The sequence below is a fragment of the Brachionichthys hirsutus genome, chromosome 17 (genome assembly GCF_040956055.1).
Source record: "Brachionichthys hirsutus isolate HB-005 chromosome 17, CSIRO-AGI_Bhir_v1, whole genome shotgun sequence".
Taxonomy (NCBI): domain Eukaryota; kingdom Metazoa; phylum Chordata; class Actinopteri; order Lophiiformes; family Brachionichthyidae; genus Brachionichthys; species Brachionichthys hirsutus.
This window is the reverse complement of record NC_090913.1, coordinates 2,377,910-2,493,166: the sequence shown is the minus strand read 5'-3', so window position 1 is coordinate 2,493,166 and position 115,257 is coordinate 2,377,910. Positions and strand designations below refer to the sequence as shown.

Below are 115,257 nucleotides of genomic sequence, written 5' to 3'. Positions count from 1 at the left end.
CCACTCATTGCTGCCCTGCCCCCCCACCAGCCCTAAAACAGCTTCCTACCAGTAGGATGATAGGATCATTTATTTTACCAATGCTCCAAGCAGCAATCCTTCATCAAACAGTCCGTCCCTCAGCCCTTTGAAACGTGGCTTCCACTGCTCCATGTCGTTTTTTTCTTCTTGTGCTCCTTTGTCAGAGTCTCGCCATGGAAACCCAGCATGCATTGTAATGCCTTTGTGTTTTAGTCTTTCCTCCAGTGGGTAGCTGGTTGCTATAGGCAGAGCAGTGGCAGCAGGCCGCCTTACAGAGCCGCACACCGCTCAGGTGGGTGCCCCAGCCTTACCCACATTCCTCATCCGACCCACCGCTGATCGGATGCTAGTCGGGTTATCGGTTTGGGGTAAATGGCTGTATGTCTGAAGCAGCTGGCGAAAAACGCTGGCTGGTGCCGGAGCTCGCCGGAGAGCCAGCAGCTTCGTTAAGCTCCATTTATGAGGTGTTTTACTGTGTGTTTTTCAGAATTGCTCTTTTGGAGGTATTTGCTCTCGTGTGAGTTTGTGCTCTGAATAGGTTTTGGAACACAAGGGCTTCAGATGTTCATGGTTACATTGTAATGTTTAGAGCTTTTCTTCATGGCGTCTGGTGAACAGAAAGGCAGATGGAAGGGGGGGTGGGGGGTGGGGGGTAACATGCCCCAAAGGTCCACACACAAACTGAGGACATTCCCGTTCCTTAAGAGTATTCGGCATTGAACAGCTCAGACAGTGTGACTGTGTGTGTGTGTGTGTGTGTGTTTTCTGGCTGGTTACTGACTTGATTTTACCCACTGGAAGCAAGCCTCAAGTCGAAACGTGATTGTGCGGCGGTTTGATGCTGTCGACAAGATGATTTCAGTAACATTGTGTCCTCAACCCATACAAATGACGTCACTAATGTTGTCCTAGACTTTTTTTTTTTTTTTTACAATTTATTTTATAGGCCTGACCAGTCGCTCTGTTGTTGGCCACTAGATGGCGCTACAGCCCCTTTAATTAAACATAAAAAGCCAGGGGCCATGCAGAGGCTCTGAACTTTGACAAGACACACCATTTATTTCTAATCATAATCATACAGTTATATAGACTCCGCGGGTTTAATGAACGGATGCTTTGATTCCACTCATTATAATGGTACGGAGGAATCTAGCTCGCTGGCGATGCTCCTCTGTGTGATGCCACGCTTTGCTCTTTGTTGCTCCACCTTATTCAAAATAAGTTCCTCTTCCTTTTGGGCTCTCTCCAAGCTGCACAAGCCGTGAGGTCGCTTATATTCCCTGTTGAGAGGAGGTCCAGTGGCCGGGTGTGGAATCTCCTCGAGCAGATCTCCTCTGGGTGCTGAACAAAGAGCAGGTAAATAGTTATTCCATCTTTACTCAAACATACTGGCACAAAGAAACAATAAATAACTTAGCTGTTACACGTCAACATGCGCTTCTCCGTTTCATTTAGTCCACATGAGGGACTTTGTGCATGCGGTGCGTTCCGTGCTCAAAGAGAAGTTTCTGGATGCTTCTGAAATGTGCAGCTTATATTTGTTTCGTACAGTTTTGTTTTGTGGTACACATTTCTGGATTGTGAGTTTGCATCAGTTCATACCTCGGACAGAGAGCTTCTTTTTAAGGTGCACAGCCAGATATTTGATTTCCTAATTCATTTTCAAACCGTGTCACTGCATGGCTGCGGGCGTGCAGAGCACTTTTAGATTTGCTCCTGTGTACAAACACGGCAGGAAGTACACGTGTCCTTTTGCTCAAAGTGACAGGTTCGAGCGATCAACCATGTTACACATGCTTTTTATTTTTACAGAAGCCTCTTTTGAACACAACGTGAAAGACTCACGCCTTTCACGTCTGTTTGTAGTAGTGTCAGTAAAATGAAGAATGTGACTTCACGAGAGTGTGCAATCTACCTGTCATTTCAATCACTGAAAATAACATTTTCTTTTCCTTCAGAATTGTGAAAGCATCATAAGAAGAAACTTGACCTGATTTGATTAATCCCATTTTTTTATTATTAATTGTCCTTTCACTTAACAGAACATTTGACGACATGAGCAGAAGTCCAGAGGAAACCGAGATGGGTGAGCGAACATGATCGCAGCGTTATAGCAGCTGTTCTATTAGAGGATTTAAGTGTGAATTTACTTTCCTCTTATTATTTGTGGTTTGGTTTGCTGGAGTTCTTCCACTGAAACAAAAACTAACCGCAATTTTCACGCTCGCTCAATGGTGTCACTTTTCCAGACACTTGCAAAGTTGAAGATGTGAAGCCAAGGCCGGAGGAAGAAGAGAGGGAGGATTACATGCATTGTGCTGAAGGTGAGACGCCCATCCTTTCCCCTCCACACCTCCAGTAACATTTGATTAAAGTCTTTCCATTCCATTATCATTCCATCTTTTTTGTTCCAAAGCTGGTGGCTAATTAGAAAGTGAATGTCTTAGTCCTTCATTTGACAGGTCCCCTATACTTCTTTCTGCCCCCCCCCCCCCCCCCCCCAACCATCATCTGCCACACCGGTGCACTTTGCAGCTAATGTGCAGCCTGCGGTTCGCTGCGCTGAGACCCTACAGGGCTCTACATCAGGCCTGTCAGGGTTCTGTGCGTGCAAAGTTTCCATCGCACCTCTGAGCGCTTTCCACGATGCAAGGCGTTGTGCTTCAGCTCAGCGCCCCCCCCCGCCACAAAAACCACAGTGCGGCTTCTGGATGGAACTCACTAGTGTGTTTGACACTTAGCAAGAGGCTAAGTGAGAGGTCCTGCAAGCCGGGCCCTGGGACTCTGTGCGTCAGCAAATGTGGTCTTCAGAATGTTACATCCTGTGCATATTGTATGATGTGGGATTTTGATCTACTGGAGGTAAAGATATGGAAGATTAAAATATAAAAAAACAAGAAAAACTCTGAATAATGGTGGATTCGAACTCTGCTAGTTGACAGGTAAACATTTATTTAGTGATTAGTAGATCGATGCCCGATTTAAGGATGTTTTTCAGCCTCTATTTAACAACAGATGGTGAAAATGGTCCCATTATCTCAGACACATCTTCCAAATGTCTTTGAGAAACTGTCAGTCCAAATATCTCACTCGCGTCTCTGCTGCTTCCTCTCTGCTTGTAGGTCCAGCGAAGACAGAGGAAGAGGAGGGTGAAGACAGCGAGCAGCACCAAAGTGCTGACAGGGAGGAAGAGTCTGGGCCAACGAAGGAGGCAGAGAGGCACGGGATGGAGGAAGGCTTCGATGATCAGCGAACAGAAGAAGATGATGATGACGACGTCGAGAAGGATGAAGAGGAGGATGAAGAAGGAGACATCCTGAGCGAACCACAGGACCTCTCTCTGATGGACTACTCGCGTTACGACGGCGAGGATCTGTCCCACGCAGCAGCGACGGCCGGCGGGGGAGGGAACTGCGTGCCCCCGCGCGTCCACGAATCAGGCAAGCTCAACTGCGACATCTGCGGCCTGTCCTGCGTCAGCATCAACGTGCTTCTGGTGCACAAACGCAGTCACACGGGTGAGCACAGGAACACAGCCCGAACAGCCGACCTCAAAGCCGAGGCCGGCTGGTTTGATCAGAGTCCGCGTCACGCGTTCCAGCCAATGTCACCGCAGGAGGTTGTGAAACATCCTCCTCGGCGTGACGAGCTCTGCTTCTCAACACAACGGCGGGCCGATCATAATCGGGGTGATCGGAACGAGAGCCGATAGCCTCCAATGAAACCGTCCCCTCTCTCTCTCAGGCGAGCGGCCGTTCCACTGTGCCCAGTGCGGCGCCTCCTTCACGCAGAAGGGGAACCTGCTCCGTCACATCAAGCTGCACTCCGGAGAGAAGCCGTTCAAATGCCCGATGTGCAGCTACGCCTGCCGGCGACGAGACGCCCTGAGCGGGCACCTGCGCACCCATTCTGGTACCGGCCCATTCTTTCCACCGCTCACATCCGGCCGCGACTTTGCCCCCCCCCCCGATGTTGTTGTTGATGCTTCGTGTGTTGCTGATTTGCTGAAACTCCCGTCCGCAGTGGAGAAGCCGTTCAAGTGCAGCCACTGCAGTCGCAGCTACAAGCAGCGCAGCTCGCTGGAGGAGCACAGGGAGCGGTGCCACGTGTTCGAGCGGAGCAAAGGCCTCGCGGACAAAGGTGAGCGCGCCGGCCCTGCAGCCGAACTTCACGCGTCACACCTGCGTCGTCGCGTCGCGTCGAGACTCAGGCCGACTGTTTGGCGCTAAGTAGGTTGCGGTTTGCTGCAGTGTGAAGGCTCAGCGCGTCGGAGGCCGTTTCCTTGGTTCTCTAGCGGCAAAGGGGACGCCGTGTATGTAGGCCAGACGCACGCACCCTCTTCGTCTCGTTTACATTCTGACGGGGCAGTTGTGGTTCTGCAACAAGCAGGCGACGCTCTGCCTCTGTGGTTTAGGCCCGAGGGGGGGGGGCACCACCTCTCCGGCACCGGTGAAGTAAAAAGCACCAGGAAGTGAAGTCAAGTTGAGCTTCTGATCTCAGATTGATATCTAGTCCCTCCCAGCATCGCTCTTCTGCATTCTTTTTAATTTCACTTTATGTTCCTCTAAAGCTTTGCCAGGTGGACAGCAGCGGGGGGGGGGGGGGTCCTCATTTCCACGTTGCATTTACTGTCTCCCTGTCAAGGAGAGGAAGGCCAGCCATCCAGGACACAGATGGGCGCCGAGCGTGCTCTGCTGCTGGACAGGCTCGCCAGCAACGTCGCCAAACGGAAGAGCTCCATGCCGCAGAAGTTCACCGGTAAGAGAGGAGGAGCCGATCTGAGGCATTGATTTCCGATGCGTTGAGACGCTGTGCTGTTCTCAGGTTTTTGTATACAGCCTGTTGACTGACTTGCTCAGCTATAATATCTCTTGAAACGTTCATCACTGGTGCTTTTGCTTTTTTCATTACATTCTAGAATGTGTGTGTCTCTGCTGTCTTTTTTGTCTCTGCGGGCCTTCATCTCAGCCAATCAGGAATTGAGGGCAGATCACTTTCCTCCTATGAGTACAAACCAGAGCGTGATCTCCACTGGGAACTTCTTGGCTTGCAGTTCCTTATTTTGCGTGTGTTTATCCAAACTAAACAAATAAACACGCCCATGATTTCTGTAAAAGGCTAAGCCACGCAGCTTGGCTTGCTACAGAGCCAGGAAAAGCCACTCCTGCATGTCTCTATCAGCAAGACAAATGAAGTGAGGGCTTTTCAATATGGCAACCACAAGGGTTGAAAAGAGAAGTAATGTCTGCAACCGCAGAGCGCCGCTCCACAGGCGGTAGGCGAGGAACGTGAGCAGGTGCGTCTCCGCCTGCCTGCGCCGTCTGCTTCCGCTGTCCTCTCACGCGAGCTTGCTGCTCTCGCTCCTGCCAGCCATGCTTCCCTTCACCGTGCAGAGTTTCCTTTCTCTTTCTTCGCCGCCGCCCGACGGGTGCACGCCTTTATTCCGCTCGACACCGAATGAAAGGACCCTCTCCGTGCGTCCGGAGAACCACGCTGAGGTCACGCTTCCAAAGCGGCGTCTGCTTTGACTTCTCCTCGCTGCCTGTTGTTTCAGTGGGCGGCGGTTTGATGATGTGTCTGCATCTCGATTTGTTGGCCTAGGCGACAGTGGTGTCTGCCTGGACCTGAGCTTTAACAGAGAGACGCCCCCCCGAGCTGACACCATGGACCCTTTGCCGGGCTCCCCGGGGCCCGCCTCCCACCATCAGCCCATCCTGACAGGACTGGACGGCGACCAAGCTCCGTCACACAGGCCCTACCCCATCCGCAGCGACACCGGCCCCATGGGCCTCGCCAACGGCCACAAGATGGCCATGCCCCTCCTGGGCCTTCCTCACGCTGCTCAGCCCCCCCTCAGCGTGGAGTCATTCCACGCCGACAGCTCCCAGATGTCGCAGCCTCTCACGTACAGTTTAGGGCACCTGATAGGCGGGCTGAGCCATCAGAACGGCGCCCCTCCCCAACACGTCCAGCATGCACCCCTGTTGTCGCCGGAGGCGTTGCGGGTGGCGCGCCCCGACGGGGACGTCGGAGCAGTGTACCCCTGTGGTTACTGCAGGGTGATCTTCCTTGACTATGTCATGTTCACCATCCACATGGGGTGCCACGGCTTCAGGGACCCCCTGGAGTGCAACGTGTGCGGCCACCGCAGTCGAGACCGTTACGAGTTCTCCTCCCACATAGCCCGCGGCGAGCACCGCCTAGAAGTGAAGTAGCGTTAGAAGACGCAGTCGGCCGTGGCTTCACACAAGCTGTGTGTGTGCGTGTGTGTGTGTGCGTGCGTGTGTGAGAGAGAGAGAGACGTTATGAGTGTGACAGTTGCGTGTTCTTAGTCATGTTGTACTCATCTGGAGAGACGTCTTCTCATGTTATTTTACGCAATAAATACATTTAAAAGTTCAATGAAGTATTAAACAAATTAGAATCCTGAATTTTGTGTATCGGATCTTGTTTTTTCTACAAAATTGAAAATAAAAGTTTTATTTTTTTTATTCTTTACACAGATCTGTGATTTGTTGAGGTGAGCTAACTGCGCTAAGAAAAAAAAGAGAAGAAGAAAACCGTAGCAATTCACAACTTTAGGAAGAAACAATCTTAGCATTGCAGAAGGTCACACGTCTCCTCCTGGGCTGTGGTTTTCAGAGAAGCGCGTTTCACTGCTTCAAAGGATGTCGCTGCACTCTGCGCTGGTTTCACGCTTCAACGTTGCACTAACACAAGTCAGAAAGGTCGGACGGCTCTGCAGACGTTTAAGTTACACTGAAAAAAGTACTATCAGGGATTTAAATGGATGCTGAGTTAGCGCTAAAATTAACGGCGCTTTTTCACCACTGAAATTTGTTATATTAAATCAAATTAGCTCTGTTCGACTTCAGTGAGAAATGATAGAGGATTGTATCCTGATTTCTTCACAGCTTTGTCTCGAACGCTTAGACATTCTCACTTCAGAGAGTTTCTCAGGACTCCTGAAAACGTTACGGGGGGGGGCAAACTAAATGAAGAAGAGTCTGTTAATCAGGATGACAGAATGTACCAAAGAAATGAGTTCTATCAGTCTACTCTACCCAGTTAACTTTCACCCCATCCATGACAGATGGTCACTCCATCCCCACTCCACTCATGAAATGTGGATTGGGGCAAGATTTTGTATTTTTGTATTTTATTTTTTTTAGGCTTTTGGGCAAATTTTAGCACAAAGAAAAGTTTGGAAACTTCGACTGCTGGCTAAATGTGTTCCTGCCGAGTGTATCAGGGATATATTTGTGAGCATATAAAATGGGTTTTTGCCTCCTCTGTGCATCCAGCTGTGTTTTTTCACGCCTTACTGCCTACAGACCAGAACAGGGTGTTAACTTCATCCAGCTGCCGTAATGCTATCGGCCCTCTCACCAGTGGACGGTTCCCTTTTCTTTCTTTGGCTTTGATGAGAAGTTACACTTGTTAGGCAAACTGCCGTCAACGCTACACGTCCAAACGCCAGAGTAAAACTCAGCATTCTTTTCACTGGTACGAGGTCAGAAGTAAAGTCCGGCTATCATGGAAGATAAAACACTGTTAGGCTTCTCTCAACTTCATTATGCAGGGAAACTTTAGAATAGCATCTGAGAAGTCGTCCCACTTCCACGCATCAAACCGGCCTGAGAGACGGTTTAGTCAGCCTGAGAGACTGGAGTCATTCCAGGAGTCAAGGCGAGGAGGTTCCGGTGACATCTGCTGACTGAAATACGAAAGAGCCACCCTGACAGCTAAAAGCTGACGAGACACCCGTTCTAATGAGCTTAATGACAGCAGGCCGCTTAGACTGAACACGAGAACGACCACAGAATATACTGAACACGAGAACGACCACAGAATATACTGAACACGAGAACGACCACAGAATATACTGAACACGAGAACGACCACAGAATATACCGAACACGAGAAAGACCACAGAATATACCGAACACGAGAACGACCACAGAATATACCGAACACGAGAACGACCACAGAATATACCGAACACGAGAACGACCACAGAATATACCGAACACGAGAACGACCACAGAATATACCGAACACGAGAACGACCACAGAATATACCGAACACGAGAACGACCACAGAATATACCGAACACGAGAACGACCACAGAATATACCGAACACGAGAACGACCACAGAATATACCGAACACGAGAACGACCACAGAATATACCGAACACGAGAACGACCACAGAATATACCGAACACGAGAACGACCACAGAATATACCGAACACGAGAACGACCACAGAATATACCGAACACGAGAACGACCACAGAATATACCGAACACGAGAAAGACCACAGAATATACCGAACACGAGAACGACCACAGAATATACTGAACACGAGAACGACCACAGAATATACTGAACACGAGAACGACCACAGAATATACTGAACACGAGAAAGACCACAGAATATAATGAACACGAGAACGACCACAGAATATACTGAACACGAGAACAACCACAGAATATACTGAACACGAGAACGACCACAGAATATACTGAACACGAGAAAGACCACAGAATATAATGAACACGAGAACGACCACAGAATATACTGAACACGAGAACAACCACAGAATATACTGAACACGAGAACGACCACAGAATATACTGAACATGAAACACGAGAACGACCACAGAATATAATGAACACGAGAACGACCACAGAATATACCGAACACGAGAACGACCACAGAATATACTGAACACGAGAAAGACCACAGAATATACTGAACACGAGAACGACCACAGAATATACTGAACACGAGAACGACCACAGAATATACTGAACACGAGAAAGACCACAGAATATAATGAACACGAGAACGACCACAGAATATACTGAACACGAGAAAGACCACAGAATATAATGAACACGAGAACGACCACAGAATATACCGAACACGAGAACGACCACAGAACATACTGAACACGAGAAAGACCACAGAATATACTGAACACGAGAACGACCACAGAATATACTGAACACGAGAACGACCACAGAATATACCGAACACGAGAACGACCACAGAATATACCGAACACGAGAACGACCACAGAATATACCGAACACGAGAACGACCACAGAATATACCGAACACGAGAACGACCACAGAATATACCGAACACGAGAACGACCACAGAATATACCGAACACGAGAACGACCACAGAATATACCGAACACGAGAACGACCACAGAATATACCGAACACGAGAACGACCACAGAATATACCGAACACGAGAACGACCACAGAATATACCGAACACGAGAACGACCACAGAATATACCGAACACGAGAACGACCACAGAATATACCGAACACGAGAACGACCACAGAATATACCGAACACGAGAACGACCACAGAATATACCGAACACGAGAAAGACCACAGAATATACCGAACACGAGAACGACCACAGAATATACTGAACACGAGAACGACCACAGAATATACTGAACACGAGAACGACCACAGAATATACTGAACACGAGAAAGACCACAGAATATAATGAACACGAGAACGACCACAGAATATACTGAACACGAGAACAACCACAGAATATACTGAACACGAGAACGACCACAGAATATACTGAACACGAGAAAGACCACAGAATATAATGAACACGAGAACGACCACAGAATATACTGAACACGAGAACAACCACAGAATATACTGAACACGAGAACGACCACAGAATATACTGAACATGAAACACGAGAACGACCACAGAATATAATGAACACGAGAACGACCACAGAATATACCGAACACGAGAACGACCACAGAATATACTGAACACGAGAAAGACCACAGAATATACTGAACACGAGAACGACCACAGAATATACTGAACACGAGAACGACCACAGAATATACTGAACACGAGAAAGACCACAGAATATAATGAACACGAGAACGACCACAGAATATACTGAACACGAGAAAGACCACAGAATATAATGAACACGAGAACGACCACAGAATATACCGAACACGAGAACGACCACAGAACATACTGAACACGAGAAAGACCACAGAATATACTGAACACGAGAAAGACCACAGAATATACTGAACACGAGAACGACCACAGAATATACCGAACACGAGAACGACCACAGAATATACCGAACACGAGAACGACCACAGAATATACTGAACACGAGAACGACCATAGAATATACCGAACACGAGAACGACCACAGAATATACTGAACATGAAACACGAGAACGAGCAAAGAAAAGATTCAGAACATGAAAAAATGGAATTTGGTTTTCATGTCTGTTTGGATTATTGAGAGTTAAGTCAATAAATAGAGAAGTAATAAAAGACAGGCAGCAAATGGAGACATCAGCATGCATGTCATGTCAGATGGATGGATGGACAGACGAACAGACGATAAATAGACGGCTTAAAGTTAAATATATTTTTAGTAACGAACGAAACACTTGATGAACGACAGAGCAGGAATTAAACGCAGACTGTGGATGATGGAATCACGCGTAATTGTTGCCCTGTCATTCCGCCGACGGCCTGAAGATGGCGCTGCTAAAGCACAATTGCTACCGGAGCGGGGCAGCCAGCGGGTTGACTGATTGATCCACGAGATTTATTTCTCTAATTTAGAGCGCTGCCAGGAAGAAAGGCGCATCCCACGTCACAACCCGTGACACCGACGACACCTGTCCACGCGTATTAAACCGGACTTTAAGCCGGTGATCGATCACGGGGCTCGCGCTTATCGGTAACAATAACTTGCTACCTTCGCTGTGACTTCTCGTTCGACCCAGCCGAGCCGGTCTGAGCATGCGCACTGCATCGGTTCGAAGGGGACAGGGAGGACATCACGGAAAAACGCAGCAGCGGCACCACGAACCCCCCCCCCCCCCCACGCCGAGATTCGGTCTCTCCGATGCGCGGCGCGGCGGCAGCGTGCGGGACGACCGCAGGCCCGGGCGGGGTCTGAGCGGGCTGCCGGGCGGAGGCGTCGATTCCTTCTTATGGGAAAAGCATGCGGGAAATGGTCGGAGGTTGTTGCGTGTGTTCGGACGAACGCGGCTGGGCGGAGAACCCGCTGGTTTACTGTGACGGACACGGCTGCAGCGTCGCCGTGCACCAAGGTAACGTTAGCCGGGGTTTGCGCGTCACTACCGGGTCGGTCGATCCGCGTTCGGCAGGGCTGGAGCTGTCTACGTGCGTGTTTGTGTGTATGTCGGCGTGTGTGGGAGGGGTAAGTGGGCGTGTGTTTGTTGTTTCCGCTCGACGCACTGTTTTAACGCGCAGGGCCGAGCGGCGTGACGCCGATCCCGGATGGATCCGCGGCACCTTGCTTGTTTTGTTTCTGGGACGGACAGTCCCGCCGAGGCCCCGCAGCCCCCCGCACGGCCCCGCACGGCTCCACTTTCTTTGTGAGAGGCTTTTATTTCACACCTGAAGTTGTGACGCACCAACTTGGCGCGCGGCTTGGATTGATTCGCGTCTCCAGTACCCGCAATAAGGAGTAATAATGTAATAATAATCTAATACATGATGATTCATTTAATAATCCACCTGGGGGGGGGGGGTAGCAGGTCCAAGTGCTGACAGGGACCGGTTCTGGCGAGACTCGGGGGACGAGTGGGGAGGACATCGACGTCCTCGATGTCTCTCAACAATAGAGGACAAACTGGAAAGACGGCGGATCCAGATCAAGCATCCGAGGAACGAGGCCAACCCCAGAAATAGTTCCGTTAAAAGGACAGCGTCTCCCTGCAGAGACACTGGGCGGGGCACTGGGCGGGACACTGGGACGTCAACCAGCAGGGAGACCCAAACCTGTTCGCAAATAAAAATGCAAAGTCCAGCAGAAATTGAACAAAAGTACTGACCCCCCCCCCCCTCTGTGCCCCCCAGCATGCTACGGCATCGTCCAGGTGCCCACCGGGCCGTGGTTCTGTCGCAAGTGTGAGTCCCAGGAGAGGGCGGCGCGCGTGGTGAGTGACACCGCCCGAGGGCGAGACACAAGCACGCCCCGTCCGTCCTCGCTTCTCCCATCAAACGAACTCTTGCGTTCTCTCGTCCCGTTCCAGAGGTGTGAGCTGTGTCCCCACAAAGATGGTGCCCTCAAGAGGACAGACAGTGGAGGTAAATGGCGCCCCCCCCCTCCCCCCTCCCTGTTTCCCCTGAGATACCCAGTAGAGACCGCCCCCTCACCCTCACGCCAACGCTCCTCTCCTCTCCCGATCTCTCCGGCAGGCTGGGCCCACGTCGTGTGTGCGCTCTACATCCCGGAGGTGCAGTTTGCCAACGTCCTCACCATGGAGCCCGTCATCCTGCAGTATGTCCCGCACGACAGATACATCAAGGTACCTGCCGGGACGCTGTCCGCAGCACTGATCCCGCCTCTGCGTGGCCAGAACCAATCACGTCTGCACCCCGATAGGGAAAGCAGAAACGCGCGGCGTTCCAGAACAGATCCGATGCTGCGAGGTCACCGCAGCCAATGAGAGCAGCCGATGGTGGCTGCCGAGCAACAGCAAACAGTTTAGCCATTCAGGCTAATGCTAGCCAGCACGCTATTGTTGACAGACGTGAAGCGTTTAGTTGAATGTGGTCAAAAAAGACCCCAAATTGTCCCCGAAGATGGCGGGAGGGTTAATAGCGAGGCTCCTCCAGAGATCAGGTGAGACGGTGCATTCACTGCTCCCTCCGACACAAGATGCTTTGAATCTTCTTTTGTGCGATCGAACTGGGTTTGAAAATCTCCCGCGTTATACGAGCCTGGCGTCAGAACGCCGACTGAACCGGTTCGTCGCTGCGGACGCAGCTTCATCGTTTAAGACGCGCTCCGAAGCTTTATCCGCTTGTTCCCGCGCGATGCTGCTGTCCAAGTCGATGCCGTTGTCTCTCTGGACATAAATCAGAGTCTGCTTGACGGGATTCTCCAAGTTCATTTGACACATTTCAGCTTCTGTGTCTTTGGACGGCGTTTTTTGCTTTTCCTCTGGTGCAGAGTTCTTTGATGGTTGGCATCGGAGCAGGCCTTGAACGCAGCGCGCCTCCCCGTCAGACGGCTGGACGCACGTGAATCTTTGGGTGCCTGGTTTCATATTACTTTGTCAGCTACGGTAAATTACATGCAGCCCCCCCCCCCCAGCCAGCCCCATTCATCTGCATTCCTAGACGGCGTTACAATGGGCCGAGGAGCCCTTTCTCCTCTCGTGTCTTCCCTTCAACTGCGTCTCTGACATCTTCTGAGTGTAACGGCGAGCAGGTTGTGGAACGTCGGTTTAGGGAGAGGGAAGCCAAAAAGCACGAGGTTCCGATGCCAAAAGGTAAAGAGCCTGCTGTTCCTTTGTCCTGCACCTGTTGCTAGGCCTCTCGCCCCCCCCCCCCTCCTCCCTAGATCAGTTAGAAAAATCTAAAGTGAGAAGACAAAAGCTCAAAGGCTGTGTTTGTCCGTGGTTCTCCGTTTAATCCCAGTTGGGACGGTGCTCCCTTTGGATTCTTTCTTTTATTTGAAATGTCCCACCGTTCATCGGGACGCTTCTCTACTCTTACAAAACAAGGAAGGAGCCAGAAATGTAGGTCACAAGGCGCGGAAATAAGGTTCCGATTTAAGAGACAAAAAAAAAGTCCTGTGAGAACAAATAGCCAACGAGCCACAAGCGCTTCAGTCCCATCTTATCTCCCCCCCCCCCCCCAACATTCCCAAACATCTGGTCGACAGTTTTCCTGCGGATGGTTTCTGTTTGAAAGCCCCGTCTCTCGTCCTGGCGAGCAGATTCGGTTTTACAGCATCGCTGCGGCAGGCCTCGGCTCCGGGAGCCTTTCATCTCGTCCAGCGGTTCCCTTTATCGGACGGCCGGCGAACACTGGAGCGAGTCAAATGCACGGACGCAGGATTCCACATCTGCATGTCCTTTTTGAAACAGGAAGGAGTCTGTTTGAACCGGGTTCACTTACAGCGCCGGAACGAAGCGCGTCTCCTTCCCAACGGCGATAACTGACATGTCTCTGTCGCCTCGCTTCCTGTTCTGTCCGTCTCTCTGCTGCGGGACAGACGTGTTACATCTGCGAGGACCATGGCAGGGAGAGCAAGGCGTCCTGCGGCGCCTGCATGACCTGCAACAGGCCGGGCTGCCGCCAGGCCTTCCACGTCACCTGGTGAGTGTGAAAGAGCGTGTGCAGCCGAAGGAGAAGCGCAGCACGCAAGAAAGAATATTCTGCCCTACAAAGCCAAAGCGAAGTGTCTGCCAAACCTGTGTGTGTGTGTGTGTGTGTGTGCACTTCCTGTCTCCTCTCATCTGCGTTCAGTGCTCAGATGGCGGGCCTGCTTTGTGAGGAGGAAGGCCCGGAAGCCGACAACGTTAAATACTGCGGCTACTGCAAACATCACTACAACAAAATGGTAAAAACAGACGCAAGCGTTCCTGCAACAAGGAAATCAAAGCGTTTCACTCGCTCCCGACATCATTTCCTGTTTACCTTCGGCAGGGGTAGGCAACCTTTTTCAGGGCGCGCGTGCCACCTCACGGTGTACTCGGGCGACGCTCCACTCGGGAACTCAGAAGGTGTCGACGCCAAAATACGGAGGCGAGAGAGAATCCGTCTGCGGTTACGCTCTGGGCAGGCCTGGTCGTCGGTAATAAAACACAACATTCACAGCCGCAAAAAGTGGAAGCAAGGCCGGCAGGCTGGAGTTACAAAGAATACAAAATCAAAACTAGAAAACACAAAGATAAGCTGAAACTGGGCGGAGGACAGGCTGGCGTCACGGAGCACAAAAGCCTATTCCGGCGGTGGGTGATGGGGAGATGAGTCTCGGGTGCACCGGTCACGCTCGGCCGATCCGTCCTCTGCCGAGAGACGAGGACAGGACGAATGAGAGAAAACACAAACGACATTTTACTTTAAAATGCGTTTCCACGGTCCGTGCTGAAAGAAGCGTCTCTTTGATCCTTGACTCTGAATCAAGGACTCGCACTCGCAGCATAATGATTCACACTACATTAAACAGGTATTGGTATGTGAGAACATTTAGTGTGCTCCGTTTCTGAGGTGTTGAGTATCTTTTTTTTTTTTTTGCCTCCTAATTTTATCTTCGTGCCGACATAAACGCCCTCGCGTGCCAGCCGCGACACACGCGTCTGAGGTTGCCGACCCCTGACCTTAAGGCTTCACGATGCGCTTCGTCGTCTCCGCGGCACCTTTGTGCGTTGGATTAAAGTAACCACAGCGTCAGACATCATATTTGACGCCGATACGTGGGCTCTGCTTTGGTTTTTACAGCAGAAGAAGTTGCGCTCCAGTGAAAACACAAGCGGCACCTTTGGTCATTCCCGGGGGCGCGCCGGGTCTCCGTCTCAGGACAAACACCACCACCACAGGCAGAGAAAGGTGAGCAGCACCCGTGCAGCGCCATCGGGCCACATTTATGGTCGTGCTTCTATATCCTTTCAAATGTGCGCACATTTTATTGCCAATATTTGTCCACGATGCCCTTCCTGTTTGTCCAGAGTCACAAGGACAAGATTTGGCAAAGGGAGCGCCACAAGAAGTCCTCCGACAGCCTGAGCGCTTCTCTGACGACCAGCAGCATAGAAAAGGTAGGAAGATGCATCCCGTTGGTGACGCCGGATCATAGAGAGCGCGTTGACGCCATCGTTCCTTCACTTTCATCCCAGACGTTTCATTCACGGCTAAAACCTCAGCACAATGGCGGCTTCCTGCTAGCCCAGGCCCCTTTCACAATAAGAGCTTCCCGCTTGCTCGCCATTACAGGATGGCATGAAACAATTTGCTGTTTGCGTCATGGATTGTTTGTACAGAGTCCAGCGTCACACGCGACAGCAGCCCTGCTGTGTCTCGCAAACCCGAAGGATGTGACCCGTCTTTGACCGAAGTGGATCCTTGTCCTCCTCGTGAAGACTCCCTTGAGGGACGAAGACACTGCGGGCTCTGCCACCTGTCCAGGGGGGGTTAGTTCCTGGCGGAGGCGATCTTTGTCCAGCGTGTTCCTGCCGTTCCTTCAGCTGGAGATGACTTCCTGATACGAGTCAGCCGTTCTCATCCAAGCCTGCTGATGAAACGCCAACATTGTGTTGGGAAGCTCCATCTTGTATTTCCACATTGGGAAGTTTGATCTCTTCCCTCTTTGAGGGACGTTTCATTCGTCCATCTCCCTTGAGGCTTTCCGTCCATCAAAGGTCTGCCCTCTGCTTCCGGTGTCGCATTACGACGACGCCTCCTCACATCTATTCACAACCGCCGTTACCAACCTCAGAGCAACGACAACTTCCTGTCGGCCCCCCCCCTTTCAAATTAAGAGCTTCCGTCTTGCGCTCCAGTAGCGATTAATCCCGGATCCCGTCTGCCGTTAAATCGGTTGAGTTTAACGTGATGTAAAAAAACAACCAAATGTGTTCTTTGTGTTCCGGAGCAGATATCCACTCACCACAGCGTCAAGGACAATGAAGGGAAGTCCAAAAAGCTGAGCTCGCATAGTCATGGCCATCGCTGTAAGAAGACAGGAAGCACTGGCAAGAGCTGCTCCTCCTCCTGCTCCTCCAGCCCCTTCAACGCAGGTACGGCGTGCAGAATGAACCCGAACCCGGAGTCGGTGACAGAGTGATGACATTCTTTTCTCTGCTCTCTTCCCCCCCCCCCCAAGGCTCCCTGACTTCCACTCAGGATTTCCATCAGTTCTCTTCGTCCTCCCGCCTGGAGCGCGGCCACGACAGAGGTGGCGACGACCACAGCGGGGAGGAGCGCAAGGAGCACCGCAGGAGGCCAGCAGTTCAGGAGGGTGTGGATGAGCAGGAGGAGGACAAAGATAAGGGGGAGGGGGAAGAGGACATTAAATTCCACAAGCCACCAGCTTTGACCCCGGCTGATGGCCTCCTGGCTGGGCCGCAGGGTCACGAGAGGTCGGAGGGCAACTCGAGCCCCTTTGAGAACAAGGTCACCATTTCCACCTTTGGGTCCATCATGCGCATCACCTCCTCGTCGTCCCTGGGCGGCAGCGGCAAAGTCCGGAAGATGTCCTCCTCGGGGGACTACAAGCCGTCCAAGTCGCTCTGTAAACCCGCTCAGCTGAGCACGCAGCCCATCCCGGAGGAGGCGGACCAGGAGGAGAAAGCCACGCCTCCGCCGCCGCCCAGAGAGAGGAGGCACCGCGGCAACAAGAAGAGCAGCCACGGTCCAGGGCGCCCACGGGGGAGCAAGAACCGAGAGCGGCGGGGGGAGGAGCATCACCACCACCATCACCACACGCCGCCGCCTCCTCCTCCTCCTCCTCCTCCATCCTTAACCTCCTCGCTCTACCCCCACCCTTCCCTCCCCTTCGCAGCCACTCCCACAACAACCGCCACCCTCTCGTCCTTTTCTTCGTCCTCCTCCGCCGGCAGTTTTTCCACCAGCCGTGGGAACTCGCTGCTCTCCACGGGTGAGTCTGAGGGCGTGGGCGGTGCCACGCGTCACGTCCGCAGAGCGCCAGCTGCCGAGCCATCCCTCAGAGGCTCACGTTGGTTCTCGTCCTTGTCTTTCTGACACTTCAGGTATCTACTCCAGTCTCAAGGACCCTCTGACGCTGGGTGGGGGCGTCTGCAGTACCCCTCTGTCCCTGGGCGGGGCAGTGTGTTGCAGCCCCTTGTCGCTGGGAGGGGGCATGTGCAGCACGCCATTCTCCTCCGGACCGCTTCAATCCCATGTCTCCTCGCTCTCACTTCCGTCATGCAGCGCTCCAGCAAACTCCCAGGTGGGAATGAAAGTCTGCAGAACTCCAAACGTGTTCAGGAGATGTTGGGAATGCTACCAGATGAGTGAATTTTGGTGATAATCCAGAAGAGATTCTGGATGACTGGAATGTTTCCGTAGCATTGCGGCCAATGGAGCTCAATATCTCCAATGTTTATGTAATTTGACAGTCATGTAGGGCGGGGGCGGGGTCTCTATCCCTCCACCGGATTTCATCCGGACCATGAAAACCTGGATCAGATTGGTATCTTTATTGCTGTGACGGTTATTCTAGAAAACTACGTTTCCCTCCTGGTGATTTTCTAGATCAGAAACCTCAGAGCATAAATTCGGTCTGGATCATTAATCGATCCGTCTCGTAGGTCCATCCAGGTCCATCCAGCTCGTCCTACAGCCTGACCGCCTCTCAGCCTTTCGCCAGCTGTCTGTCCGCGGTCCTGGGCCAAGCCCAGGCCCACCTGCCAGGTGAGAGGAACCCGGGTTCAGAGGCCGAATGCTGGAGGGCGCCGTCTAGAAGTTCGGGAAGTTCATGACTTCTTTGTTCCCGTTTTTCAGAGCCAGACCTCGATGACTGTCGCTTCCCGTGTCAGGGGAACTCGCCGAGAGAGAGCCTCTCCTCACAGTACGTGCCATTTTGTTGCCGTTCTGACGTTAAGTTTCGGTCGCCGTGAGTGATCTTCGTGCTGCAGAGCTGCGGGAAGCGAGTGAGAAACGTTCCGCTCGGATCCCACTGTCCACTCATCTGTCATCCGTCGAATGAAGCGCCGCGTGGAAGTTCCTCTGCTCTGTAGCGCCGCCCGGATCGGTTTCTGTTTCTGTGACGCGCTAAGGGGAAACAACCGCCCAGTGATGAAACCACAGCCACGGAGTCGTGATGGTTCCGGTAGTTTTCCACCTCACAGTGGTGTGAAAAAGCATTGCACCCTCTTGGTTTGATCTATTTGAATCCTCTTCTTCCGTATGTAAAAGCTCGCCCCGCTCTAATCCCGTCTGACTCCTTGTTTGTTCCCTCCTCCTCCCGTCCTAGGTCGCCCATGAGCTGTCTTCCTCTCCTGTTCGACCAGAGAGACGGGATGGGAGCCGGAGTCCGAGCCCGTCCTGAGAACGTCCCTCCCGCCAGCTCTCACATCGAGCTCCTGCTGGAGAAGCATGGCAACGGAGAGATGGGAGTCAACAGTGAGTGAGCGTGGAAGAGAACCCAGAAAGCTGAGGGTCGGTCTCGGGTGTCAAATCCATTTCAACTCACTTCCTCTGGCCTGTCTAAACGGGTCTCGGGAGGAGAACCTGCACCTCGGGAGCGTGGGCTCCCTCCAGAACCATCAGCAGTCTTTTCTTTGCTCCTTTCTCCACCCGGTGTCGTCTCAGTTCACACTTCATCTAACTTTTCATCGCTGGTTCGTCTCTCGGCTGTCCTCGTATTATATGCATCTTCATCAACGGTTCCTGGGGCGGTTGAGGTTCTGGACTGGCATGCACAGAAAGAAAACGTTCTTGTTCTTTAAAAAAAATAGATTTCTGTAAAGATTGCTCGGTTCACTTTGTAAAATATTTCTGCAGACGGATGAAAGCATTTTTCTTTTTGCTGCTTTCATGTCCATCCTCCAGTCGTGGAAATGCTCCAGTCGCTGCACTCGCTGCAGCAGGAGAACCAGCGCCTCCAGGACCAGATCCTCAGCCTGACGGCCAGGAAGGAGCGTCTGCAGCTGCTCAACACGGAGCTGGCCGTGCCTTTTCCTCAACATCTTCTCTCTGCCCAGGGCGCCATGGACGCCGCTGCACAGATCAACTTCCTGGCATCCATCCAAGGTCGGGCTCTTTATCTCCGCCTTAGCCTTGTTGCCACAGAGACGTGACGTTTTCTCCTTGTGTTTGCGCCTGTCCGTTCCTTAGACCCCCTGAGCACCAATAAGAGCCCTCTGTCCAAAAGCTGCTTCCTGAATGATACTTCCTTTGCTACCTCTTCGGAGGTGAGAGATCCTACGCACCCTGAACGCACCATCCAACCCTGAACTTACTCCTCACATCCAGGTTGATTTCTCACGTCTTTGTTCCAGGAGCTCCTCTCTGGCAGCCCGTCCCACAGTAGCTCCTCCCTTTCCTTCCAGAGCACTCCTCCTCAGCAGAGCCCCGCCTCCTTCAGCCAGCCCCTGCTGAACGGCCTGGGGGCCATCGGTCAGGTCGGCAGCTCCTCTTTGACGGCGGTGAGCGGGCTCATGGCTTCCCTCGCGGGAAGTCCTCAGTTGAATGTGAACGGCGTGATCCAGTCTCCGGCGCAGGGCGTCCCTCAGCCCGCTCTGCGGACCCAGGCTCTGCCTCTCAACCCCCTTGCACTGGCACAGGGCTTTCAGCTTCCCAAGAGTGCGAGCCCGTATGTACCCGGGTCCATCGGAAGCATGTTTACCTTGCGGTTCTGCTCGGCCCGTGCGGCGCCGCTTACCGCGCCCGTGTTGCCGCTTGTGTTTCAGCTCCTCCCTTCTGACCGAGCAGCAGAAGCAGCTTCTCCTGGAGCAGCAGCAGCTCCAGCAGTTCCTCGCCTCACAAAACTTCACTCCTGTAAGCTCTGGTTCTAGAGTCCTATGCGACAGCAGGGGGAAACTCAGACGAGGACATTTTGCTAGCGCGCTACCGCTAACTGAAAGTCCCGCCGTGGTCCCCTTTGAGTAGGACGGGCGTTCTGAGTGTCCCTTAATCCTGCCGTCTCCTCCCCAACAGGAGCAGCAGGTGATGGTGTGCCAGATGCTGCAGCAGCAGAGGCAGCGGGAGCTGCAGCGCCTCACGCTGGCGGGAGCGCTCGCCTCCACCCCGAACTCGCCCAACCTGTTGACCTCGGCCACAGCCTCGCCCCTGCAGGGGGGTGGCGGGGGCGCCTTTGGCCTGCAGGACAACGTGCTTCACAAGCCCGGGGTGAGTCGCTGTAGAATCTAGTAGTAGAAGAAGAAGCGGCGTCCGTCATGCTGCCACAGTAAGGCGATACTGTTGGATTGTGTTCTCAGGCTGCAGGAGAGAAGGGCGGAGATAAGAACGGGTGACGCCCACTTTACACGGAGCACATGAAGGCCTCGGGCGCCGCAGACCGCTCCAAAATCTGCAGTCCAGTGACTTCTCCTTCTGTCTTTATCTCCCGCCCTCTTTTATGAATGTACAACGGGACGGTCTTAAAAGGTCAAGGTGAAGTTTTCCACGTTCTGAAATATCCGAGGTTCTCCTCGCGGGTTTTTTGCAGGCAGCTTCCAGAGAGCATGAGTTCAATGGTCTCGTTTAAATTGCACTAATTCTTCAGCCGCACCGACGAGGGCAGAACCGGGTCCCTGCTACGCTACGTCGGCTTGTTGGGTTCTTTGACCTCTCCAGCGCCGACCGCCCTTGATTTCCTTCCGTGGCTGGAACCAGAGTTTCCGTTCAGCCGGCCAGAACTACAGACTTCCGGCGCCTCTTAAACCTACACTGTCTTCCTCGCTATTTTTGTCTTCGCCTCCACTCATTTTTTTCCAGATCTTCTAAGGTTGCATCGTGCAGGATGAATATGTTCCGTGTTTTTAGTGGCATTTCAACATTGTGCTCGTTTCCACCTGATGATGATGAATATATTTATTAGATAAAGTACAGTCACACAGTAGCATGTATTACAGTACAAGTACAGTCAAACATCCTGTCTAAGAGGAGCATTTCAAAAAAGCCCTTGCGGTCTTGTTTCCATTGAAAGTCCTTCGTACATAAATCATCAACATTTAACCTGCGACCTTTCCGCCGCCTCTTTCCCGTTGCACACTCGTTACCACAATAGCCTGGATAGAAACGAACACCGAAAAGTTAACTTTTGTAAATGTAAAAAAATTTAATTCATTAATAAGCACAGAGCCCGCGTGTCCGAAAACGGGGCCATCGTCCAACAGGGACTGAAATTCATCCGAAACCCCCAGAAGGGTTTCTACAGATTGTTTTTTTTTATTTTATATCTAATATTCTCGTTGCTATTGAGATTAAACACTTCGAAACCAAACAGTTGGAAATTCTAAGTTAGTAGTGACTCGTCTTGACCTAGTCAAGTGTGCACTTTGCATGTCCGTAGCCAACAGAGCAAATCGGCGACTTTCTATTCGCTCGGTACCGAGTCGACCATGTTCTGATATAAATCTGTATTTTGCACTCCCCCCCTCCCCCGAAGGGTCCGTTTGTCTTCTGTTCTCGCTCTCCGCCGAGATCTCCTTTTAGCAATACTGGCTTGATGATGCCTTAATGAGGTTCGGCCCGGAGCCCGGAAGGCTGGTTCTCCTCTTTCTACCTGGGGGGGGGGGCGCTCAGTGACAGCGACCCGTTTATACTTTTTAATAGCTGACTGATGTGTGAATAACCGTTTAGTGACAACTGCAGTGTCAAATCATTTTCTTTGTGTGTGTGTGTGTGTGTTCAGAGACAAAGTTCTTTAGTTGTTTCGTGCCTCGCACAATTAGAGAGGAGGGCTTAGGTTTGCACCGTGGCGTTGCCGGGGACAACTGGGGACGTTGTCTTTTACTGCAGGCCCGATCGAGGTCATGTTCAAACCAACGTGGAAACGATAAGTTTCTTTTCCCCCCCACTCCTCTCTCATCATGTGATGCTTCTGTTTGGCTCACTAGCAAAGACCAGTAAGTGATTTTTCTATTTTTAAATATATATATATATATATATATTATGTTGTCTGCTGTGTTCTTTAACAATATGGTCATCGGTCGTTTAAAATATGATCTCCCACACATGTGATATCTCGAGTGCGTTGTTGTTTTAGTTAGCATCTAATGTAGGCGTCAGAAAGGAACTCCAAGCGGCTCGAGAGAAATACTGTAGCAAATAGCGAAGGGGAACGTCCGCGGGGACGCGGGCCGGCTCGGGGACGGGTCTGAAAATGTCTTTATTGGAGGTCCAGACACGCGACCGTGTCCGCGAGATCGACTCGAGCGGCTTCTTTCTCGTGTTGCACTGGGGCGCTTCGGGCCCAACTGTAAATCTTTCTGTTATCTTTTTCACTTTTTGTTGGAATACAAGGTGTAAACTTTAATGTTTGTGTAAAGACACATTCAGCATTTTTAAGCTTTGAAGTTTGGGTAACCCAGATAATCCATGTTCTGAATGTCGTACTGTGTATCTTTTATGTATTTGCAGCATTTAAGCACCTACCTTTTTGAATGAGGCTCCAACGGAGAGCGCATTACCCATCGGGATATGAATTGCATGAAATGCAGCCACGTCTCTCAAATGGAGTGCAAAAATATTAAGAAATAACTATGCATCGCTTTGAATGCATTGTTCCCTGACAAATAAATGAGCACTGAATCGTAAGAAGGAGAAGCATGTTCTCGTTGTACAGCGTATTTGTTTGAGAGAATCGATCCAGAAGAATTTGACAATATTCAGATTAAAAGTCATGTAAAGTATTTTGATATTTTTTTGTGTAAAATGAAAGAAAGGACAAAATGAAGACAACTTTTTTAGTTCTGTTTTTGTCAATAAATGTATTTTACCGAGTTGTCACACTTTCTTTTTGACATCATGTGACTTTTGGTGTGTTTGCATCTCTAGATCTCACACACACACTGGAATTCTAATCTGGATCCAGCATTTATTCTCTGGTGATCCAGAATGTTTGCATTTATAGTCATGCAAAATGAATAGTAATCCAGACTGACCTGAGATCAGACTGGATCTGAAACTACTGATTCACTCAAGGGGGAAATGATCTTGAAAGGTTTTGGATCTGGATCTGGATTGGGGGGGGGGGGGGGCAAACATCTGAAAACACTGCAGCAGGAACAGCAGCCCATTCCCTCAATCATTTATCAATGACTATTGGTCGAGCTTCTGTCACGTGACCAGAAGTGATTTGGAGTGGGGTCCCTGGCGCCACCTGGTGGCGACCGACACTTGGCTTTATAAATGACATTTAACGCGCAGTTTCACGTGTTGTGACGTTTATTCTAAGTCTAGATTACATTCTAATGTAACGTGAGCGTGCGTGTCATAAATGTTCTTGTTCCTCCTTTAGCTCGATGTGACTCTTTAAAGAGTTTTTGGAACAGAAAATATTTTAACAGCGGTTAATTAACCAATCTGTATATAAAAGAAAAGGACTTTAAACTGTTGTGTGTTTTTTTTATTGGACCATTGTGTCTGCAATAAAGATTTGATTGATTGATTGATTGATTGATTGTAGACCAAGGAAACGCCTCTGTGGAGGTGGAGGAGGAGGAGGAGGAGGAATGGAGCAATGGAGCAATGGAGCTCTCAGCTGCGGAGGAGTGGCTCCAGCTGGAGCGAGCGCGACGGGGGCCATATTGGGAGTGAACTTTACCTGAAGTTGGTGCCATTGTTCCGGACAACCGAGTGTGGTCCAGGCCCCGTTCAAGTCCCATCGTTTCCGGACTCGTCCGTGAACGCGGCGCCGGAATGAACCCGAGCACGAGCAGCGTCCTGCGCGCAGCGCGCAGAGGATACGCAATGGTCGTCAGAACAACACGAGTGACGCCGGTCTTCCTGTCAAAGGTGAATCCTGCACGCACACGTCTCTGTTGTTCCGCAGGGTGTTGACGTGATGCGTTCAATGACGGGAGTATTTCGGTGCGTCCTCCTTAATAAATCTTGTTTAAATTAACCAGTGATTTGGGTTCGGCACAGGTTTTTACTGGCTGTTTGTTGAGTTGTTCCGTAGACGCATGGGACCATCCAAGGATCAGGACATCAGATTCCGATCGTGATCCGGAAGATTATCTGGATCCAGAATGTCTTTAATGGATTCTTTACGCTTGTGGGACAATCTTCATCCCGTCTGCAGGTCCCGTTCCGCCTGCAGTCCAGCCAGCCTGTCCCTGCTGCCCGGCTGCCCTACAGAGTGGCGGTGACTGCTGGGAAGCGTTATTCCTGGTGCGCCTGTGGACACAGTAAGAAGCAGGTGAGGCTCCTGGGATCAACGTTCCATTCACTTCAACTAAATGACATGGTCCAGAACTCGTGTGGATCTTATCCAACACCGTTCTGCTCATTCTGGACAATAATCTGGGCTCATAATAATTATTGATAGGTGGGGAAGTTATGGAACGGTTAGGGATGATTAGGTCTTGTTGCCCTATTGATGCGTGACATCATACGCTTGTTTCACTGTGTCCCCCCAGCCTTTCTGCGACGGCGCCCACAAGGCCCAAGCACCTGGGATCGCTCCCGTACGCTTCACCCCGGACAGCAGCAGGACGGTCTCGCTGTGCGCCTGCAAGCAAACCAAAAACGCACCGTTCTGTGACGGCTCGCACTTCAAGGTCATCTTCCGTGATTTCGTGAAGTCGGTGAAAGGCGTCTTTAAATGACGTCTGCGCTGGGAGTCGAAATGCAGAAGCCGGAATGCAGAAGAAGATGATAATTACTTTGGTGGGGAAACGATGTCCTGCATCATTTTATCCTCTTCTTGCACTAGGTTTATATTTTCGCTCAGTAAACTGCATTTTGCCAATTTGTTTTGTGTCAAAGACGTCTGGTGAAATTTGTTCAAGCAGCTTTTGGATAATTCATGCGTTCACATAAAAAAAAAAATATTTATGTATTTTGGGTTCAATCAGGAAGTCCTTTGGGAGCAAACACTAAACCTGACATTAAGGTGCGATCCGAAATCTACCACCGGATTTATCGAGCTTCCAACATGTCATCCTACTAGAAGTGATTTCTGCTTTCCTCTGGATTTATAAAACAGGAGTGGAATACAGGACAAGAAAAAAATAATCAGAACTCACCTGTTTGTCAACAATAAACAAATAGGTAGAATAATATATATTTATATAATAATAATAATAACATGCTTTGTTAGGAAGCGTTAGGGCTTAGCAATGTCATGGGACAAGATGCTTGTTGCTCTGAAAGGCCCATGAGGCAACCATTGGCAACATTGGAATCACTCCTGAACCAATGGGACAACTGGGAAGTCACAACTGGGACGTCACTCCCAAAATGTCTTCTGGGTCTGTTTCGGATTGAACGCATGTTTCCAGTCGGAGTGTTTTTGTGGTCGGACTAGTCTCGCCCAACAACAGAATAATTGTAAATAGTATCACAAAGCGGATGTTTCCAGTCGGAGTGTTTTTGTGGACGGACCAGTCTCGCCCAACAACAGAATAATTGTAAATAGTATCACAAAGCGGATGTTTCCAGTCGGAGTGTTTTTGTGGACGTACCACTGCGCTACTGCACCTTTAAGCTAGTCGCTCGTCAGCCAGAAGCGCCGCTTTGAGTTCTGTGACTGATTTATTTACCTTTATGGCTTGTGTCGACGAGCTGCGCCGCTCACCTTTACAACAGATCGGGAAACGAGCAGAATGGCGGCTACATTAAACCGTAACCTGCTCCGTTTGACCTCCAGGCAGCCTCTGGTAGCGGCGCTGGCAGCTCACCAGGTAAATCACGGCCTTTCTGGCGTTTAGCTGGAGGCCGCAATGTTGTTTAAAAAAAACTTTATTAACATAACTCACAGTACAAAGTCACAGTACAGGTCTCACCCTTCGACATTACACAAGACATTCACATCTTCAGAGAACGAAATAGAAAGAAATCTAACAGGAATATAATATATTTTATAATATAATATCACTAATTATACCATTATACGTTCAAAAGGAAGGAAAGAATGAGCAGGAAAATAAAAAACACAAAAATAACCACAAACACAAGAAGAAAAAAATAGAAATATACAGGTAAATTTAAACTAAATTACAAACAAGGAGTTTGGGAAAAGTTCAGTTCTGATATTAATGTGTACAGTTTATTTGCATGGAGATTATTAATTTGTTTCAGAATCTTCTGTAACAGGGACAGCTCATTCTTAAGAGCAGGCCGTGAAGGGGGTGATTTGGCATTCCGACATTTGCGTGTATAGTATTTTGTAATAATTAAATTATTCACTAAAAAATGATTCTTTTTTGTTTTTGAGGATTACTCCTAATAGAATATTTTGAGGGGACCAAAAATCAATGTCTCTGGATCTGGATGATATTAAATCAGAGAGATTGCCACAACGTGTGGACAGTCGCACATTCATTAAACAAATGCTCTGTTGTTTGCAGATTTGTATTACAAATATAACAGTTATCTACGACAAATTTAAATCTACTTTTCATAAATTCATTTGAAGGATACATGTTATTTATGGTTTTAAAATTAACTTCTTTAAATTTTTGTAATTTGTTTGAATAGATAACATTTCAGATCCGTTATAATCTTTGACAGTGAAGGCTGCAATGTTGCCATAGTTTGTGCTGGTCAGCTGACATTTCCCTGCGATTTTGAAATGATCAATTTCCTACTTTATTACACTCACTGATGAGCAGCAACTTAAGATAAACTTCTTCTTTTTTTATAAATTTTTTCATTGTAGGTTTATGACAATGCTTTTGCTCACCTGTCCACAGTTGACCAATTGGTGCTTTGACGGTATTCCCGTCTGCCCCTGTCCACAGGTCTCCACACTTCCTCCAGAACCTGTGATCCCTTCCAAGAAACCTTTCCAAGTGCAGTTGGTCGGTGGAAAGCGTTACTCGTGGTGCACCTGTGGGCACAGCAAGAAGCAGGTACGCCCACCTGGAATATAATCATCTTGTATCGCTTCCATCTGAAATATGCTCCCCCAAATATTCACTGATCCCCCATCTGAATATTTCAGCCCTTCTGTGACGGAGCCCATAAAACCAGAGCCCAAGGCCTGCTCCCGCTACGCTTCGTCCCAGAACAGGACGCCACCGTTTGGTTATGTGGCTGCAAGCACACAAGCAAGCCACCGTACTGCGACGGGACGCACAAGCAGGACTTCATCGCGTCCGCCCCGCCGCGCCAGCAGACAGACTCTTGAAAGGGGGGGGGGGGGCATTCTGAGATCAACTTTCGACTGACGTGAATCCTCTGTCATGACTTTATGAATAAAACTGCACGTTAAACTGTTTTTTAAATGCAACAAAGACATCTGAGCCTGTAATTCTTCTTCTGCTGTGGCGCCGATGATGATCCCTAAAATCCTGTGCATCCTCAGCGAATCAAATGGGACTCTCAGGCATTACAAGTAAACATTTTATTGACCTAAAACATGCACATATGGCTGGAAAAACGTTTGTGAAAAAGAACAGCAAGGGAATGTCGAGCCTTATGGAACTGTAGCAAAAAAAACAAAATGGCCGAATATTAAAATCCCTTTGAACTTGTTGGACCGCCGTGAGGAAGGAGGCGGTCTGACGGCGAACAGCCTGCGACAGTTCCGTCTTTAGAAACGCTCCTGTTGGCAAAATACTAGCCGGCTTGAACTGTGTGAACCGTAACAAAGTGCGTGTGATGAAATGGCGTTACCTGGTGACAATATACTGGACACTCGTACAGCAGTGATTAACACGACTGCTCAAAAGGTGAGGGTGAGCTTGTTTCGCTCATCTTTACATCCAGCTCCTGCAGAGCTTCAGCTTTTTTTCTTCTCTTTTTTTTTTTTCTCCACTTCTCTGGAGCCACATGAACGAAATGAAACAGACCCACTGCATACACAATACAAAACAATGACAGTATCTTGTATAAAAGATAAGTCTGTACGTGTGTACGCACGCATGCTCACGTCTGATACTGTACTGTACAGTTTGTTTGTGTGCACCGTTCTATTCTAAACACGCAAACAAACACGCACGCGAGCGTCTATTTAGCTGCACTTCCTGCTCAGAGGCGAGGGGCAGAAGCTCTGCCTCGTCTGTCCGGAAGGAAGAAGTCTCGAGCTCGCCTCTTTGCCGGGGAGCAATTCGAATACTGTCCTCCCCGTCGGCCCGGCACGCCCCGTTAGGTGGTCGGAGGCAAATCGCTTTCGTCGGCCCCCCTCGCCTCCTCCTTTCCGGCGCCGGAGCTTGTGCCGTTGACAGTCACTTTCCGCGTGATGGTGCCCTGTTTGGAGACGGGGCCGTGCCGCTGTGCGCTGTTGGGGACCGTGGTGCCGTTGGGGCTTTGGACGGCAGGAGAGAGGTCGTGGGACGCGGGGCTGGACTGCGAGGACGCTCGGGGCGGCTGCGCCGCGGCAGGACTGTGGACTTTGTCGCTGTGGGAGTCGCTTTCTGACGTCGGGCTGGTGTTGACGCCGTCCGAGTGGCACCGGGCGGCAGACTGGGACAGCCTCCTGCGCTTCCGGGTGGGTTTGACCAGATACTGCAGGGGGATGGGTCCAGTCTGCAGAGAGGAATCAACAGGAGGGCACATTTAAAGGCAGGCGAAACGAGCCCAACCCAAGAAATGCAATTAGCTTCCCCAAACGTGTTCAGGACAAAGCGCCGTTTCCATTTTAACCGATGGAGAATCCCCTGCACACGTGTGTGTGTGTGTGTGTGTGTGTGTGTAGCGCTGATTTACTGCTGAGGAACAAATTCTGGATCGTCCAGATGAAAGGTTTTCCCCTTTCATCTGTCGTTCCTCGCTAATGTCGTGGTTTTAAATGGTCGGGAATAAAATCGGTGAAATCTGTGAAATATTCACGTCGGATTGTTTGTAGTAATCTCTGCTTGGTCACGCGATTGGATCAGGTTATTAGCGGAATTAATTTGCAGATTTCTTCACTGAAGATGGACCCAGACACATCCTGCAGGTGTTTAAATGTTGGCGGCGATCCGGATCCGGTTTTCATCACTCACCCGCCTCCACTCGTAGAAGTAGGCGATGTCCATTAGTGTGTAGTAGTCCTTCAGAGGCTCGTCTCCATACATCACCTCCACCTGGAGGGTGAGGTCAAGACAATGGTCACAAACAAACAAGCGTTGACCCCAATGCAAGCTGCCTTTAGAAACCAGATCCATCAGGAGGCTAAAACACGGTCATGAGTTTAGGTCCCCAACCTCATTGATTCATTTGAAGTATTTGTTAAAAATACACATCAACTCTGATTCACTATGGCTTTTCACGGTTGGTGTATGAAAGACACCAAGAACAATCTAGAACCTTTTGGCGCTGATCCAGATCACCATGTGGGGACGGCGTGAATCCAATTAGGAGGGGAACCAGCTGTTTGGCGGAGGTTTGTGCTCTCTGGGTGCTTTTCTAGTTTTAAATGGAATAACGCTCAGAGCATCACATGACTTCCCTGAAACCCACTCGAATGTGTGAAACGGTGAGCGTGCAGCGAAATGGACGCAGCAGGAGTGTGGAATTACCCGGTAGTTGTTGGGAATGTCCATCTTGCTTCTGAGGAACTTTGCTAAGTGCATGACGGACATGGCGGCCGGACACTGCAGGAAGCGTTTACCGTTGGACTGGGGATAAAGAGAACGCATGAATCCAGGCCGAGGACGCCGCACCACGGGACACAGAGAGCGGCGGCTTCAGCAGACGCTCTTACCTTGTCTCCGTCCATCTCCGAGCGCTGCCTCTCATTACTTCTGCAACAAGACAAAGCAAAAGGTCGGAGTTGATTAAGCGCCATTTCATTTCCAGAGGCCGCCTCTGCAGGCGTTTTCGTTTTGGGAGCGCGATGAATCGCCGACTGACCGGTTCCTCTCGTAGAACTGGATGGAGAGACTGATGATTTCATCCTCCGCTATGTTGAACGTCTCCACCACCTCCCCCGGCTCCAGCACGCGATTATCCGCGTAGAAGTCCCGCCTCCGTTTCATCTCATCTGAGAGCAGAAGCACAAGAGGAATGCGGCGCGACGCTCCGAGACTGGCGACGAGCGAATTGGTGCCGCCTTACCTTTGAATAGCCCCGGGACAAGCTTATACACAATGTCTTGTAGAGTTTTGTCCGCTCTGGAAAGAGAGAGAGAGAGAGAGCGTTTCCTGAAGGCGTAGCGCTCAGAGGGGCTTTAGATGCCCGGCGTGACGCGCCGCGACTGACCTGATGCTCAGCTGCGGACACGTCTTATGAACCTGGACGTCACATCGAGGGCAGAACTTATTCGTCTCCAGGAAGGCCACGATGCAAGTTTTACAAACTGCGCAGTAGAGAGACAGAAAAGGAGACTTTTTAAACGCGACTCTTAAACCGGAGAGACACAAGAAAGCATCCTGGGCTGCACCGGGGACGCTGCACGCCCTGCCCTCTCACTGTTCGGACCTCCGCTTTCCAGGAAAACATGGCCTCCATCACCCCGCTCCCCTCCAGAGAGCCTCAAGGAAGCAGCAGCAAACCAGCCTCATCCTCCTCAGAGACTCCAGCAATGCAGGAGCTCTAAGGTCAGCAGGACACCGAGCATGCACGGAGTCCACTTACAGGAGTGCAGACATTCCACGATGGTCGTAGCATCCACCAGGTAGCCGGCGCACAGCGGACAGGTGAGGTGTGGATTCAGGTCCGTGATTTTAATCCGGTTGGGCTGCATTTTATTCATCTGGACAGATCTGCTGGAAGAAACAAACGCGTGCGTAAAACCTGGTCGGGATTAGCACTTTGTGTTTCTGGTGGGCTTGTTAATGGCAGCCACCCCCCCCCCAGACTGAGTCTGAGCTCGTCCCCGGGACAGCCGGCTGTAAACCCACGACCAGACCAGCACGACCACCCGGATTCTGACACGTTGCAGCGATAAATAACGCGCGCGGCGTGGACGCCGTGCAGCGTCACGCAGCCTGTGCGGTGGCGCACCGCAGCCGACCATCGAGTCCGCCCCTGCGTGGCCTCATCTCCCGCATCAGCGCCGCTCCGCTCCTCGACAAGCGGACCAACAAAGAGCGTTTGTGCGGGGCCGCGCCGCGCCGTCCGGCCGCTACGGGCGCGCATCACCTCGGAGAGGAGGGGGGGGGGGGTGCACAGCCGCAGAAAAATCACACTGGTACACAAAGCAGCCATCTTAAATCCACTGACAGGGCTGTATCAGGAGGCGAACAAGAGAGGCTCAAAATGTGACACCGTGCGCTGTGTGCGCGCCCCGCAGACGGCGAGGCGATGCGCCCGGTGAAGCGCCGCCGCGGACGCGTCGTTCCTACCTGATCGGGCATAAAAGCGTCGCTCTCCTCCCAGCGGGGATCCAGCTATTTTATTTGGGACTTGGACAGAAATTGCAGCAGCGCCAGAAAATGGCTTTTTTTCAGCACCGTCAGAGGACTGCCCATTTTGGATCACGTGACATTATTTTGTCGCCTCGTTCTCAGGGCGCAGGGTATCCTCCTCAGGCCCGGACGACCTGCGCGCGTTCGTCCTGCGTGTGCGTGCGCGCCGTCACACCGGACACCGACGTTTATTCGTTTATTCCCGTCACCGAGCCGCGCAGGAGAAAGTCTTGCCACGCCCCGCGTTTACGTGATTGTGAATTAAATAGACGGAGGAGAGGCCCTGAAGGCCTCATGTCCCGGGGCAGACCTCAGGGTGGGCCCCCACAGAGCAGTAAATGCGTTCTGAAGTTTCAGCATCTATGCAACAAATTATGTCTTAATTACACTTTATTAATAATAGCGATTATGTCTTAGTTTATAAATCAATGGCTAGTGATAAATGAATTAGTTATTATTTAGGCAAGCTGACATTGGGTCCCGGCATGACAGCGTTACAAGGAACATATAAAGTGTGTCATAAGGTTGTAACTTAATAAGGACATCTAAAACTTTATTAATTTCATTTGTGGAAAAGAAAATTCCACAGAAAATGGATTATGGAATTTCTTTTATTTTAAATGGCGCACGTGTGTTCTGCATTTATTTATGTCATAGAATCGCAAGAGGTGAGACGTTTAGCAACTGGTGCTAATCATGAAAAGTCCTATCAGCTCCGTTACACATAAAAAGAGGAGGAAATTAATGTGCAGCCAGCAGAACATAAATCAACAATAAACAGAGTAAAAATTCTACATCTAACAATCAGACGTAAAAAAAAACACACACAGCGGATAAAACGGCAATCAATAAAATCTGAAGACAAGATGCAAATAAATAAAAGACAAAGTCAGAAGAAAGGGGCTATTAAAATAAATAAAAAATAGAAATCAATTGATAAGCATTTTTTCAATCCAGTCCAGTACCGGTTCCGATATGTGGGAACCCCTGTAGTTCTGCCAGCAGCCGAATGTGGGCGCTGTTGATCGCTTCGTGTAACAAAATATTGACGCCATCTTGAGGAACCCCCAAACGTAGTGCTTTTTGGTGGTGATTGGCAACAGTCTCGGGCGCATCATGTTGGATTTACTCCCTGAAAAGTGAAAATATAGAGCACTGAAGCTGGAACGCAGCATATGAAGCAGGACAAGAGGCATCGCGTCAGGTTATTTATTGGCTTTGTTTAGCTTAGAGAGGCTGCGCCGTAGCCGGATGGCTGGCTAGCTGCTCGCTGGACTCCACCGCGGCCTGCTCGGGAGGAGGAAGGGTGGTGACGGCGCAAAATGCTCTAACGCTGCCTCCCGGCAAGAACCTTCTCAGAGACTCTCTGTGAGTTGGAAACAATGCACTTATAGACTTTTTTTTTTTAAACGCCTTTTAACCTTCCTCCTTTCTTTTTTCGTGGGACGGTAGCGGCTCCGAGCGACGGGCGGCGCTGTCTTGCGTACCCTGAAATCCAGCCCGAGACATGTCATCCAACTGCACCAGCGTAGCGCCCGTCAGCGCTAGCAAAACCAAGACGAAAAAGAAACATTTTATCGGACAGAAAGTGAAATTATTCCGCGCAAGCGAGCCCATTCTCAGCGTTTTAATGTGGGGTGTCAACCATACGGTAGGTGCACCTTAATGTCCCGTCTCGTTTATGCTGCTGTTTTGGTTTCTTGCTAGCTTGTTAGCCAGCTGCTCTCACCTGTCAAGTCAGCTATGAGGCTAACAGTGGGCTATTTAAGGAGCCTATTCGCCAGGTATTGCCAGCAGTGTTAGTCCGAACACACTTCTGTTTGCTGCCTTTGTGGCAGTGCGTTTTTTCTTCATGTTTTCTCGCCCCCGTACTGCCGCGTTGCTAGCGAGCAGCGGCTTTCCGCGTCTGGGGGGGGGGGGGGGTCGGAGTGAATCTGCAGTGATTAACAGAATATCAGCATGTCTGAGGCAGGCTGTGCGGCTTCCCTGAAATAGTCGCTTCGACCGATAATCGCCAATCGTAAACGTGCATTGAAGGCTGGTCGTGAGATCTGGGGGGGGAGGGGTCCGCGCAGGCATGAAGTGGGAGGGGTGTGACAGGCAGCGCAGATTTTCAGCCCCGCAGCTGTAAACAGCACCCCGCCTGTTGATTTCAATCTCCCCCGGGCGTGTGTCAACATCCAGCTGACAACCTGTATTCCCTCCATTCATTATGTCTCTATTAATGAACTGGTGATTAGGGTTACCGGTGCATGTTTTGTTCTTTTAGCGGTGGGAGGAACCCATGCTACCCGGCGGGAGAACGTGGGCCTGGATTTGAACCCGCTGCTCCAGCGTTCAGCAGAAGAACAATATATATCACATTCTCTCTCAGTGGAGGTTGCCCACGGCGAGTTGGCTTCCACTGATGGCCGTGGGCTCGCACCAGCATACACAACTAACGTGTAATTGCTTTCTCACGCAGGCCCACATCCACGGGTTGATTTCTGGAAGTATAAAGTGTGGGTTCATTTCCAGCCAGGTCGACCTTTTCAAATCCTTTATTTATTTCTGTGTTCCTTTATTTCAGTAAATAAGCATGGCTCTTTGTTCATATGGTTTGATCGGTTATGTCATTGCTTTTCCCAATAAGGATGTCTAGACCTACTGTTTTGCAGAGATCAAACATTTATTACTTGAGTAATAACATGCCTTTTAATAGGCATGAACCCGTGAGCAGATCGACCTCTGAAACTGGTGAGATTTGACACGGATCACAGGACAAATGTGTTTTCCTGTCTGCATCAAACCCCTCTGCTTTCTGCACAGCATTAATAGAGTGACAAACTGGTTAGTTTGTTTGGAGTTTAGTGGGTACTTAATGATATGGTTATCATTGCAGCATCTCCAGCTTTCAGTGAGTGAACTTTTGCAGTGGGTGTGTGGGTGAAGCGCACAGGCTGCCGTCTGTGTGGGTGTGAGGCTGATCTCAAGCAGAAAACAGACTTTCATCAGAGTCCCGGTCTTCCATTCTGGGCTTGAATGCATTTTTCAGAGCACCCTTTCACTGGGATGCTGCAAAGACTTCACTTCCACGCGGTGTCTTTTGGAGTTGAATGCAGTTCGCTAACATTAGCAGCCAGTTTACAGCCGCTAAGCTCGTAGTGGGAGTCGATTGTCGTGACACGAGTAAATAACCTCCATGTTTCTTCTGTGAAATAAGCATATTAGAACATTATTAAAAATTATACTCCTGCTATGTAAACAAATATTATTTTTTATAGTGAGTTTGTGATTATTCAGGGCAGCGCTTTCACTTTGGTATCCCTTATTTCTTATTCCCTTGAGGCGGTTCGAGCCCTCCTTCTCTCTGCGGTAGCGGTATCTCCTTTCTTTAGCTTCATCATCGTCACTTGGGTTTTCTGTAAGGTCATTAGTGTCTGGATCTGTTTCAGCAAGATCCCGGTCGGTGGGTTTTTGAATCTTTTTCTTGGATACTGAGGCGTGTTACTGATGGTCAGCATCTGCAGGACACGAGGACAGAATGGGGTCTGAACGTTCTGGTATCATACGTGACTTGTGTCAGTGGAACTGCAGCAAATAGTTTTGTTGGTGTAGGAGTCTGTTTTAAGCGTAAATGTGAGTGCTGCCAAGAAGATTAGCATTCAGTGGTGCCTCGATGTCGGTTTGTTTGACTCTTGGCTTACACTGAAACCAGGTTCACTGTGCAGACCAGCCTGTTGCTCTTCTCTTCATGCTCCTGTCGTGTCTCTTTCTGTCCTTCAGGTTAACGAGTTAAGTAACGTGCCTGTTCCAGTGATGCTGATGCCGGATGACTTTAAGGCCTACAGTAAGATCAAAGTGGACAACCATCTATTTAACAAGTAGGCACCCCAGCTTCTGCATTGTCAGCGGCGTCTTTTAAAGGTGTGATATACGTCTTCTGTGATGTTCCGCTCATGGTTTGAAGGATGCGGAGCTGAGTTCGTCGCTTGCTTTGCTTTGCCTAAAGCAACCACAGACACATGTTGTGAGTCCGCGTGTTTAGAGTTGTGTGTTACTGCCGCCTTCCTAATCTCGTTGTATGTCCACTATGCAATGACAATAAAGGCTTTCTATTCTAAGAAGACAATAAACTCAATCACATATTTGACATTTCCAGCTTCCGTTCACACAATCAGCTCAGAAAACAAAATGGATGCCGAGATGAGCGGTCAGACCAATAGCCGATCATGTTCCTGTCAATAAAGCTTTAGGTTGAACACAGCATAGGCGTGTGCAGCATGGTCACTGCAACACAAACTTGACTAAGCTCCACTACTCATGATATTGATCTTCTCTCCACTGCTGCTGATTTTGAGTTTAACATTAGCATGATGGATCCGGTACTGGTTTCGCACCGGATGCCCCCCCCCCCCCCCCCGTTTATATGGGTTTTGGGCCAGCACCAGGAGGACGCTGGGCTGTACTAGGGTCATTAATATCCGATTATTTTGACTAAATAGCTACAATATAACAGTGTTTATACACGTTATAAAGGAAGTAAAATATCATCTAATTGTCATTATCAAAACTCCAGAACATATTTTTTTATTTTTTTGCTAAAGTCACGTATGAGGCGTTTTGGGTAATGCAAAGAAACGTTACTGAAACCATGCCAGCCGTGTTCCTTGTGTTCAGTAATGAGCTTCTGTTTTTTCTTTTTCTTTTGTGCTGCTCTTTCTCGCCAGAGAAAATCTGCCTAGTCGCTTTAAGTTCAAAGAGTACTGTCCCATGGTGTTCAGAAACCTGAGGGAGAGGTTCTGCATCGATGACCAGGACTACCAGGTGAGTCCAGTCCGCCAAGAAGATGCAAACGAACTGCCGGATTAAATGGGAATGATTCACGGGACGTAAGCCTTCTGTCTTTGTCAGAACTCCCTGACCCGGAGCGCCCCGCTCAACAGCGACTCCCAGGGTCGCTTTGGCAACCGCTTCCTGTCTAGCTACGACCACCGCTTTGTCATCAAAACCGTCTCCAGCGAGGATATCGCTGAGATGCACAACATCCTAAAGAAATATCACCAGGTATAAGCCCCCCCCGCCCCCGCACCACCGAACTTAAACTACCCCCGTCAAAGGTGTCTTTGACTCTCTGCCCCGTCTCCTGCTTCTCCAGTTTATAGTGGAGTGTCATGGCAACACGCTGCTCCCTCAGTTCCTGGGTATGTACAGGCTAACGGTGGATGGCGTGGAGACGTACATGGTGGTGACCAGGAATGTATTTAGCCACCGCCTCACTGTACATCGCAAATATGACCTGAAGGTAAGATGTGTCGGTAAAGCACAAGGCCTGCGTGAGTCGCAGCTCGATCGTGCATCGCCAAACACAACGGGTTCACGTAGTATAATGTGCACCGCGAGTTCTGATCGCGGTGCACTGGGGAAAAAAGGAAAAAGTCCTTCATTGCATAAGAGTCAGACGATTCAGAAGCAGCCTTCCCTTTCCAGTATAGACAGTTTAGCAAAGTTAAAAGTGACTAACACGCTAACACTCTCTCTGATGTGTCTTCAGCAGCTTTGAATTCCCTCTATTTTTATTGCCCTCTCATCTCCAGGGTTCTACGGTCTCGAGGGAAGCCAGCGACAAGGAGAAGGTACGTTTTTACTCTGCGGAGACGGGACAGAAATAAATTCACTCGGCTCTTACCAGAATATAAACCCGTCACATAACGGCTAAATTAGACGGTTGTAAGTAAGAAGCTGTAATCCAGTAGTACGTCACGCTTTGAATTATACTGACAAATGACTCTTGGATGTTCTCTGTCCAACCGGACCGGAGATGACCTGTGACCAGGTCATCAAACAAAAGTGTGACACGTAATCCACAATGGCAGCATTTTTGTTCCTTGTCGTTAGGCTAAAGAACTCCCCACGTTCAAAGACAACGACTTCCTGAACGAAGGACACAAGCTGCAGATAGGAGACGACAACAAGAAGTACTTCTTGGAGAAGCTAAAACGGGACGTCGAGGTAAAGACCGCCTCCCTTTGTCATGCCAAGCCAATCAGAGGCAGAGTAGGGTGTGTCTTGGTGTCGCCATAGTAATATTTGTGACTTTACTTTGGCCAGATTATAACTGAGGATGTGACACTCAAATGGCGTTGGGTGTATTTGTGTGTCAGTTCTTGGCCACCTTAAAGATCATGGACTACAGTCTCCTGGTCGGCATCCATGATGTGGAGCGAGCCGAGCAGGAGGAGATGGATGTGGAGGGCGTTGGAGAAGAGGAGGAGTATGAAAACGATGGCATGGGCGGGGGCTCCTTTGGCACGCCTCCCGACAGCCCCGGAAACCCACTGAACTGTGGGGGATTCTTCGGCCCCGGGGAGTTTGATCCCTCCGTGGACGTTTACGCAATGAAGAGCCATGACGGTGAGGGTCGTGTTTCCGTTCCCTCTGACCTGAGCTTCCATTTTATCTTGAATTGAACTGATGGCGGCTGATTTGGAGATCGTTATCGTTAATCAGAGGTAAAGCCGCCGCAGCATTTTCCAGGTGGAAGTAACGTTTCTCTTCTGTGTTGGTCTCAGGCGCTGTGAAGAAGGAGGTGTACTTCATGGCTATCATCGACATCCTCACGCACTACGATGCTAAGAAAAAAGCTGCACATGCTGCCAAAACTGTGAAGCACGGGGTAAGCGTCGCCATGACTTCGTGATTCTTCTGTCCATAGCTCGAAGAAGACGACTGAGAAACCTCAAAAGGGTCGAGTTCACACGCGTAAAGAGGACAAATGATTTATGATGTCAAATGGGGTCTGAAAGCTAAATGAGGAAGCTGTGTGTGATAAAGTCTATGTTTTCCCAGGCGGGGGCGGAGATCTCGACGGTGAATCCAGAGCAGTACTCCAAACGATTCTACGAGTTCATGTCCAACATCTTGTCATAGACTCCCAGTCCAGCCAACCGCATACATGTATAAATATATCGACCGAGCGACCAGCCGCCGGCGCTCTGGCAGGAAGGACGCACAGAGCCTGTTACACTGTCCCCACAGAGGGACGCACCCCCCCCCCCCCCCCCCCCCAGCACCTCCCTGGCTCCCCCATCCAGTAGGTCGTCCTCTGCCACCTCGCTACTCCTCACGCCAGCACGGAAACAGTCTCACTAATGCCTTGAACGAGTGTGCCAGCTTCCCTTAGCAACATCTCTGCAGTTCCCGTTCAACGTTGCGTCCTTCGGATTTCTGATTCTATTTCTACCACAGACACACGCACAGATGTAAACGACTTGCACAGATGCAGAATGGACAGATTGCCCCCTCAGCGACGGCGGCAGAAACAAAATGTAGAGCTGAGAAATTGGAAAGACGGGATAAACGTTACAATCAAATGTTGTATCAAGTAAATGAATGCAATATTTAAAATGCATGGCTGCTGTGTCCACGAGACTCCACCAGTAAGTTGAAACATCAAACCACTGAACCCAGCACCTGAGTGTTACGACTACAGCGACAAAGAAAAAATTATGTTCGATGGTAAGTTGCCAATTGTTTCTGAATATTTTTTGTAAGTGGACTTTGTGGAAGTTGGTCTGAGGTTTAAAAAAAAAAAAAACGTTTAAAGGGGAATTCTGCATCAAACACTTGTTTTATTACCATATGGATCATTTTTATATCTTGTTTACATTAATGTAGCAATTTTGTGTTTGTATACAGTATTGTTTTGTTACCAACAGACATTAGAAAGTTACTTGAAAGTGATTCATTGCATATTAAAGGGAGTTTTATCTTATTTTTGTTGTCCGGCTTGCTGATTCCTGCCACGACTGTTCCGTGTGGTCGCAAGTAGCCTTCAGAAGATGACACCGATCATCGAGGTGAGCCTGTGCACATTTTACCCTCTGTGGCTTGTTTTGGTGCAGAAGCTGAATTCGTACAACAAAGGAATCTAAAATGTGGCATTTCAAGTCACGCTCCGTGTTTAAAAAATCTTCGTTTATTGAGCAAAACCAACAAGAGGAAAAGAAGCGTTTATTATTTGTATACGAAACATCTGTTTGGGGCTGACGAGGGAGAAACTGCTCTAGTCCATCCTGGCCTTCAGGGTTCGTGCGGTGACCTTGTCTTTCTCACTGCCAGAGAAAACGAGACCCGTTAGTCACGACAAACCCGCCGTTCCACATGAACCTGATCCGAGCGTACTCACATGACGTGCACGATAACTCCCATGCCAGACACCGCATCTCTATCAACTGCATTCAGCATCGCTTGGGAGATGGTCTCAAACAGATCCTCTGGATCCTGCGTGATCACAACATGAAAGAGAAACTTCAGCAATCACCTCCTTTACGCCCTAAATAACGGGGCAGATTCTCATCTGTGTTGAAACCATTACTGTTGCTGTTAAAGTTCCCCATCCAGATGTTATTAGTCATTTTTACTGTACAAAAGTTCACACCCAAGCAAGATGAAGACTTAAAAGAAATCTGCATGTAAATGTCAGAATCAGAATCAGAAGTAGTTTATTGCCATTGTCAGTGAGGGTTCACAGACTAGGAATGTTTCTCGGTGAAGCCGTGCTATATGTAACAGTAATGACAAAATACAAAAAAACTGGTTGTCAAGCAGTAAACGGTGAACTTCACAAGATACTTACCATGTCTGGCTCCCACAAAGACTCACACATGCCATACATCTGCTCTGCGCATGTTCCGCTCACAACAAAGTCTTCTGTCACCATCGGGCAGCCAATCAAATCCAGGGAGCAGATGAATGGCTCAAAGGTTTTGGGATCCAGCCCTGCAATAACAGGCTCGATGTAGTACGGCCCAAACCTAATGGAGAAGATCGCATGTCAACCAGATTATCCTTCACTTCCTGAAGATTGATGATCTTCAGGAAGTGAAGTAACTGTGCTCACCTCTTCTCATACAACAAGTTGGACACCATGCTCATGAAGGTCTTGGGCTTGATCTGACGACCCTCCTTAAGCTCGTACAGGTTCAGTCTGAACTTAAGCCTCTGCGATCTAAACACAAGACAGCCATTTACCACAACTGTTACTCATCTCTCCTGACATGTTTTATAATTAAAATAATGTCACAAAATGCTTTTTATTTTTTTTTTACTTTTCCCCAAGCTTTGACTACCAGGATTATGTAGAAATCAACACCGATAAAACCCACTTCTCATGTCATAGTGGATGAGCAGCATGCATCTGAACAAGATTCCACACACTCACACTGTCTGAACGTCAGTGGCCAATCCAGCCAGTCCGATGTACAGCCTCTCGCCCATGGGAAAAACCTTCTGGAAGTCTGTGGTGACCATCTGAGCCTGAATTCCAAATCTGCGGTCTGCTGCTATCGCCACACAGTTCTTCCCCCTCATAGCCATGACGGCCCCTCCATTATAGGACATGATAGACTGGATGGGGGAGAAGGCAGGTAGCATAAGAGGGTGTAAGGTGAGACAATTAGATGTATCTATTAACCATCTGTCTGAAAACATTAGCATCAATTCAGTTCAATCAATCGATAACTAACGAAATTTGATGCAAATTATTAAAGAATCAAAAGTTAGAAATGTGAATCACAGCCAAGGACAGGGCTAATGCAAAATATCACGATTAAGATATAGCTAATAGCTAAACAAAAAGTTATGAAAAATATTTTAAAGGAAAACGGATAATGTTCTTTATGCGAATTGACAACAAACTCGTTAGCAGCTAGCATGGGCAAGCTAGTGATGTAACGCTATCCAAGTTATCACCAGGTACTATTCTTACTTTATGTTGCTGCGTGCAAGAAGATGAAGCATTTCTGGAAAATGTTAATTTATGCAGAATATTTGAATCTGAAACTCTTCGCGTTAAATTCACCTTTAGCCTAGCTAATATGAGCTAGCTAGGTTACGTTCATGGCGTGCCCACGTTAGTTTAACTAAGCTTTCCAGTTAGCTTTGGAACTTTTAAAACATTTTAACCTAAAATCCTCTCGCAAATAATTTAACGTATGATGTTCTTACCATTGTGAAAGCGTTCTGGTATAGTCCTGAAGGCTAGATTTGGAAACGATGAATGGCGGCTCGCTTACCACAGTGACTACACGATTTAAGAACCATTTCCGGTATGCCTCTTACGTCATCGTAAATACAGATATCATTGGATGGCTTGACGGCCCGCTGGGAAAGGCGCTATTATCATTGGAGGACATGTCCAGAGGCGGGCCTTGCGTGCATAGTTTGCTTGTGGCGTGTTAAAGCGAAATTAAAACCTGAGAATTTGTTTTTTCTATAAATATGGTTTTTACTGTTTTTATACAGTATTAACTGTATAATAATAATAAATACAGCGAGAAATTTGTCAATCAATGGCTACAATGCCTAATCATTTGTGCAAAGCCATCTGCCCATAATTTAATATGATCAAATCTAATTAAATTAATGAATGAAATAAATGTCTGACCCATTACTATCAATATACAAATATACCTGCTAAAATAATTATCACACTACTAAATCAGGGTTTGAGTTATATAAATCCCAGATCTAAATATCTTTACATAGTAAATGCAATTCTCATTATAGGTGGTTGACAAGAAGCTCCATTTGTGTTCACCTGTCCAAATATGAAAAAGAATTGGTCACGTTTTAGCAAAATGTATTTTCTTTATTTTTTATTGTCAAAACCAAACCCATCAGTATTTAATGTGGATTATAATTAAAGTTTTTTTTTTTTATCGTGGACGTAGTGTTATTATCCGTATGAGTATCACTCTGCACATCTTATTATGGTACATATTTAATTATTTGACCTCAATCCTGTCAGTTCATTTAATATTTAATCGCTGTTGTTGTGTAACCAGGAGACACCAAAACAAACACCGAACTCTTCTGGCCCGGTACGGGAAGCTCTGGCGACACTTTTACTTTAGGATAAAATCTACTTTTATTTTGCACTTGTCATTTGATTGTAATATGAGTTCGGAGGTTTTAGTGTCGAGGCCACACTATGACAGCAGAGCTGTGTCACAGGAAGGGACTCCGGGGAAGGAGCCGGACCCGAAGCCGTCGTCCGGCTCAGCCACGGCGGGGTACCGCTCGGCTAAATACACCCCCTCGGAGTGGTTCTCCAATTACCGGACTCTCCTCCAACAGGCCGGTTCGGACAGCCACGCTGCGCGGAGCATCCAGCGAGAGTCCAGAACCCTGTCCCAGCACACGGAGGCCGACACCTCGCAGACACAGGCCGATGGGACGCGGCTGCTGGGAGAGAGGCTGCAAGAGATCCACTCCTGGAAGTCCGAGCTGCAGCGGCAGATCGAGCAGCTGCAGGCCGACACGGAGGCCCTGCTGGCGCTGAAGAGGAGGCTGGAGAAGGCGCTGGATGCCACCGAGACCCCGTACGCCATCGCCACGGACAACCTGAACTGCAGGACCAGAAGGATGGGAGCAGACCTGGTCAGAGACTCTGTGGAGGACGAGCTCATACAGGTGATCAATACAGTAATGCAGTAAGAAGTGATTCCCATTATGCTGCCTTTCGCACCTTCTGAGATAACTTGTTCAGACGGAACATATTTCTATTTCCCCAGCACCATTATTTTATTTCTAGAGGAATAATGAAACGTCATCATTACTTTGGGGCCCTCTTCTCCCAGTGCAGCGACGTCCAGCATCACGCGTCTCCTACTGGAGTCATGTAACAGCAGAGCAGCACCAGCAGGGGGCGCAACGCGACCCACTTAAAGCGTGACTTGTTTTGCAGGAGGTGGACTTGATCAAGAACGTCCAGGCTCTCCTGAAGAGAACTGCAGCGCAGGTTGTCACTCAGGTCAGGTGAGCGATGGAATCCTGTTCGTCGGAAGCTGGACGTCCGACACTTGAAATCCACTTCTGGGGTCTTCAGTTTGAAGCTCTTCCTTCGGTTTGTGGATCAGCATGAACAGAGAGGCCAAGCAGACTCTGGAGATGGATTGGTCTGACAAGTACCAGGCTTACAACTTTGACGACCACAGTGGGAGATGCACCAACATGAGCCCAGACACAAAACACCACCCCAGCTCAGCCGCCATGCAGGACCAGTGAGTCTGTGTGCACATGAATGTGTGTGTGTGTGTAAATTCATTTGATGCAATTTGACCTCTGGACTGCTGCAGAGTGAGTAACTGCACACTGTGGACGACCTTTACACAAAACAACCTGACCAAGGCCCTCCACGAAGAGCGGGCCACGCTCAGTCTCCGGTCAGTGTTTGAAGACTCGTCTAGAAATGTGACTGGGGAGTTCCCGTTTTTAGTCAACGTACCGCGATGCTGCTTCTGTGCGGGTCAGACGGCTGGTAGAGCAGGTGCTGGAGGACACCGCTGAGGATCTGAGAGTCCAGTGTTCCAGAGTGGACCAAGCCTTCAGCCGGCACTGTGGGGAGCTGATAGAGGCCAGGAGCCAGCTGCAAATAAAGCTGGCTAAGGTACAGATCAGTCAGCCGTTTTATATCTATATACATATACCAGAATGCGCTAATGTAGAACAGTTCCCACTTCATTCCAGTGACTTGTGTAAATGATTAGTTACCGCACACATTTTGTGATTGACTTGTCTGTAAATGATTGTGTGTGAAGATCCTGGAGGAGATCGGAGCCCAGGAGAGGAACATTGTGGCTCTGCAGGAAGCCATCCACAACATAGATCCCCCACTGCGAGTAGCTCAGTCCAGACTTCACCTGCGCTCCCTCAGGCCGAACATGGAGCTCTGCAGAGATCAGCCCCAGCTCAGGTACACCTGGCCTCACCTCGTTCTGCTGCTGCTTCGCCGGTCATCGCTCATGGCTTTTGTCTGCGGCCTCTATCTGTAGTTTGGAAGGGGAGGTGAGGCAGATCAATGCCTCTCTTGCAGCTCTGCATCAGCAGCTGAGTGAAGCCAGAGGCTGCCTGTCCCGCCTGGAGGAGTCCCGCGTTAGCCTGGAGAAGGACATCCACTGCAAAAACCACTCGCTGTTCATCGAGAGAGACAAGTGCATGTCTCGCCGCAAGCGATACCCAACAATCTCTGCGCTGTCAGGATACTGAAGACGAGCGCTCAGCTGTGATGCTTCACCCGTTTGCTGTGCTGTGGTCTACGCATCAACGAGATCAAGTGTGGTCACGAAAAGCTGAAAACCATTTAGTTGTATTTAAATTTAATTGTATGTAGTAAATAATACCACTGTGTACAATGCTGATTTCCTGTCTGTCCTGAGTATCAGCAGCTTTATATCCCCCTGGGAAACCAGACACTGGTGGCGGTGGCTGATGACCCGGTGAAACAGATGAAGATGGGGTTGACAAATTGATGACAATGTATTTTTTGTCTGTATTTAATGCAATATTTTTCTCAATAATACAATTGTTGAAAAAACGGAGGATTTATTTTAATTTTTTTTGTCTTGTCTGATGGTTGTCTTTGTTCCTGTAGTAACCATGTCCTCCACTAAAGGCGAGCGAGGACCTCAGCAGCTGCTCTCCTGTCACGTGATTACAGCGATGGCATAAAACGGAAGTGTATGAATATTTATTGACGTGGAGAGAGATGCTCAGATTGCGTGGCAGCGATAGTCAGGTGTTTGTAGGTAAACGTTCACTTCAGCACAACGAGAGCATGAGTCTGAGGATTGGGGAAAAACCTTCATAAACAACATTCATTGCTTGAACAATAAAACAAAATGCATTAACTGGAACAACAGTGTGGAACAAGGAGAGAATAGAGAGGAAAATCCTTTTGAAATGCTGCTGTTTTATAAGATGAACTCACATCTCGTGGCAGCCTGACCGCGTGAGCATCTGATAATAAAACGCGTGGTTTCATTTGAACAACCTGCTGTAAAATAGCGACATGCCATAAAACAAGTGGGAACAAGTCTGTGCACAAAAGAAACTAAATCTGCGATGGGGAATGAAATAATGTAAAAAAAAAAAAAAAGTCTTCTGATGTGTGGATTATGATTCTTTTTGTGCTTTTTCTTTTTCGCTTGGATTTGTTTTATTCTTATTTTTATTTTTTTCTATAGTTAATGGGAAGGACAGATTCTATCCGGTGAAAAGGAGGAAAAAAGTTGTGGCAATGAAGTGAATGGGAGGAATGGATGAAGGAGCAGAACGGTGGGAGTGACAAGAAAAAACGGGGGAGGGAAAAGAGGAGAATAGAGACAGCAGCACTAAACTCTCTGCCTTCTCTTCCTCCAGTTCTCACTCCCTTCTTTCTCCCGCTGACTCCAGGCTGACACCGACATATAGGTGAGTTCTCCTTCAGCAGTTTTCTCCTCATTCTCGGTACTCCCTCGCTTATCTCACATCTTTTCTCTCATTCTTTTCATTTTCAATCACTGCAGGTGCCTTAATTCCCATTCAACCTGAATTCATCCTTAGCTTGATCACTTTTACATGTACATTTATTTCATGTGAGCATAAGGAGAGAGGAATTTCACCGACTCCTTGTTGGATGACTTTATTTTCAAGGTGCTTCTTTCATCCTCCAGACCTCCTCTTCATCCTTCTTTCTCCAATTTGGCCCCATTGTTTAGAAGAATGGGTTTCAAGGGTGGCCAAAGGATGGATTCATTATTGCTCATTAACCAAATGTGTCTGCTGCTTTATTTACGTGTGAGAACAGTTTTTATGATGTTGTTTATTTGCTTTTGTGTCTGCTGGCTTGGCTAAAATTATAGTTGAGCCTGAGGGTTCTGCAGCAAGCCAAAGTTTCCGTTGGCTGGATGGAGAGGATACTTTTAGATTTGGTTATGACTCCTGTTCCTCTCGCTGAACTGCACTCTCACAATATTTCTCGAACCTCCGGCCGTCCTTTAACTGACTGAGTATTTTGCAGGATAGCAACATCTATCTTGCAGCAGGGTGAGAGGAGACGCTTCTAATTACATGTTTTGTCAGAGTGTGGACTGGGAGTTTCGGCACTTTGCATGATTTTTGGATTTTTGTGGTAACAACTGCACGTAGGACTCCGTGTTCACTCTGTATCTTCTCTGTTTTCCAGACCGTTCTGTTTTTCCCTCCATCAAAAACACTTCCATATGCTTCCTGTTTTCATCCAGGATGCTGCTCTTCAGCTCCCTGTCCACGTTCCTCCTCCTGCTGCTCCTCCACCCCCCTCCGCTGTCTGCCCAGGAGGTGCTTGTGCGTCTGGCAGGTGTAGGTCGGCGTAATGCTAACGAGGGACGTGTGGAGGTGTTACACAGCGGCGCGTGGGGCACGGTGTGTGACGACGAGGTGGATATTAACCTGGCCAACGTGCTGTGCCGACAGATGGGCTTCCAGCGCGGCTTCACCTGGGCACACAGCGCCAGGTTCGGAGAGGGACAAGGTATGTGTGAACGCCACTAATAGAGATAAAAGTAGCCCTTTTCATTTGATAACTACTTCCTCTTTTCTTGTCGTTAGGTTTAATCTGGTTGGACAACGTGCGCTGCACGGGGAGAGAGGTTTCAATTGCAGGTTGTCGCTCCAATGGCTGGGGAGTCAATGACTGCACCCATGCGGAGGACCTGGGGGTTATTTGCAGCCCAGAAAGGATACCTGGTTTCCCACCTGTGTCCTTGGAAGAGTCTCCTCCATCCTCCAGGAACCAGTCAAGACAGAGAAACTCACCACAGCCCGTGTCCCCCCCAGCTCCACCCGCTGCGCCAGCTAACATCGCCTCTTCTTCTGCAAGAGGCCACGAGATCGCCCTCCATCGCAATGCTACCGCATCCCGCCGCAGCAGCATCTCGCCACTTGAAAATGGACACGAGATCCAGATCCTGCGCAGGGGTCGGGGCAGTTCTAGGCCAGGTTCACAGGTTGGCTCGGCTCCTCCACAAGGGCACCAGCTCCCTCCACGTCTGGCAAACGGCGGGTCCTACAGGCAGAGGCAAGAGGCGGCGAGGAACAGCCTGAGGCGAGCGGCAGGGGGACAGGCAGACAGGCAGGCCCAGCACCAGTCAGAGCGGAGGAGCGACCGGAACCAGCAACTCAGTGGGAACCATGTCGAACCGGATCCTGTTAATCCAGACATGGGACAGGACTTTGATGCACACTACCCACAGGTAAAACACACAGGCGCGATCCCTTATTATCTCCAAAGGAGCTTTCCAAAATAACTTTATCCAGAATCCCATGCATAAATGTCCTTTGTGGGGCCGTAAGCCATCAGATGCATATAATTAGAGACGAACCTAAAGCCAGACCTCCAGATTATGCATCAGCAGGACTTTAGGTTTAAAACCCAACCACCAGAAGAGCTTCGGGCCTGAATCTTTAAATGCAAAAGGAGCCCAGAGGAAATTGGAAGACATTAATCACTTGTGTTTGACTTTCCTTCCTTCCAATTTGCACAGTTTAGACTTTCTTTAATCACCAAATCCCGACATTAAACGGGCTCTGTTCTTTGTTGGCTTCCTTCCTGCTGCACGCAGAGCGTAAAGACGATGATTAGAGACACTGCATCTCATCTTATTACCGTAAAATCGCATTGTGTCTGCGAGCATAATAAGACAATGTCCTGTTTTAGTGTGCATCTCAAAAGTTCGGTGGTTGTGGGCTGTGGTCAATTACAATAACATTTGACAGAAGGTCCATCTCTATCCTCTGGGAGGGAATAAGTCTTCACGAGGGATAAAGAGGGACATAATCCATTATTCTCCTCCTTAAAAGTTGCATATTTCCTTATGGACAGTCATCTGCTTCCATGGAGGAGGTCCGACTACGACCTGTGCTGTCCAGAAACCAAGGCGGCCTGGTGACGGAAGGAGTGTTAGAAGTAAAGCATGCTGGGAGGTGGCGTCACGTGTGCGGCCACGGGTGGGACCTCAGCAGCAGCCGTGTAGCCTGTGCCATGTTGGGATATCCGGCTGCAGAAGCGTTTGACCAAAATGCCTACAGGTGAGTATGTGGGCAGTGAAACCATGAGAGTGACTATGAACGGGGATGGAAAAGTGCAGTTCACTTCTAGTACTTCACAGATGACTTCCATACATGCTCCACAGAGTAAAAACCACAGCTTCATTACTGCGACCACACTAGGTGTGACAGGTCCACTGTGGCATTAGAGTCCGGCTGTCCTGTCCTCCCTGTCGGCTGAACCAGCTTCATCTCGGACCTTTAAAATAGTCCCAAAGAGTATGTTATTAGGGTCAGAGCCAGACTACAAGAGCATCATCATCATCATTATGGTCGTGAATCCTCCCTTACATGTCTTGTAATCTCATATAATTAAGAACGCTTCAGAGGCAACTCTCTGCAGCAGCATTCTCTAATAATGATAATAATAACTGTATTTTTTTTAAATTACTTTTCATGCAAAGGTGCAAACCAAAGTTAAATTAGCAAGGAATAAATAGATGTTGAGGGAATTTGCTGGTCTAAAATCTAAGCGGGGGGGGGGGGGGGCACGGTGGTGTAAGGGTTTGCGCTGTTGCCTCACAGCAAGAAGGTACTGCGTTTGAATCCTATCCTTTTGGACTTTGTATGTTCTCTCCGTGTTTGCATGGGTTTACCTCCGGGTTTCCTCCCACCTTCAAAAAACATGCAATTTCAGTGAATTGGATTGTTTGGTGGATGGTTGCCCATCTATGCACTGGCGACGTGTCCGAGATGTGCCCTACCACTCGCCCATAGGAAGCTGGGATGGGCTCCAGCAACTCCCGTGACCCGCAAAGCGGAAAAAAACCAGAAAGAAGACATGCCGTATTTGTTGAAGGGAATGGCGTAGAAGATTCCGCCCTCCTTTTAGAGGATGATATAGAAGACTTTCTTCCAGGGATGAAGGTTCTAGATTTTATACAGTGTGGCAGTACAAAATTGCTTAAGAGATTTTCTATCATTTCTAAAAGATAAGACATTTGAGACTGAAGGTAGTTGCAGCGATCTATTATAAAGCATTATGTCAGCATTTCAGCATCTAATTGGGATAAACATGTTCTCATTTTGGCAGGCGAAAAAGTGATGTTTTTGTTACCTTGTTAAAATGGCTAATAAAATCGAGATCAGAGTCTAAAATCGCTTCTACATCTGTCGAGTATATTAATTTGCTCGGACAGGCAAGAAAACTCTTGACGCTATAGTCTCTCCCTTACTGCATTTGAACCCAGGGGTAGATTTTTTTTCCTTATTCCTTTAAACAGTAAGTGAAAAGAAAAAGTATGTGTGAATATTAATTAGACAGAGCATTAGAGAACTGAGACTGTCTGGAGTCTCGTCGGGCAGCAGCTGCTTAGCCCACATATGTGATGCTATGATCGATGACTCCCGGGTCCGACTGGGACTCTTGTGTGTGGAGTTAGCATGTTCTCCCCGTGTTCTCATGGGTTCCCTCCTAGGGTCTCCGGTTTCTTCCCACCACTGAAAGCATCCAGGAGAGGTGAATCAGTGACTCTAGATTGACCTTAGGCACGAATGTAACACTAACCTTTCTATATTGAGCTGCGATAAATTAGCGCTTTATCCTGGGTGTACCCGCCTCATGGCCAAAGTCAGCTGGGATAGGTTCCAGCCCCCTTCCTGAATGTAATGTCTTGGTACAACAAAGTAGGGGGCGCGGATCGGAACAAGAAAGAACATTTTGATGCAGCTCCTGATAACGGGGTGGATTTGGGATTTTTTTCCCCCCCCCCCCTTAACATTGCTCTGGTGTTTTTTTTTCTTTCTGTTATATTTTCCCTAATTATATGAAAAAGGGGTTAAAAGCAGGTCAAAGAAAGCTAAATGGATGCGAGATTGTTTAAGTTTGCACTCAACTGTCTGCCATTCTACAAAAAGGAGCCGGACGGAGGAATATGTGCATGAGAAATGGTTTCCATGGAGACAAAACCGATGGATAATTATCACCTTACTTTACAGACCACTAAGATCTACTTTGTCAAGTTCAGACGGGCGGGTCCTGGAGCATTTAGCCGCTAAAAGACCCATCAGTTCATAAATATAATTTGTTCTCTGGAGGAATTTAAGGATTATTATTTGTGGATTGTTGCTGTAAATTCTCAACATGTCGTCAGCAACATTTGTTGCTAACCTCTCCGTTTACGGCTGCGCAGCACGTTAGCCGTAGAATCTGAACAGAATTGTTGTTGTGTTTTACGGCTTAAAATTGCACATTGCTGTTATTTTATTAGGCACTAGGTGAACATTAAATTTAACAAGGTCCATGGAGAGGAAACCAACCGAGTAGTGAGGAAGGAAAAAGAAATGGGACTTCGGCTAAACATTTGCTGTACGGTGTGCTTGCGTTTTACCGTCCTTCCGACACCAGGGTGTCGGGTCTCCTGTCTAACTTTAGTCAGAAACACCCACTGAAGCAGCTACGCAAACTTTAAAAGCCTGCACACATCCCGTCAAACCCCCAAACCTCACCTACAAACAGACACTCATGTATCACCCCCCGCGTCACGCAGCATCTCACAGGACGTTACATAAAAAATGTAGGACATCTACAAATAAACACACACGCAAACACAATCCTCTGTGTGTCCGTCTGTCTGCCCACAGAGGTCTTTTTATGGCCCGGCTAACAGGACGGCTGTGCTGACCGCTGGCCTGCCCTGCAGCATCTGTTTCTCCACATTGCCAATAATTGCCCCTTGTGTCGTTGGATGAAGGCCGCTTCGCCTCAGCTGCCGTTTGCCGCCACGCCACAGAAGTGGCAATGAATAGCCCTCTCTTTCAAAGCGTCTGTGCAGTTTAGATGAAGCCATGTGAGAACCTTTCACACGAGTGGGTGCGTTTAGTGAAGCTGCTGTCCCTTTCGGTTGTCCGGTTGTCCATCACAACACAATGTGGACATGAAGACTGGAAACACCTCAGAGGTGTCGGGGGGGGGGGCGTCATATTTGTATGCCAAGAACTCAACCTGCCGTATGTGCAGAGATCATGTCAGTGTGTGCATATTGGCATGCTAGCATGGTCAGTGTGTGCATGGCAGCATGCTAGCATGGTCAGTGTGTGCATGGCAGCATGCTAATGCCACACAACACCTCCCACATCCACTTAGCATGGCTGCAGACTCCTGTTATATCGATCCAGGCTCAATAACAGTCACGTCCTCCTGGTGTGAACCCGACCGGCGTGCCTGCTCTTCCTTGGGTTTCGTGTCCACTGGAAAAGCAAGCAGTAATTATGGTCGGAGCGATCCTCTAATCTAGAACGGGCTTGCAACTGAACCTGCTGCACACCCTTTGCTGAATCAGCAGTTCCCTCTGCTTCTGTGGTTTTTGGTTTGCAGCTTTATCTCAGCCTGTTAAGTTACTCAGCGCATTTTTACAGATGTTTAAATACTCATGTACTTTGTGGCGCTCATAAAAGGCAAGTGCAAAAGCCATTTTCCAGCTCCCGTGTGTCATCACATCCACGCGCTCTTTGATGCTGACAGTAATTTCTTCAGCTCCTTTTAACCCCTTGCTCTTGTTCTCTCCTCTCCTCTCCTCTCCTCCTTACAAAGACCTTTTAAAGCCTTTGTGGCAATTACACTAAACCCCAGAATTCATGTAAAGTATATCATTAGGATCCCATCGACTTGTCGCTCCGTGGACGTTGACGGGATTGTCTCGTGGAGTCAATGTGGCAACCTACGGTCTCCTAAATGACTCCGTCGTTCCAGTCAGGCAGCTCTGCATTCATGCGGTGTAATGACAGGTTATCGCTTTGCTGACAGTTATCTGCTTTCCTGACTGTCAGCTTCCATCTCCAGTGCGGCTTATGGAATTTTGTGGCCGGGGTTGCGCAAAGATCCGAAGATCCGGAGAATTACTCTGCTGGTTAAGAGGAGCCAGTCGTTCCGCAGTCGCACCCAGGATGTCGTGCGTGACGCTGGATGCTCTGCCCTCGTCGACCTTGCAGAGAACATGCCTTTCCTCCTTCCTTCTGTGAGGTTGGACGAGGCCCATAAAAAAACATGCCGAGTTCACAGAGGCTGGGTCTTACATCACGCACCCCTTGGGCCCCAGCATGCGGTCATAGCTTTGGGTAACAATGGCGGCGTTTTAAAGAGCTTTTGGTTTTATAGAGGCAAGGCAGGGAAAGTCGATATGAACACTATGTGCATATTTCTGCATCTGGTGGGTGCGAACCAACTCGCTCCGCCACACAGTAGCCGCTGGCAAGCAGGGCGAGCAGTTATATGGGTAGCAGTCTGTCCGTCCTCTCCTGAGGCTGAACCAACACCCCCTCAGAATCTGTCTCTTAATTTACCGCCACATTATGAAACTTTAAAGATCGACAAACAAACAGAGAGATGGGCACAATCCATGACACCCCCCCAAACGAGTCTTATTCTTGAGTTCAGGTGAACGAGACAAGCAAACATGGAGGGAGATAAAAAAAAAAGAAGGAAGGACGGGAAGACTCATTTAAGATTCCGTCATCTTAAATGAGAGTCTTTGATGGTAGACGAGGCTGAAAAGCAGAAAGACGATGAAAGGTTTCCACGACTACAGACACATTTTATGACTATGATAATATTATCGTTCCTCTGTAATTAGATGGTGAAATTCTGCCCATCAGAACAATGCTATCGTTTTCCATTTCCAATGGTCGGCCGTTCCTAAACCAAGCCTCTCGTTGAGCCTCTTGTTGCTGCTGAGGAAAACGGGAACGTTGCTGGCAAGGTCGAGTGTTTTTCCAGTTTTGACTGCAAACATCCATAAAAAAAGCCTGGAATTCCAGGATCCTGGGGTCCACCTGGAGAGGAAGCGTCTCCTGTTTTAGCAGAGTCCCAAATATTATGTCATTAATCTGATCGTGTAGTAAATACCCCCCACCCCATCCCTGGTTTTGCGACTTACTTAATTCAGACACATTCATGAAGGACGTTAGTCATGCAGCACCTGTCTGCGGTCGCAGGAGGAAATGCAAGCGGTCAGCTCGAGTGTGTGTGTGTGTGTGTGTGTGTGTGAGAAACTTACCAGACTAGCCTGGTGTATAAATCATTCTTTTTATTGAATTGCCGCTTTTTTTCTTCTTCAGTTCTTTAGTCTACACATCATGAAGTGTGTGTTCACGTGTGTGTGGGTGTGGGTGTGTGCGTGTGTGCCCATGCCCAGGCTTTACAGGGGCTCAGTTTGCAAACACACACTTTAAATCCTGAAGGATTTGACTCTGGTTCAAGATATTATCCCTGAACTGAAGCTCAAAGCTCTCTCGTGGTCGGCAGACATCAAAGAGGCTCCTCACAGGGTTGAATTTATTATAGCTGATTTGCATTTTCAGTTCTTCTTCCACATAGATGCACCAAACCAGACTACCACTGTAGACATGTAGACAAACACCGACATAAAAATACACACAAATGTAGAAGTGGAAGAAAGAAACTCTTGTATAACACCAAAGTGGTGTTTTGAGAGGAAAGAAAGGAGGAGGGAATTATATGATAGGCCGTTGTAAATCTCTTTCATCACCTCTCATCCTTTACACGAGGGTTATGTTTAAAGACGCAGCGTTTCCAGCATTGTGCATCCTTTTTGGCGTGTTTATGTGTGTTTAGTGCCTGTATATTTAAGGTCATACTGCGAAGAGGAGGGCAGATTGGGAGGAAGGAGCCATCTGTGGGAGGGTATAGGTTGTTTAGTCTACTGGATGCAAGGATGCAGTTTTAAACTCGAGTCAAAAAAAAATGTCTCTCTCTCTTTCAGGAAACTCTGGGATTCTAAATTGTCTGATCCGTCGTCTAGGTAACATCTTCATTTTATTCCTTTATATCCGACGGAGAATAGATCATGCGTGAGGCGACGTTGAGTCCTGTCTGTTCGCTTCGTCTCTCCTCCACCCAGGCTGAGGGCGCAGGTCAGTAAGAAGGCCTTCTGGGTGGAGAAGGTGCAGTGTCGAGGTGTGGAGGTCTCGCTGTCGCAGTGCCAGGTGCAGCTGTCGAACCCCAGGAGCGATGTCCCGTGCAGGGGGGGCATGCATGCTGTGGTCCGCTGTGTCCCTGGATCACAGTTCACACGCAATGGAAGAGTTCCTGCGCCTCCTGCTGTACCGGTGAGCGAGGAGAAGGCGGTGAAAGAATAGTAGAACATCAATCTGAATGTTAGCTTAGCTTAGCTTAGCTTCTCAGTAGCAGTCCAGTGTACGTGGGTTCAGAAAGGTGTTTTCTAAAGTGTTCAGGTTCCAATCCCTTAAACCTTTTTCTTCCAGCCCGTCGTGCGCCTGAAGGCCGGCCCCCGAATCGGGGAGGGGCGCGTTGAGGTGCTGAAGGAGGGCAAATGGGGCACCGTGTGTGACCATCTGTGGGACATCAATGCAGCCACCGTGGTGTGCAGAGAGCTGGGCTTCGGGACAGCCAAAGAGGCCCTGAGCAGGGCTCAGCTGGGCCAGGGTAAGACTGAACAGTGCCTCAGAGGGCGCAATGTCCTCGTCTGTGACACCCCAGAGAGAATTCAAAAGGGCTGCTGATCTGATAACAAGCTGAACGCTGCCGACTTTGTTTGCCGTGCACTCTGAGCATGACCGGTTTAGATCAGAGATCTTTTAGAGACTAAACACTAACCGAAGGCTCTGCGAGACAAATAGACCCAGAGTACATGTTTACAGCCCAACTTCTACTTCTATTACAGAAGCTGATTGTTCAGGAACTCTACCCATGAACAATTATACAAGCGTAAACTCTGCTAGGAGGTTCCAGCAGCCGAAACAATGGCGTGCGAGAGAAGTCAACGCAGCCCTGAAACCGGCATTTCGGACAATCAGGCCCGGACAGGAACCAAACACGCAAGCCCGTGATTGCTTTAACACGGCCTTTGTTGTGGTCCTGAAAATATAACCGCTAAATTGTCTTGGAGAAACATTTTCCAGAGATTTGAGTTATTGTCTTTTTTTCACTTGGCGAGCCTCCGCAGTAATTCTGTAATCGCTTTCATTTCCTCCCATTATCTTTCTGCTCAAATGAGCACGTCCATGGATTTGAGTGTTACGTCTAGCGCTAGTAAATGAGGTGTTATAGCTATTATAAACACCCCTTCCTGGCTAAATGGAGCAGTGTGAATTTTAAAGTCTTGGCTTGCGTGTCCAGAGGAGTTGTGAAGAGGTTAACGCATGCTGCAGGAGCTAATGGCTGCTACTCATTAGCTATTTACGGCCAAATCACAGAGGTTTAGCTCGGGCCTCACACTCCTACACAAACAGAGATGTGTTCAAACATTTCCCCCCATTTTCCACTTCTGCTGTCTATTTTGGTTTATGGAACACGGCCCCGGCGAGCGGCACGGCCTTTCAGACAGCGCGCCCGCTCTCTGGCGAGGCTCAGGTTCAGAGCCACATCAGAGGTTTCCATCGTGTCCGGACTCTCAGACACGCCCTGCGGACATCTGAGGCTAAACAGCACAGTCAGTCAGTGAGACGCGTCCGAGTCAGTCAACTGTTGCCCCCCCCCGCCCGCCTTCTCCAGGTACCGGTCCCATTCACATGAACAGTGTGCAGTGTACGGGCAGGGAGCGCTCCATCACGGAGTGTCACTATAGGCCGGTGCCGCTCTACACCTGTAAACACAGCCAGGATGTGGCGGTGCGATGCAACGTGCCCGACACCGGCGTGCAGGCCACAGTAAGGAGCGCAGAGCATGCATTTATGTGGAGCAGCGTTCCCAGAGTGGTGACAACGCTTCTCCTGTAACTCCAGGTGCGTCTGGCAGGAGGCAGAGAGAAATCAGAGGGCCGTGTGGAGGTGCTGATGGAAGTCGGAGGGGCGAGGCGTTGGGGCTCCATCTGCAGTGAGAACTGGGGCATCAACGAGGCCATGGTGGTCTGTCGACAGCTGGGCTTGGGTTTCGCCTCGAGGGCCCATCAGGTATTGATTGTTTCACTGCAAGCTTCTGCTTCATTCTCTCATCTTCTGTCTCCACCCCTCCCTCGCCATCCTGCTGTTTGTGTGTCTGCGCTGTGTTATTACCGAGGCCTGGGGTAATTACAGGCCTCTCAAAGCGTCCACTTCCAGTGCGCCAAAAATAAAAGAGGGAAAGTGAGGCAAAGGGAGATCGGAAGAAATTCAAAGAGCAAACAAACTGGAAATAGGACTGTGTGTGGAAAGGGCAGTGTGAGTATGCTGCCTGTGGTGGTGGTGGGGGGGGGGGGGGCTGCCGGGAACGTTTAACAGGCCGTTTTAAAAATGTGAGAAAGAGTGGAAAGTGTAATAATATGTGTTGATGGCTGTCGCGGGGTTTAGGCTACCGCTTTCCCTCTTCTGTTCTAAAGATCTGCCGGGTTCGTTTGCTCTCTGTGCAGGAGACGTGGTACTGGTCCGGTTCCTCAGACGCTTCTGAGTTGGTTCTGAGTGGGACCCACTGCATCGGCACCGAGATGTCCATCCAGCAGTGTCGCAGAAACACCAACATCTACTGTCCCAGAGGAGGAGATGGGAGAGCTGCAGGAGTCACATGTGTAGAAAGTGAGTCCAGAAGCGATTAAAAAAAAAAAGTATGTGAATCCATGTATGGTCCACATCGGGGGGGTGGAGTTAACGGCGTGTCCTGACCCCCCGCAGCTGCTCCCGACCTCGTGCTGGACGCCCAGCTGGTCCAGGAGACAGCTTACATTGAAGATCGCCCCCTCCACCTGCTGGCCTGTGCTAACGAGGAGAACTGCCTCTCCTCCTCCGCCGCCAGGATGAACTGGCCCTACGGCCACCGCCGCCTGCTGCGCTTCTCCTCCCGCATCATGAACATGGGCCGCGCCGACTTCCAACCCCGGGCCAGCAGGGAAAGCTGGACGTGGCACCAGTGCCACAGGTAGGACCGGCGCAGGAGGAGCATCTCCTGACCCCAACCAGGCATTTAAAATGTTTGCTTCCAGCCGCTGGTTCATCAAGAGGAGCGTTCCAAAGCTCAAATTACTCCTTCAACCAGACAGGGAGTAACTATGTGGTGCATAAGCTCCTCCTCCCACAGGAATGGAGGTCCTGCTGATGTGGCACAAGGAGTTCCAGTATCAGCAGAGGACAATATACTGAAATGAATAAAGCAAAGGATGAATTTCGTCGCAGCGCCGTCACATTTTGAAGAGCCGTAGGATAAAATGAACAAACACACATAATCTGTTATTTAGCTCAATAAACACAATATTTTATCCACAAAGTGATGTTTACCACAAGAGATCCTCCTTAGCGGTCGCCTAAATGCTACCTTCAGAGCCGCGGCTGCACCCAGAGCGGCTGGTCTCTTATCTCGGCGGTTGTGTTTCTGCGTCCCGTAACGAGAGTCGCAGCCCGGCGCCTCGTTCGGCCGCCGTCTCATCACCAATTCGCTCGCAGCTTTTTGTAGCTTCTGTTATGGGAACGGTTCCGCGATGGCAGGCAGGGTGAGGCCGAGCTGGTTTCTAAATCTGTTTTAAATGATGATGCTGAAGTAAAAAAAAGCAGCATTATCTTTACCTAACCTCCATGTATTGATCATCAGGCACTACCACAGCATCGAGGTGTTCACCCACTATGACCTGCTGACATTCAACGGGACCAAGGTCGCCGAAGGTCACAAAGCCAGCTTCTGCCTGGAGGACACCTACTGCCCCGAAGGTAAGACGGATAATCTTTGCATCCACGCTAAAGAAAGATTTCAGGGCATACCCTCCTCTCCTGGTGTTCGTCCTGCTGCCAGGTATCCATAAGCGCTACGCCTGCTACAACATGGGCCAGCAGGGCATCTCAGTGGGCTGCTGGGACACCTACCGCCATGACATAGACTGCCAGTGGATCGATATAACAGACATACGCCCCGGAGAATACATCTTCCAGGTAAGGAAGCTCATGCTTTGTATAGAGCGTAGACGTGCCATTAGTCCACCCTCTCAGGTCGCGTCAGGTCGCGTTTTACGTTGTACAGACGGCTTTATGTTTAAAAGCAGAGCTCGCAGGGACGACATCGAGTGTCTCGTCTGTCTCCAGACGCCCAATCTGCTGTGGCGACCTACTCATCGCTGCTCTGTGTCATTTGTTCTATTTTTCCCTGGCAGCGAAGCGGCAACAAAGTGATGATGTTTACAGCGTCTAATTATTTTTGAGTGTACATAAAAGCAGACTTTATATAGTTTACATGCAGGAGTGGTCCCGCCCGCACTCTACGAGCCCGTGTACGCTCGCACACTTCAGAGATAAACCCCACACGCATGCAATAAAGTGGGGATCCCCCGTTGCCACGGCAGCGTGACCCGCCGGCGGCGCTTTGTGGATGTGATTGTGGTTCTGTAGCAGCTGAGCTGCTCATAAATTCATGTAAGACATGACAGATGGAAGATGGGCGTTGACGCTCGCCGTCCTGTCGTGCAGCTGGGACAGAGAGTCGAAGGCCCGGTGAATCATGTCCTCCTCGGGCTGATTGATCCCACGTTTAAGAATCAGCTGTGCAACCTCCCATTGTTTTAGGCGACGGCGACGGCCCTTCATCGTTCTGTAAATCAAGGCGGTGTTTCACGTCATTACAGGAGCGCTGCCGTTTTACACCGTAGAACGCAGCACGTTAAATAAACGAAGGCCTCGGCAGCAGATTTAAATCTAAACTTTTATTCCACCTCTTAGCGTGATCATAATGTTATAATGGTTCAAATCTTAACCCTTTGGCTCTAAGTATAATTGTGGCTGCACAATTGATACCGTATTAAACAAAGTGAAACTGGGCCGCTCCGTTTGAAGTGTGCATCAGGAATATTCATTTGTGTTCTTTTCTTACATATATGTGGTGCAGGCAGGGTGGAAAACAACAAACCATGACGACAGCCTAATGATAGGCTGCAGTTTCAACCCAAACCCAAATCTGTCATCTGCATCTACGGACGCCCCCCCCCACCCCCTCTTGCGTGGTGATAACAGTGGAAAAGTGATGTCATACACGAACCCCCCCATTTTTATACCATTCATATAGAAAAGGAGAGAACAATAATCCTGTGGCTTCCCAGTAGCTGCCTCCAAAAACCAGCTGAAGTGTCGATTTCTCACTTCCCTTTATGGTCAGATGAAGCTTTGCCTCGTTCCCACTCCCGACTTGCACAGAACACGATCCAAGAGTCTCTAGACAACCCGACAAACGGCTACGAGCAAGACCGACCGTGGCGCCGCCTGAAGCGGGGCGTTGCAAAGTCAAAGCTAGCACTTTCCCTTAGCTTCTAGGCTACATGCTACATGATCATCCCTTTTAATAAAACCGCTTTCTGATTGGCTTGGGCTGCCCTGAAACCCGCTGCATCTGCTCTGTTTGCCAGGTGGAGGTCAACCCTTCCTTAGACATGGCCGAGTCGGATTTCCAGAACAATGTGATGCGCTGTCGGTGCAAGTACGACGGCGCTCGGGTTTACATGTTTGGATGCCATGCAGGTATAGTATGAAGAATCGTCTCCACTTCTGAAGCGCAGTGCTTTGCATTCAATTATTTTTGCTTGATCAGGGGACGCTTACAGTGCTGAGGTGGAGGATTTATTCGACCACCAACATCAGATCTCCAACAACTTCCTGTGAATTAAGGAATGAACCAATTTAAGGATGAACCAGTGAACTCCTCTCCACACCCCAGTGTCGGAGGAAAGAGGCCGAAGGATGATGAAAGACGGGGATGAAAGGGAGGAGGAGGAGAAGGAGGGTGATACGGGAAGGACTAATATTAGGTTCTTGTGTTTGATTGTGATCAGCAGCGATGGGTCCTGTTCAAAAGTCAAAGAAATATATGGATAAATAGAAAGAGGAAACAAAAGAGAGTCAGTTTCATGTCACCGTGAAAACATACCGAGTAGGCTAGTTGACAAGTTTCTGGAATTATATATCAGATGTATTTACCTTGATTAAAACACGAGCACAGTTAGGAGAGGAAAGATACGGCGGCGCGTGAGAACATCGCCACGTGGTAGCGACCCGGCTAACAGTCCGCAAAGCTCCGGCCACGCTTCCTGTGCCTCCGCAGATCACCTTCCAGATGCAGCCATGTGCTTCCTGGTTTTCATTAAGAACTGTTCATTCCTTGGTGCTATTTTGCCTTATTTGAATAAATATTGTAATATTTTGCAAATGTATTGTCATGTACAGTTTTATATGACCTCTTTGGAATATTTGTCTTTTAAGGTCTCTAATTTATACAGAATTTTAATGTACTTTTGAAACCTGTGCCTGTGTGGCTGTTGAAAGTTTTGTATTGTTCCTTTTATTCTGAAACGTTTTTATTTTTTATTATCTTGTTCTTTATCTGTAACCGCGGCAACATTAGAAGAGATCTGGCTGCAAAATGCCGTAAAATAAAAGTATGTGGTAATGGTAGCAGAAGAATAAACATCAAGATGATAACCCGTATTGTTATTTGAAACATGCTTGTTTTTCAACGTAGAACAAAGATAAGAAAAATGTAATTTTGTGCAGGATATTTGCTAAAAGTACCCACTTCCTAAAAGATTCAACTAACTGGATAGTCAATAAGAACCTTTTAGCAGTTCCTGCAGCTCCATGAGCATTTTGATCGTCTCATCACAATCACAAGTCGACTCTATTGCTTCCTTTGGCCGATTTAAAAAAGATCTAACAAGATTAAACTGGGACTGGCTTTCCCATCTTTTCCCAAGCAGCCTGAGCAAAGCCGTGTTTTATGGGTGTTTCCAACCTCATTCCTACTGATGCCGACACTGAAAACTCACAGCTGCTCATTGTCCATTATATGGGCTATAGTTTAACTCGGCAACTAGACTACAACCTTATTTTTCTCCTTTTATGAGTTTGAGTACAATCATTTTCATGATCCAAAATAAATAAACTAATCAAATACTCAAAGGTTGAAACTGGAAGAGCTTTTTGGACGACTGTTCCTGGTCATGTAACCGTAGCTTTTATAAATCGCCCCCCCCCCCGACCCCAAGATTATCAGACATTGATATGCTGACAAACAAAGCCAAGCGTCATGTTACTCTCACAGCAGAATAGTTCTGTACGAGCCGGTCGCTGTTGTGTTAAATCTGACCTCATTTACAGGACAGCAAAGGGAAAGGAGAAAATACCATGAACTGCATGCAAAAAATACATTTATTGAACAAAACTGCAGGAAACACACAAATAAAGCTTGCATTACATTATGTTCATCTACAATAATCATATGAATACACGAATGTTTCTTTAAACATGTATAACATTTACGCCCTTCTATTACTGGACCGGCAGCCATCTTTCATTCACGCTGCCTCTATTCGCAAAGCATTCTGGGATTTTCTGGGAGTTCTGAGTGCTTTCCTAGTTTACTTATTTAAATATGTATATAAATTAATTTATTTTTTACTCGCTCATACTTTATCGATTATCTTTAGCTCATATCATTAATTATATAATTTATAAACAATAATAACATAATAGATTTACACATACATGTACATTTTAAACGTAAACAAAGCTCTTTATAGCTTTAGCCGGAAACATAGCCGCTAGCTAGCTCAGAGTGGACACTTCCGTAGCATGAAGAAACACAACATCCTCACCCAGTAGTTGGATTTTATGCTGCATCCCCGTTACTCGGTCATGCAACGGAGGTTTAACCCTATCGGCACTGAACAGCATCTTTGTTCCGCTGTCGTTGTACACAATTTGAATAAACGAAGAGACCTTCAGGGCTAGCTTAACGTTAGTGAACTCCGCTAGCGAGCGCTCGGGGGTTGCCTAGCAACCGCTAAACACAAAATGATGTGTGTCCTCCACCAGTTGCCGTAGTTCCTACTGCGCATGCGTGATATCCTGGTTCTCCTCGCGCGAACATTCACAAAATGGCGTCAGAAGAGATTTCGGACCTATAACGTGAGTTATTTTTTTGAAGAAAAAAAAAAGAATAAGACAGTTTTAAACGTCTTAAACGTGCTTGCTAATTATGGCGGAGGGATTTCGGAGACCCGACCCCCTCGTTTTTAAGGGAGACATTGCCAAGAAATGGCGTATTTTCGAGAGGGAATATGACATCTTATATATCGTATATCCTCCTCAATTCCGCAGGAGCAGAAGCGATAGAACGTGAGCGTTCATTCGTCTACGCGGCAGAAATTGGGGCGCCAGGTGACATTCACCGTTGATGCGCTACAGCCAAGACCCACAAGAGGGCAGCATAGACCGAGGTATGGTCAAGCAACCACGAAGCCGACCATGAGCTGCAACAACTGCGGTGACAGCCATCCAGCGCAAAGGGAGAAATGTCACAGCTGCAGCGAGATGAACCATTAGAAGAGGGGCTGCAAATCAAGGCTCGCGAGTCAGAATCCAGACAGAACAAGCGTCACGAAGAGGAGCTACTCCATTTGTAAATGCTAAAGGTCAACAAATACCTTTAGCATTATACATTTAACTTATGAATGGGACTTTCTACTATAGACATTCCATTGAACCGTTGACTCTTTTTAGAAAGATCATTCAGAAAACACGGACACATTAACGCACCACGCCTGCACACGCATAAGAACAAACTCTCCCTGATCTGGAACGCTGGCCACTTTATGCGTCTTCTTCGGGATGGAGAACAGGTCCTTTGACATGAAATATGGCCTCTCCGCTGATCCGTCGTTACGCTCCAGATCCTCCACTGCAACACGGACAGAAGGAGTGAGATCAAACTCAGACTCAAGGGCAGGAACTTTTCCCATCGATGGCAATCTGGAAAACAACACCAAACGATTTATCGCTTTAAAGCCCGTCAAGACTCAAAGCCACTCGTGTCGTGGCGAGAACTCACCATGATGTAGGCGTTTCTGTTCAGGAACTTGATGCATTTCTCCAGACACCAGAAACAGCACTTCATGCAGCTCAGCAGGAATTTGGCACACTTGTTTTGAGCCCCTGAAGGGAGGAAGGAACCGTTCAGATGAGTCGTACAATAATCTGACTTGACCCACATCTGACGACAACAAGAGTGAAAACGCATAAACACATAATCAAAAATGAATTCAACTCGTTACCTTTTAACCTGTGATCCATGTACTCCAGAACGACCCTGATGACCTGGACCAAAGACAGGATCAGCGAGCCGAATGCCAGCGAGCCCGTGTGGTACCTGGACAGGAAGAAGGAAACACGAAGCGTTGCTCCCGTCACGCAGGTCTGACCTAAACACAAGCCTCACTACGCACAAAGCAGCAGGACTGAACACACAAATCTAAATCCGTCCTCTCACCGGAGCGCCCGTCCCAGCGAGGCGAAGATGGGGTACGCAGGGATGTCTTCAGGCTTCTTGAAGGCCCAGTAATACGTGGTGAAGGCCCCCGACAGAGTGACCTGGCCCAGGGCTGTCACAAAGTTGGCACACCAGAAGAAGAGGAACAGATTGTAGAACTGGATCAAAATGAGGTACTTGTGGTAGATGGTCTCACCGCTGTAGGAGGCAAACAGGCACTCTGCATCGGGACACCGAGCCGAAACGTTGGAGGTGTTGAACGTCTGGAGAAAGAGTGGCAGGAGACATTACGCCTGCCACTCAAAGATCCTCATGGCCACCTGGCGAGCTTCAACAGCCATGTTTGACTTCCTGTTCTTCTAAAACCAGCATTTACTGCTGCGCATCGGAGAAGACTCACTTGGACGCCTCCAGAACGTCTGTGGCGTTAATATCGGCTCCATCCCCAGACTTAAAAGTGGTCTCGTTGCCCACGACGACCACCCCGCCCTTCATGGTTCCCAAGGCGGGGAGGCAGCGACGCGTGACTGTGGAATGAGGAGATGATCCGTTTAGACAGCTGAGAGATTCAGACGGCTTTAAAATGAGGCTTGGACGGTCGTGACTCACAGGCTTTACTGGGAATCAGCATGGCCGGACAGAGGCCGTCCCTCAGGAGCTCTGGAGGACTCCGTTTGGCGAAGTCCACCCCTTCCTTGCAGAATCCTTGGTAGTAGTCGTGGTCATTGCTGTTTAACTTGGCTTTAATCAACGTCAGGTGTCTCTCAGGACAGCTTTCCAAAGCTAATAATGCATCTTCAAAAGATGCATTATTACTGAGCATTGTCAATATACTGAGTGTCTCTCTCGCTTTCTTTCTTTTTTTATTATTTTTATTTATTTATTATGTTTGCGGATATTTGTATGGTCTGGTAGACAGGCATAAACTGAACAGACATTTATATGCTGACAAACAAAGCCAAGCGTCATGTTACTCTCACACCAGAATAGTTCTGTACAAGCCGGTCGCTGTTGTGTTAAATCTGACCTCATTTACAGGACAGCAAAGGGAAAGGAGAAAATACCATGAACTGCATGCAAAAAATACATTTATTGAACAAAACTGCAGGAAACACACAAATAAAGCTTGCATTACATTATGTTCATCTACAATAATCATATGAATACACGAATGTTTCTTTAAACATGTATAACATTTACGCCCTTCTATTACTGGACCGGCAGCCATCTTTCATTCACGCTGCCTCTATTCGCAAAGCATTCTGGGATTTTCTACCCCTGTGTTTTGAGTCTGCATCGGAACACACCTTGTCTCGAGAGCTAGATGGCCGCGCCCCCCCTCCATCCCCTAAAGACAGGGCCCACGCCACCATACAGGGACCGTAGTCCCGAGTCGGGATCTGGGATCAGGCCTTTAGCTTTAGCCACTGCAGCTACACATAATGGAAACGGGTGATGCTGAATGCATATTCCGATCAATACGATGCTGATCGCTGATTGAATAAGTCAGTGCTTTGCATTTTGAAAGTGGTTGACACTACCAAACCCCCCAGCAGTCGTTTATGTGGTGAGACATTAGATTATTCCTCCCTTATAGTTCTACTCAAAGATGGCCCACGCTGCCGTTGCTCCACGGCGTTCCTGAACTGCTCGCTTGTTCAGTAGCGGTTTGTGTTAATCTAATGACTGTGTGCGAGGCACCGGGCTAGTGGGCTTGTCTGTGGTACCCCCCCCCCTCCCACACACACACACATATATATATATATAGGGATAACAATCAACTTGAATCATCTTTAAAAGCAGTAAAATAATCACATCTACACAGTGACAGATAATGTCTTTCCAATGACGAGCTACATTTACAAACGGTGAGACTCAGTGCTTCGACACAAACTGTGGCCGCGATGCTGAAGGTAATACGAGAACAGGTGTGTTAGCGCTGGTCGGCAAGGTGAGGGAACAGTAGCGGGGGGGGGCTCTCGTCTGATGTAACACAGCAGCCGATGATGATTTGTATTGTTAATTGTGGATGATTTATGTACGAAGGACTTTCAACGGAAACAAGACCGCAAGGGCTTTTTTGAAATGTTCCTCTTAGACAGGATGTTTGACTTTATTTGTACTGCAATACATGCTACTGTGTGACTGTACTTGTACTCTAACATTCTATCTAATAAATATATTCATCATCATCAGGCCTTCAGTAACAGTTTCAGCAACAAGTGAGGGCAAAATAAAAATGGTGGGATGCGTGGTTAGCAGGGAGGAAATACAGCAAAACAGCGGCGACTTTAGCCTCCGCCGAATCAAGGAAACTAAAAAGAAAGAGAGGGAGTAGTTTTCATCTGGTCACTTTCCCTCCCAGGCATCTTCCTTCTGCTTCGCCGCCAAGCGCTTTTGATCTGAAAGGTAAATGAGACAGCTGAACATATCGCTGGGAAACGGTCCAGCGGCAGTTGTACGTGGCGTCCATTCCAGGGACGCAGTCGTGACATTCATTGCGATCCTAAATAAAGGACTCAGCGCTGCACCAAAGAACAAAGAGCTTTTTCAAGTCGTCTGTACTCCTGCTCCTCACTGGCTGTGTAGCGGACGGCCATTCGTGGTTTTAGGCGCCTATATACTTTGTTGCATCTGTAAAAGGAAATGCTTGCTGCACTAATTATAGGACCTGTTATAAGCTACACAGAGCAGCTCCAGTGGAGACAGTGCCTCCTGCTGGCAGAAGCAGTCAGATGATTGCTGTGGTATTTTCATTCATTCACTTTCTCGGGTCACAGGAGTTGCTGGAGCCGATCCCAGCCTGCTTTGGGCGGGAGGCGGGTACACCCCGGATGCATCGCCAGCGCATCGCAGAGACGAACAACCACTCACGCACACACACGCACACACACACACACAAAACAGACAATTTCTGGCAGCCAAATGACCTAATTTGCATGTTTTTGTAGAGAACCGGAGGAAAGCCACACAAGGAGAACATACAAGCTCCTCACAGAGTTTCGGTTTCAGTCAATATATTTTGAATGTCTTACCTCTTGCCTCCTGGAGTTTCTTCCTCTCGGCCTCTCGCTGCTCCTTTGTAATATTAGTCTTTACACCAAGGGCACCGGTCACAAGTCTGCGAGCAAGTGCTGCGCTCGTCTGGGGTCTCTCTTTAGCAGGAAGGAGGTCGTCTGGGTGATAGAAAGCAAGGACCCGTTAGCGCAGGTCTTTACGTGCGCAAGATACAAAAGAACAAGAATGAAGAACAGCGAGGGCAGATTTTTGTCTTCGTACCTGAGCAGCTACGGGCTTTGGCCTTCGTGGCAGAGGACGATTTGGAAAGTGGTTGTAATTTCATCAGCGGATGTTTGGATCGTAAAGCTTCTCTGGCTGAAGAGGCAAAAACAGAAATTGCTCAAAAGGGTGTCGGACATTAATGCAGCGGGAATCTAAATTATTCAACCCCAAGTGGGTTTATTGAAAAAATAAAGTTAGCTGCTGTTTGACATAAGCAGAGTTTAAATAGAAGAAGAAGAGCAACCCTCATCAGAGCACACAACCAAAATTCCATGTGCCAAGCTTGGAAGATTTACGATATCAGCAGCGTCTCGATGTTGATTTGGACTAAATTTCAGAAGGCTCCATGAAAGGACTGCAAGATTTTCACCACCACTGACCCAAAAGTCAGTTCCAGTAGCTCAGAACCATTAAGATCAGACTCAGAGGTTTTGGGCTGCTCTTCTGTTGAGCCTTGAAACCACGCTGGGCCGTTTGGGGCCCCTGGATCAGCTCAGTGGCTCAGTGATTCTCTGGGGCTGCTTTCCCTGCTCCATCCCACTGAAAATCTCAGGAAAGATTTGAAGGTGGTTGCAGCTTTTGACTAAGAATATTCCAGAACTGGAAGCCTTTGTTCCTCAGGGATGTTTTTTAGTCAGACTTTTGTCCTCTATATTTAACAGCTTTCCTCCTATTGCGGTAGAAAAACATGTCTCTAAAGCAGCATTTTACCAACCAGCGATGGGGCTTGAGAAAAGGCCCAGAGCGTGAGAGCTGTCAATCCATTGGATGTCAAAGCCTCTCTGTCTGAAAACATTGTGAGACAACAAAAAGGTAGTAAATAACCTGTTGGAATAAAACAAAAGGAGCCTACACTCACTAATATATTCTACTATACGTCATATTGCTTGATTCTAATGTTTATCCTAAAATGCTGCAGGACATGAAACCTTACGTTTACTGATAAAGAGGACTATATTTAAGATTTCAAACTTTTAAAGCTAGCATTGGTGTATTATTACATTACACTTACTGGTAGCTCTGAAATAATTTGAGGAGATCTTCTGTCCTGAACTCTGCAGGGAAGTCGTAGATCTCTACGACGTGAGAAAGCTCATCCTCGGTGAGGTCGATGTCATCATCATCATCATCATCATCATCATCACCCCGGTCCATGTTGCAGGAATCGAACCTTGGCTCCTGGATCGATGCTTTCTTTTTTCCTTCCTTCACAGCCAGCTTGGATGGTGTTTGTCGGACAAGTAGAAGAAGGCAGAAATGAGAAAAAAAGGGAAGAGACCAGGCTGACAATTTTGCTGTTGTAAGAGAGCGCATGCTGGACTACATTGTGACTTTGTTGAGTGGTGAGACACCTAAGCCAGTTTCTCACCTCGGACAGCGGGTGTGGCTCCAGACAATCGCCATCATCATTGAACAAGGTGTCCCAGCTTTCCTCATTTCCCTCGTCTTCCTGGAGAGAAATTGCTTCCAGCTGCAAATGAGCATCGTCCTCCGCACTCGCTGAGACAGAGTCGTCATTCGGCTGCACATCCGGTTCCAGTAACTGCGCTTCCTTGTCACCATCTTGTATCTCACCCCCAACCGGCAGCCCTTTATCCGCTGCCCCACCCTTGTCCCTCTTGTTTCTGGTGTTCTTCCTGGCTTTGTCTGTGTAGCGAGGCCTGGGTCTTGGTTTAGATTCTCCTTGATTCTGAATTTTGTCTTTGGAGCTACGATTCTGTTGCTTGGGGTGATGCAAGTCTTGATTTTGCTTCTTTGATTGGGACGGGGGTGTTGGTGTTGGATGGGATGGTGAGCAGTTTGAGTTTGGTTGATCCGATTCCATTATTAATTGATTTTAAACATCTTGATCATGGAAGAAAAGCAGAAAAGGAGAACAGTGAGATAAATATTGACTGAAATAATTTTTAACAGAAGTGTCGAATAACTTTAGCAGTGAAAAGAACTATAATTTTATTTCAACACCCTTAACAAGTCCATTAATCCAACAAAATGATCTAAATACGTAATCGATAACGTTAATTTGCAATCAACTCTAGCTACCTTCCCAATTTAGCTAGTTTTAGCTGCGGTTACAATGCGTGTTTATCAAAGACAGACAACGAAAATTCTCAAAATATATATATCAGAATTTAATTGTGTTCATGATTTTTTTTTTATTAAACAAATATATGCACAATGAATTCCAAAACGAATCGAGCTATTTCTCTTAGCTTACCCGTGTTTGGTCTGTTTAGCTACAAATTGTCGTCGCACAATTGACGCAAGGCCAGCACAAAGCACTCTGGGTAACGGAGTTCTTGTGTGGTACGTTCTCATTTTGCGTCGCTTTGGTTATTAAACAGAATAATATTCACTTTTATAGGTCATGACTTACAGGCTCACTGACGTTTTTAATTTACTGACTTTTTAAATTTGTTTTTATAACGTTTTTGTATCGTGGCGCCTACAAATACAGAAGACTTCCGCGTTTTATGGACACACCCACAGAGGTACAGATTAGCGATTGGTCAGCCTTGCGATCGCTTCACTGCTTTTTGCTGATTGGTCAATCCTACACACGTTACACAAGCTGTTTCGCAAAATTAAAGATCCTACACCACGGAAACCACAGGAACAAGTTATGAGCACCAGTTTATAATAATGCATTGGTTTTACATAGTGCTTTTCTGGACACTCGAAGACACTTTACATTGTGCATTATTTATTCCTTCACTGGTTTGGATTCAGCATGTTTCCGCCCGAATTGTAGAGATTTACAGAAAATTAAAAAGATTAAACAAGTCAGGAATAACACAAGAGATTCAAATGCAAAAATTATATTCCTACAGGAGACACATACCCTTAAAGAAGACCAGATTAAAATAAGTAGAAGATGGCAGGGGGGCTGTTTATGCAGCATCATTTAACTCACAGGCAAGAGGAGTTGACCCTTGTTCATAGCTCGGTTCCTCTTCAAGTGCTTAACACAATTGAAGATCAATTTGGAAGGTATTTAATTATCCAAGGCTCACTGCTTGCAAATAGTCTGAATTTAGTGAATGTTTATGGTCCGAATGTGGACAATCCAAGTTTTTCTACTGCCCTCTTCCTGACTCTTTCTTCCCTCCCAGGGGTATTTATAATTGCAGGGGACTGGAACTGCACATTAGATCCAGTTAAGGACCGTTCTACAGGCGTGGACCAAACTCACAATAAATGTAGGACAACTATTAATCATTTTACAAATAAGCTGAACTTAATTGATGTCTGTAGGCACCTTAAGCCTGATGAGATTGCATATTCTTGTTATTCTGCAGCCTATAAATCTTTTTCTCACACTGACTATTTTCTAATCTCGGCTACTTTGATCTCTAAAATAGATAACTGTTATTACGATAGTATACTGATGTCCGATCACAACCCATGCAGCTTTATATATATATATATATATATATATATATATATATATATAGACAAGGCCTTTGTTAGAGATCCACCTCGATGGAGTTTGAATCAAAAATGGTTACTAGATAATAATTTTGTTAAACACATCGGCGATATAATAGATAACTATTCTAGAGAGAATACAACAGAAACAACTGCTGCGGTTAGACGGGACGCCTTCAAGGCTGTGCTGAGAGGACATCAACAGTATTTACAGGTGTGAAAGAGAAAGTGTCCTTTTTGGCGCCTGGATTCTCAGTGAGTTTGGATGTGGTCAGAACCATACAGACCTGAGTGCGGGGGAGTTTGCTGACCAACAGGATGGCGATAGTGGTGAAAAAGCTGGTAAAACAATTAGCTACCACCAACCTGTCGGTCTGTCGGACTCGAATTAATGCAGATATTGTTGGTGTTCTCGCCTGTGTTCCGTGTGTTCTCCTCCGGACCGATTTGTAGAACTGAAACTGCTTAAAAACATTGTGGACTAGCGGCAGTTCAGCATTCAGCATGTTTCCGCCCAGTTTCAAACCGAGGACCTTTCGCGCGTTAGGCGAACGCGATGACCACTACACTACGGAAACCACAGGAGCAAGTTAAAAACAGCTTGTGAGTACTAGTTTATAATAATGCATTGGTTTTATATAGTGCTTTTCTGGACACTCGAAGACACTTTACATTGTGCATTATTTATTCCTTCACTGGTTTGGAGTCAGCATGTTTCCGCCCGAATTGTAGAGGTCTACAGAAAATTAAAAAGATTAAACAAGTCATGAATAACACAAGAGATTCAAATGCAATTTTTTTTATAATTGCAGGGGACTGGAACTGCACATTAGATCCAGTTGCAAACTGTTTGAAGTGTTCTGATGCAAACTGTGGCCCATTATTGGATACCACAGTCTCTGGAGTTCCATGTCTAGCAAAGGCCTCTTTGACAACCTTGATCTTCTGCTGGCACGTGTTTGAGCTGTGCCACTCTTCCTCTCCTAGAGGAGAAAGCAGCAGGACTGAACACACAAATATAAATCCGTCCTCTCACCGGAGCGCCCGTCCCAGCGAGGCGAAGATGGGGCAGGCAGGGATGTCTTCATGCTTCTTGAAGGCCCAGTAATACGAGGCGAAGGGCCTTAACAGAGCGACCTGGCCCAGGGCCGTCACAAAGTTGGCACACCAGAAGAGGAACAGATTGTAGAACTGGAACAAAATGAGGTACTTGTGGTAGATGGTCTCACCGCCGTAGGAGGCAAACAGGCACTCGGCAGTGACGCGTGACTGTGGAATGAGGAGATGATCCGTTTAGACAGCTGAGAGATTCAGACGGCTTTAAAATGAAGCTTGAACGGTCGTGACTCACAGGCTTTACTGGGAATCAGCATGGCCGGACAGAGGCCGTCCCTCAGGAGCTCTGGAGGACTCCGTTTGGCGAAGTCCACCCCTTCCTTGCAGAACTGTTGGTAGTAGTCGTGTAAGTGTAGTGTGTATATGTATTGTATATGTGTAGTGTATATGTGTAGTGTATAGCGTACGTGTAGTGTGTACGTGTAGTGTGTACGTACGTGTAGTGTGTACGTACGTGTAGTGTGTACGTACGTGTAGTGTGTACGTACGTGTAGTGTGTACGTGTAGTGTGTACGTGTAGTGTGTACGTGTAGCGTGTATATGTATTGTGAAGGGCCCCGACAGAGTGACCTGGCCCAGGGCTGTCACAAAGTTGGCAAACCAGAAGAAGAGGAACAGATTGTAGAACTGGATCAAAATGAGGTACTTGTGGTAGATGGTCTCACCGCTGTAGGATGCAAACAAGCACTCTGCATCGGGACACCGAGCCGAAACGTTGGAGGCGTTGAACGTCTGGAGAAAGAGTGGCAGGAGACATTACGCCTGCCACTCGAAGATCCTCAAATAAATAAATAAATAAATAAATAAAATAAATAGAAGAGGCTTCTTCCTGTTGAGCGGAGGAACACAAGATCCGGCATCAGGGACAGAATCACGAGAGAATCACTATTGGTCCTTGTTGAGGTAGACTGATATGTAGTGTGTAGTGCATCACAAACAAGTTGACGTTTGATTTGCTTTCACATGAACAGTTGACAAAAAGGAACCTACTTGCAGGAGATCATCCAGGGATGTCCAAGTCGCTGACCTGGGTTTCTTGGCTTTAGGTTTCTGAATAGACAGCATTGTTAGTGAAATTCACAGTACAGTCGGACAAGCAGGCAGACAGTAGTGGCGTTACCATCAGTTTCCAGGCCCTGGTGGTGGCGTTTCTCCTGAAGAAAACACTTGTTTTCACGCCAGCGTTGAGCACGTGGTCCGGCGGCTTACCCTGTCGTGCCACAACGCGCTCCATCTTAAAAAGAAAGCAACACAATTTGGACCGGGTGTCATGGCTGTCGCACAAAAACAATGCAGATGGCTCAAACTTGTAGTATGGAAAAGATCGAGAAACAGCAAGAAGTCAGTCACTTTATCTAAAACGGCCACCCTGCCAAAAACAGGGGGCAGCAGAGAGCAAGGATCAAACAGACGGAACGCATCACGTGTGTTAACGGAAGGGAATTCCACCTGACGATGTTCCTCATGAGGAGGAAGAAGGCATCTTGAGCTGAGGGGCAGAAACTTTTCCCATCGATGGCAATCTGGAGAACAACACCAAACGATTTATCGCTTTAAAGCCCGTCAAGACTCGAAGCCACTCGTGTCGCGGCGAGAACTCACCATGATGTAGGCGTTTCTGTTCAGGAACTTGATGCACGCCTTCCTTGCAGAATCGTTTGTAGTAGTCGTGGTCCTTGTTGAGGTAGACCGATATGTAGTGTGTATGTGTATTGTGTAAGTGTATTGTGTATGTGTAGTGTGTATATGTATTGTGTAAGTGTAGTGTGTATATGCATTGTATATATGCAGTGTGTAAGTGTAGTGTGTAGTGTGTAGATATGTATTGTGTAAGTGTAGTGTAGTGTGTAAGTGTAGTGTGTAAGTGTAGTGTGTAAGTGTGTGTAGTGTGTGTGTGTAGTGTGTAGTGTGTATGTGTAGGTGTAGTGTGTATGTGTAGTGTGTACGTGTATTGTGAAGGGCCCCGACAGAGTGACCTGGCCCAGGGCTGTCACAAAGTTGGCAAACCAGAAGAAGAGGAACAGATTGTAGAACTGGATCAAAATGAGGTACTTGTGGTAGATGGTCTCACCGCTGTAGGAGGCAAACAAGCACTCTGCATCGGGACACCGAGCCGAAACGTTGGAGGTGTTGAACGTCTGGAGAAAGAGTGGCAGGAGACATTACGCCTGCCACTCGAAGATCCTCAAATAAATAAATAAATAAATAGAAGAGGCTTCTTCCTGTTGAGCGGAGGAACACAAGATCCGGCTGGAGAAAGAGTGGCAGGAGACATTACGCCCGCCACTCGAAGATCCTCAAATAAATAAATAAATAAAATAAATAAATAAATAGAAGAGGCTTCTTCCTGTTGAGCGGAGGAACACAAGATCCGGCATCAGGGACAGAATCATGAGAGAATCACTATTGGTCCTTGTTGAGGTAGACTGATGTGTAGTGTGTTGAGGTAGACTGATATGTAGTGTGTAGCGCATCATACTACTCAAACTTGTAGTATGGAAAAGATCAAGAAACAGCAAGAAGTCAGTCACTTTATCTAAAACAGCCACCCTGCCAAAAACAGGGGGCAGCAGAGAGCAAGGATCAAACAGACGGAACGCATCACGTGTGTTAACGGAAGGGAATTCCACCTGACGACGTTCCTCATGAGGAGGAAGAAGGCATCTTGAGCTGAGGGGCAGAAACTTTTCCCATCGATGGCAATCTGGAGAACAACACCAAACGATTTATCGCCTTAAAGCCCATCAAGACTCGAAGCCACTCGTGTCGCGGCGAGAACTCACCATGATGTGGGCGTTTCTGTTCAGGAACTTGATGCACGCCTTCCTCGCAGAATCGTTTGTAGTAGTCGTGGTCCTTGTTGAGGTAGACTGATATGTAGTGTATATGTATTGTATATATGTAGTGTGTAAGTGTAGTGTGTATATGTATAGTGTATGTGTATGTGTAGTGTGTATGTATAGTGTGTATGTGTAGTGTGTAAGTGTATATCTGTAGTGTGCAAGTGTATATCTGTAGTGTGTATGTGTATGTGTAGTGTGTATGTGTATGTGTATGTGTAGTGTGTATGTGTATGTGTAGTGTGTATGTGTATGTGTAGTGTGTATGTGTATTGTGTATGTGTAGTGTACATATGTAGTGTGTACGTGTATTGTGTAGTGTATATATGTAGTGTGTATGTGTAGTGTGTATATGTATTGTGTATGTGTAGTGTGTGTGTGGATGTGTAGTGTGGATGTGTAGTGTGGATGTGTAGTGTGGATGTGTAGTGTGGATGTGTAGTGTGGATGTGTAGTGTGGATGTGTAGTGTGGATGTGTAGTGTGGATGTGTAGTGTGGATGTGTAGTGTGGATGTGTAGTGTGGATGTGTAGTGTGGATGTGTAGTGTGGATGTGTAGTGTGTATGTGTAGTGTGTATGTGTAGTGTGTATGTGTAGTGTGTACATATCCACTCCATGCATCTCAGCAGGAATTTGGCACACTTGTTTTGAGCCCCTGAAGGGAGGAAGGAACCGTTCAGATGAGTCGTACAATAATCTTACTTGAACCAGAACTGGCGACAACAAGAGTGAAAACGCATAAACACATAATCAAAAATGAATTCAACTCGTTACCTTTTAACTTGTGATCCAGGTACTCCAGAACGACCCTCGTGACATCGGCCAAAGACAGGATCAGCGAGCCGAATGCCAGCGAGCCCGTGTGGTACCTGGACAGGAAGAAGGAAACACGAAGCGTTGCTCCCGTCACGCAGGTCTGACCTAAACACAAGCCTCACTACGCACAAAGCAGCAGGACTGAACACACAAATCTAAATCCGTCCTCTCACCGGACGTCCCAGCGAGGCGAAGATGGGGTACGCAGGGATGTCTTCATGCTTCTTGAAGGCCCAGAAATACGAGGCGAAGGCGAATTCCACAGATGCGGAGCGGGAAGAAACTTCTCTCTTCCACCAGCTGGTGCAGGTGTAACCTGTGTGGTTAACTTCTGCGTTGTGTCTTATTTGCTCTGTCGTGGTGGGAAAAGTGGACCCGGGACACAGTGGGCTCTGGGGGGGGGGGGCGACACCCATTTATTTCTGGCAGGATATAAAAATAGAATAAAATAAAATTAGCCCCAAACGTCACCCAGCCCCAACCTATGAAACATACACAAAATCGACAAACATAACAGTAAAATAAATAGTCAATCACAACATAGGAAACAAATAAATGCTAAAACGAAGATAAAAATAACGTGAAAATAGACGATGACAACAGATACTAAAACAGCCTACCTTCCCCAACACGAGGCAGCCATGAGAGGAAGCGGAAGGGGCGGGGCCCGAGTTTTTATAGCAGTGCCTCCAGAAAACCAGTGAAGAAGAGGGCGGAGGACTAAACCAAAATACAGGGCAAATAAATAAAATACAAATGCCAGGCAGCTAAATCAAATTAAATAAATGCATTTCGAAATATTTACAATAAAATATAGACCAAAACCACAAAGACTAAAACAACCAGTCTTTAGGTGCGTTTACATGGACAAAATTTCTTTATCCCGATCAGAGTTCAGAGTAAAATTGTGATCCGATGTGCCGTGTTCATGGACCCTAAAAATCCGATCCGATTAGTAAAATAGCCTTTTGGCTAATTCTGGCACATTTACAGAAATGTTTATTAATGTGCGCTGTCCCTGATAAACGAATAAATAAAAACAAAAGAAGACTGAAATTTTGGGGTCAATATTATGCTATGATCTGTAGCACGCATGCAACCAAATCAATCAAATCAAGTTTATAAGTTAAGATTAAATGTCTGATATTTCTAACTCATAAAATACTTTAAATAAATATGCTGTACTTTCAGTCGGCAGACATTTTGGCTCTTCATAGCACCGGTTTATTATGTCGTAGAAAGGTGTTGTGTGCTTCTGAGACCACTAGGTGGCGCACACCTTCATTTCTAGTCCTGAGCGACTCCCCTGCTCCAGTGCGCCTGAGGACTCCGGCATCACTCCTTCAGCACACTGATGAAGAGGCACAAGTTTGTCAAGATGAGTGACTGAGGATGATTCAGCAAGGTCTGGATCCCAACCTTCATTGGATCAGTCGCTTTTGGACCGTGGCTTAGACTGAACTAAAGAACTGGACTAAAGGAACCAGCGGGGAGCCGACCACGTATTTATGCAAGAAGACCAACTTTTGTAAATCAAATCCAGCTTCCAGGCTCACGATGCATTTACTTCTAATTGCAGCGGCGTTGCTCTTTACGCATGACGTTACCGGGGCTGCGCACTCTCACAAGTGCCCTTCAAAGTGCGATTTGAGCTTGTGTCCGAGCCCCATCTGCCCCAGCGGGTACGTCACGGATAGATGTAACTGCTGCCTGGTGTGTTCACCACGGGAGGGAGATCCCTGCGCCCGTGAAGGCGACCTGCCCTGCGGGGATGGCTTGGAATGCAGGCTGCTCGCCGCGGGGAGTCGGCGTGGCTCCAAAGGGATCTGCCGTTGCACAGTGGAGGATGAAGTGTGTGGAAACGACGGGAAGACGTACGGTAACGTGTGCAAGCTGAGAGCAGCCAGTCGTAAAGCTCAGCAGCAGGGAAAAGCAGCGATCGGCCGAGCGCGGGAACCATCCTGCTCGACTTCGGGCTCAGGTAGAGGAATGTGCTCCATGACGAATCTTCCTTTGCTACCCCAATGTGAAATTATTGTATGAACCTTCAGTATCAGGATGAAGTAAAGCTAATCAATCTGTATTACGCGTGCGTTAATGTTGCAGCGTGTTCTCCGTGTCGGTGTAGGTCGCTCTCATCCCAGCAGCCCGCGCCACAAGTTCAACTTCATCGCTGACGTGGTGGAGAAAATCGCACCTGCTGTTGTCCACATTGAACTGTTTGTGAGGTGCGTGACACAAAAGTTCTCTAAATCCTAAAACTCACGAGCTGTCTGAAAACAAGACGTCTCTTTCCCCCCGCATCCTCAGACATCCTTTGTTCGGACGCCACATGCGTCTCTCCAGCGGTTCTGGTTTTATCGTGAGCCACTCGGGTTTGATCGTGACCAACGCTCACGTGGTAACCGCCATTGCCGCGGTGCCGGGGACGCCCCAGCTGCGTGTACAGCTGCATGATGGCGATGCGTACGAGGCTGTGGTCAAAGATGTCGACAGGAAGGCCGACATCGCCACGATCAAAGTCAAATTCAACCCTCAGGTAAAATAAATATCCGTTCTGTTCCAGACATCTCCCCCACCTTTAAACAAAAACATACCGCACTATTCCACAAGAACCCCGACGGGTGCGCACGCCAAACTCTGACTGTGCGTTGCCAGACGTGCAAGAATACTTTCATAAACTGCGTCTGTGTGAGATGTGTGTATTCTCACACCCACATCTCGTCTATTTGGACAGTTTTAAAAGCATTAAACTCTGTTTTTGTGTGTGTTCTCCATCTTGTTCTGTTCATTGTCCTCTTGGTCTTTCCTTTTAGCCCAGCTTTTGACACACTTCTGTTGTGTGTCTGTGTGGGAGTATAGAAGAAGCTTTCCGCCTTGTCTCTGGGTCGCTCGGCTGATTTGAGACCGGGGGAGTTTGTGGTGGCTATTGGCAGCCCCTTTGCCCTGCAGAACACCGTCACCACCGGCATCGTCAGCACCGCCCAGAGGGATGGCAAGGAGCTGGGCATCAGAGACTCAGACATGGACTACATCCAGACCGATGCTATCATTAATGTGAGCTCTGACGCACACACACACACACACAGTTTACGTGTTTGTGGTCAGTTCTTTTGTTTTCATGCAACTGTCTCATATTTCATTTTTGCTGGGAGAAGTACGGCAACTCCGGAGGCCCTCTTGTAAACCTGGTGAGTTTGTGCTGCTGTAAATGACCGTGTTTATGAAATGAGACTGATTTGGGAGCTGATTTATTGTCTGTGTGTCTTCCAGGATGGGGAGGTGATCGGCATCAACACTTTGAAAGTGACGGCGGGGATCTCCTTCGCCATACCCGCAGACAGAATCACCCGCTTCCTCGCCGAGTCGCAGACTAAACACAGCAAAGGTCAGCGAGAGAGAGAGAGAAAGAGCGAAGATGGGTTCAGTGTCTGTCGGCTGTAATCCCTGCAGACAAACTTTATTCCAGGTAACTTCCTAGTAAATCCCAGTTGTTGTTGTAACAGAAAAGTCCAGACTGCAGACGAGACCTCCGGAGGAGCCTCAGTCTGACGCAGGTGAGCGACGATGACATTTCATTTTTTTGTGGTGCAACTTTCGCCAGTTTCTACTTCATGTGCTGCTTTCAGGGTCTTCTGAAGGGACGAGACGGTTTCTAGGCATCCGGATGCTCACCGTCACCAAAGTGTCAGTCAACACACCCACACCCACATCCACACACTCTCTGTCAGTGTAATGAGACATGTCGTCACTGCACGTAAGCACGGGCCGATGTTTAAAGCCGTAACACACCAGCGCTGCTGTGTCTCATGTGTCCCAGTCTGGTGGCCGAGTTGAAACGGCAGATTCCAGACTTCCCAGAGGTCAGCGGGGGAGCTTTGGTGCAGCAGGTCATTCCTGACACTCCGGCACAAAAGTATGTTCACACACACACACACACACACACCCGCCAATACCTGAGGCGTGTTTGATGGCGGGTTGATGATGAGCGCTGCTCCACGCCGGGTGTCTGTGTTTCAGTGGAGGGCTTAAGGAAGGTGACGTCATACTCAAAATAAATGGGCGAGCAGTTCGCACCGCTGGAGACGTCCGCGAGGCCCTGCAATGCGATCGGCCCCTCCTGCTTGAGATCCGGCGAGGAGATAACGACTTGCTGTTCAGCATCCAGCCTCAAGTCATTTCCCACTGATGAACGACGCTGTTCTTGTGTTGTAAACAGTTGTGTGTCATTAACGTTGTGTGTCATGTGAGCGTTAGCTGCTGCAAAGGCGTTTTTATTTCCTGGTGAAATGGAAAAGAACAAAACCAAAGCTCTGCAGTCATAGTTCATGATTTTGGTTGTGCTCTAGTGATTCTGACAACTTGCTGTGTTTATTATTACAATCTTTTGCGTAATAAATATGTTGCATTGTATATTTAAGAAGCTTGAAGACCTTCAGAATAAAAGCATCCACACACTGACATGTTTTCTGTCCAGTCGGGTTCACAGCTGTCGTCAAGGTGCTCCAGCGGCTTGTCTGTTTATGTCTCCTCGTCCCTCCTCGCTTCCCTCTGTATTGGAAAGATGTCCTCTTATTCAAACAAACTTAAAGTGATACCGCACACGCACACACACACACACACACACACTTTGTTATTGGAAAAGTCACTTTCATCCGCTCCTTTTTTGGGAATGGAAATTCTCGTGCGTAATAATATCTGAAGCTTGAAGCTCAGGACATAAAATCTTCATGAGGCGACTTTGATAGAATCTTCCGAACACATTTAGTCCAAAATAAATAAAAGTATCAAGGCTGTGAACCAACTTTCTCCTTGTTGAGACTCTAGAACCAGAGTTGGGCTGGATTATTTTTTAAATATAATGATGGAATATAAATTAAATGTCAATTTTAAGAACTAAACACATCATTGTTAAGATTGCAAAACATCTATTGAGTCTACTCTGAATAACCTTTTATTATACCCTATATTTATACCCTACTATAATTGGATGCAGTCACAGACACAAATATTCTTTACTTTTCCCCTTTAAACATCTTCGCCTATATCCAACTGCCCCCATGAAGAGATCACCTGAAAGTGACCCCAGCTGGTGTGTGAAGTGTGCACAAAGTTCATAAACTGGACCCCAGACAGACATCCTGTGTTTATTTGAAGAAAGACAGTGCTGTGTTGCTTTTGGCTGTCCCACAGTGGAAGGCAATAAAAAAAGAAAGCCTGCTTCTTGGAGTCCTCGGTGTGCGGCGCTGACCCAGATGTGTGGGCCGGTTTCCAGTCTCACTGTGACATTCTGCCGTAGCTGAGCTCCAGACGACCGCAGTGTGACAGATGGAGGATGAAACACATGCAGATTAAAACTATACTTCTTGAATTCAGTCTAAATCAACTGAAAGTGGAATACTATATGATGTACAGTATGTAGTGTACACTACAGTCCTCAGTTGGGCACAAACACAACTTTTAGTTCTCACAGTGGCCACTAGATGGCGCTTTGGGTACAACATTTTTTCTCCTGACGTGGCAGCCCACGCTGGGATCCTGTTATTCTGTGGGACAGACAGTCTGCACATCTCTGGTCTCCAGCAGGGTCGATCTAATGCAACATAAAGGACAATATGCATGGATGATGTACCTCCGCCAAGGAGCTTCTGTTTTTGACAGCGGTTGTCTGTCTGTAAACAGGATTATGGAAAAACGGATGGATGGATCTTTATTTAAAAAATAATCAGAAGATGGGTCTTGGTCTAATTTAGATCCTATTAAATTTTCGGAGTGATCTGGATGTTCTCATTTACATAATGGAGGCTTTTTTCAAAAACACTATTTTGTAAAATATGCATTCAATTCACTCATCAAAAATAGAAATAGAATAGAAAGCCTTTATTCTATTTCTATTTTCACAGTCATAAAGGGGTCCGATATGAACCATCCTCAAACATGACAGTGCAGGTGATCCCACCACCAGTCACACAATCTTTCCAGCCTGCTGCCACCAGGAAGGAGACTCCAGAGTCTCCAGGCCAGGACCAGCAGAGTTTCCTCCACCAGCCTGTCAGGATGCTCAACTCTCTCCCGGCTCTGCCCCCCTCCACCTCCAGCCCCCTGCACACATACACACATAAAAGCTATAATTGCCCTACTGCCAGGTGTACGATTCCCAAATAGCATTACGGCCTTTGAGGAGCTGTTTTGTGCCTTACTTTATGTTTTTGTGTTTATCTTCTCGACTTGAATCGTCTGCTCATTGTTGCCTCCTCGGGTCTGAGAGAGAAAAGGATCAATCAGATAATTGAAAATCATAGATCCCCACTTTGAACTGCGATCTACGGCAAAATGTAAGCAAAACAGACGATTTTTGGTCAACATTTCAGGATCTTCAGGAAATAATGTTCATCGTTCAGAGAGATGGAGGTAGAGACAAGGAGACATTTAAAGGAGGCGGGGGGCATCATGCTGCCCCGTGGTCTCCATTTTCAGTCAGTTTCCATTTTCCTGGGAGATTTGGGTGACACATAAAATACCAGCGTTATTTTCCAGCCATTACATTTTGGCGTCAGCTTTTACTACTTCATAATAAAACTATATTGCCAGTTTCCATAAAGATCTGAGTGTTTCATCCACCGCTGGTCATTAAACGTCTCTTTAACTGAGCAATGCGACACTGGGAGACCTGAAAGCTGCAGTGAAGCTGTTCATTTGCAGAATGTTGAATATCACAGTGAAGTTAGGAGTCGGAGGAAGTTTGGAGGCGCAGCCTGCAGAGCAGGACATCTGCCACTGCAGCAGAGCTACAGGCAGACTGGACTCAATTAAAAAGATCTCGTTGAACCATGCATTACAGTAGCACAGGCCCGAACAACTTCCATCTGTCCGGAGCCCGGGTCGGCTGTGGGAAACTTCTAAAAAGATGAGAGGAGCAAAGAGAACCTCTAAGCACGTCCCAGAGAAAAGGGGAGTCTTTAATTAATAATAATTTAAAAAAAAATAGTTACTCTACTGTAAAAACACGGAGTTCATGTTGATCTGTAAGAAGGAGCGTTAGAAGTGTCATTTTCAAAGGCAACCACTGAATCCCTGGCATAGCACAGACACACGCACACGCACGCACACACACACACACACACACACACACACACACACACACTAGACTAAAGCGAGTCGTGAGCCCAGAAATCTTTTGTCCGAGCTCCAGTGATATCTAAATCCTGTCAGCCTTTGCTGTGTTCCTCAACTCCTCTTTTTTTTTCAGACTGCTGACTCAGGCTTTCCACTCCTCCCTCCTTCCCCCCTTCCTCCATCCCTCCATCCCTCACTGTCTCTCTATTATTTTATAAATCTAGTCCCCCCCCCCCCCCCCAACAAAGGCATTTGTTGCAGATTTTGAAAAATTCTTCATTTGTCTTCATTTGTCGTCCCTCTCTGTGTGTGTGTGTGTGTGTGTGCGTGCTTGTCCACGTCAGTGTTTATCTCACTCCTTCACACTTTAAAAAGCAGAAGAGGTTTGTGAAAAATAACCCAGACCCATCAGCATCTTGTTTCCAACCTCTGACATCATCGTCCTCCAATCAGAGCGTAGCGAGCTACAAAACCTGCTGTCTGTTAAATGTGAACACATTTTCAGCCGATTGCCTTTGGGCTAGCCGCTCTTTGGCATTTGACGTTAGTAGCTGGAGTTCGTACGCTCAAGTCTTTAGTCGTCCTTTAAACAAACACGAACATCCAAACATGAAATACGTGAGGAAAGTGTCCTCTCATCCTTACATCATCGCACTCTCTGGTTCCCACGCTATTATCACATGACTGAACGTGAGACAAGGAGCGAGGCGGGGAGGCAGGGCGAGAGACTGACATGCAGCATGCATGAAAGTGTGTGTGTGTGTGTGTGTGTGTGTGTGTGTGTGTCAGTGCGAGGTAGCGTTAAATGTGAAGAGCGTTTGCTCAGCAGCTCGCTGGGCTCAGGCCTAGTTATGCCCCCCCCCCCCCCCCCCCCCACTGCAGACAGACATGGGGGGTGCTGATGGACTTGAACGGAGTAGACGGATCAGGGTCACCGCGTTGAGCCTCGAGGAACGCTTGACAGAAGTCGTCTGTTGAAGACGTGTTCAAACGGAATTGAAAGATGGAGGAATGGAAGGACGGGACGATGCAGCCGAGAGCAGATTCACCTTCCAGCTCAACAGTAGAGAAATAAGGTGATGAAGGAGCTCCAGATTGTGTTCCCTGCTGTTGAAATGGTGATGTCATGTAATGGTCGCAGCATGGCGATTGTCTCAGGGTCACATGAGCCAGCGAGCGGCTGCACGTGCGCCGCGCACGCCATTGCCAGCTCGAGAGGAGGTGCGAGCAGAAGTCTTCGTTTCAGTGTTTTTCACTTTAGCTCTGGGGAAACGATTTGTGCGTCAAGATATGAACAGCAGCTCGCGTCACTGGCTGGTAGGAGGGATTATATTTCAGCACCGGACAGCTCTCTCCCGTCTCGCGCTCACAAGCACGTTTCTGGGGGGGGTCGCACCTGGCCGCTTACGCGACCTCCACGGCTCTGTTCCACGGCAGCAGCTTTGCGCTCTGCCTCTTCGTCCTCTGCTTTCTGAGGGTGGCCCGGTCCCACTGACGCCATTGGTTGTTTCATGCACACAGAGGTCAGAGGTCAGGAGGGGCCTCACAGACGGCGGGCCGGCCTAAAGCGTGGCCCACAGGACTCAGTGTTGCTCTAAGAGGGCTGTGAAGGACACTGCATCCACAGTGTGACCAGGCCGGCGTCTCATGTGTGGCGAAGACGTTTCCACGGGGCTCGCCGTGACGCCGGCTGAGGTCTAGACACCTCTGCGTGGATCATTACGTACAGGTCATTTATAAATAGGTGCAGCTTGTATCAGTTGGTTGCATATTTTTGGTTCCCCCATAGAATCATATGAGCTGTAATTAAAGTGGGATTGGTGAGGGGGGGTAAGTACCACTCAGGTTCTGGCAGTAACCTGATGTGACTATGGTGCTAGAGAAAGTTAAATGTTGTCTTCAACAAATCAAACAGATCAAATCAATCATGAATCAATATGAACTCAGTCCAAACATAAATGATCCACATCCTTGTTTTCAGCATCAGCATCACAGCTGGAAACATCTGCTGCAGCTGTTTAAATCTTTGGAGAGGTTCTCTGGTGCTGCAAGAAAAAACAGGCAAATGCCAAATGGCTTTAAAATCAAGAGGGTTTCCATGGAAACGCGTATCATACCTTTGGACACATGCCCGGAAGCCGACCCCCCCCCCCACGGAGGTAAATACTAGCCGATGTTTCACAGGTGAAGTTAAGCAGTGAGATAGGCAGAGACTCATACCCGAACCTCCTCCCACCCCTGCACGAGCCACGTCTCTACACCAGCCCCCCTCCCACGCACACTCACACCCACACGCCCCCCCCCCCCCCCCCCCCCCCCCCTCCCACACACACACACACACGCCTCTGCACACTGAAATCCAACCCCGTCGCTCTGCACTCCTTCCTGGTGAGGGATGCTCCGCGCAAATAAAAGACAGAGATTTCCGTGCAGTGGGTTCTAATTATCACGGCTTGGACCGCACACTGCCACACCGCACCGCACCGCACCGCACCGCCGATCCCTCCGCAGCTCGCCGCGCTCCAACATGCGTTTAGGACTTGCGGTGCTCTTTTTCTCCTTGACGAAAGGTTGCTGGTGCGCCCCGCAGCAGACTTGTTATCCCGGAGACGAGGCGTTGGGTAAGGAGGACGTGTTAAAGACGTGCCTTAAACATTTCTACAGATTGCAATTTAAATACTGCAGCCCACTTGAAAGCTTTTTGATATTTTGCTTCTTACATTCTGTCACTAGTGAGTATTTCTTTTTTTTTTTTTTTTGTCCTGTCTTTACATAAAGTGATTGGAGCCGGTTTCTTTTGGAAATGTCGCCCCCTAGCGTTTTGTTTCCTGCAGCGCTAACGTTTCCATTGTGTGTCGGGTTGTTTTCTCTCACAGGGAAATGCAGCAACAGCGTCGTTGGAGAAAAACGTAGGTGTTTCGTTCTGTTGCTCCCCTTTGTAGAATTTAAGGACTTCAGTGAAATCACGTGGGTTTTATTCAGGTTTCATTCACAGATGTTTTTCTAATGGATCAAAGTGTCTGCAGCATTTTCAGGATAAGCCACTTTAGTTTAATGGACGAACACATCCCTTCTCATCGTGACCAGCTCCCTCTTCCTTCTCTTCCTCTTCCTTCTCTTTCCCGCAGCGACATGCACAGAGCTCAACTTGGGCTACTGTAATGATATGGAATATTCCAGGTGAGAGCCACCGTGAATGTGGAGGAGGCCTTTAGTCCCCGATGAAAGCTTTAACATACATTTGAGGTCGGTTCACCAGCTTCTGTTGAAATGTTGCCGCTCCAGGACCATGTTCCCCAACATCCTTGGCCACCGGGACCGAATGGAGGCCGAGTCGGGAGCCGAATACCTCCTCCTGAGCGTCATCCATGGCCTGCTCAGCGGGGAGTGCTCCCCTGATATCCGCCTCATGGGCTGTTCCGTCCTCGCCTCGCCCTGCCAGAATGACAAGACTATCAAACCCTGCCGCAGCTCCTGCGAAGCGCTGCGGAAGAACTGCGCCCACGCGTTTGAGTCCATCGAAATGGCCTGGCCCTACTTCCTAGACTGTGACCGCTTCTTTGCCAGTGAGCAGGAGGGCTGTTTTGACCCACTGGTAGGGCTGAGAGGTATAAGTCACACTGTTGCGTTGCACTGATCGGATCAATGCATTACCCAATGCTCTGTGAAATCAACAAAGCATCCCTCTCCTCCCTCTCTTAATCCTGCTATCCCTCCTCCAGCCAGAGAGGAGCTGTCGAGCCTCTCTCCTGAAGAGGCCGGCACCATCATCCCGTTCACCTACACCTCCAACAGCCAGATGTACAACATACTGAAGAGAACAGCCGCCAAGTGCTCGCATATCTCTCATGTGTACAGCATCGGCCGCAGCGTAGACGGGAAGGACCTGCTGGTTATCGAGTTCAGCAGCAACCCAGGACAGCACGATCTGCGTGAGTTAAGAGGGGCCGCACAGATCCGTAGGCGTCGTCATCTCTGTCCTAACTTGAACGCTGACAATGTTTGTTATTGTTTGGAAACTGCAGTGGAGCCAGAAATCAAGCTGGTGGGCAACATGCACGGCAACGAGGTGCTGGGGCGCCAGCTGCTCATTTACATGGCCCAGTACCTCTGCTCAGAGTACATTTTGGGGAACCATCGAATTCAGGCCCTTGTTAATACCACGCGCATCCACTTCCTGGCCTCCATGAATCCAGACGGCTATGAGCTGGCCGCCTCAGAGGTAGAGGATAGCTATGACCCGGAGCTCAGCAACCAGGAAGTAAATATTGTTAGCAGAATTGAAGACAAACTTTGTATATCCAATTTCCACCTGCTGCCTGCTAAGTCTGCTCACCTTGAACTCTGGTGGTGGCGGCCTGCTGTACTCTGAGACTGATCTGGGCTAATGCGCAGGGATCCTTGGCTTTGCTTATGGGTTGTGAAATGGGACACCGTGGAGCAACATCATAGCAAGCTTGTAGCTTCAGGCTTCGTGAAACACAGATGCTGCCATTTTCAAAGTATCTACCAAAAGACCACATTTTCCTTTCCGATGAGGCCTAAATTATAAAAGGATGTCAGAGTACCGAAGCCTTCCATCTTCTTCCTCCCAGCTCTTTCATTCTATATATAATATAATACCGGCGTCTTAAACATTAACCCCGACTTCACTCCGACATCTGCAAAAAGCACACGATGTTAACGTGTTAATCATTTCCTCTGTGTCTCTAACAAGCAAGCGTTGTCCATGTATGTAATGTGCATGTAAAATCTTATGATGCAACATCTAATAGCAGCACACGGAATTCTTGCAGAGTGTGACGTGCATCGTGAATGTGGAGACTTATCGATTGACGACATCCTTCTGGATTGATCACAAACTAAATGCATTTGCTGGCTGCTTCATTCATGGTGGATATACGGTCTTGTCGACATGTTAACAAAGGAATGACCAAGAAACAGTCTAACAGGTTCCTTCTGGTACTTATGTCTGATATTAACATTCACGTCCAGCTCTTGGTGTTGTTGCTACTAGCCACCGCCCTCATTCTAAATGCCACCCTTTCACACACACCTTAATGCTCTCAGCTGTTTGACCTGAACTGTCTCAGGGCCACCTGTTGAACGGCTGGACCAACGGACGGACCAACGCCCAGAATATTGATCTCAACCGCAATTTTCCTGACCTCACCTCCATGTTCTACCGGAACCGCCGCAGCAGGCACTACCGCATTGACCACATCCCGATTCCCGATGCTTACTGGTTTGGAAAGGTGATGGAATGATGGCTGTGATGGATCAGGCCGACTGGACACTTTGGCAGACGCAGTCTTACAGTTCTGCCTTTGGGCTTGTAGGTGGCGCCAGAGACTCACGCGGTGATGAAGTGGATGAGGTCGCTTCCCTTCGTTCAGTCTGCCAGCCTCCACGGGGGGGAGCTGGTGGTCTCGTATCCCTTTGATTTCTCCAGAGACCTGCACGAGGAGAAGATGTTCTCGCCCACTCCTGATGAGCAGGTAGGGATGGAAGGCGTGGGGCTGATGGCTATAGACGAATGGCTGCTTAACTAGCCTCTCCATCACCAGGCCTTCAAGCAGCTGGCGCGTACCTACGCAGATGCCCACACCACCATGGCCAACAATGACACAGATCGGTGTGGGGCCTCCTTTTACCGATCTGGGGGCATCACTAATGGGGCATTGTGGTACAGTTTTCCCGGTGGTGAGAAAAAAAAACAACTCTTGTTATTATTATTGCCCCTTCTTTGGTATTATTTTCAGTGTGTGTGTCTGTTTTTTGCAGGGATGTCAGACTTCAACTACTTGCACACAAATTGTCTGGAGATCACCGTGGAGCTCGGCTGCGACAAATTCCCCGCGGAGGTGGAGCTTTATGCGGAATGGAAGAGAAATAAAGAAGCTCTGCTCAGTTTCATGGAATCTGTAGGCGCCCCCCCCCAACCTGAAATATAGGTTTTGTGCATGTTTAAATAAGTGCAGCGATGAATTAAGGAGTCATGTTTCGCCTCCTCAGCTGGGGTGACCTCAAACAATGGGCATAATGCTGCTTCCGGTTGTGCTCCTCGTCCCTGAACAGGTCCACAGAGGGATAAAGGGAGTGGTCAAGGATACTGCTGGGAGCGGTATCAAAGGTGCAACTATTTCTGTCAGGGGGATCAGGAAAGACGTCACCACAGGTACACCCAACGCTGTGGAGCTATCTTTGGTTTCCTGTATGTCCCGTTCACGTCTGCCTTCTCTCCCCGTCTCCTCCAGCTGAAGACGGAGACTACTGGCGGCTGCTGAACCCCGGCACTCACATCCTGACGGCCACAGCCAAGGGCTACTCCAGGGTCAGCAAGAGGGTTTATCTGCCTCACACGATGAGCAAGGCCGGCCGTGTGGACTTCGTCTTGGAGAAGGTTGGACTTCAATATCATGACCGAGTGATACCGTTCACTATAATCTGATAAAGGCAGAGCTTCTTCAGGACGGTCTTTCATCCTTTCCTCTTCACCTTTCCCTCGTCTTCGGCCCAGGTCCCTTTCGAGCCTGATTTGGACGACCACCTTTTCCCCACCGTGGACACATGGGATCGGTTCGACCCCTACAATCAGTTTGAGCGCTACACCGAGCCAAACGTAGGCGAGGGAGGGATAGAGCGGCAGGAAAAGCCCTGGTGGTGGAACTACTTCTCCCAGTCGGGCATCACACCTCCACAGTGGCTCCTGCGAAACATCTAGCGACATCGCAGGAAAAGGAAGATCCCAGAATTCCACTGGGACACTGGAGACAGACGCTCAGACGGCCAGTGCCGCGCAGCAGCGCACACTGACATCACTTTTTGTACTGCATGGAAGAATGTGAACAAGCTTTTTCTCATCAGGTCAACACGTTTAATTCAGAGTTTTCTCTGCAGCATTTAAGTAACATAAAACCACTGAGAAGTAAACGTGAGCTACGGATGCCCAAAATGTCCAACTTTGAAAGACTTTTTACTGTCAAAAAAACAATGATGTGCATTTATTTGAGTATCCCATTGTGCAGGAGAGGACATCTATATGCATTGTACTTTTGCACATTTTAAAATATCGAGTTTGGAAAACATGTCCTGCAGATTTGACTGTTTCTTCTACCACTGGTGATTTAGTCTGGTTTCTGTGCGTTATGCAAGGCCTCAGGGCCGCAGTGAACCCCTCTTGGATGTATAACAGCATCCGGTATTGAGAAACGCATTTCAAATAGCAGTAGCAGCAACAAGCTGTCGATTATGAACACCAGATCTGAATATATATATGTATTTGTGATATTTTTAAATTTCGAAGGGAATGATGACCTTTATGAGTCTGGTTTTAAGAGTTCAAATACACGAAGATGCAGAGAAGCTGATGTTGGATCACTGGAGGGAGCCAAAGAACAGGTGATGCTGACTCCTCGCAGTAGAGTCTGTCTAATGGGAGGCCAAAAGAGATTAGTTTCTGTGCTCCTCAATCAGAAGGGAATTCATTTACCCCTCGACAAAGTGGGTGGGGATATTGCAATGGGTTCCTCCATTCACGTGCGGGTAAGTGCGCATCTCACCGTAAAATGGATTCATTCTCAGGGAAATAACATTTTGTGAAGAACTATAATTATTTCTGGAGGAGTTGGGGGGGGGGGGGGGGGGGTCCTTAATTTAAAATGTACACTCGTGGCATAGTGTTGACAAAAGGACAATCTTTATGAAGCCCATTAAAGGCCGGAGAAGGAGGTTTTATGGGCCGCTTTACTGTAGTAAATTGAGTTGGGAAACAACAGACAATTAACTATTTTTACTGGAGATACGACATTTGATTATGACACTTTCATTTTTACAAGAGCATCAACGTCGTTTCACTTCAATCATAAACGCTGCCTCCTGACAAAAGCATGCAGATGAGCAACGAGCTGCATGTGTGTGGGGTATTAATGACTTCCTGTTAATGTAATCTGCCCTGCAGGAGGGTGTGTGATCATACATGGGTTTGTGTGTCTGTTTTAAAACCGGAACTTTAGCCCGTTTAGGGCGAGTTGAGCTTTAAAGGGGATCAGGGCACAGATGGAGTGATTTTTCACATTATGATAAGATAACAAGACGTCTAATCTAAATGAAACACCCAGGTATGGACAGCGAATCATGTTCCACTGCTCTGCACAATTAGATCCAGATTCAGATCTGCTTAAATGATGACTGCTATCATGACTGCATCCTCCACGTTAGCAGGTTTTTTTTACAGATTCAATAGAGAACTCTCTGAACTGAAGTCCGTTCCTGAGTCGCACTGGCCAGTGCTTGAACTAATGTTCATAAGAGAGTGTGTTAAAAAAGAACACGATTGATATCCGTAATCTATAACATAATTAGCTCCAGCATATTGGGTCTGCAAAGAAAAGTCTATACGATGCAACTCATACAGTTAACAAGGAAGCTAAAGTAGTTATTGACCTTGTAGATTGGTCATATATGCTCGGCACAGATTTTATGATGATGAGCTTCATGCAAGGCTGCACTATGTGGAGGAGCCTCCTCATTATGGGGCCGTGTCGGTGAAGTTAAATTAAATCCCACCTAAATGACCCTTAAACGTTGGACACTTCATTAGTGTTAAATTAAAGCATAGTGTTGCAGCTCCTGTAATATTCTCAGTATATCTCACATATCTGGATCTATAACGCATACGTTTTATACACAAGTTGTGCAAAAGTCGCTTTGGAAGCTAACATTAAATATAAGAATAGGCGCCTCTGTGTGTCGGTGTGTTATTGAAGCCAAACTGTGAAGGTTTCTGCATTTTTGATCCATTTTTAAAGCAGGAAATAGGAAATAGAACACAATATTTTGATGTTCCAAATCCCAAAAAAATATATATCTAAATTTCCCTTTACTAAAACATGTAATGACTTAATAATCCATGATTGTATGTTTTGAGGTGTGGAGCGGTTCTGAGTCCAGAGCCTATTGGAGCCGGTTCCCACTGATTCCACTGGTGTGTGTGTGTGTGTGTGTGTGTGGGTGTGTGTGGGTGTGCGTGTGTGTGTGTGTGTGTGTGTGAGTGTGTGTGTGTGTGTCGGCTAGAAGAGATAATCGGTTCTGTGCTTGTTCACCGACTGGACACATAACTGAGCCGTCAAAGCTGTAGCTGCTGTTAATAATAGTGAAGTTAAACATGGAACCATTAAAAACGAAACTTTTACAGCCATTAATGGACTTTTAATCCCTGAAAATAATACTTTGATGTCCTTTTTTTCATATTGAGAGACAAAAAAAAATCTAATAATTGCCCAGATTTTTTTTCTAGTTATTTATATAATATCTGCAGTTTAGAAGGAGATCACAGATTTATTTTAACTTTTTAAACCCTGGTTGTTGGTAAAACCTCTCGGTACACAGGACATGTAAATAATAATGACCCTTTTAAATTTAAACTTTGCTTGTCGCTTGCTTAATGATATCTTATTAACTTATTTACAGTCAAATGAAAATTGTATTCAAGTCTGTTTTTCAATAATGCAGCAATTACCTTCCCTAAAATACTTGCAGCGAGGTTTTAATCTAAGGTCTCTCTCTCTCTCTGGCATCATTTTCTCCAACATAACCAGTTTAAACTCTGCACATAAACTTTGAATACCAAACTACACTCCTGTGATCTTTCTTTCAGTTTTCCTCTCCCTCCATTCATTATTTCTCTCTCTCTCTTTGTCAGTCAGTAAGTCTGTCTGTCGTTCCTTTAGCTATTTAGCTGCGATGCCCCGCGATTAGAGGCCTGCTCAATGTGGCAGACATGATTTGTTTGCTTTGCAATTATTTTCCATCAGTGGAGACAAATGGATTCATACTGGAGAAAAAAAAAAAAAGAAATCCGGACACACGGACAGGGCCGGAGCGAGGAGTCCATCGGAATGGACTAATAGGTCAGATGGTGAAAGGTAAAGAGAGAGATGGAGGACGTAGAGAATCGAGGGTAAAGAACAGACAGCCTTTAAAAAGCTCTAAGACGAAGAGCATCTCAGAGACATGTGGCTGCACCGTATTAAAAGCGACAGCATGGTGTCGTCGCAGGCCACGTTTTTGCATTATATTTGCAGAATATTGATCTAATATAAAAAATAGGGTCCAAAATGACCTGCAAACTTTAACGCTCGGCCATGATCATGCAAAATCTTTTCTTATCTTCATCTTATCAATTGTATAATTTCAGACATGACTGAACGATGGATTGAGGACTGTTTTCTGAGAGTTAAGAATGAAGAGTTTAATGTTTGGACATGTCTGAATGCAGACGTCAATTATTTAATATTCGAGTTCAGTAGATTTATTTTCAATGTGCTTTTTTTGTTTAGGATATTTAACCATATTTTTTATTTATTTAATTTTGGTTACACATTTGCAGTGACTGAATATTTACAGAATTCAAAGTTCATTTGTTATTTGGAAGCTTGTCCTTGCATCGCTGTGGTATTACATTATCTTTAAATCACGAATAAAATGCTTTTAAAACACTGATCGTTTTATAAAAACTATTTCCGGCGGGAAATATTGTTGTCGTGAATTTCCAAGATGAGTTAGTTCCTCTGTCCGTTACACAATAGGCCTCTAATCCCTAACAGATTATTTTTTAGCTTTTAAATAATAGGACTCTAAATTGTTCAAACCTAGTTTGAAACTGATTGACAGAACGCATAGGTGAAGGGTCTCTCTGTTTCTCTTTAATGTGTGATGAACAGAACCGTTCTGCAGACCTTTTCTGTCCGGGCTGAACGTTCAGACGATCCTCGCTAAAAGAGATTAACCTCTTCCGATTGCACCGCCTTGATTTCTTTCTTTCTTCTGCCCTCTGTCATCCTTTCCTCTTTACAGTCCTGTTTTCCTTACCCTTTGCTAATGCCTCGCCCCCCCCCGGCTTTCCCTCCTCTCCTCCCCTCCCTTTATACGAAGGGTAGGTTCAGGGGTCACCATTTACTCAGAGAGGGCTGAGAACGTTGTATGGGCTGTGCCCTCGGGGCTGCCGTGTTGCATTATCATCAGGGGGGACTGTAGGCATACGCAGCAGCCGCTGGCTGCCGGCACAACAACCCCGGCGTCAGCCCCAGCACCGGGCCGCGGACTGAGCCCGGCTCAAACCCTCCTCATGCCTGAGCGCCCGGCTGGCTCCAAGTCAGCCCTCCACTCCACTGACCCGCTGGGCAGAACTAATATGCGTGTCTAGACTTCCTGGGAACTCCTCTACCTGAGAATACACAGCTGCACAGTACGCCAGAGTCATGCAGGTAGCGTGCTGTGTTTAGAGATGATGCTTACAGTCCTGTTAATAGCAACCATTGTGTGGGTTCACTATTGCTCTGGTAGAAGAAGAAGGGGTGCAGCATGGTGGAAATGTGCCAGAGACGCATCTGGAAGGCGTTTCACCATTACCTCTGCCAGGTTCTGCCTTTGACGCCGTTTTTTCTGTCTGTTAGCAGGATTACAGAAAAACCGCTGGATGGATCTTGATCAAAAAATAAATACAAGTCTACGACAGGTGTCGATGAGTGGTACTGCTCTCCCTATTCCTTGCTGAGCAAACTGTCGAACTATGGCAAAAAGAAACCTGCAGACATGCGTCATAATCTTATTATTTATAACACGATCAGGGTCTGGCGAGACATAACTAAATATCTGGGGGAAGGCACATCATCCTTTGCATTGGTACCTTTGACTAGGAATGAGGGATTTGTCCCGGGAATTGGACATAGTGTTTTTGATGACTGGCACGTGAGGGGCATCCGACTTATTAAGGATTTATATCAAGGTGATACGCTGATGTCATTTCAGCAACTTCAACAAAAATATGGCATTTCATCAAAACACTTCTTTGGTTATCTTCAAATCCGCAATTTTATTTTGTCAAAGATGAAAGATCTCCCCACAAACACTCCCATTTCTGGCGAATTAGATTCATTTTTATTGGACCGGATGGACAATAAACGCTTTCTCTCCCGTACATATTCACTGTTCTACTCCATGGATCCATCAGACATCAGTAGGATCATACAGAAATGGGAACGTGATTTGGGTGGGCAATACATTGAAGATGACTGGAATGAGGCAATAGCCTCTGCCAAATCCACATTTATTTGTAATCGAATGAGAGAAACCCAGTTTAAGATAATTCATAGATCCCATATAACACCATATCTCCTTAATAAGATGGATAAGCAGACCTCCCCTCTTTGTATTAAATGTAAACGGTCGGTGGGGACATACATTCACTGTTTCTGGGACTGTCGTCTAATTTCCAGGTTTTGGAGCAATGTAGCCCAGGAACTGAGCAGGATCTTTCCTGTTAGGGTTACAAAGGATTCAGGACTTTTCATTTTAGGCTTGCCTTCAAAAACCTTATCCCTGAGCAGATTTGATTTCAGACTCTGTGACAAGCTGCTGTTTCTGGCTAGGAGATGCATTCTGAAACAGTGGATAAGTGACAAACCTCCCACTGTTACACAATGGTACCAAGAAGCGTACAAAGTTCTGCCCTTAGAAAGGCTTACTGCACGTATGAAAGGGGATGATGGCCTCTTCGAGAGAACGTGGTCAGCCTTTTTGATGTACTTGCCCCCGTCCCTTCGGGACACAGTAAATAAGGGGAGATATGCGCTGAACTGGAGTGTCCCCGTGATCTAATGTCATCATCTACCTCAGAACTTATTGTTTTTGTCTCCTGGTGACTTGATTTAATTTACTGTGCATGTTATTATTTTTGTTGTATTTATTTCAGTTATTTCTATATTTTAATTCTTAACTTTGTTAGATTTTCTCCTTTTTTTTTCTCTCTCTCTTTTCTCTTAGAGCGAAACGAGTGGGCGGTGCGGGGTTACAGGGTTGGGTTTTTGAGTGACGATGGTATGGAGTTATATGTAGCGACTTTATCTTGGATGGTGGTGTATATTTCTTTGTATTTTGATATATTTGATTACAGAGTGCTTGTTATTGTTTATGTTCTGTAACAAAAATTCAATAAAATCTATGTACAAAAAAAAAATAAAATAAATACATCTGAAGTTGGGTCTTGGTCTAACTTAAATCCTATTACATTTTGAGAGCAATCCAGATATTTGTCTGGATAAAAAAATAAAAAAATCTGATTTCTCAATTTACTTAAATTGATGTTCTTCATGTAAGAAATCCTATCTTGTAAAATCTGCATTCAATTTACTCACCAAAAATCACACTCATGAAGGGGTCCAAAGAATGTCTTCTGGTTCTGATCCAGAATGAGGTCAGGAACAAACATTACATTTTAACATTAACCCCCATGTATGGATTCAAAAATCAGTTAAAATACACATCAACTCTGATTCACTTTCACTTTTCATGGTTGGTGTAGAAAGATAAAAAGAACAATCTAGAACCTTTCGGTACTGATCCAGATCACCATGTGGATGGTGTAGATCCAGTTAGGAGGGGAACGAGCTGCTTGGAGTAATTTTCTAGTTTGCAATCAGATCATTTGATTGATTATCAGTACAGGGGAGGGAAGCTTTTGTTCTCTCAATAGAATAATTTGACATTTAGGTAACCAATATGAAGTCAGGAGACTGTTGGCATAGCTGGAAGTGGAACTGGACCATTGATTTATCTTCTGGAGCTGATCATTGCTGACATTGGGTGAGAGGCGGCGTGGAACCCAGACATTCTTCCAAACAGCTTCAGGACTGATCTTCCGCCTCTCGGGGAGGCCCAATCAGGCCCCGCCGAGCCTCCGGCCAAGAGAAGCTCCTGCATTTGGAGTTGAAGCAGCTCCTGAAGGGACTGAACGAGGTGTGTGGGTGCGTTCATGTGTGGGAGGACACCGGAGAGGGAAGCGTGGTGATGCTGAGATTGATAGAGGGACATTGTATTTAGCCATTTAGCAAGAATGGCTGCCGATTATTGCTGATCAGGAAGTGGTTGTCCATTATTCACTGAGTCCAACGATGGGTCATTGGTCAGAATGTTATTTTACTGTCTACATTTGACAAGTTGGACGTCTCTTCCTTTGCCCAGCGCTCAGGGCTACCCATCCATGACTCGGCCACCCGGAGGTTGATCTTTCTCGCCAGTCTGTAGCTGTTTCACTGGCTTGCTCTGCGGGGGCATCATGGCCGACCAGTGTCATGACAAACAATAAAGTCGCGTCAGCATCTGACCCCTGAACTCATTTGGCAGTTTAAGCTCTGAAACAAGTGGTTTCAGTTTGTTTTTCCTTCTTCCTCCTTTCTCTTTCTTAGCTCTTGTGCAACGAGCTGTGAAGGAGAGGAAGGAGAGGTCGCCCGGCCCCCGAGCTTGATCGGTGTTTCATTATTCACATATTATCAGACCTTTACATTTATAACTAAACTTGTGCCGTGTTACCAGATGTTTAATGAACAAGCCGTTCTCCTTTTGTTTCATTTCTCATCATTTGCTCTCAGACAGGTTCTGCTTTTGATTTGGCTGGACTGCTGTCGCATCGCACCAAAACGCGCCTAGTGTCCTGTTGCTGAAGGGGTCAAAGGTCAGAGGAGGGTAGCCGTAAGCGGCGACGCGGCGTGTGAAATTTGACACAGCTATGCGCCATTTGTGTGTGATTACTTCGATTTCCTAGGGCAATTTCTGCTGGCACCTTCTCCCAGACAGATTCACACCCGCAGCACGGGGATTTATGAAAGGAAGCAGGCCCGGTTGGCTTTCTGATGATGATTTTAAATACACACTACAGCCGTGTGAATTTGTTTTTCCCCTTCAGCGTTTGTGAAGACTTTTTCATACATAACACCATGAGATGAGGGCACAAAGGGATTAGTAGGGCCGTGAAAGTATTCACACCAGCTGACACTGAAGAAATGGAGTTGCATAGCACGGGTGTACGCATAATATTTATTGTGATAAAATGACCAAGCACACATAAAAGTGGGAGAAAAGCTGCGTCCTTAGCAGATAAGTAAATGAGGATGATGTCTGCTTGTAGGAAAAGGTGTGTTCATTCACAATCATTTGGTTGTTTGCTTTAATAATAAATAAAATGCCAGTAAATAAGCTTCCTACGTTACTGTCCGGTAGAATTCCAGCACAGCGATATCGTTGTCTCTCTTTGCAGCCTTTGCATCATTCTGTTTTTTTTTTTACGTCCAGCGTTCCCTCACTCCCATCCTTTTAGTTTTTGTAAAAAGTAGTGAAGTAAAATGTCATTCAATTAGGCGGTTGTTACCCCGAGGCAAATGATGTTCCTCCTCTTCCTCTCTTTTAACTACCTTATGCAATGTTGAGAAGTAGACCATGCAGTATTGTTATTAGTACACGCGTCTGCTAAACATCAGTGGGGGGGGGGACGACGACACACGCATCTTAAACTGAGACCAATGTACATTGAAGTTGTAGTATAAATTAATAAACAGCTGGATTAAATTATTAAAGGACAGCTCATACATGCAACCTGAATACAGGTAGTATCCAAGTACTTCATATTTCAGTCTGAGGAGAAGCTCGACAGTTCAACGACGGAGTATTGCTGTGATCAGAGCGGCTGGCTGTAATGTAGCTGCAATTTAAAATAGAAATGTCAGCACACTGACATGTTCTAGAGGATCTTATATCAGTTGCTTGTTTTGATAGCATTTTGAAAATGCAGAATATTTACCACTTTCAATTAAAGCTAAAAAACAAAAACAAAAAGACTAAAATCTTTAGTGGGCTTCCTTGAATGCTAATCAGGGCATTTGTTTGGGAACAAACGGGATTTGCAGCAAATGCAGTTGGACTTTTAGGAAGAAAAATGAAAAGTTGTAGTAATAAACTTGATTTATATCCTGAAAGCTGTGATGGAGCCGAGGATTCATCAGACGACGCTTTACTCCGTATGGACCTGGACTGTGTGATGGACATCCATAAAGATTAGAGCTGATCCGGTGCATAACATAATATCCTGTGTTTCATGCATCAATATCCCATCATCCTCTTCCTCACAAAGCTTCAAACGTTCTTGTATAACTATCCCAAAGTCTTTGATGCCCCAAAAATGGTATTAGGAACAGTCCTAGAAATAAACCCTCTGGACCTGGGCGCCTGCCGAGAACCTTGGCTATGTGGAACACTTCCTGTCGAGCGAGGACAGTGTGCCAGATACGCAATGGGAGTCTGATGGTGTCACAGCCTAAGATGATCTATGTTGGTTATTGTTTGATCACCTAAGCAAGAGGAAGCCCCAACTGTCCAGCTGACATGAGAAAGATGCTTTAACTTTGCTCTCTGCACCCTACAGCAATCAGGCAGCAGCGCTTAGAACATATTTAAAATTGATCGGATCAATGTGGATATTTGCTGTTGATTGATGCCAAATATTCCAGTCCTAAATATAAAGCACTCAGAGAGCACAAACCTCCACCAAGCAGCTCATGCCCCTCCTAACTGGATCTACACCATCCACACGATGATCTGGATCAGTACCAAAAGGTTCTAGATTGTTCTGGTATCTTTATACACCAACCATGAAAAGTCAAAGTGAATCAGAGTTGATGTGTATTTTTAACTGATTCTTGAATCCATAAATGGGTTTAATGTTAAAATGTAATATTTGTTCCTGACCTCATTCTGGATCAGAACCAGAATAAGTTTCATGATAGTTCATATCGGACCCCTTCATGACTGGGATTTTTGGCGAGTGAATCCGGATTTTTTTTTTTATCCAGACATGTATCCGGATTGTGCTCAAAATTTAATAGGATTTAAATTAGACCAAGACCCATCTTCAGATTTATTTTCTATCAAGATCCATCTGGCAGTTTTTCTGTAAACAAACAAACAAACAAACAAGAGTAAAGAAGCTGTACTCTTCTGGCAGTCAATAGTAAATATTGACAAATTCCCCAATCCACGAAATCAAAAGCTGTTTCACAAAGCGCCGCTTCATTGCTAACGTCACCCTCTCACACATGTTGTATTTTACTGAATGAGGCGTGCAAGACTGTAGCAGGGCTGTAATAACTCAATGAACACACCAGGATCAGCGACCTTACTCCATCCAAAGCCAAGCGTTGTTGGTTATGTTTCCTCGAGGAGAAAAAAACACTTAAAAAGTCAGCGATGAAGAGAGCGCATTAGGAAACGGCCCTGAAGGCAAACGGCGGGGAACATCAGTCCCATTAGACGGAGCTACTTTAGCTGTCATGCAAGAGAATGTAGTCAGCATCACTGAACACACGCAGACAGCCATGGTGAAGAGGAGGATGATGATGATTCAGAGCTATCTTTCATGCTCATTGGACGATTGAACATTATTTGTAGGTTTCAGCTTTAGTTCATCACAGCTTTAGACGTATTCCTCTTGTAGCACAGACGACAAGGATCAATGCAAAGTACGACGTCTTTTTCCTCATAGTTTGCTCGATGTCTCAGGAGAAAAATAACACGGCTTTGCGATTCACTCAGATATCAAATGGCTGCCGGACTCGCAGCTGACCCCAAAGCCGTGCAATCTGCCCCTCAGTTAGAAGTCAACCAACAAGTTAAACCAAGTGGCGTGAACTCTCCAGAGATGTTGGGTTTGTCGGCGCTGATTAAGCCCAGGGAGGCGTAACACGTGGTGGTGCTGAGCCCGGCCAGCGGCCTCTGACTGTTTACGGGCCGATGTGTTGGGACAGGGAGAATGAAGCGGACAACTTGTACGGATGGAGATGATGATGGTTGATTTCTCTCGCACAAGTCTCCCTCTCTCTTCCCTCTTTGTAGTTAATGGCATTTTCTATTTGAGTTCACAGCCAAAGCTCATTGTGTAGTAATTGTGTTTGCTTGTGCAGGCATGCATGGAGCTGTGTTCCTAAGGGCAGTTGTTGTAATGGCTGCATGTTAGAGACACATCTCTCCATGTTTGCATGCAGCAGAGGAGAGAGGAGAGGGTTTTCCCATTGTGCATGGCTGTGCCCGTTGCAGAGGAGCACTATGCAGGTTTGCTCCACAGCCCATCTCACCGTGAGATCACCTAAATGCGATGTGACAGTGCACAGTGCAGCTCAGCAAGTGGCGCTGGGATTTTAATTGATGATAAAACCACCAAGGGCTCAGAGGGCTGTTCGTGTTTGTGTGCTGAGAGTGTGAGAGAAATGGGACTGCAAGATCCATCTGGAACGGCAGAACCCACCCCCCCCCCCAAAAAAAAGAAGTAGGACGGAAGCTTTCCCAACGTGAGAGCGATGCTGACGTGGTTATATTTAGGTGAACCTCCATGCTTGTCATTCCACTGGTAGGGATGTTCTTGGTATGGTAGTTGCTATGGCAATTAATGACACACCAAATGTAGTCCCTGTTTTCTTCAAGCTCTATTTACCAAAAGTCACAAACCAGTTCCTCTTTCCTGCTTTAAATGTTTTATTCATCTGAACCTCAGGCGCCGGTATTTCCCCCCCAAAGCAGCTTTGTTTCAGGGGAAGTTAAATACCCGAGTCGTAAATGTGGCCGTCTATTCATCTCAAGATGAGAAATCATTTATTTAATTCTAGTGAAAACCATTTGGCTTTAAACAATCCCAGGGAAACATCTCTGCACCATCTATTAAAAACCACAAGGCCACTGATTCTGTTATCGCTCCTTGTTGAAAATGGGAATGTCTTATTTGAATATCAGGAGGCACAACCCTAACAATGAGGAAAAAATGCATTTAAATAGTTGTATGTGTGAATCAGAATTATTGTCTTGAGATATTATTACGATAATGTAGTTTTCTTTATGTATATGCTGAATCAGCTGCTACGGGGCAAGCGGCAGCATTAAGCCTGCGTCCCAACACTTCACCTTTCCAGTCTTGCTGTTCCCTTTAGCCTTCAAACTAGTTAAAGCCAAATCCCCTGCGTATGACCCTCCGTAATCCTGTGTTTGCTCAAAGCGATCCTGCGTTAGCTCGTGCTCTGATGAATCTCACGCGGTGGGGCCATTTGCACAGGGAATTCGGGCACTGCGTGAATTTAGCGTAGCTTTAGCATCGCCTACCACATCTTAGCATGGTTGGGCTATTGAAAAAGTAACTTGCCGGGTGAGAACAAATCTAATTTTAGCTTAGCATCAGCGTTAGCAACCAGGGGGCTTAATCAGGGTGCAGGGCTGTCAGGGCATATAAACGCATGCTTCCGAGGGTTCCTTTGGAGTTTTAATCCGGGGTCTCGGCAGGCGATGACCTCATGGGTTGGACTGGTGCCTGTGGGAGGACTGGGAAAACTGTGTCTGTCTAGCAAGCCACTCACTAAGGTGTGTGTGCATGTTTCTGTGGATGTCCCTGATTGTGTTTCCTACTGAAATCACACACAGGAATAGAAGTGCAGTAACTCCGTATGCGGTGTCAGATGATCCAGCGTGCAGCGGCCCCGGGATATGAATGATGATATTTCAATTGTCTCCGTGTCCAGTCACATTAACAGCGTGCTTCGTTTTTAACTCGTGGCTATGAGATAATTGAAAAGGTTAACCTGTCAGCTTTATCTTGTGCTATTTGTACTCCCTCAGACAAATACAGCATCCGGGGAGGCCTGTGATTGGCAGGATGGCACGCCTATTCCAGTTTTCCGTGACCTTAAGGCCATGTTGTGCACAGAAATTATGACAGCGCTAATATAAAACCATATAGAAGGTTACCACGTCAGGTCTTTCCAAACCTCCAGCCGCAGGAGGAGACAAGAGGGGTGTATTCTGCTCTGCATCAGAAACACAAATCACTGGAGATCCAACATTACGGGTTCCTAGAATGATCTGGAGCCCGGGAAGACAACCCCTTCAGCACTCCCTGGATCCAACTGAGTCGGGGAGGCAGCTCTTGTGGTATTAAAAGAACGCCACAGAGAAAACGTTGGAAGTCCTGGAAGTCAGTCGACCTGACCTTGTGCTCGAACACACATATGTTCAGCACAAGGGCTCTGGAGGCAGCTTGCTTTGCTGTCAGTGCCAGGCTGTCAATAGCTCCAGTCATCCATGGGCATCATCAGCCATGAAGACTCAGGACTCGCTGGCTCCACTGAGCTCCACAGCAAAGGCAGCCTGTCGGCACAAAGCAGAAGGCCTCAGGGGGGGTTTGGAGTTAAGGCTCTTTTATGAGCAGCGTGCTGTGAGAGCGTCGCTGATGGAGTCGGTGTGCAGAGAGGGTGACGATAGAGGGCGTGGCTATTTCAAGCGATGGCCACTAAACAGAAACCCTCCAGTGATTCCAAGTAATTCCAGTGATTCCCAAGGTCTGTGGGAATCTGTGTTAATGCAGATGATGTCATCATTCTTTGTACATCATGCATCCAGCATTTGTGTGTGTGCGTGTGTGTGTGTTCGTCCTCTCCCCATGAGACCCACCCCTCCGGCCTTCCAGCTGACTTCACAGATCTAAAGTCGAGTTAATCTGGTTTTACCTGTAGCTCCAAAAACAACAAGGGAGAAATCCAGGAACGGTTGAAATCAACCATGAAACCGGCGAGCGCGGCCGACGACCTCGGGTCAGGGAGCCTAACAGGAAGAGACTTAACGAATCATCACAAGCTGGTTTATTCTTGGTACAATATTGATTTGTGACGTTTCTTTAGTAACCTCCACCATGGAGGTTCTGTTTTTGACGGCCTCTGTCCATGTTCATTTGTTAGCAGGATTGTGGAAATTATTATGGATTATGGAAAGATTATGAAAACATTTCTGGATGGGTCTTAATGTAAAAAAAAATCTTGAGATGGTTCTTGGTCTAACTTAGATCTCATTAAATTCTGAGAGTGATCCGGATAGCCGTCTGGATACCCCCCAAAAAATCTGGATTTTCCCATTTACTTATAATGGAGGCTTAAAAAAACAAAATCTTGTAAAATCTGCATTCAATTCGCTCACCAAAAATCACAGTGATAAAGGGGTCCGATATGAACTATCAGGAAAAATGTCTTCTGGATCTGATCCAGAATGAGGTCAGAAAAAAAATATTACATTTTAACATTGAAATCCATTTATGGATTCAAATATTAGTTAAAAATACACAAACTCGGATTCACTTTTACTTATCATGGTTGGTGTATAAAGATAAAAAAAACAATCTAGAACGTTTTGGTGATGATCGAGATTAGGAGGGGAATGAGCTGCTTGGCGGAGGTCTGCGCTTTTACTTTTCTAGTTTATAGAAGTTTTAAAAATGAATACTTGATAACTCCAGCCTTTAATCAATATCTGTTTATTTTCTGCTATTCCCTTCTCCTCCCAGTGACACCCTGTGTCATTTACAGATCATACGTGTGTTGGCGTTTTCGGCAACAGGCCAGTGAAATGAAATGAAACGGTCGTTCACGTCAGTGAATCTCAATGCAGAACAATTATATAAGCACAGATAGAGGGAGGCAGAGAGGAGGGCAGGAGAGAGGGGGGGGGGGGGGGGGGGGGGGTGCAGACGGATAAATAAATGAGTTAAGTGGGGAGAAGGGAATTTGTGGCTCTTTCATCACCCCTGCCAACCCCCCCCCTCCATGCTCGCACCCCCACCACCTCCTGTCGGACAGCGGAGTGTGTGCTACAGTGCTACATCCCCCTCTCCTCTCGCTCCACTGGCTCTCCACTCATCTCCCAACAGAAATCACTCCATGGCATTAAATATGTAAAATTAGCATTTTAAGTAGAACACATTTCTGTGTCACGCCCCGACCCCCCCACCCCACTGCCCCCCAACTCTTCCTGCTGCCCAGCCTTGAGCACACAAGCCACACAAAGTCAAGCATGCATATGATATGCATTTGGTCATCTCCATGGTAACAATGGTGGGGAAATGGAGGGGCTCGAAGATGGAAGAATGAAAAGGTGTATCAGTGACAGTAGTTTACATTCTGTTCATTTTTTATGTGTGCGTGTGAGTCTATATAGATATATATAATCAAATTTCTTGTGTGTCTTCAGAAAAAAGTGTTGTGGCTCTAAATTGTCCACAAAGTCATCCAAATTCACCCGAAGACGACCTGGTGTACAGATTTTAACCCCCGTGTGACCATCTGCTGTTAGGACAAATCTGCTTTTGAATATTTAACCACTAACGATAAGGAGAAAACCATTACTGAGTTTCATTCAATCATTCTCCAAAGATATGAAATGAACATAGACATCATTCTTACAGTCAGAAAAATACTGAATAGAGTGAATCTAAAATTATTAAGATGACAGATGAAGCACAGAAATATAAATCATTGACAAAAAAAAAAGCTCTTGTTTTGAAGCAAAGACGCAAAACACAAGTAGCGAAGACAGACGTCTCACTCTGCTCAAATAGCATGTTATAATCACTGGAGAGCATGTTATAATCACTGGGGAGCATGTTATAATCACTGGAGAGCATGTTATAATCACTGGAGAGCATGCCAGGAGGAGAGAGATGCAGTCATACAGTCTGTGTATGCTAAGTATGCTAACTTATGTAGTGTTAAGGGCCAATAAAAAGATGGTTTACTGTTATTTGACAGCAGTCAGCCAGCAGCTTAGCATGTGGCATGCATTCAACCCCCCTGTTAAATCACTCATTTCACTGGATAACAGTTCAATATTGACCTTTGACCCTGTAATTATCTGACTCATTACTAACATAGTGCTGCTGGCATTGACGTTAGGTGCCAACCAGAGTTCCATGTCAACGGACTTCACACATAACTCCGTTCAGCGTCACAAAGAGGCGTGACCTCACGACCACCATTTTAGCCCATATTTATTGAGGTGCATTCTTCAAACACTCTGTTACCCCTGCTGTGTGAATGTGGTTGGACAAAACGTGCCTCTGCAGCCTGGCGAGGAGGCGACGCTCCCGTCAACCTGTCAGCGGAGTAAAGCGAGGAGCCAACTAGTGTGTGAAGGCCTGGACGGAGCGAGCGGTGGCTGCAAAGTCATTTTCTGCTCTGCTTTGTGTTTCCTACACACAGACACACACTCGCCATGTGTTTCTACTTTATCCTGTGTTAGAGCGTGTGTGTGTGTGTGTGTGTGTGAGATAGCCTCTCGCTCACTCTCCAGGTCTGTATGAGAAACAGCCGCTGCAGACGAAGATCATTAAAGCCTCGTTCATTAGTCGTCATTTAACTTTGGATCTGCCCTCCGTCCAGTCCCTCCCCAGACCTCTGTTGTCTCATACCACACACACGCGCACACACACACACACGCACACAACGTGATGTCCCCAAAGCCTTTCGGTTTGTGCGTATTCGTGTAGCTTTGCCCTGCCTTTTCTCGGACGCTCTTCTCTTAAAATCCAAGCGTTGAAAGAAACCAACTCTCATTTCAGCAACGAAACGCTCCAAATAAACTTTGGCAGGCCTTTCCGTCCAAAGCGGCCACATAATCAATCATAACCGGGCATCCAAATTCATCAGCTTGGATCCATTTTGCCGTTGTTAGAGATCAAAAGGTTGCAAGTTGACTATAGGAAGTCCAGGTACTAACCCAGACTAATTTATCTAACATGGGGGGGGGTTACCCTGAGGAGATGGGGACATGGTTTTTCTCCATCACTTCGAATATCCTCAATGGGGCTCGAGGGCACTTAGTCCTGCCGCAGCATATCCTGTACGCCGTTTAACATTCCATTGATCAGATTAATTGCAGTTGATTGTGTCCTGTGTGAGGAAGCCTGTGAAAGTACACCTTTAACTGCAATAATTTATAAGATGCATCAGTTACAACATGAGCTTTGATTTATTTCTGCTCTGTAGATTTGGGTCAGCTTGAAATATTCAAATTAAAGATTCCCGACAATGTCTCCCTTTTGGTTTCTTTCTTTAATTGAAAGTTTCTCTTTTCTTTCGAGCCAAATTATGTTCTTTAGTTTTGGGCTCTTTTCAACACGCACGCTGCTTTTCTCTGCAATTATGAATAATTGTGACTGGTGTAATGTGTGAGTCCGGAGTCCCCTGGTTCTCCTCACTTCTGGAGGGAGGGAGGGGGGGGGGGGCATCACCTCTGCCACGCCGGTTTCAAGTGTGTGCAAAGACACACACACACACACTCCTTGCACGTTAAATGAAAGGGCAACATTCAGGAAGTGGCAGCACTTTGAAGGCAGCATTTGATGTTTCTAAGCGTGGAGCACTTATTGGAGGTCAGACTCGGGGGCTATTAGACTTCTCATATTCATTAGAGCGGGTGAGAGGCGAGAGATCCAGGGGACAACAATACCCCTTAGCTTCCTTGACCCTGGAACCCAGGATGTTTTTCTGTTGGCTTTTGGCTGTTGGCTCTGACAGCCTTGAAAGACGACTCGGGTTTTCAGACGAAGGGTTTGGGTTGAGTTCTTTTTCTACCCTCGCGGAGGCCAGCCTGATTTCAGGATGAGCAATTGCTCCAAATATTCATCCGTGCAGCGTTCCAGTGTATAAGCTTGGATATTTGGTATGCTAAAAGCCAAAGGGAGCCAGAGGTAATGGCCAAGATCTTTGGTGACTCGGTGGTGGGAACCAGGGTGGCGATTATTTTGCAGACGTCAAGGGAAAGGCAATTTCAGTTTCAGATTAATGCCAGTGAGTATTTCCTCAGTGAGCTTCATGTGGCTCTGAAGGTGTTCCAACCCGATCAGACGTGCCATTGCCATGTTGGCCACTAAGATCTGTAAGGGTCTTTACGTCTCCGTTACATGTGAGGGAACATGCCAAAGCATGCAATGCTCAATCTCCCCAGGTAAGAGAAACGTAAAATACGTGGAGCAGATCAAACGGACTCCCACGCGCCTCCCGAGACCCCTCAGCGACGACATTCAACACCGCAGGCCGAAGCACATATCCTTACTGGTGCGGTATCATCCAGGCCTCGTCATGCACGCTACCTGGAGCGTGTGTGTGTGTGTTAAGCAGACATGTCAGTTTAGACTAAGGTGATCGGCCCGCTTCAGCCCAGCTCCAGCCCCGCGGGGGTATCCCAGTGTCCCGCTGTCCCGATGTGGGAAAAGCGGCGTGTTGGATGGGGTATCCCGTAGCGCCTGACTGGCTCCTGAGCAGCAGACGGCTAAATCAGTCACAGATTGGATTATGAACACGCCGTTATGAATGCATCCTTCTTCGGCTGCCCACACAGGAAAACATAAGCGCAGGCTATTTATTAGGACTCGTGTTACAGCAAAGACACAACATGCAGACCGGCCCCCGAGCAGGGCTTATAACAAAGTTCCGATTGAGCCTGCTTTAATTCACGTTCTCCTTCTCTCACCTCCGCCAACCATCTTTCTTCCTCCTATCTTCTCTCTCGCTCTCTTTTCCTCCTTTCTTCTGAGCCCTCAGGTCAAAGACTCGGTTTCAAAGTGTTGATCCTCATCTGAAATCTATTGCAATCAGCGCAGCGCTGGACGTGAAATGTGGGCCCGTGAGATCCGATACACGTGTGCCAGCGCGCCTGTTTGCGTTCAGATGGCTTTTTGTTACAGTGTCAGTCCAAAATAATCAATGAGACACTTGGTGGAGCGTTTGTGAAATCATGAAACGGGATCTGCGTCCCGGCAAGCGCCCTTTCATGTTCATTGGATAGGCACGCCATCTATTAATGGCATTTTGCTCTGAAAGTTAGAGATGCTGTTTTCCAAGATATGAACCCGGTTTTACTTCGCTTTTAGGAATTTCTTTTAATTGCTTGCTCTTTTATATTCACAGAAATCTCACACTCATCCTCCACGGTCCTGCATATACTTTGGATTGGTATTTTAATGATTTAATTCTTTCCTGTTAATGGTCCGAATTTGTAAGAAGAAATTTACATATTTGTTTGAAATAATTCCAAAATGTAAGAGGCTTTAAAACTGAAATAACAGAGCTGTTGTTCTGTGGATTATTTCTGTAGGTTGTCATGACTGAGATTATAGCAGTGTGTGTGTGTCTGTGAGGGGGGGGGGGGGGGACACTAATCTCCTGATCACCAGGAGATGATAAGATGAGCGTAGTTGTCGTCTTTCGTCGCCCTGGATGAAACATTCCTCTCTAATAGGTTGGCTCAGCCTCGCAGGTTGTGATCGCAGCATAGACGGCGCTGTTACCTCCTCCGTCCACCGGAAAAATTAGAACCGTTACTGCAAAGAAAGAAAGAAACAATGATATTCTTGAAAAATACACCTTCCTATTTTTGTCTGGAGTCATTACAAATGTTTGACTCCATAATTTAAAAACTCCTCTACTCAGTGGTTTTAGGGAAACAGGTCTCACCATTGCACTTTTCTTTTACTACTCCCTGATCTCCTCCCAAAATCCGGATAATATAGCTGAGACTCTCGGTTCTGTTGCCGACAGCGTCTCTGAGCTTTTCTCGTGTTTCTGAAAGCAGGATCTCTTTGTAGTCTTCGCTCTGTGCTTCGTCTTCCCATGCGACGGCAGAGTTAGGAAAAGGCCAAAGCAGCTCTCTGTATTGTTAACAACATTTAATCAAAGGCCGATCAAGGGCCTGGTTGGAGGTAAAATATGTCTGTCGGAGGGGACTCTGGTCTCCGGCTGCTGACAGACGACCAAAGACAAGACTCTGTATGTCCTTATCTTCCTCAAACCCTCCTGTCAAATCAACCTGCACATGAAAGAGAGACAAGACCCCCCCCGCCACACACACACACCCACAACACCCTTCACCCCGAAAAACAACAAAAAAGTGTCTTTAGGAACCCGAAGAACAGATGACCACATTTTAAATTTGACTTCTCAGATGTTTTACTTCCAATTTAAAGTTCTTTAATCCTCACAGATGAGCTTCGGTTCTTCTTCTGTGGTTTTTGCTTCCTTTGTATTTTCGGCTAATTTACTTGAGCGTAAACAATGGATGCGCTGGTTTCACTGCAGATAGTGTTTCCCATATGGGAACAGTCAGACTTACAGCTCGAGTTCCCGGTCCATATGCTGGCCACTCCAACTATCAATCACGCCATCTAAATGACTCTAAAGAGCCATATTGATTACCAATAAGGAATCATAAATCAGCTATTTTTCTCTCACTTTCGTTCTCGCTCTCCCTCTTGCTTTCACACAATGTCATGCACACACATGGACTTTATGAAGTGGTAACAATAAATCTGGCAGCGGACAGGCAAGCAGATGAAGTCATTCTCAAGCTGCCTGTAACCTGATAGACGATTAAAGACAAAGGGAATCAAAGGACCGGAAGGTTGATGGTGCGGCGCTGAGAAATGTTTACTTCCTTTATAGAATTCTCCTTTGACAGCAGCAAAGCGCGTTTCATTTTGATTCTGCATACAAACTGATGGATTTGTCTCTTGCATGCAGCCCCACTCTGGAATGGGACACGTGACGCTCAGCTGCTTGGCCAGAGGGCATACATGGAGCCTCCGCAGCAATAAGAGCATTTTAGACTTGAAATGCATTTTATTCACTTATTTATTTATTCCACGCAATACTCCTGCAATATTGATTGAATCAAGAATATGTTGCAGCATTTTTTTTTTTTTAAAGCTTTTTAGATTTCAGAAGAAGTAGAGGCACCCTTGATCTTTTCTACCTTTTTTTTTTACTGTGTTGCGTGGGCACTATCTCTGTTAGTTTGCTTCGTCGCACGGAGGTTTCGTTTTTCGCCCTCTGGTTTGATGTGTAAGTATGAGCACGGGGCTTCTGAAACAACAAACACGACAAGCGCTGCCCAATAAAAGTATTCCATCTAATATTTATGGACGTGACTCGACCTATACTCTGAACTGAGGTGCGTTCAGCCAGATAGTGCTGTTCAGATAGTTCAGGAGAGAGTGCTGAAAACACTTGATATTTTTACAAACAGGGGAACTCTGCCTGTTCTATTTCATGTCAAATTTAAAAAATATGTTTGAATTGCCAAAAGCCAAAAATAAATACTTTGTGGTATTTACTTTGAAGATCTTTCGTTGCTGCTTATTATCTGAAACACAAATGAATATTTTATTGAATTATTTTCTACACAGAAGGTGTGATGTATTTGTTGAGCCTGATCTTCTTTTTTTTATTATTATTAATACATATTTGTTAGGAAATTTCATACATTTTAGAAAAAAAGGTTATGTCTATTATGAATCCATTCAAGCAGTTTAATTGTATTGAAGAACATTTATTCAGTTCTCGTTCCTCTTTTCACAGTTCTAAATATGAATTTCAGTATTCCGTATATAATTCCTTTTGCATGGTTAAATTATAATTATTAGCTATTTATTATAAACTACTAGATGCTGCTACCTTTTTATTAGACTTATACTTATTCCAGGTTGATGGATTTTATTTCAACTTAGAAGAATGGTGCACAGAACAGAGTTCTTTCGGCTGATTCCTGCTTTTTATAGGATTTTTAGGGGATGTTAAACATACAACATCATTATCATGGATGGATGGATGGATGGATCATCACCTCATAAGAGTTAACTTTGCTCAGATGGACTGCTGAGGTTCCATCAGGATCCTGGTGACGCTGATGACATCACGTCGGAGCTGGGCTTGACGTGCGCGCTGCAAACACACAAAGGAACCCAGAGATTAGCAAGCAGGATATTATGAAGACCTGCAGTCAGTTCTGTGCTCCAGTTTGATCGTCTGATCTGAGCAGAGCAGACAGGCGAGAGCAGCGTGCCCTGGAGTCATGTAAAATGCAAAGGACTATACGGCTCTATTAAAACCTCCTGATGGCAGACACAGTCACTGCGCGTGTGCGCGCACACACACACACACACACACACATTCTTATTTTTATGCACATTTAAGTGCAAATATACTTGTTCAATGTGCACCGTTATAGCTGGAGAGCAGCACTTGGTATTCATTCATATCAACTGAATATTTTAATTGCATTACGTTAATTTACCATAAATGGAAATCTGTTTTCTCGATCAACAGAAAATCGACCCAGATTCCCGACTGTGGTCTGTTAACCACCTTCATCGCGCCTCTTCGTCCTAACTCGTCATCTGGTATCTCTTCCACAGCCCTACCCAGTGCACTCCTAAGTGTACTTAACCCCAGCGAAGCCCACGTGCTCTGTGTTCATTATTAAACCCTCCCAAATGACTGTCAACTTTTGATTCCTTCTTACTCTGGAAGTTGCCTCTCCGGCGCTCAGCCGAGCCCGTAACCCCAAACAAAGTTTTAAAACACTTACGTTTAAAACCAACCGTCACACGTGGGACGAAACATTTAGTACAAGACAGGAATATATCTCCGCCCGGCCATCGGGAGTCTTTATGCCTCTGAAATAGAGAAAGTTCCAGGAGTGGTGCAGCTCTGAAATGGAAGCTCTTAAATGAAGCGTCCCTTTATCCTCAGCAGAAGCAGAGTGACACTTTTACGAGCTCGTGCATTACCGACTTGGTGCTGCGCTTCAGACGCATTTACTGTCGACGTGTTCCTGCCGCTTAATTGGCGTGCAGACATCGTTATGAGCGTCGCCATTTATTTAGCATCGCCGGGGTCAACCGGGGTCGCCTCACTGCTTTATAGTGTTTTAAAATACATTTCTTATGTGTCCTTCCCGTGTTAGCAGGTCTGCACATAAACATAACCCGCTTATCCTCCATGGGGGGTGCACAAAGGAAGTGTTGAGGCCGATCCCTGGCAACTCCTCCGCGGCCCCTCAGGCCTCGCCGGGACTATTTTAGGAGCCTACGCTCATCTCGGCTCGTCTCGCAGACTTTCTCTTCCAGCGTATGGTTTCTCATGCGGCTCCAGAACGCTTGATCACCCCGAGCCTTTGCTTATCGGCCTGATGTTTGTTCTTGTCAGGGACGGTATGTTCTCCTTCCGCAGCGGTCGACTCATTCATCCTTCATCCGGCCCCTGGGCTCTTCTTAGTCGCTCAGTGTCCCCAGACACCTCTCCACTGACCAATGGAGGGCTTTAACTGTTTATAGCTATTAGGTGCAGGTTTCATAGGAGCAAATTAGATAATGGGGGTGTGCAGGGCAAGCTAGCTGCGTGTTAAGGCATTTTGTAAAGGCTAATCAGACTGAGGCTATTTTGTGACATCACACAGGGATTATAAAGGAACGCTTATGCACGATGCATCCATGTTTGTTCATAGCGATGTTAGATTTTATTGCTTTAGCAACATTTGTCTTCTTTGCTGCGGAAGAAGAAGAAAAAAAATCCTCCTGTAGATATTTAGCCGGATCCATGTTGTGCTGAATCCCAGTTGAGGCATCCCAAATGCTCGCCTGGAAACTTCCGGACCAAGAGGAAATTTTTATTTTTATTTTCTGTTCACTTGGGATGCGATTTCACACCATTAGCCTACCCTCCAACTCGCGCCACCCCTGTGCCATAAATATTTCAACGTTTCAATCTATATTCATTATAAAACACATGCCCGATGCAGCCTGTGGTTGTGAGGACACAGGGCTTTTATTTATTCATCTTATTTATTTATATTTCTTTCCTTAGGGCGAGACGTTGGTTTCTATCCATCTGCGCTGATTGCTGGCTATTACAGAGCACTTAGAGCCTCTCCTGAACTGGCCGGAGGGGGAACGTCGTCCTCAGGAGATCCACTCGCTTCAGGGCTAAGAGGTGTGTTTGTTGTGTGTGTTCCTGAGTACCGGCAGTTGTCACGAGAGCGATACACAAATCAGCTTGAATGGAAGACGAGAAAATTGTGTTCAACGAGAATTCGGTCGCACACTTGCAGCAGTTTTCATCGTTGTTTTCGCAGAACTATTTCTGTCGTGATCAATGAATAAATAAAGTGCACGTGCTTATGAATTCCTCTTTGATAGCAGCGTGAGCTAAAGATTCCCCAGTGATTTGATTTCTTTAAATACTCCGTTTTCTTCCATCCTCTTCATTTTGTCACAAGTTATCCTGCTAGAATTCTTCCACTTGCTCTTTTTGAGCTTGGAGCCACACAGTTTATCCACCTAGATGTCCATGAAGGCGTCACGAGTATGCAAACTTAACCGTCTTTTTGGGTTTCAAAAATAAGGTCTCTTCTGCTCTGTTTAAGTTACTTAAAAAAAAAAACACTGTCTCCATTTGATGACATTTTCTGGATATTGTCCGAAAAGGGTCTCAATAGATGTTGGAGGTGATCCGGATCACCGTCCAGATCCAGGAATCTTTGTAAAGACTTCTTTATCATTGAGCGACGGGGGTGTTTTCAGCATGTGCTCATTTAACTCCATGACAATTGGTCCGCGTCCTTGGTTTAATTTAAAAAAAAAAAAAAAATACAAGATAAGTTCAAGAATTTATCAACTATTGATCCTGATCCTGGAAAACTTATGGACACTATGATCCAGAACAACAAAAAATAGAGGATCTTGGGAATTTTCTTTACTGCAAGGGAACAAATGAAGGAAAAAGCATGCAGCAAACACCAAACTGCAGCTGAGACTCTGAGTTCTAATGGATTTGTTGTATCTTCAAATGCTATAGATCCAGGAGAGAACCGCCATTACCAAAAAAGTGATTTCCCTGAAAAACCGCTGAGATAATAATGATATCAAAGTGAATCCAATGTGTGTTTTCATGGTTAAGACTCTAATAATGTGGATAAAATAAACCATTATTTTTGGAGTGAATCCATGTATGTGGGAAACTGAGCTGCTTGGTGGAGGTCTGCGCTCTCCGAGTGCTTTTCTGGTTTTCTGTGTGAGACACCCCCTACATCCGACACACTGACCCTTGAAGACTCCCGGGACCGCCGATCCGACAACATGAGGGAGACGAGCATGAATCTGAATTCAATAGAAACAAACTGTGATTTCTTTATAGAATTTTGTTTAGACCAGACGAGGACTGTATTGTCGTGAAGGACGCTGCGGGGTGGGGGGGGGGGGGGGGACTAGAAAAAGTTAAGGCACTCTGACAACTCTATCTGTTGTTAATGGACCTGTATTGACTGTTAGCATGAAACCACATTGAGTATTGCATGTCTGCAAATAGTGGAGGTCATCCTCTGGTGTTATGGATAAGTGTTGGCCCCCTCCCCACCCTCACCCTCTCTCAAATGCTTCCCCCCTGACTTAGAGCATCCCTCTCCTGCCTGCTGTCCTTCTCCTCGCTCCTTCTCCTCTTTCCTTTTCCTTTATCCCTCCATCTTCCCTATTGATTGGCCAATAATGCCTTTTCAGCGGTAGATTAATGGCACATTATCCTGACAAGGGTGTCTGAGGGGACACGGCACGAGGGAGGGTGTCAGACAAGATGCTCTTTAATTGGTACGTGGGTTGCATGCGTGAGAAAGAGAGCTAATTGAAAAAAATGATTGGATTTCGTTTCTTTTACATGGATTTGGGAATGTTTTGGGAATACTTATTGTGGAGCAGAAAATAAAGTACTGTAATAAAGTACTATATAATAATTAATTTCCTCACGTCATGAAGAGCTGACAGCAGTGTTGGCTACTCAGTCATAATTTAATATGAATGCGTGATTGTGAGCATTAATTCACCACTATCGGCCCATCCTGTGGCTGCATGATAGAAATTCATTCATTTCAACTGATTCATTTTTTACTTCCTAACTTAACTTTCTTTGCTCTTAGAGTTTGGCTGCGGTCCAGTCCGCCCCACTCTCTCACCTCCTGTCTCCATATCGCTTTCTATTCTCTGATGTCATGGCATTATTTCAGTTTCCTCCAGCAATTTGCATCAAGGGAGGGGGCTAATTTAGCGCATCAATAGATGATCAAACGGTCTTTGAGTGTGACATACATGCAGACCTCCTGTCTCAGGTTCTCTAACTAATAGCCTTGTCGTTTTCTTTACATCTCTGGTTGTCCCCCACCTCCCCCTGGGTGTATGGGACACCCCAATGGGATTATTCAAATACATCTTACAATATTCACAATTCTGGAAACAGATTAGACAAGTTTATAAACCAATATAATTTGTCGCAAACTGCAT

The 115,257-nt window shown here is 47.2% G+C and overlaps 12 protein-coding genes and 1 non-coding gene across 13 annotated transcripts; 9 read left to right on the top strand and 4 right to left on the bottom strand.

Moving 5' to 3' along the window:
* The first annotated feature begins 2,076 nt into the window (after nt 1–2,076).
* On the top strand, nt 2,077–6,422 carry LOC137906661 (zinc finger protein Aiolos-like). The gene is made up of 7 exons (XM_068750949.1): nt 2,077–2,107; nt 2,271–2,345; nt 3,144–3,539; nt 3,766–3,933; nt 4,045–4,161; nt 4,669–4,779; nt 5,623–6,422. Exons 1-7 carry the CDS (start codon nt 2,077–2,079, stop codon nt 6,234–6,236), a joined length of 1,512 nt encoding a protein of 503 aa, XP_068607050.1. The 3' UTR covers nt 6,237–6,422.
* Nucleotides 6,423–11,073: 4,651 nt separating this feature from the next.
* On the top strand, nt 11,074–20,827 carry LOC137906983 (protein AF-17-like). The gene is made up of 20 exons (XM_068751286.1): nt 11,074–11,182; nt 11,955–12,034; nt 12,131–12,185; nt 12,297–12,406; nt 14,104–14,207; nt 14,358–14,451; nt 15,333–15,440; nt 15,560–15,649; nt 16,483–16,627; nt 16,714–17,487; nt 17,600–17,799; nt 18,161–18,263; nt 18,354–18,420; nt 18,826–18,974; nt 19,404–19,604; nt 19,689–19,765; nt 19,853–20,166; nt 20,264–20,351; nt 20,511–20,702; nt 20,792–20,827. Exons 1-20 carry the CDS (start codon nt 11,074–11,076, stop codon nt 20,825–20,827), a joined length of 3,096 nt encoding a protein of 1,031 aa, XP_068607387.1.
* A 3,231-nt stretch (nt 20,828–24,058) lies between these two features.
* LOC137907075 (CDGSH iron-sulfur domain-containing protein 3, mitochondrial-like) lies at nt 24,059–25,266 on the top strand. Its single transcript, XM_068751384.1, has 3 exons — nt 24,059–24,314; nt 24,604–24,720; nt 24,941–25,266. The coding sequence occupies exons 1-3, from the start codon at nt 24,219–24,221 to the stop codon at nt 25,127–25,129; spliced, it is 402 nt and encodes a 133-aa protein (XP_068607485.1). The 5' UTR covers nt 24,059–24,218; the 3' UTR covers nt 25,130–25,266.
* A 723-nt stretch (nt 25,267–25,989) lies between these two features.
* On the top strand, nt 25,990–27,751 carry LOC137906438 (CDGSH iron-sulfur domain-containing protein 3, mitochondrial-like). The gene is made up of 3 exons (XM_068750700.1): nt 25,990–26,206; nt 27,266–27,376; nt 27,469–27,751. The coding sequence occupies exons 1-3, from the start codon at nt 26,129–26,131 to the stop codon at nt 27,652–27,654; spliced, it is 375 nt and encodes a 124-aa protein (XP_068606801.1). The 5' UTR covers nt 25,990–26,128; the 3' UTR covers nt 27,655–27,751.
* An 857-nt stretch (nt 27,752–28,608) lies between these two features.
* On the bottom strand, nt 28,609–31,833 carry LOC137906437 (polycomb complex protein BMI-1-like). Its single transcript, XM_068750699.1, has 9 exons — nt 31,736–31,833; nt 31,026–31,156; nt 30,651–30,747; nt 30,507–30,562; nt 30,303–30,432; nt 30,154–30,193; nt 29,969–30,067; nt 29,453–29,533; nt 28,609–28,994 (listed from the first exon to the last, which is right to left on the bottom strand). Exons 2-9 carry the CDS (start codon nt 31,141–31,143, stop codon nt 28,614–28,616), a joined length of 1,002 nt encoding a protein of 333 aa, XP_068606800.1. The 5' UTR covers nt 31,144–31,156; nt 31,736–31,833; the 3' UTR covers nt 28,609–28,613.
* A 1,039-nt stretch (nt 31,834–32,872) lies between these two features.
* LOC137907154 (phosphatidylinositol 5-phosphate 4-kinase type-2 beta) lies at nt 32,873–39,582 on the top strand. The gene is made up of 10 exons (XM_068751467.1): nt 32,873–33,449; nt 35,564–35,661; nt 36,508–36,604; nt 36,692–36,844; nt 36,936–37,082; nt 37,375–37,413; nt 37,676–37,789; nt 37,942–38,191; nt 38,350–38,453; nt 38,627–39,582. Exons 1-10 carry the CDS (start codon nt 33,306–33,308, stop codon nt 38,705–38,707), a joined length of 1,227 nt encoding a protein of 408 aa, XP_068607568.1. The 5' UTR covers nt 32,873–33,305; the 3' UTR covers nt 38,708–39,582.
* Nucleotides 39,583–39,715: 133 nt separating this feature from the next.
* psmb3 (proteasome 20S subunit beta 3) lies at nt 39,716–41,900 on the bottom strand. Its single transcript, XM_068751468.1, has 6 exons — nt 41,786–41,900; nt 41,001–41,185; nt 40,680–40,787; nt 40,416–40,593; nt 39,966–40,060; nt 39,716–39,891 (listed from the first exon to the last, which is right to left on the bottom strand). Exons 1-6 carry the CDS (start codon nt 41,786–41,788, stop codon nt 39,843–39,845), a joined length of 618 nt encoding a protein of 205 aa, XP_068607569.1. The 5' UTR covers nt 41,789–41,900; the 3' UTR covers nt 39,716–39,842.
* An 836-nt stretch (nt 41,901–42,736) lies between these two features.
* On the top strand, nt 42,737–44,827 carry tekt4 (tektin 4). Its single transcript, XM_068751364.1, has 7 exons — nt 42,737–43,252; nt 43,527–43,597; nt 43,699–43,842; nt 43,918–44,004; nt 44,093–44,228; nt 44,380–44,534; nt 44,614–44,827. The coding sequence occupies exons 1-7, from the start codon at nt 42,737–42,739 to the stop codon at nt 44,825–44,827; spliced, it is 1,323 nt and encodes a 440-aa protein (XP_068607465.1).
* A 2,016-nt stretch (nt 44,828–46,843) lies between these two features.
* On the top strand, nt 46,844–60,945 carry LOC137906389 (lysyl oxidase homolog 4-like). The gene is made up of 14 exons (XM_068750648.1): nt 46,844–47,111; nt 47,189–47,832; nt 48,462–48,667; nt 54,406–54,444; nt 54,544–54,751; nt 54,908–55,088; nt 56,157–56,311; nt 56,387–56,554; nt 56,989–57,151; nt 57,248–57,491; nt 58,158–58,273; nt 58,356–58,492; nt 59,953–60,064; nt 60,135–60,945. The coding sequence occupies exons 1-14, from the start codon at nt 46,844–46,846 to the stop codon at nt 60,203–60,205; spliced, it is 2,712 nt and encodes a 903-aa protein (XP_068606749.1). The 3' UTR covers nt 60,206–60,945.
* Nucleotides 60,946–64,729: 3,784 nt separating this feature from the next.
* On the bottom strand, nt 64,730–69,434 carry r3hcc1l (R3H domain and coiled-coil containing 1-like). The gene is made up of 7 exons (XM_068751299.1): nt 69,367–69,434; nt 68,518–68,993; nt 68,161–68,366; nt 67,864–67,934; nt 67,146–67,241; nt 66,902–67,042; nt 64,730–66,268 (listed from the first exon to the last, which is right to left on the bottom strand). Exons 2-7 carry the CDS (start codon nt 68,971–68,973, stop codon nt 66,216–66,218), a joined length of 1,023 nt encoding a protein of 340 aa, XP_068607400.1. The 5' UTR covers nt 68,974–68,993; nt 69,367–69,434; the 3' UTR covers nt 64,730–66,215.
* A 1,648-nt stretch (nt 69,435–71,082) lies between these two features.
* On the bottom strand, nt 71,083–71,155 carry trnav-aac (transfer RNA valine (anticodon AAC)). The gene has a single exon. It is a non-coding gene; the product is annotated as a tRNA-Val (tRNA).
* A 5,752-nt stretch (nt 71,156–76,907) lies between these two features.
* Nucleotides 76,908–79,539, top strand: htra3a (HtrA serine peptidase 3a). The gene is made up of 10 exons (XM_068750755.1): nt 76,908–77,331; nt 77,479–77,578; nt 77,661–77,889; nt 78,213–78,407; nt 78,509–78,541; nt 78,624–78,738; nt 78,857–78,907; nt 78,992–79,037; nt 79,171–79,266; nt 79,371–79,539. The coding sequence occupies exons 1-10, from the start codon at nt 76,908–76,910 to the stop codon at nt 79,537–79,539; spliced, it is 1,458 nt and encodes a 485-aa protein (XP_068606856.1).
* Nucleotides 79,540–84,993: 5,454 nt separating this feature from the next.
* Nucleotides 84,994–89,190, top strand: cpz (carboxypeptidase Z). The gene is made up of 13 exons (XM_068750746.1): nt 84,994–85,087; nt 85,343–85,375; nt 85,595–85,646; nt 85,752–86,074; nt 86,189–86,398; nt 86,492–86,727; nt 87,560–87,721; nt 87,806–87,964; nt 88,034–88,169; nt 88,251–88,390; nt 88,545–88,644; nt 88,724–88,869; nt 88,987–89,190. The coding sequence occupies exons 1-13, from the start codon at nt 84,994–84,996 to the stop codon at nt 89,188–89,190; spliced, it is 1,995 nt and encodes a 664-aa protein (XP_068606847.1).
* Nucleotides 89,191–115,257: the final 26,067 nt, after the last annotated feature.

Coding starts and splice junctions, on each gene's coding strand:
- LOC137906661 (XM_068750949.1), top strand. CDS start 2,077: ATGAGCAGAAGTCCAGAGGAAACCGAGATGG. Junction 4,162..4,668: donor CAAAGGCCTCGCGGACAAAG/GTGAGCGCGCCG, acceptor CCTGTCAAGGAG/AGGAAGGCCAGCCATCCAGG. Junction 4,780..5,622: donor CATGCCGCAGAAGTTCACCG/GTAAGAGAGGAG, acceptor TTGTTGGCCTAG/GCGACAGTGGTGTCTGCCTG.
- LOC137906983 (XM_068751286.1), top strand. CDS start 11,074: ATGCGGGAAATGGTCGGAGGTTGTTGCGTGTGTTCGGACGAACGCGGC. Junction 18,264..18,353: donor AGCCCAGGCCCACCTGCCAG/GTGAGAGGAACC, acceptor CCCGTTTTTCAG/AGCCAGACCTCGATGACTGT. Junction 19,766..19,852: donor CCTTTGCTACCTCTTCGGAG/GTGAGAGATCCT, acceptor TCTTTGTTCCAG/GAGCTCCTCTCTGGCAGCCC.
- LOC137907075 (XM_068751384.1), top strand. CDS start 24,219: ATGAACCCGAGCACGAGCAGCGTCCTGCGCGCAGCGCGCAGAGGATAC. Junction 24,315..24,603: donor CGCCGGTCTTCCTGTCAAAG/GTGAATCCTGCA, acceptor TCCCGTCTGCAG/GTCCCGTTCCGCCTGCAGTC. Junction 24,721..24,940: donor GTGGACACAGTAAGAAGCAG/GTGAGGCTCCTG, acceptor GTGTCCCCCCAG/CCTTTCTGCGACGGCGCCCA.
- LOC137906438 (XM_068750700.1), top strand. CDS start 26,129: ATGGCGGCTACATTAAACCGTAACCTGCTCCGTTTGACCTCCAGGCAG. Junction 26,207..27,265: donor CGGCGCTGGCAGCTCACCAG/GTAAATCACGGC, acceptor CCCTGTCCACAG/GTCTCCACACTTCCTCCAGA. Junction 27,377..27,468: donor GTGGGCACAGCAAGAAGCAG/GTACGCCCACCT, acceptor TGAATATTTCAG/CCCTTCTGTGACGGAGCCCA.
- LOC137906437 (XM_068750699.1), bottom strand. CDS start 31,143: ATGAATAAAATGCAGCCCAACCGGATTAAAATCACGGACCTGAATCCA. Junction 29,534..29,968: donor ACATTCCCAACAACTACCGG/GTAATTCCACAC, acceptor CTCACCCTCCAG/GTGGAGGTGATGTATGGAGA. Junction 28,995..29,452: donor ACTTCTACGAGTGGAGGCGG/GTGAGTGATGAA, acceptor TCCTCTCTGCAG/ACTGGACCCATCCCCCTGCA.
- LOC137907154 (XM_068751467.1), top strand. CDS start 33,306: ATGTCATCCAACTGCACCAGCGTAGCGCCCGTCAGCGCTAGCAAAACC. Junction 37,083..37,374: donor ATCGCAAATATGACCTGAAG/GTAAGATGTGTC, acceptor TCTCATCTCCAG/GGTTCTACGGTCTCGAGGGA. Junction 38,192..38,349: donor CGCAATGAAGAGCCATGACG/GTGAGGGTCGTG, acceptor TGTTGGTCTCAG/GCGCTGTGAAGAAGGAGGTG.
- psmb3 (XM_068751468.1), bottom strand. Junction 40,061..40,415: donor CTTTGTGGGAGCCAGACATG/GTAAGTATCTTG, acceptor GTGATCACGCAG/GATCCAGAGGATCTGTTTGA. Junction 39,892..39,965: donor GGAGTTATCGTGCACGTCAT/GTGAGTACGCTC, acceptor TTTCTCTGGCAG/TGAGAAAGACAAGGTCACCG.
- tekt4 (XM_068751364.1), top strand. CDS start 42,737: ATGAGTTCGGAGGTTTTAGTGTCGAGGCCACACTATGACAGCAGAGCT. Junction 43,253..43,526: donor TGGAGGACGAGCTCATACAG/GTGATCAATACA, acceptor CTTGTTTTGCAG/GAGGTGGACTTGATCAAGAA. Junction 44,005..44,092: donor CGGGCCACGCTCAGTCTCCG/GTCAGTGTTTGA, acceptor TGTGCGGGTCAG/ACGGCTGGTAGAGCAGGTGC.
- LOC137906389 (XM_068750648.1), top strand. CDS start 46,844: ATGCTGCTCTTCAGCTCCCTGTCCACGTTCCTCCTCCTGCTGCTCCTC. Junction 47,833..48,461: donor TTGATGCACACTACCCACAG/GTAAAACACACA, acceptor CCTTATGGACAG/TCATCTGCTTCCATGGAGGA. Junction 56,555..56,988: donor TCGCCTCGAGGGCCCATCAG/GTATTGATTGTT, acceptor CTCTCTGTGCAG/GAGACGTGGTACTGGTCCGG.
- r3hcc1l (XM_068751299.1), bottom strand. CDS start 68,973: ATGGAATCGGATCAACCAAACTCAAACTGCTCACCATCCCATCCAACA. Junction 68,367..68,517: donor AGCCACACCCGCTGTCCGAG/GTGAGAAACTGG, acceptor ACACCATCCAAG/CTGGCTGTGAAGGAAGGAAA. Junction 67,043..67,145: donor CAAAGCCCGTAGCTGCTCAG/GTACGAAGACAA, acceptor TCTATCACCCAG/ACGACCTCCTTCCTGCTAAA.
- htra3a (XM_068750755.1), top strand. CDS start 76,908: ATGCATTTACTTCTAATTGCAGCGGCGTTGCTCTTTACGCATGACGTT. Junction 77,579..77,660: donor CACATTGAACTGTTTGTGAG/GTGCGTGACACA, acceptor CCGCATCCTCAG/ACATCCTTTGTTCGGACGCC. Junction 77,890..78,212: donor AAGTCAAATTCAACCCTCAG/GTAAAATAAATA, acceptor GTGGGAGTATAG/AAGAAGCTTTCCGCCTTGTC.
- cpz (XM_068750746.1), top strand. CDS start 84,994: ATGCGTTTAGGACTTGCGGTGCTCTTTTTCTCCTTGACGAAAGGTTGC. Junction 86,728..87,559: donor CGGAGCTCAGCAACCAGGAA/GTAAATATTGTT, acceptor GAACTGTCTCAG/GGCCACCTGTTGAACGGCTG. Junction 88,870..88,986: donor TGGACTTCGTCTTGGAGAAG/GTTGGACTTCAA, acceptor TCTTCGGCCCAG/GTCCCTTTCGAGCCTGATTT.